This window comes from Pelobates fuscus, chromosome 4, assembly GCF_036172605.1.
Source record: "Pelobates fuscus isolate aPelFus1 chromosome 4, aPelFus1.pri, whole genome shotgun sequence".
Classification (NCBI taxonomy): domain Eukaryota; kingdom Metazoa; phylum Chordata; class Amphibia; order Anura; family Pelobatidae; genus Pelobates; species Pelobates fuscus.
The window spans coordinates 392692220-392836398 of record NC_086320.1 but is presented as its reverse complement, the minus strand read 5'-3'; the positions used below and the strand labels follow the sequence as shown (position 1 = coordinate 392836398).

The 144179-nt window shown below is 43.2% G+C and overlaps 1 protein-coding gene across 1 annotated transcript; it reads right to left on the bottom strand.

Moving 5' to 3' along the window:
* Window positions 1–74499: 74499 nt before the first annotated feature.
* LOC134609289 (tyrosinase-like) lies at window positions 74500–108349 on the bottom strand. Its single transcript, XM_063452969.1, has 5 exons — window positions 108256–108349; window positions 97181–97992; window positions 92102–92315; window positions 87331–87469; window positions 74500–75197 (listed from the first exon to the last, which is right to left on the bottom strand). The coding sequence occupies exons 1-5, from the start codon at window positions 108260–108262 to the stop codon at window positions 75014–75016; spliced, it is 1356 nt and encodes a 451-aa protein (XP_063309039.1). The 5' UTR covers window positions 108263–108349; the 3' UTR covers window positions 74500–75013.
* Between the last annotated feature and the right edge of the window lie 35830 nt (window positions 108350–144179).

Below are 144179 nucleotides of genomic sequence, written 5' to 3'. Positions count from 1 at the left end.
CCCTAACCCTAACCCTAACCCTAACCCTAACCCTAACCCTAACCCTAACCCTAACCCTAACCCTAACCCTAACCCTAACCCTAACCCTAACCCTAACCCTAACCCTAACCCTAACCCTAACCCTAACCCTAACCCTAACCCTAACCCTAACCCTAACCCTAACCCTAACCCTAACCCTAACCCTAACCCTAACCCTAACCCTAACCCTAACCCTAACCCTAACCCTAACCCTAACCCTAACCCTAACCCTAACCCTAACCCTAACCCTAACCCTAACCCTAACCCTAACCCTAACCCTAACCCTAACCCTAACCCTAACCCTAACCCTAACCCTAACCCTAACCCTAACCCTAACCCTAACCCTAACCCTAACCCTAACCCTAACCCTAACCCTAACCCTAACCCTAACCCTAACCCTAACCCTAACCCTAACCCTAACCCTAACCCTAACCCTAACCCTAACCCTAACCCTAACCCTAACCCTAACCCTAACCCTAACCCTAACCCTAACCCTAACCCTAACCCTAACCCTAACCCTAACCCTAACCCTAACCCTAACCCTAACCCTAACCCTAACCCTAACCCTAACCCTAACCCTAACCCTAACCCTAACCCTAACCCTAACCCTAACCCTAACCCTAACCCTAACCCTAACCCTAACCCTAACCCTAACCCTAACCCTAACCCTAACCCTAACCCTAACCCTAACCCTAACCCTAACCCTAACCCTAACCCTAACCCTAACCCTAACCCTAACCCTAACCCTAACCCTAACCCTAACCCTAACCCTAACCCTAACCCTAACCCTAACCCTAACCCTAACCCTAACCCTAACCCTAACCCTAACCCTAACCCTAACCCTAACCCTAACCCTAACCCTAACCCTAACCCTAACCCTAACCCTAACCCTAACCCTAACCCTAACCCTAACCCTAACCCTAACCCTAACCCTAACCCTAACCCTAACCCTAACCCTAACCCTAACCCTAACCCTAACCCTAACCCTAACCCTAACCCTAACCCTAACCCTAACCCTAACCCTAACCCTAACCCTAACCCTAACCCTAACCCTAACCCTAACCCTAACCCTAACCCTAACCCTAACCCTAACCCTAACCCTAACCCTAACCCTAACCCTAACCCTAACCCTAACCCTAACCCTAACCCTAACCCTAACCCTAACCCTAACCCTAACCCTAACCCTAACCCTAACCCTAACCCTAACCCTAACCCTAACCCTAACCCTAACCCTAACCCTAACCCTAACCCTAACCCTAACCCTAACCCTAACCCTAACCCTAACCCTAACCCTAACCCTAACCCTAACCCTAACCCTAACCCTAACCCTAACCCTAACCCTAACCCTAACCCTAACCCTAACCCTAACCCTAACCCTAACCCTAACCCTAACCCTAACCCTAACCCTAACCCTAACCCTAACCCTAACCCTAACCCTAACCCTAACCCTAACCCTAACCCTAACCCTAACCCTAACCCTAACCCTAACCCTAACCCTAACCCTAACCCTAACCCTAACCCTAACCCTAACCCTAACCCTAACCCTAACCCTAACCCTAACCCTAACCCTAACCCTAACCCTAACCCTAACCCTAACCCTAACCCTAACCCTAACCCTAACCCTAACCCTAACCCTAACCCTAACCCTAACCCTAACCCTAACCCTAACCCTAACCCTAACCCTAACCCTAACCCTAACCCTAACCCTAACCCTAACCCTAACCCTAACCCTAACCCTAACCCTAACCCTAACCCTAACCCTAACCCTAACCCTAACCCTAACCCTAACCCTAACCCTAACCCTAACCCTAACCCTAACCCTAACCCTAACCCTAACCCTAACCCTAACCCTAACCCTAACCCTAACCCTAACCCTAACCCTAACCCTAACCCTAACCCTAACCCTAACCCTAACCCTAACCCTAACCCTAACCCTAACCCTAACCCTAACCCTAACCCTAACCCTAACCCTAACCCTAACCCTAACCCTAACCCTAACCCTAACCCTAACCCTAACCCTAACCCTAACCCTAACCCTAACCCTAACCCTAACCCTAACCCTAACCCTAACCCTAACCCTAACCCTAACCCTAACCCTAACCCTAACCCTAACCCTAACCCTAACCCTAACCCTAACCCTAACCCTAACCCTAACCCTAACCCTAACCCTAACCCTAACCCTAACCCTAACCCTAACCCTAACCCTAACCCTAACCCTAACCCTAACCCTAACCCTAACCCTAACCCTAACCCTAACCCTAACCCTAACCCTAACCCTAACCCTAACCCTAACCCTAACCCTAACCCTAACCCTAACCCTAACCCTAACCCTAACCCTAACCCTAACCCTAACCCTAACCCTAACCCTAACCCTAACCCTAACCCTAACCCTAACCCTAACCCTAACCCTAACCCTAACCCTAACCCTAACCCTAACCCTAACCCTAACCCTAACCCTAACCCTAACCCTAACCCTAACCCTAACCCTAACCCTAACCCTAACCCTAACCCTAACCCTAACCCTAACCCTAACCCTAACCCTAACCCTAACCCTAACCCTAACCCTAACCCTAACCCTAACCCTAACCCTAACCCTAACCCTAACCCTAACCCTAACCCTAACCCTAACCCTAACCCTAACCCTAACCCTAACCCTAACCCTAACCCTAACCCTAACCCTAACCCTAACCCTAACCCTAACCCTAACCCTAACCCTAACCCTAACCCTAACCCTAACCCTAACCCTAACCCTAACCCTAACCCTAACCCTAACCCTAACCCTAACCCTAACCCTAACCCTAACCCTAACCCTAACCCTAACCCTAACCCTAACCCTAACCCTAACCCTAACCCTAACCCTAACCCTAACCCTAACCCTAACCCTAACCCTAACCCTAACCCTAACCCTAACCCTAACCCTAACCCTAACCCTAACCCTAACCCTAACCCTAACCCTAACCCTAACCCTAACCCTAACCCTAACCCTCACCCTAACCCTCACCCTCACCCTCACCCTCACCCTCACCCTCACCCCAACCCTAACCCTAACCCAAACCCCCTAACCCCCTAACCCCAACCCTAACCTTAACCCTAACCCAACCCCAACCCCAACCGTAACCCTAACCCCCTAACCCCTAACCCTAACCCCCTAACCCTAACCCCCTAACCCTAACCCCTAACCCTAACCCTAACCCCCTAACCCTAACCCCCTAACCCCCTAACCCTAACCCTAACCCTAACCCGGAGCAATCTTTCAATGTTTGCTGGACATGTCTCTTTTTTAATAGACATATTGAGAGGTTTGGGGGTTTTGTTCATGTGCTAATTAGTGATGTCGCGAACATAACATTTTCGGTTCGCGAACGACGAATGCGAACTTCCGCAAATGTTTGCAAACCGGCGAACCGGGCGAACCGCCATAGACTTCAATTGGCAGGCGAATTTTAAAACCCACAGGGACTCTTTCTGGCCACAATAGTGATGGAAAAGTTGTTTCAAGGGGACTAACACATGGACTGTGGCATTCCGGAGGCGGATCCATGGCAAAACTCCCATGGAATATTACACAGTTGGTGCAGAGTCTGGTTTTAATCCATAAAGGGCATAAATCACCTAACATTGCCTAAATCACAATGGATATGGATTGACACCTGACATATGACATATTGACACCTTGACATATGGATTGACACCTGTCCTCAGAGACCCTGATACACACTGACACAGAGCAGAAAAGGGACTGTTCCCCCTACATAGGGTCACTTGGCAGATATGGATTGACACCTGTCCTCAGGGACCCTGATACACACTGACACTGAGCAGAATAGGGACTGTTCCTCCTACATAGGGTCACTTGGCAGATATGGATTGACACCTGTCCTCAGAGACCCTGATACACACTGAAACAGAGCAGAATAGGGAATATTCACTAAATGCCAAACATTGTTATACAGGGGAATATTCAGTAAATAAGGATAAGGGGGGGGGCTACTGTCCTCCCCCCCAGCCCCCACCCCTGCGCGGTGGGTGGGGGCCATAAATCACAATGGAGGGACCTACTGTCCTCCCGCCCGCCCCCACCCGTGAGCGGTGGGTGGGGGCCATAAAAATAATGAGGGGATTGACCTACTGTATGATGTTGTATCGATCAGGTAGTGTAAGGGTTACGCCCGCTTCACAGTGACAGACCAAACTCCCCGTTTAACGCACCGCAAACAACCGCAAACAGTCCATTTGCACAACCGCAAACTCCCCATTTGCACAAAGTTGGATACCAAGCCAGCCATGTCCCGTTCCTTGTCCTCACTGATGTCATTGAAGGTCTCTTCCTCCATCCAGCCACGTACAACACCAAGGGTCCCCGAAAGGTGACACCAAGCCCCCTGGGACGCCTGCTGTGTTTGGTCTTGCACCTCCTCAAAGCCACCTTCCTCCTCTGACTCCTCTTCTTCAGACTCCTCTCTCTGCGTTGCCTCTCTCTGAGTTATTATAAGGTGTGTTAAGTAGTACTATTCTTATCAGTTTAATCCCTGTTACGAGTAGAGGACTATTTCCTTGTTTCGCCAAACCCCTTCAAAGATGGAAAAAGCGGTATGAGTGGAAGAAACGAGGAAATGTGGTCAGGTGGTGGTGCCAGCCCCACCGAGGGCTTGTACCCAGGTGTGCTGAAAAACTGAAAAAAGAAAAAATATCCCAAGAAGGAGATCTAAAACTGGCATAGGAAAAGGTTAGACAACTATAATAAAGTGATACCTACAAATCCTAGTGAGCATAGGTGTATAATAGAGGGAGAAAGGGAAAGCAGAGTAATGCTTCCTAATACCGTGGTTAGTACCCTTTGTTAAAGTAAATTGAGTAATGGACAAAAGTCTTTATTGTATCATTTATAAATTACAAAGGGATACTATACTCATTCCCCTATAGTGGCTAATTGTGTAATAATGGTAATACTATTACCTATTATATAATATTGCCAGGGGCAAGGAAATTCCCTCTAAATAGATGGGTATAGGCAGAGAGTATGGAGACCGGAGTGATGCTGTCATAAAAAGTGTCAATAAGGTGATATAAAGTTAAATGTATCACAGACACACAGCCACCCTTTTTCTTAGCTAGTTTCCAGAAATGCTGGACAGGTAGAAGGGTTATAAAGACTCAGAGAGGTCTAAGAAGAATCCTCTAAACTAGCCCTAATCTCCTTAACCCCTTAAGGACACATGCCATGTGTGACATGCCATGATTCCCTTTTATTCCAGAAGTTTGGTCCTTAAGGGGTTAAACACCTTCAAGGGTGTTCTAAGCTAAAGCTCAATCTAAACGCTTAGATGACTGCCTGATTTCCCATCACAGATGCTGGCTAGGAATAACACTGTGCAAGACAAAGAGTGGGTCTAAGTGCCCATAGTGCAGTAAAGTGTCCCTAGTGAAGTGAAAAAGAGAATAACGAGCTGGCGCACAAGAGAATAACAAGCTGGCGCCCTATCAGGGGACGTGCATATGGCATCGATTTTAGGAACCGGGAGATGGAAAAAGATGCTTGGTCGGTCCTCCTACTTCAAATTTGGGGCACTGCGCGTGCAATCTAATGTGCCAACAGATAGGAGTGGTGTGTTAAGTAGTACTATTCCTATCAGTTTAATCCCTGTTATGTGCCTTTTTTTTGGTTTGGTTTTTGAAGCCACAGTGCAGCACCAGAGGCCTGAAAAATTAGGCATGTACAAATGCCTGAAAAATTAGTTACTGTTGCAGTCGCTGCTGTAGCCATGGCCAGAAAAATTGATGTTTTTTTCCCAGGCAGAAAGTGCCCTAAAACATTGCGGCTTGAACCCTAGTTGGTGGCGGATAAGTCACGCAAGTCAACCGGCATTCAGAGCTAAAATACAGCAGCGTGTGGACCATTTTTAGCCCAAGGCAGCTCATCTCATCAGACCTTTTTTAGTCGAATGTATCGCCCACTGTCAGTCCCTTCGGGATCCATCCCTCATTCATCTTAATAAAGGTGAGGTAATCTAGACTTTTTGACCTAGGCAACTTTCTTCTCAGTGACAATACCTCCTGCTGCACTGAAGGTCCTTTCTGACAGGACACTTGAAGCGGGGCAGGCCAGAAGTTCTATCGCAAATTGGGATAGCTCAGGCCACAGGTCAAGCCTGCACACCCAGTAGTGAAGCGGTTCATCGCTCCTCAGAGTGTCGATATCTGCAGTTAACGCGAGGTAGTCTGCTACTTGTCGGTCGAGTCGTTCTCTGAGGGTGGATCCCGAAGGGCTGTGGCGATGCGTAGGACTTAAAAAGCTCCGCATGCCCTCCGTCAACAACACGTCTGTAAAGCGTACTGTCCTTGCCGGCGTGGTCATGGGAGGAGGAGGATTACTTTCACCTCTTCCCCTTTTAGATTCCTGTTGTGCTGTGACATCACCCTTATACGCTGTGTAAAGCATACTTTTTAATTTATTTTGCAAATGCTGCATCCTTTCCGACTTGTTGTAATTTGGTAACATTTCAGCCAATTTCTGCTTATACCGGGGGTCTAGTAGCGTGGACACCCAGTACAGGTCGTTCTCCTTCAGCCTTTTTATACGAGGATCCCTCAACAGGCACAACAGCATGAAAGACCCCATTTGCACAAGGTTGGATGCCGAGCTACTCATTTCCCGTTCCTCCTCCTCAGTGATGTCAATGAAGGTATGTTCTTCCCCCCAGCCACGTACAACACCACGGGTACCAGATAGGTGACAACGAGCACCCTGGGATGCCTGTTGTGGTTGGTCTTCCTCCTCCTCCTCAAAGCCACATTCCTCCTCTGACTCCTCTTGCTCACAATCCTCTTCCAGCATTGCCGCGGGTCCAGCAAGCGATGCTGATAAGGCTGTTTCTGGTGGTGATGGTGACCACAACACTTCCTCTTCCTCTTCACGCTCATCTATGGCCTGATCCAGCACTCTTCGCAGGGCACGCTCCAGGAAGAAAACAAATGGTCTGATGTCGCTGATGGTGCCTTTGGTGCAACTGACTAGGTTTGTCACCTCCTCAAAAGGACGCATGAGCCTACAGGCATTGCGCATGAGCGTCCAGTAACATGGGAAAAACATTCCCAGCTCCCCAGAGGCTGTCCTAGCACCCTGGTCATACAAATATTCATTAACGGCTTTTTCTTGTTGGAGAAGGCGGTCGAACATTAGGAGTGTTGAATTCCAACGTGTCAGGCTGTCGCAAATCAAGCGCCTCACTGGCATGTTGTTTCGCCGCTGGATATCTGCAAAGTGCACCATGGCCGTGTAGGAACGCCTGAAATGGCCGCACACCTTCCTGGCCTGCTTCAGGACGTCCTGTAAGCCTGTGTACTTATGCACAAAACATTGTACGATCAGATTACACACATGTGCCATGCACGGCACATGTGTCAACTTGCCCAAATGCAATGCCGCCAACAAATTTGTTCCGTTGTCACAAACCACTTTGCCGATATCCAGTTGGTGCGGAGTCAGCCACTTTTCCACCTGTGCATTCAGGGTGGAAAGGAGTGCTTGTCCGGTGTGACTCTCTGCTTTCAAGCAAGTCAAACCCAAGATGGTGTGACACTGCCGTATCCGGGATGTTGAATAGTACCTGGGGGAACTGCTCAAGGAGAGAGATGGAGTGGCGGATGGTTGAGAGGGGGCAAGGAGGACAGCAGTGGTTGATGTGGCTGAAGATGCTGGACCAGGAGGAGGATGGCGTCTTTGAGTTTGTGTGCTGCTTGTACTCATGTGTTGATCCCATAGGTATTTGTGATGTGCGATCATGTGCCTACGCAAAGCAGTTGTACCTAGGTGGGTGTTGGACTTCCCACGACTCAGTTTCTTTTGGCACAGGTTGCAAATGGCATCGCTGTTGTCAGAGGCAGACACAAAAAAAATTCCACACTGCTGAGCTCTGCAATGACGGCATTCTGGTGGTGGACACAGCATGCGTTGATTGGCGTGCTGTCGGGCGCCGATATATGCTGTCTGGCTGTGCCACTAGCTCCTTGCGACGACCTCCCCCTGCTTCCTCTCTGTCTCCCCATCTGAACTTTCACCCTGTTCTTCTTCTTGCCGAGCGGGCACCCACGTGACATCCATGGACGCATCGGCATCATCAACCGCTTCACTTGTATCTGACAACTCAGCAAAGGAAGCAGCAGCGGGTACAACATCATCATCATCATCACACTGTACGTCCATGTGTGTAATGCTGCCTGACTGAAACATATCCCTGTTATCTACATCCTCTGGCAATCATGGTTGCGCATGACTCATTTCTTCAAACGGATGTGTAAATAACTCCTCTGACAGATAAAGTGAAGCGGCTGTGGTGCTAGTTTTGGTGGTGGCGGCAGGCGGGTGAGTGGTATCTTGAGAGGTGGAGCTAAGCTGGAGGAGGATGGTGCGTCAAGGTTCCGAGCGGAAGCTGTAGAAGATTGTGTAACCGCTGGCGGTTCCCTTATTTACCACTATAATGTCTTAAAGCATAGAACTTAGTAGGGCTAACCATACAGATATCTTAGCCATAATTTTATATAGTTAGTAAGAGATCCTCTATTTACATATATAAATAATTGAGAATACAATATAAAATAAGGATTGTCTTGGAAGCAATAGATTTTGTCTTTTAGATATTTATTATATAAAAATATAAATATAGACATATCAAATCCATTATAGCAGAGTTTATAAGATGAAATTAAATGCTTGCAAATATCATTAATAGGTTAACATACCCTCCTGAACATGTCATCATGTCAGCCTCTCAGTCATTTTAAGATGGAGCAGCGTCTGTCTCCAAGTCTCTCCTCTGTTAGTTAACATTTAAAAGTACACTTATTTATACCTTAGGTGTCGTCATTTTAGAGTCACCATAGTTCATATGAAAAAGTCCATAACTAGAAGCGAGACCTGGGGAACTTCCATCAAGTTCAAGGGACAAGATGGCTTCCCAAAGTCTGAATAGCTTATCTGTTGTTTATACTAAGACGTAAGTGCACAGTCGTGGGAGATTCCCGGATTTGGGGAAGTTCCATTGTGACGAAACCAACCTCGCCACTGGGCCCTGGAGAAGCCTGTTTGCTAGCCTCCTACCTACTGACTATGGCCCCTGGGTTATTTGGGGCATATTGTACTGTATATTGCTGCTACTGGCCCTTTTAACAGCATCTATGGACACATTGGGACTTTTGGGACTACTGTCCCTTTAAGACTGTGAAGCATATTCTAGTGTACTGCCTGTAATATTATATATGTATTTATATATGTGTTAAGTTTATCCTGGGTGATTTGTATGCAGCATTCATCTGATTGTTTGGTAGAATCACTCCATTCAGTATATTGAGTGAAACTACCGAACAACCAGACCACCCAGGAATAAGTGTGCCTCCAATTACCGTTTGCAACAATGTTGCAAACGGGTAATTGGCAATCAGTGCAGTGTGGTCTGTGTCCTCTGGGTGGCCGCCATTCGGGAGCCGAACACGTGGCGGCGGCCATCTTAAACTACCGAACAGCGGTGTTTTGCCGTCGAGTGTCTGGAACTAAAATCGGACACTTGACTAGGCAAACACCGCTGAGACCTCCATACTTCCAGAAATTCGTATGGAAACTACCGAATGACCCGCCGTTCGGTAGAAAGAACCCCACAAACAAGGGAATTCATTCAAACCCTCTCCAGGCTCTATAACACAGGCAATTCGTCTGTTTTCATTCCCTTGTTTGTGACCGACCGCAGGGCCAAAATGCATGGAACTGTTTTCGGATACTTTACCCATGCGGTCGGTCAAATCTTTGGAACCCCATATCTCCCGAACCGTTCATCCGAATTACTTGAATTTTGAATATGTTGTCCCCCTGAATAAGGGCTATCCAGCGATGCTGGATTTAAAGGTGTACCCCCTGTTTTTGGGGTACATCCAGAACTTGGCTGAAAAGGTGTACCGGATAATTGGGTTTAATGTTATCTGAGGGGAGGGGATGTGTGGGCTGAACCATGTATGTGATTGGTTATTTTATGCCTCCCCCTGGGTGTGGCCTGTATGTGTACTCATGTAATAAAAACCAGGCTGGGTGCCCCAGCACCTCAGACCACTGCTTGACCTTCAACACAGAGCCTTGTCTCGTTCTTGGGGGGATTCACTGTATGCTGTTGGAGATTGACTGCTAGGAGTGTAAGCTGATGTCTGCTTTTCCTATTCATCTGCTAGCAGCTATTCGTGAGGTTCCAGCTTGGAGTGCTATCTTATTCCCTGGTATGCAGTTCGGGAGTTTGATGCATTCGCCTATAGCCAATTCGTGAGTTTTGATGTTCTGCAGTAGCTGTGCCTTTCTGAGAAAAGGGGATTATTGCCTAAACGGATTTTAACCCCTCATATGCTGAAACGGTCCGTTACATCCATTAACTTGGGGTTACCACAGTATATTGTGTACTGAAAGAGTCGTAGTATAGCCTTGAAGCTTGTTTATGCATTATTGTTATTGTAATTCGTCTGGGACAAATTGGCGCAAACATATTATGCACTGAGGTTATTGCTTAAAGAAACATCTATGAAAAACAATATGTTCCATTTCTAACACCTTGTCAATTTGCAATATCTCTTAAAGACAAAGTACACAATTTAAGAAATACAACATTTCATTCTAAAACTTGTAATATTTGCATTTGCCCATAACAATTGGGTGTCCTGTGTTAGCCAGTCAACTATGTCCTCAGAACTTTTCAAGTTCAGGGTACGTGGCCTCTGAAAACTGGGCATTATTCTAGGGCAAAAGGGAATCACAGCACCACGACGGTCCCTGCGGGGTGGCCTGCCTCTGCCTGTCATTTTTTTTGGATTAGTGGTACTATGCATGCAAGCTACTGTGAGACCAGATATGAGTGGCACTGTGCAGTGGCAGAGGTTGGCAGAGTACACGCTGTAGGCCTGACACACCCGCTTGAAGACAACTAAATGCTATTCAATCTATAACAGTGAAAAAAAATTTTTTGTTTTTAAATGCACGCTATTGTGACACCAGATATGAGTGCCAATGTGCACTGGCAGAGGTTGGCAGAGTACACGCTGTAGGCCTGACACACCCGCTTGAAGACAAGTAACTGCTATTCAATCTATAACAGTCTAAAACATTTTTTTGGTTTTAAATGCATGCTATTGCGTCACCAGATAAGAGTGGCACTGTGCACTGGCAGAGGTTGGCAGAGTAGACGCTGTAGGCCTGACACACCCGCTTGAAGACAAGTAACTGCTATTCAATCTATAACAGTCTAAAACATTTTTTTGGTTTTAAATGCATGCTATTGCGTCACCAGATAAGAGTGGCACTGTGCACTGGCAGAGGTTGGCAGAGTACATGCTGTATGCCTGACACACACTTATGAAGGACACTAAGTGCTATTATATTACAGTCAAAAACGTGTTTGGGTTTTTAAATGCATGCGATTCTGACACCAGATAAGAGTGGCAATGTGCATTGGCAGAGGTTGGCAGAGTAGACGCTGTAGGCCTGACACACCCGCTTGAAGACAAGTAACTGCTATTCAATCTATAACAGTCTAAAACATTTTTTTGGTTTTAAATGCATGCTATTGCGTCACCAGATAAGAGTGGCACTGTGCACTGGCAGAGGTTGGCAGAGTACATGCTGTATGCCTGACACACACTTATGAAGGACACTAAGTGCTATTATATTACAGTCAAAAAAGTTTTTTGGTTTTTAAATGCATGCTATTCTGACACCAGATATTAGTGGCAATGTGCACTGGCAGAGGTTGGCAGAGTACACGCTGTAGGCCTGACACCCGCTTGCAGACAACTAACTGCTATTCAATCTATAACAGTGAAAAAAGTTTGGGGTTTTTTAAATGCACGCTATTGTGAGACCAGATATGAGTGGCACTGTTGTGGGGATATTTATGGGATAATAATTGTAAACAGTTTGAGAATTTCCCACTATTTAAATTCTCAGATCCTTAAGAACGTTTATCGTTGTAACGGATCGCCTGGCACCCCGACTTGGTACCTCCGTTAATGGATGCTCCTAGTGCTTCCTGAGGACTCCAAGCACTCTGGCAGACACCATAATCACCGAATCCGAGAAACCTTTAAATTCTCCCAAGCGTATGAATGCTGTAGACCATTGAATAGGAACCATACGAATAGGCTTGTACTCCTAGCAGTCAACTGGAACAGCATGCAATAAATCCTTCCCCCAATAATGAGACGACACATCACTTTGAGGGTTAAACAGGAACTCTGGACTGGCTCATCCAGCCTGGCTTTTATTTCCAACTCACACATACAGGCCACACCCAGGGGGAGGCATAAAAGAACCAATGACATAGATGTTACCTCCCACACATCCCCTCCCCTTAGTGTGACACATAATCCCATTATGCATACAGTGTAAAATATACTTTTACACAACTTTCATAACTTTAAAACCATACATCACATTCACATAAAAATACATATCCACAATCAATCCATTCAGGGGAACAACATATTAAAAAATGGCATGAATCCGACCAGGGGTTCAAAAGTTACTAAAAGTATCTTTTGTTCCTTTCTGGCTGGCAGAAAAACATCCCCACAATGCACCCTGGTTTCCTCCCTTCTGCCCTGGAGTTAATTGGAGAAGTAATCCAATTACCCAGGACTAAAGGCAGACTCCATTAACCACATGGTTGCAAAACAACATAAAACACTTTAAAATACATAAAGTCACATTTACACATAACACACAGACATTTCACCTATCCCCAGATAGCTGGGATCTGCACGCACAAAACTACCGAATAGCGCGCAGATCCTACTCACACAGTACAATTGCCATGGAGCTAAAGTCTTTCCCATAGTCTTTCATTATATGAATAGGCTCCATGGTATGGCTATCTGGGGTATCACATTCCCATAAAGTCTGGTCCATAGTCCAAAGGCAAGAGGCGGGCAATCAGCTCCCTCCAAGGACACGTGGCGAGGTCGGTTTCACCACACTTCTCCCCTTTACCCCCCAGACTAACAGGGTACTTGACCTCCTGCCGGTCAGTGCCCTTGTTAGTCCAGAAGCCCACCCACAAGACAGAAACAGCAGAGCAGCCCACCCACAATAAACAGTTACTACACCTGGGTGAGGGAGAATCTTGTCCAGGTTCAGGTGCCTCACCACGGCTGTGTGGGGGACTGGTAGGCTGCCTTGGTAGGTTGCTGAGGGGGCAGAGACCAGCGGTACTCTGTCCTGTTGCCAGCACTACCACGGGAGTAGTCTGGTTGGAGCCTGGTTGCTGGAGACCGACTGTCTCCCCTTTAAATACACCGCTCTGCTGCTGGAGACCGACTGTCTCCCCTTGAGTTACACCGCTCTGCTGCTGGAGACCGACTGTCTCCCCTTGAGTTACACAACTCTGCTGCTGGAGACCGACTGTCTCCCCTTTAGTTACACAGCTCTGCTGCTGGAGACAGACTGTCTCCCCTTTGGCTAAACAGCCCTGTTGTGGGGGGGCAGGACCGACCGTCCCTACCCCCTGTGCTGGAAGTGCAGAGACCACGGTCCCATCTGCACAGGTGTGGGGCTTACAGTCTCCCCCTGGTACATTAAGCTGCCGCTGGGGAGAGGTGGTAACCAGCTCCTCTCCCATTAGAACACTCTGCCGCTGGGGAAGTGAGACTGGGCTCTCTATTCCCTGTACATTAATGATCCGCCGCTGGGGAGAGGTGGTAACAATCTCCTCTCCCATGCATACTTCCCTTCTCTGCGGAGGGAGACCGACTGTCTCTCCTCCCAGCACAGAGTCCTGCTGTGGGGGAAAGGGGGATGGGCTCTCTATTCCCTGCTGGATACTCTGCCGCTGGGGAATGGAGACCGGGCTCCCAATTCCCAACAAATCACACTGCCGCTGGGGAGGGAGGACGGCTCCTTCAGCTCCCTGTAACTTGGGCGCAGAGACCACGGTCCCATCTGCGCTGGTGTGGGGCTTACGGTCTCCCCTTGGTGGGTTAGGCTGCCGCTGGAGAGAGGGTGTAACAAGCTCCTCTCTCTGAACTGTAACCTGCCGCTGGGGATCTGGGCCGACTGCCCAGCATCCCTGTAGGGCCAGTAGAGAGACCTCAATCCCATCTCCACCTGCCATCTGTGGGTCTCTCCAGGACCAGTCTATGAGGTCTGGTTCTGCTTGTCGGGTAGGTTGGAGCTGCACGAAGCTGAGCAGGTGTTGGTAGTCCTGCTCCAGCTCCCACTCCCTTGTTACCAGGTGGGTCATGTCTTTGCTCACCTCGCATTCGTCAGCCCAGACATACATGCCCATCCGGTAGTCGTAGATGTCCCAAAACCTAGACCCCTCCGTGCTGCCAAGATCAATGTCGTCCTCCAAGGCATCCCATAATAAACCCGGGCCATCATAATCATCCCCCTCCGGTAAGTCGTGCTCGGCCGTCCAGGGGGTAAGTCGAATGGTATGCCACCAGAGGGCCTGGTATGCGTTGTCTAGCCAGATCTCTCGCCATACCAGGGTCTCTAGTCTTGTCACCCACTCATCCAGGGGCTGCTCTCCCAATAGATACATGCGCATCGCCACACGCTTCTGTAGCCGCTGCTCATCACTGGGGAGACTCTCACCTCGCCGCCACTGGGCGTCTTCCAGGGCATCATACCAGACTTCCTTTCTGTCTGCATCCCTGTAGTCCGCGGCCGCCTCCTCCTCCTCATCATGGAACGCTGTCCAAAAACTAGCTGATTCCATCCTGCTGTAGCCAGGGGCGCTGTACGGATACTAGCGTTGCCCTCAATTTGTAATTCCAAACGTTACCAGTGTCTCTGAGCTGCTTCTCCTCGCACTAGGACGCCATCCCACCGCTTGCCACCAATGTAACAGATCACCTGGCACCCCGACTGAGTACCTCCGTTGAAAGATGCTCCTAGTGCTTCCAGAGGACTCCAAGCACTCCACCAGACACCATAAGCACCGCATCCGAGAAACCTTTAAATTCTCCCAAGCGTATGAATGCTGTAGACCATTGAATAGGAACCATACGAATAGGCTTGTACTCCTAGCAGTCAACTGGAACAGCATGCAATAAATCCTTCCCCCAATAATGAGACGACACATCACTTTGAGGGTTAAACAGGAACTCTGGACTGGCTCATCCAGCCTGGCTTTTATTTCCAACTCACACATACAGGCCACACCCAGGGGGAGGCATAAAAGAACCAATGACATAGATGTTACCTCCCACACATCCCCTCCCCTTAGTGTGACACATAATCCCATTATGCATACAGTGTAAAATATACTTTTACACAACTTTCATAACTTTAAAACCATACATCACATTCACATAAAAATACATATCCACAATCAATCCATTCAGGGGAACAACATATTAAAAAATGGCATGAATCCGACCAGGGGTTCAAAAGTTACTAAAAGTATCTTTTGTTCCTTTCTGGCTGGCAGAAAAACATCCCCACAATGCACCCTGGTTTCCTCCCTTCTGCCCTGGAGTTAATTGGAGAAGTAATCCAATTACCCAGGACTAAAGGCAGACTCCATTAACCACATGGTTGCAAAACAACATAAAACACTTTAAAATACATAAAGTCACATTTACACATAACACACAGACATTTCACCTATCCCCAGATAGCTGGGATCTGCACGCACAAAACTACCGAATAGCGCGCAGATCCTACTCACACAGTACAATTGCCATGGAGCTAAAGTCTTTCCCATAGTCTTTCATTATATGAATAGGCTCCATGGTATGGCTATCTGGGGTATCACATTCCCATAAAGTCTGGTCCATAGTCCAAAGGCAAGAGGCGGGCAATCAGCTCCCTCCAAGGACACGTGGCGAGGTCGGTTTCGCCACAATCGTTATAAGTGAAATGTATAACCATATACCGGTAATTAAAATCACAGATTTGTTAAAAAAATAGATATTTATTTTTATATTCAAATGATAATAATATAAGTAACATGCATGATAATAATCAATGGAATTTTCAGTATAACTTGAATATGTAATACAATATGGCAATAATAATTAATATGCAGTATAAAAACAATATGCAATACAAAGTGGCAGTTTACTTCCTGGTTAATACAGCATTGAATCTACAAGCTGTCAAGATAAGATTTACGATGGGCTTCACAGAGGGAATGTTTCACAGGGAGACAGAGCATTCCTTAGAGCTGCAGCGTGAAGCTGTAGAAAAAAAACTTTAGCTGGCAGAAGTAACCCTTTCAATGCTGGCTAGACCTCTTCTAGGGATTTAAGATCTACTCCTATGTGATTTTAAATAAAAATAACATTTTACCAGTCATCAACCATTTCCTTGATTTTATCCAATGAGAGAAATCTACTATGTTATATTAGCTGATATTTTATTAATTTGTCTAAATAGATATTTTATCTTATTTTAGAGCCAATCAATACAGCTGGATAAATGGTCATGATATGCTAACGTGATATTAATCACACAAATACATTAATGGCTATATTAATCCCAGCTGCAGATGGGATGCTATAACCATATATATATATCCTTTAATAATTAAGATTTCTAAATATGAAATCTAATCACGATTTATCCAGTCATATATCATGCTATTAATTTTAATTAATTTAAATTAATTAATTAAATGCCTGTATATTTACCAGTTAAGTAGATATTTTCTCATCAGATATCCTCAGGTAGCTAAGTGTCATGGATCTCTTTCTCTGCATGGAGTGTAAGAGTTTCTTGGTTACTCTGATCGCCCGATTCTGCCTGGATCTCTCTGAATCTCCCGAGAGTGTTGTAATGTCTCTCTCTTCAATCTTTTTATCCCCCACCCTTCCCTTGTCTTAACTTTTTAAAGGGGAAATTCCTCTAAGTGATAGCCAATCACAAATGTGGGGTGTGGTTATCTTCTAATCATAAATTTATTATTTGAACTCAAGGGGGTAGTATTGTCCCACTAGACATACCTATCCAGGAAAGAGTTAACTTTTCCTGGTGGCTATTTTTGACGTCATTTACGTTATCTTTATGTAGCCATAATTTTATATTCACTTGTCAGATCACAGGGTCTTTCTCAGTTTTGTCCAGACTATGCGTCTGCAAATTCTGCTATAATTCCTAAAATTGATAGTTTGTGAACTAAGTTTCACCTTAAACTATAATGGGACGTTGTACAATATCGAAAGTAAAATTTAATTATTTAATCCTCTGTCACCCAGGTCTGGGTTTTTAGAATTTATTATATTACATTAGTAATTAGACAGTCTGTCCACCCCCATTCTCAATGTCTTATCTATTTGGTTTGTTTATATACAAGACATTCCATTCAGCTTGGGCAAAGCAGTCAGTTTTAGAGAAAGGATAGAAATTTTGTGTCTCTTTGTTAACTTGAGAATAACAAAATGGAGTCTGGTCTGTTTAGATTGACTTCAGAATATGTAAACAACAAAAGGTGTGGAAAATGGCGCTTTAGTAAGGGATTTTGTGATGATCGTAGGTTTCAGCTGCTGTGAACACTCTGTGGGTATTCCCAATATCCCACCATAAAACAACACCAAAAAACGAAATCTCTTGGGATCCGGTTAGTGTTTCCACTTTCCGGGTCTCAGATTAGAGTGCAGCGCTTAGTGAATAATATGGATAACTCACCCCAAATTGGTTAGCTGGCGGGGGTATACATGAAATATAAAAGAAAACAAAATACAAAATAATAGTGCAATATTGTATGTATATAGTGATTGATATTAAGTGTGAGTATAATATTACTCACATTCTTTAGAGCCTTTTTAGTTTTTAGGCTCTAAACTTCCAGGCCTCCGTGTCTTTAAGGTAGACAGCTTAACCCCTCTTTTTCCTTCCGTTCTTTTTGTCTTGCCACCATACGGATATAAGAGAAAAGAGAGACCGGATTCTGGGTGTAGTATTTTCAAGGAAAATTTCCTATAGGTAAATTGTAATGAAAGCGAAAATTGCTCACCTTATTTAGAGCCTATTTGTCCTCGGCTCTAAGTTTGTACGCTTGGTGTCAAATTGGGGTGACACTTCCCCCTTTGTACCGGACAAAATGCAGGATGCAGCAGTCAAATATAAATAATTTATTAGCTAAGGTAAAAAAGTATATATATAAAATTAACACAATGCTAGAAAATAAAAAAAGTAGTCCATATAGGTATAAGGTGCAGTAGTAGCTCCGTTCTCCTCTGCCAAGACGCGTTTCGCTGTACAACAGCTTCCTCAGTTGGCCGTGGGTTGCATTCTGCCGGTTCCGGTTTTTATGCGTCCAAAAAAACCGCCTTATCGGCAATTAGCCTGTCGGCTTCCTTTCTTTCTGATGTTTCAGTGACGTAACGTCACTTCCGGTTGCGGTACCTTAGTGGACTCCAAATCCCATAGTGCTTTGCGCCTCCTTCGTAACTTCCGGTTCAGTCCGTTTCTCAGCATGGAGAAAAAAGTCCGTTCCGAAAATCGGAGTTTTCTTGCATATTCACCTCCAAATAAAGATGTTGTATCAAACGAAAGTGTGTTACTTCATTCATTAAATACAAATGGGCTATATAACCTTAATACCACTACTAAAGGTGGGCACCCTGCTTCTATAGCAAGTACAATATGAGTTACACAGATGGTGAAGTACAGTGTTACTGATGGAAATGCATTTTTTACATAACTTGGTATTTTATGGATCTATGAGCATAATGATAAAGTGCAATATTATTAATGAAAAATGCCTCTTTTGCATAGTCTGATATGTATATGTAAACATTATATTAGGATACAGTGTAATTGATGAAAAAGCCTCTTTTGCATAACCTGATGTTACATGGATATATGAACATCGCTATTCTATGTATATCGATGTCCTTAATCCCAATAGTCCTGAAAATAGGGATGATAATATTGCATATAAAGTGCATTTGCATGTCCCTCAAGGTGTTTAGGGGGTACATATCTATAGTCCTATATTTTTAAAATGCATATAAAAGGCTGTATAATAGAATTAGACTCAACATTAGAGTTTAAAAGGTCAAAGGTTAAAATCATTGATATTGAGATAGCTTTATCTGCACACACTCAAATAGTTTTTGGGGATGTATTTGATTTTTATTGTATAGGGAAAAAGGTTTATAAAAAATGGCATAGTTCGAAGTCTGCATTGAGACCAAATGGAATCAGGGTATTTAAATTAAAGATCCACTTGGTCTCAATTCTTCCTAGTTTTTGGATCTCATCTTCCCCCCGCCAGTTTAAGTTTACCCTTTGTATACCAAAGAATTCCAAAAATTTTGGATTACTTTCATGTGTTTCTTTAAAATGTGCCGAAACACTATGTTTATCGAATCCTTTTTTAATGTTTCGTATGTGTTCATTTATTCTTACTTGCAGCGGTCGTTTGGTCCTTCCTACATACAAAAAATTGCATGGGCATTTAAGTATATAAATGACCCTTTTCGAGAAGCACGTGATCATGTCCTTTATTTTATACTCTTTTTTGCTCTGCGGGTCCTGAAATTTTGTGACGTGTCTCTTTCCCTCTTTAGTGCTTCTACAGGCCAAACAGTTACCGCACCCAAAAAAAACCTTCTTGATGAAAAAAGGTGCTCGATTTTTTATCTCTAATATGATTGAGGGTCAACTTCTGTTTTAAATTCGGGGCTCCTCTGTGTATAATTTTTGGCATGTCTGGTAGTACCGTGTGCAACATGGGGTCTTTTCTTAAAATGGGCCAGTGTTTCTTTAAAATCTGCTGAATCTGTCTGCTATTTTGGTTATAGTTGCAAATAAAAGGGATATTAAAAGTGTCTTTTTTATCCTTTGGTTTGTATTGCAAAAGAAGAGATCTATCCGTTTTCTCTACGGTCTCCAATACGCCCTGTAGGTGACTCTCCTCATACCCCTTCTCTAGGAATTGGTTTTTGATTCTTCTAGCTTGGCTTTGAAACGTGTTCATATCTGTACAATTCCTCCTCATTCTGAGGAATTGGGATCTCGGAATGTTCCTCAGCCATGGGGAGAAATGGCAGCTATTGAGATAAATGTAATTATTGACATCTACTGACTTGAAATACGATTTAGTTTTAATTTGGTCCTCCTCTATGTATATGGTGAGATCCAAGAAATGTACACTTTTGTTACTGTATTCTGTAGTCAGGCGGATACCCCAATCGTTGTTGTTTAAAAAGGTTAAAAAAGAGGTGAGGCTTTCCTCACTACCCTTCCAAATAAAAAAGATGTCATCTATGTATCTTTTATAGGTGACCAGGTTCGCTCCCCAGTCGGTATTCGATGTAATAAAGTGGTGCTCCCAGAATGCCATAAACAGGTTGGCATAACTGGGGGCGAACCTGGTCCCCATTGCTGTGCCAACTTTATTATTATTTTTGGTTTAATGATAATTTTTACCTACAAAAAGTTGGCACAGCAATGGGGACCAGGTTCGCCCCCAGTTATGCCAACCTGTTTATGGCATTCTGGGAGCACCACTTTATTACATCGAATACCGACTGGGGAGCGAACCTGGTCACCTATAAAAGATACATAGATGACATCTTTTTTATTTGGAAGGGTAGTGAGGAAAGCCTCACCTCTTTTTTAACCTTTTTAAACGACAACGATTGGGGTATCCGCCTGACTACAGAATACAGTAACAAAAGTGTACATTTCTTGGATCTCACCATATACATAGAGCAGGACCAAATTAAAACTAAATCGTATTTCAAGTCAGTAGATGTCAATAATTACATTTATCTCAATAGCTGCCATTTCTCCCCATGGCTGAGGAACATTCCGAGATCCCAATTCCTCAGAATGAGGAGGAATTGTACAGATATGAACACGTTTCAAAGCCAAGCTAGAAGAATCAAAAACCAATTCCTAGAGAAGGGGTATGAGGAGAGTCACCTACAGGGCGTATTGGAGACCGTAGAGAAAACGGATAGATCTCTTCTTTTGCAATACAAACCAAAGGATAAAAAAGACACTTTTAATATCCCTTTTATTTGCAACTATAACCAAAATAGCAGACAGATTCAGCAGATTTTAAAGAAACACTGGCCCATTTTAAGAAAAGACCCCATGTTGCACACGGTACTACCAGACATGCCAAAAATTATACACAGAGGAGCCCCGAATTTAAAACAGAAGTTGACCCACAATCATATTAGAGATAAAAAATCGAGCACCTTTTTTCATCAAGAAGGTTTTTTTTGGGTGCGGTAACTGTTTGGCCTGTAGAAGCACTAAAGAGGGAAAGAGACACGTCACAAAATTTCAGGACCCGCAGAGCAAAAAAGAGTATAAAATAAAGGACATGATCACGTGCTTCTCGAAAAGGGTCATTTATATACTTAAATGCCCATGCAATTTTTTGTATGTAGGAAGGACCAAACGACCGCTGCAAGTAAGAATAAATGAACACATACGAAACATTAAAAAAGGATTCGATAAACATAGTGTTTCGGCACATTTTAAAGAAACACATGAAAGTAATCCAAAATTTTTGGAATTCTTTGGTATACAAAGGGTAAACTTAAACTGGCGGGGGGAAGATGAGATCCAAAAACTAGGAAGAATTGAGACCAAGTGGATCTTTAATTTAAATACCCTGATTCCATTTGGTCTCAATGCAGACTTCGAACTATGCCATTTTTTATAAACCTTTTTCCCTATACAATAAAAATCAAATACATCCCCAAAAACTATTTGAGTGTGTGCAGATAAAGCTATCTCAATATCAATGATTTTAACCTTTGACCTTTTAAACTCTAATTTTGAGTCTAATTCTATTATACAGCCTTTTATATGCATTTTAAAAATATAGGACTATAGATATGTACCCCCTAAACACCTTGAGGGACATGCAAATGCCCTTTATATGCAATATTATCATCCCTATTTTCAGGACTATTGGGATTAAGGACATCGATATACATAGAATAGCGATGTTCATATATCCATGTAACATCAGGTTATGCAAAAGAGGCTTTTTCATCAATTACACTGTATCCTAATATAATGTTTACATATACATATCAGACTATGCAAAAGAGGCATTTTTCATTAATAATATTGCACTTTATCATTATGCTCATAGATCCATAAAATACCAAGTTATGTAAAAAATGCATTTCCATCAGTAACACTGTACTTCACCATCTGTGTAACTCATATTGTACTTGCTATAGAAGCAGGGTGCCCACCTTTAGTAGTGGTATTAAGGTTATATAGCCCATTTGTATTTAATGAATGAAGTAACACACTTTCGTTTGATACAACATCTTTATTTGGAGGTGAATATGCAAGAAAACTCCGATTTTCGGAACGGACTTTTTTCTCCATGCTGAGAAACGGACTGAACCGGAAGTTACGACGGAGGCGCAAAGCACTATGGGATTTGGAGTCCACTAAGGTACCGCAACCGGAAGTGACGTTACGTCACTGAAACATCAGAAAGAAAGGAAGCCGATAGGCTAATTGACGATAAGGCGGTTTTTTTGGACGCATAAAAACCGGAACCGGCAGAATGCAACCCACGGCCAACTGAGGAAGCTGTTGTACAGCGAAACGCGTCTTGGCAGAGGAGAACGGAGCTACTACTGCACCTTATACCTATATGGACTACTTTTTTTATTTTCTAGCATTGTGTTAATTTTATATATATACTTTTTTACCTTAGCTAATAAATTATTTATATTTGACTGCTGCATCCTGCATTTTGTCCGGTACAAAGGGGGAAGTGTCACCCCAATTTGACACCAAGCGTACAAACTTAGAGCCGAGGACAAATAGGCTCTAAATAAGGTGAGCAATTTTCGCTTTCATTACAATTTACCTATAGGAAATTTTCCTTGAAAATACTACACCCAGAATCCGGTCTCTCTTTTCTCTTATATCCGTATGGTGGCAAGACAAAAAGAACGGAAGGAAAAAGAGGGGTTAAGCTGTCTACCTTAAAGACACGGAGGCCTGGAAGTTTAGAGCCTAAAAACTAAAAAGGCTCTAAAGAATGTGAGTAATATTATACTCACACTTAATATCAATCACTATATACATACAATATTGCACTATTATTTTGTATTTTGTTTTCTTTTATATTTCATGTATACCCCCGCCAGCTAACCAATTTGGGGTGAGTTATCCATATTATTCACTAAGCGCTGCACTCTAATCTGAGACCCGGAAAGTGGAAACACTAACCGGATCCCAAGAGATTTCGTTTTTTGGTGTTGACTTCAGAATATACACTTTGTACTTCTATCATAGCACAAAATGTCTGCCGATATAAATACCCTGACACTGTGCACTGGCAGAGGTTGGCAGAGTACACGCTGTAGGCCTGACACACACTTATGAAGGACCCTGACTGCTATTATATTACAGTCAAAAAAGTTTTTTTGTTTTTAAATGCATGCTATTGTGACACCAGAGAAGAGTGGCACTGTGGACTGGCAGAGGTTGGCAGAGTAGACGCTGTAGGCCTGACACACCCGCTTGAAGACAACTAACTGCTATTCAATCTATAACAGTGAAAAAAAATGTTTGTTTTTAAATGCACGCTATTGTGACACCAGATATGAGTGGCACTGTGCACTGGCAGAGGTTGGCTGAGTACACGCTGTAGGCCTGACACCCGCTTGAAGGACATTGACTGCTATTAGATTACAGTCAAAAACGTTTTTTTGTTTTTAAATGCAAGCTATTCTGACACCAGATATGAGTGGCACTGTGCACTGGCAGAGGTTGGCAGAGTACACGCTGTAGGCCTGACACACACTTATGAAGGACACTGACTGCTATTATATTACAATCAAAAACCTTTTTTGTTTTTAAATGCACGCTATTGTGACACCAGATATGAGTGGCACTGTGCACTGGCAGAGGTTGGCAGAGTACACGCTGTAGGCCTGACACCCGCTTGAAGGACACTGACTGCTATTAGATTACAGTCAAAAACTTTTTTGTTTTTAAATGCACGCTATTGTGACACCAGATATGAGTGGCACTGTGCACTGGCAGAGGTTGGCAGAGTACATGCTGTAGGCCTGACACACCCGCTTGAAGACAACTAACTGCTCTTCAATCTATAACAGTGAAAAAAACATTTTGTTTTTAAATGCACGCTATTGTGACACCAGATATGAGTGGCACTGTTCACTGGCAGAGGCTGGCAGAGTACACGCTGTAGGCCTGACACACACGCTTGAAGACAACTAACTGCTATTCAATCTATAACAGTGAAAAAACTTTTTTAGTTTTTAAATGCACGCTATTGTGACACCAGATATGAGTGGCACTGTGCACTGGCAGAGGTTGGCAGAACACACGCTGTAGGCCTGACACACACTTATGAAGGACACTGACTGCTATTATATTACAGTCAAAAACTTTTTTGTTTTTAAATGTACGCTATTGTGACAACAGATATAAGTGGCACTGTGCACTGGCAGAGGTTGGCAGAGTACACGCTGTAGGCCTGACACCAGCTTGAAGGACACTGACTGCTATTAGATTACAGTCAAAAACTATTTTTTTTTTTTAATTCTTTATTTTATTTGTGCATCAGATAACAGTAATCATGCAGAGCCACGACAGCAATTGCAGGCATTTTCATAGTGTTACAAATACGTGGCAGTGTAAACGGCACATTTTTTTTTAAATGACATGAAAGAAACAAACTCGTGTAGTTAGGATGTACATGCTTGGTTAGGCATTTGAATAACATAGTTGGGTATACATAAGCTTATAGTAATGTATGTGGGTTACTTGTTGATGTACATTAGAGTAAATGAGCTTTTAGTGCTTGATAGGTACATAGGCTTAAAACAGAAAAGCAGTGTCAAAAGTAAAGATTGTGCTTCAATGCTTAATATGCTTAAAATTGCTTAAAATATGCTTAAAATATGCTTAAAATAGCCACCCCATGTTTACCCAGCGACAGTCAGGTAAGAGTCTATGTCAGCATTCAGGATGACCCCTTAGTGTGCAGTGTAGTATGTTGTAGTATGGTAAATTACTTAATGGCTGCCTCTGTGCTTATAGTCCCATTGGGTAACCTGGAAGGGGGGTCGCAGCTCCATTCCTGGGTCACCTGTATTCCAGCCGAGCATCAGTCTTGGGCCTGTGGTGAGTCCCGGGTGTAGTGGCTGTGGGTGGGCCAATCTTCCGTTTCAGGCTCCCTACGGGGAACTGGGCTGTGTGCCAGGTTGGTCCAAGGCCTTGTAACGTGTTCCCTCTTCGGGTTCATTATGCTCTGGTGTGTCGAGTTGTTATACTGCTCCTCTTCAGTTTGTGTGAGGTAAGTGTTTATTCGCCGGTGCCCTCTTTGGTGCGGTCATCGTTCCGCCTGTATGGGAGCAGGAGAGGAGGGTGCGTCCGGCGGCCCTCTCTTCGGGGGTGCCATGTGGTCTCTGCCATCTTGGGAGCGGACTCTCGCTGGTGTTGCGGCTCTTCACTGGGTCACAGGGTGGGGCCGGGATCACCCCCGCCGGTCCATAGGGGGGGCAACAGGGCCAGACCCGCCTAGCCTTGCGTTTCAGCTATACCGCTGGTGGGCAGGATAGCTGGGCGGCGGCCGTCCACCCCACTCACCGCCCGGGCGGTCTCCATCACGTTCGGCTGGGATCGCCCCACCGAGGGACTAGAACCACGTGGCAAGCCTCTCCTCGGGACCAGGGTTGCCTCTTTCACTGGGGTATAAGTTTCTGGCTTTTTACAAGCGTTTTGCTGGTCTTTAGAGCCAAAAACTCGAGCAGTCTTCAGGAGCTCTTTCTCTGTGCTTCCACTCAGCACCCAGCCCCACCCCAACTTTTTTTTTTTAAATGCACGCTATTGTGACACCAGATATGAGTGGCACTGTGCACTGGCAGAGGTTGGCAGAGTAGACGCTGTAGGCCTGACACACCCGCTTGAAGACAACTAACTGCTATTCAATCTATAACAGTGAATTTTTTTTTTTTAAATGCACGCTATTGTGACACCAGATATGAGTGGCACTGTGCACTGGCAGAGGTTGGCAGAGTACACGCTGTTGGCCTGACACACAGACGCTTGCAGACAACTAACTGCTATTCAATCTATTACAGTGAAAAAAAATGTTTTGTTTTTAAATGCACGCTATTGTGACACCAGATATGAGTGTCACTGTGCACTGGCAGAGGTTGGCAGAGTAGACGCTGTAGGCCTGACACACACGCTTGAAGACAACTAACTGCTATTGAATCTATTACAGTGAAAACATTTTTTTTGTTTTTAAATGCAAGCTATTGTGACACCAGATATGAGTGGTGGCACTGGGCAAGTGGGCACAGTATCCACTGTGAGCCTGACACAGAAGCTGACAGGCAGGCAACTGCAATTAGATTACACAGGAAAAAAAAGCAGACTGATGTTCTAGCCCTAAAAAGGGCTTTTTGGGGTGCTGTCATTACAGCATAGATAAGATGAGTCCTTCAGGACTGTAGTGGACACTGAATACACTAGCCTAGCTATCCATTTCCCTATCACTTTACCTCCTCTATCTAAGAATGCAGCTTCAGAATGAATCTAAAATGGATGTTGTACAGGAGGTCGGAGGGTCTGGAAGGGAGGGTCTGCTGCTTATTGGCTGGAATGTGTCAGCTGACTGTGAGGCACAGGGTCAAAGTTTACTCAATGATGATGAATATGGGGCGGATCAAACCGTGCATATGTTCGCCCGCCGTGGCGAACGCGAACACGCTATGTTCGCCGGGAACTATTCGCCAGCGAACCGTTTGGTACATCACTAATGCTAATATTGTATCCCAGAATTCAATCTCTTTAGTTTGGAAAAATTGTGCCTCAGAGGAGATATGAGCATTATACAAATATATTTGGGGCCAATAGTAGCCACTATCTGGAAATCTATTAATAAATAGGATAATATATAGGACACAAGGCCACACATTTAAACTGGAAGAAAGGAGATTTAGTCTAAGCCTCTAAGGCAAAGGAAAGGGTAAGTATGAACAATAAGGATGTTGAATGTTCTGCCTCAAGATGTTGTTTTATCAGAGTCTATACAGATGTTTAAACATCAATTGAATAAATACTTGCAAAAACATAATATACAGGGATATGAATTTTAATTTGTTTCTTGATCCGATGAGATATCCAACTACCATTCTGGGGTTGTAATAAGTGGGGGGATGTGATTAACAGCCAAACTGTATGCCAATGAAGTGTTATTGTGTTCTAATACAGGGATTCAAGCCCCCATTCTAACCTTAGGCAATAATGGAGTCCTCTGTGAAGCACATGGCCTTTCACCAGGCAAAACCAGTTGGGTTGTTAATAAACTCCTCCTCCATTCCCTTCCAATGCAATCCCCCTTCCCCCAGGAGGCACACTGGTTCTGTTAGATCCTAAGGGATTGACTGAGGGAGGTGTGTCCCGCAGAAGGAGGGGCTAACCTGTTTAAAGCCCTGTGAATAGCACATTTTCTCTCTCTTTGAATTACCTCTCTTCACCTTCTCTCTCTCTCCCCTCTCCCCACTATACACACCCTCTCTCTCTTACTCTCAGCTGACGACCAATGGAGTGGTAACTGTATCACGTGTCTATGCCTGTTTTACTATGTTAATTTAGCCTACTTTCCATTCAGTCAATGATTAGTTTTAGTAGCAACATATACTAGCCTATTTCAAATGTATATGTATTGTTTATTTGTTTAATTAGCCTCTATTAATAAATATTATTGAATTGCCGAAAGCAAGGAGTGTGGACTCTGACTTTACACTCGTTTTTTAAGTTATTATTTTAAGTTATTATTTTTAGTTATTAATGTTATTAATTCCAAGTTTATTCCAACTTGCGAGTTAAACGTTTATTACAGGGATCAAGAAGGATTTTTTTTCCTAGTTTGTTGCACAATTGGAATAGCTATATGTAACAAACCCCTACCATGTTGCCTGGGAACCTCTACCTTTTGTTTGCTTTTATCATTATCCACATTGCCTGTACCTACAGAAAGACTATGTCTGGCCCTTTAACTATTTTATGACAAAGGATTGGTACATTTGATATGGCACTTCGGATACAGCCGAAGTGCCGAAGTAGTCGAAGTGGCCGCCATTAAACAGTTGAACATGTGGCAGCGGCCATTTTAATCCAGTCGAACGCGGTCAGCAGTGTGTGCCATCAAATCCCTGGAACGGAAATCGGTCACACAATTGTATGAACACCGCTGACCTGTACCTTCCCCTACCCTTGGACACTGCGGCTGGAGACTAATTCCCGTTCGAAGATTCGAACACCCGTTCAAACGGGACTTTGTCATTTTGGCATAAAATAGACCTACATTAGACTATTGAACACTGCTAAAACGCGCCCCCGGTTCCACTTCGACAGAAGTCGAAGTGAGTTCGACGATTCGAACGCCGCCTTCGGATGGGACTTTGTTATTTTCAAGGCAGAAATAGACCGGCCACGGGGGGCGGGGCCTGACTACTGAGCGAGCAGGACGCATGTCGAAGGAGCTCCTCGGGAAATAGAGAGAAATTGGCCAAAAACTTGATTCCTGCGATAAAATACCGGCAACACCCGATCCCTGAAGGCACGGGAGTGACCGGGCACCAATTTTTATCACCCGGCTGTGAGCTTTATGGGCTCCGACGACCTTTGCGGCCTGCTGACTACACTGAGGCAGAGTATGCGGCCGATCTCCTGTCTCACCTACAAATCGACGACGGTCTTGGCCACGCTTCCCCCCCTATGGGCCGGTGGGGGTTGTCCCGGCCCCCACAAAACAAAACGACAGACCACGAACAAGCGCAAACTAGCACCAAGCGACTGATCCCACAAGCCGGCATGCTGGCTGCAAAGATGGCCGCCGCACGTAACCCAGAGCCATGGGCCTCACACGAGGACAACATAACGTGGGCATTCGATCGCTTCTGGGCGCAACTCTGGCAGAAACTCGCCGATCAGCCACAAGGACCGATAGACCCAGTACAAAAGCTGGCGGCGACAAAAGCACCACAACCTGCACCACTTAGTGGCGCGAAGAGGCGGAGGAAGGCACGGAACATATTTAACCGTCCCACTACCAGAGCTCACTCGCCTGGAACCCGGTTCGCGCAGGTGAGACTGCACTCACACAGCTCTCAGCCTCAAACAACGGGTACTCCACGGAGACACCGGCAGCCAGCTCACACACTCGGTGATAAAGCCCAGACCACCCACAGCATCCACACACGAGAGACACAGTCAGCCCAGGTATACCCCAGGAAGGGGCAAAGCAAACCGCAATGGTACCTACCAAGAGGCACATGTCCAGGTCCAGGGCAGAGCGGTGGGCAAGCCAGAAAACCGCAACTAAAACAACAGCCTATACCAGAGGTTAGAAACCGTGCAGTGCTGAAGCAGGGGAAATCACCTGTGGGCAAAGAACCTCCTACCCACACTCCAGCGACAAATCGCCATCACAGGCTGAGAACCTCCCGAGGCACAACAGGTAGACGCCGACCAAACCGGCTGAAAATCTCCGGTAGCAGCAACCACCCTCCACCAAGCTCCCACGGCCATCCCGGCAGGGGAGCAGGCTTAGCTCCCAGGCAGTCCCAAAACCCTAGACGCAAAACACTGGCATATGCCCAGGCCTGGAGACGGAAGGGAAACCTACCACAGCGCACACAAGCAAACGAATACGCTGACCCACTGGACTGTGCCCACATTTTTCAGCACCTCAGCACAGACCTACTGCACTCGCCCAGACTGGGAATAGGCTGAGGATCAGACCTACCCTGGGACAGCGTGATCGCTAAGAGAAGAACTCATAAGCAGCCACTACACCCTGGACATTAACTGCCCCCACTTGGCGATCACGAGTATTAGCCCTTACACCCATACTGCTGGCTTGTGAGGGTGATTTTAGCCCGACACGAGCTTGCTACAGAGAGAAGCAGTATTATTTTTATTTTTTGTTCTTCCCTTTTTGTTTTATTGCTCAAAATGTACAGATACAACTATGGCTAATTACATGTCATTACATAATTTAACCTGATAACAGCCAAGCTATCAGCATGTACGGTTGGGAGATATCTCACCTCTATTAATGTGTTTGCCGGGTAGACTACAGCTCGCCAGTTTAACATTGTGGTTTAACATTACAGTCTAACATGTTTTCAACATTATAAATTATCAGATGTATATATAGCTGATTATAATCTGTCTACAAACATTGCTTATCTGCGCTATATGTTAGGAATCTTGCCTGCTTAAAACATATAATATTCTTGTAATACATTCTTCAGTTATATGCATAGTTAATGTTATCTTTGAACATCATATGTTATGCTACGCTTCACTACATAATTATAAAAATGTGCAACTTCCCATGCCACTGTCAATCCTATTAACCTATATGCACGCTGTTGTGGCGTTTGTTATAACAATGTACCTACCTGCACAACCAAAATAAAGAATAAAAAAAAAAAAAGAAATAGACTGGCCACACAGCCTGAATCTGTGGACTGTTTTGGGCATGCAAACAGGCGTGCGGTCGGTCCAAAGAGACTTTTTAATACTTCTAGATGGATTTTCACGAATTTTGAATATGTTGTTCCACAAGTTATGTTGTTCATAAAAATGTAAGTTTTATTCATGTATAGTGATGTCCCGAACTGTTTGCCGGCGAATAGTTCCTGGCGAACATCGCTTGTTCGGGTTCGCCACGGACGGCGAACACATGCGCTGTTCAGTCTGCCCCCTATTCGTCATCATTGAGTAAACTTTGACCCTGTACCTCACAGTCAGACACATTCCAGCCAATCAGCAACAGACCCTCCCTCCCAGACCCTCCCACCTCCTGGACAGCATCCATTTTACATTCATTGTGAAGCTGCATTCTTAGTGAGAGTAGGAACAGTGTAGCTGCTGCTGATTTGATAGGGAAAAAGATAGCTAGGCTAGTGTATTCAGTGTCCACTACAGTCCTGAAGGACTCATCTGATCTATGCTGTAAGGACAGCACCCCAAAAAGCCCTTTTTAGGGCTAGAACATCAGTCTGCTTTTTTTGTTTTTTCTGTGTAATGTAATTGCAGTTGCCTGCCTGCCTGCCAGCCTGTGTGTCAGGCTCACAGCATATACTGTGCCCACTTGCCCAGTGCCACCACTCACTCACTGGTGTCACAATAGCTTGCATTTAAAAAAACAATTTTTTTTTGACTGTAATATAATAGCAGTCAGTTTCCTTCACTAGTGTGTGTTTCAGGGCCTGCCCAGTGCCACCACTCACTCACTGGTGTCACAATAGCTTGCATTTAACAAAAAAAACTTTTTGGACTGTAATATAATAGCAGTCAGTTTCCTTCACGAGTGTGCGTTTCAGGGCCTGCCAGGGCACAGTGTCACACCAGTGCAACTCATATCTGGTGTAACAGTAGTGTACATTTTTTAAAAATAAATACATTTTGACTGTAATAGATTGAATAGCAGTTATTTGTCTGCCAGCGTCTGTGTCAGGCTCACAGCGTATACTGTGCCCACTTGCCCAGTGCCACCACTCATATCTGGTGTCACAATAGCTTGCATTTAACAAAAAAAAACTTTTTGGGCTGTAATATAATAGCAGTCAGTTTCCTTCACGAGTGTGCGTTTCAGGGCCTGCCCAGTGCCACCACTCACTCATATCTGGTGTCCCAATAGCTTGCATTTAAAAAAAACTAAACTTTTTGGACTGTAATTGTAACGGACCGTTTCACACACAAGAGGATAAAACCCAGTTTAGGCGATAATCCCCTTTCCAGATGCACAGGCAGCTACTGCAAACACCATTCTCCCGACTGGAACCACACGAACACTGGAACAGCTGAACAAGAAAAGCAGACATCGGCTTACACTCTTGGCAGTCAGCATACAATCCCATTCCCCCAAAGACCGAGACGACACATCGCTTTGAGGGTTAAGCAAGAACTCTGGACTGGCTCATCCAGCCTGGCTTTTATTACACTAATCCACATACAGGCCACACCCAGGGGGAGGCATAAAATAACCAATCACATACATGGTTCAGCCCACACATCCCCTCCCCTCAGATAACATTAAACTCAATTATCCGGTACACTTTTTCAGCCAAGTTCTGGATGTACCCCAAAACCCGGGGGTACGCCTTTAAATCCAGCATCGCTGGATAGCCCTTATTCAGGGGGACAACATATTCAAAATTCAAGTCATTCGGATGAACGGTTCGTGAGATATGGGGTTCCAAAGATTTGACCGACCGCATGGGTAAAGTATCCGAAAACAGTTCCATGCATTTTGGCCCTGCGGTCGGTCACAAACAAGGGAATGAAAACAGGCGAATTTCCTGTGTTATAGAGCCTGGAGAGGGTTTGAATGAATTCCCTTGTTTGTGGGGTTCTTTCTACCGAACGGCTGGTCATTCGGTAGTTTTTATACGAATTTCTGGAAGTATGGAGGTCTCAGCGGTGTTTGCCTAGTCAAGTGTCCGATTTTAGTTCCAGACACTCGACGGCAAAACACCGCTGTTCGGTAGTTTAAGATGGCCGCCGCCACGTGTTTGTTTCCCGAATGGCGGCCACCCAGAGGACAAAGAATACATTACACTGATTGCCAATTACCCGTTTGCAACATTGTTGCAAACTGTAATTGGAGGCACACTTATTCCTGGGTGGTCTGGTTGTTCGGTAGTTTCACTCAATATAATGAATGGAGTGATTCTACCGAACAATCAGAGGAATGCTGCATACATATCACCCAGGTTAAACTTAACACATGAATACATATACAATATTACAGGCAGCACACTAGAACATGCTTCACAGTCTTAAAGGGACAGTAGTCCCAAAAGTCCCAATGTGTCCATAGATGCTGTTAAAAGGGCCAGTAGCAGCAATATACAGTACAATATGCCCAAATATAAATCTTTAACTGTACCAATTTTCCAGGGGCCATAGTCAGCAGGTAGGAGGCCAGCAGCCAGGCCTCTCCAGTTCACAGTGGCGAAGCTGGTTTCGCCACATTTCTCCCCTTTGCCAATTAGACTAACAGGGTACCTGACTTTCTGCCGGTCAGTGCCCTGGTTAGTCCAGCAACCCACCCACAAAACAGAAATAACAGAGCAGCCCACCCACACTAACCGGTTACTACATCTGGGTGAGAAAGGATTTTGTCCAAGTTCTGGTGTTTCACCACTGCTGGGTGGGAGACGGGTAGGCTGCCTTGGTGGGTTGCTGAGGGGGCAGAGACCAGCGGTACTCTGTCCTGTTGCCAGCACTACCACGGGAGTAGTCTGGTGGGCGTCTGGTTGCTGGAGACTGGCTGTCTCCCCTTTAGGTGCACAGCTCGACTGCTGGAGGGGGAGACCGACTGTCTCCCCTTTGGATCCATCACACTGAGGCTGGGGAACAGGACCGACCGTCCCTATCCCTTGTGCTGTAAGTGCAGAGACTACGGTCCCATCTGCACAGTTGTGGGGCTTAACATCTCCCCTTGGTGGGTTAGGTTGCCGTGGGAGAGAGGGTGTAACAAGTTCCTCTCTCTGGATGGCAAACTGCCGCTGGGGAGAAAGGATGGCACCTTCTGCTCCCTGGGGTACACACTGCCGCTGGGGAGGAAGGACGACACCATCAGCTCCCTGGGGTACACACTGCCGCTGGGGAGGAAGGATTGCACCTTCTGCTCCCTGAGACACACCCTGCCGCTGGGGAGGGAGGACACGGCTCTCCTCTCCCTTTACTTCACACTGCCTTCCTGTCACATCACTTTGCTGCTGGGGGGCAGGAACAACAACCTCTGCCCCCTGTAACTCAGCCTGCCGCTGGGGAGGAAGGACGACACCTTCATCTCCCTGGGGTGTACGCTGCCACTGGGGAGGAAGGACGACACCTTCATCTCCCTGGGGTACACACTGCCGCTGGGGAGGGAGGACGCTGCTCTCCTCTCCCTTCACTTCACACTGCCCTCCCGGCACATCACTTTGCTGCTGGGGGGCAGGAACAACAACCTCTGCCCCCTGTAACTCAGCCTGCCGCTGGGGAGGAAGGACGACACCTTCATCTCCCTGGGGTTGCTCACAGGACCAGTCTAGGAACTCTGCTACCTCGGGTACTGCTGGTTGCTGTTGGGCGGGAGGACCGGTTGTCTCTTCCCAGGCCTCATTGATGAGTCGCAGGTAATCCCCCTCCAGGTTCCATTCCTTGGTGACCAAATATCGTAGGTCTGCCTCGAGGTCCACAGCGCCAAAGAGACCCAGCATGTTCTCCCGGATGCCGTACAGGTCCCAAAAACGATAGTCGGCATCTTCCCCAAAGTCCCCGTCACCACTATTATCCCAAAATAGACCGGGGCCAGTGTATTCTCCGCCTTCTGGGAACTCATACTCTGCCATCCTGGGGACACACTGAGCCGCGTACCACTGTAGCGCCTGGTACGCGTTGTCGAGCGTCAGTTCTGCGTATACTAGAATCTCGAGTCTAGTCACCCACTTTTCTGTGGTCTGTTTTCTCAGGAGGGGCATCCGCTCTGCCATTCTAGCCAGAATTCGCTGCCTTCTGCTGCGGCGCCGATCCCCTCGTGAATACTGTACTTCTTCTAGGGCTTCGTCCCACAATCTGGCTCTGGCCATATCTCTGTACCTCATCATGTCCTCCTCTGGGACTACTCCAGCCCACAGGCTTACGTAACTGGACATTACATCCCGAAGCCTCCTCTCCATTTTCTGAGTTCCTTTGTAGATAGGGTCGCTGTACGGATACTAGCGTTGCCCTCAATTTGTAATCCAGAAATGGTGTTGTCTGTAGCTGTCCCTCTGGTTGTAGGAACGATCCCGCCGCTTGCCACCAATTGTAACGGACCGTTTCAGCATGAAAGGGGAAAAATGCGTTTAGGCGATAATCCCCTTTTCCATAGACAGGCACAGCTACTGCAGAACATCAGAACTCACGAGCTGGATACGAAAGAACACTCCGAACAGCTGAACAAGAAAAGCAGACATCGGCTTACACTCTTGGCAGTCAGCATACAATCCCATTCCCCCAAAGACCGAGACGACACATCGCTTTGAGGGTTAAGCAAGAACTCTGGACTGGCTCATCCAGCCTGGCTTTTATTACACTAATCCACATACAGGCCACACCCAGGGGGAGGCATAAAATAACCAATCACATACATGGTTCAGCCCACACATCCCCTCCCCTCAGATAACATTAAACTCAATTATCCGGTACACTTTTTCAGCCAAGTTCTGGATGTACCCCAAAACCCGGGGGTACGCCTTTAAATCCAGCATCGCTGGATAGCCCTTATTCAGGGGGACAACATATTCAAAATTCAAGTCATTCGGATGAACGGTTCGTGAGATATGGGGTTCCAAAGATTTGACCGACCGCATGGGTAAAGTATCCGAAAACAGTTCCATGCATTTTGGCCCTGCGGTCGGTCACAAACAAGGGAATGAAAACAGGCGAATTTCCTGTGTTATAGAGCCTGGAGAGGGTTTGAATGAATTCCCTTGTTTGTGGGGTTCTTTCTACCGAACGGCTGGTCATTCGGTAGTTTTTATACGAATTTCTGGAAGTATGGAGGTCTCAGCGGTGTTTGCCTAGTCAAGTGTCCGATTTTAGTTCCAGACACTCGACGGCAAAACACCGCTGTTCGGTAGTTTAAGATGGCCGCCGCCACGTGTTTGTTTCCCGAATGGCGGCCACCCAGAGGACAAAGAATACATTACACTGATTGCCAATTACCCGTTTGCAACATTGTTGCAAACTGTAATTGGAGGCACACTTATTCCTGGGTGGTCTGGTTGTTCGGTAGTTTCACTCAATATAATGAATGGAGTGATTCTACCGAACAATCAGAGGAATGCTGCATACATATCACCCAGGTTAAACTTAACACATGAATACATATACAATATTACAGGCAGCACACTAGAACATGCTTCACAGTCTTAAAGGGACAGTAGTCCCAAAAGTCCCAATGTGTCCATAGATGCTGTTAAAAGGGCCAGTAGCAGCAATATACAGTACAATATGCCCAAATATAAATCTTTAACTGTACCAATTTTCCAGGGGCCATAGTCAGCAGGTAGGAGGCCAGCAGCCAGGCCTCTCCAGTTCACAGTGGCGAAGCTGGTTTCGCCACAGTAATATAATAGCAGTCAGTTTCCTTCATGAGTGTGCGTTTCAGGGCCTGCCAGGGCACAGTGTCACACCAGTGCCACTCATATCTGTTGTCACAGTAGCTTGCACGCATAGTACCACTAATCAAAAAAAAAATGACAGGCAGAGGCAGGCCACCCCGCAGGGGCGTCGTGGTCGTGGTGCTGTGATTCCCTTTGGCCCTAGAATAATGCCCAGTGTTCAGAGGCCACGTACCCTGAACTTGAAAAGTTCTGAGGACATAGTTGACTGGCTAACACAGGACACCCAATCTTCTACAGCTTCCGCTCGGAACCTCGACGCACCATCCTCCTCCAGCTTAGCTTCGGGCACCTCTCAAGATACCACTCACCCGCCTGCCGCCACCACCAAAACTAGCACCACAGCCGCTTCACTTTATCTGTCAGAGGAGTTGTTTACACATCCGTTTGAAGAAATGAGTCATGCGCAACCATTATTGCCAGAGGATGTAGATAACAGGGATATGTTTCAGTCAGGCAGCATTACACACGTATGGTGTGATGATGATGATGATGATGATGTTGTACCCACTGCTGCTTCCTTTGCTGAGTTGTCAGATACAAGTGAAGCGGTTGATGATGACGATGCGTCCGTGGATGTCACGTGGGTGCCCACTAGAAGAGAAGAAAATCAGGGGGAAAGTTCAGATGGGGAGACAGAGAGGAGGAGGAGGAGACGAGTTGGAAGCAGGGGGAGGTCGTCGCAAGGAGCTAGTGGCACAGTCAGACAGTATGCATCGGCACTGGGGTCATCCAGACAGCACGTCAATCAACGCATGCTGTTGCCACCACCAGAATGCCGTCATTGCAGAGATCAGCAGTGTGGCATTTTTTTTGTGTGTCTGCCTCTGACAACAGCGATGCCATTTGCCAAAAGAAACTGAGTCGTGGGAAGTCCAACACCCATCTAGGTACAACTGCTTTGCGAAGGCACATGATCGCACATCACAAACGCCAAAATGGGATCAACACATAGTACAAGCAGCACACAAACTCAAAGCCGCCATCCTCCTCCTGGTCCAGCATCTTCAGCCACGTTAAGCACTGCTGTCCTCCTTGCCCCCTCTCAACCATCCGCCCCTCCGTCTCTCGCCTTGAGCAGTTCCTGCTCATCTGCCCACAGTCAGGTGTCTGTCAAGGACATGTTTGAGCGTAAGAAGCCAATGTCACAAAGTCACCCCCTTGCCCGGCGTCTGACAGCTGGCTTGACTGAACTCTTAGCCCGCCAGCTTTTACCATGCAAGCTGGTGGAGTCTGAGGCGTTCAAAAAATGTGTAGCTATTGGGACACCGCAGTAGAAGGTACCCGGACGAAATTTCTTTGCACAAAAGGCAATCCCCAACCTGTACTCGATTGTGCAAAAGGAAGTAATGGCATGTCTGGCACACAGTGTTGGGGCAAGGGTCCATCTGAACACTGATACCTGGTCTGCAAAGCATGGTCAGGGCAGGTATATCACCTACACTGCGCATTGGGTAAACCTGCTGACGGCTGCCAAGCATGGAATGCGTGGCTCTGCAGAGGAGTTGGTGACACCGCCACGACTTGCAGGCAGGCCTGCTGCCACCTCCTCTACTCCTCCTACTCCATCCTCTTCCCTAACCTCCTTGGCTGAGTCCTCTTCTGCTGCTGCATCTTGCCCAACATCAACGGCACCCCCCCCAGCTCCCCAGGTACTGTTCCACATCCCGGATACGGCAGTGTCACGCCGTCTTGGGGTTGACTTGCCTGAAAGCAGAGAGTCACACCGGACCAGCACTCCTGTCTGCCCTGAACGCACAGGTGGATCAGTGGCTGACTCCGCACCAACTGGAGATCGGCAAAGTGGTTTGTGACAACGGAACAAATTTGTTGGCGGCATTGCATTTGGGCAAGTTGACACATGTGCCGTGCATGGCACATGTGTGTAATCTGATCGTACAACGCTTTGTGCATAAGTACCCAGGCTTACAGGATGTCCTTAAGCAGGCCAGGAAGGTGTGTGGCCATTTCAGGCGTTCCTACACGGCCATGGCGCACTTTTCCGATATCCAGCGGCGAAACAACATGCCAGTGAGGCGCTTGATTTGCGACAGCCCGACACGTTGGAATTCAACACTCCTACTGTTCGACCGCCTGCTCCAACAAGAAAAAGCCGTTAATGAGTATTTGTATGACTGGGGTGCTAGGGCAGCCTCTGCGGAGCTGGGAATTTTTTCCCCACGTTACAGGACGCTCATGCGCAATGCCTGTAGGCTCATGCGTCCTTTTGAAGAGGTGACAAACCTGTCATGTCCTAACTGCCGGCATTACCGCTACCTTGACACTTCCGGGTAGACGGAGCTCGGCCACACCCCCTGCTCTGACGCTGTCTCCCCACGCTACATAGGGAGCCCGCGCCAGATTCAAAATGCTGGATTATTGGAAAGCTTACCCGCGAACCTCAAAACCAGCGAACAATATTCTTCTACCTTCTATGTGTACCGGAACCGGACTGGAAAACGTTGACCCACCTTCTCCTCACCTCGACCACGGATTGTACCAAGGACCCACTCTTACCTGCCAAGACCTTCATTCTTTTTGAGGAAAACGCTGAGCAAGCCTGGACTTCCACCACTACAAAGCTAAGTAGTACACTTAGTCCAGAATTGGATTCTTCCTGCTTGCAATTCTGCTTACTCTCTATTGCTACAAACTAACTGATATCTCCTGCAAATTACTAAACTAATTCTGCTCTGAAAGCCTTTCTCTGCCATGGACTGACTATTGCCTTTCTCCTACACTAATTGCAAATTCTGCTGCTGCTTGTTCCGTTTATCTTTAAAACTTCCAATTATTTAAAGATACAGTACCTGTACTAAATTAAATCATTTTCTCCAATCCTATTCATTAAACAAAACCATCAGTTATCTGCAGTTGTGTTCCATATATTTACCAAGTAAGCATTACAAAACCTAGTCAGTCGCACCGAAGGCACCATCAGCGACATCATACCATTTGTTTTCTTCCTGGAGCGTGCCCTGCGAAGAGTGCTGGATCAGGCCGTAGATGAGTGTGAAGAGGAAGAGTTGTGGTCACCATCACCACCAGAAACAGCCTTATCAGCATCGCTTGCTGGACCTGCGGCAACGCTGGAAGAGGATTGTGAGGAAGAGGAGTCAGAGGAGGAATGTGGCTTTGAGAAGGAGGAGGAAGACCAACCACAACAGGCATCCCAGGGTGCTCATCAACTATCTGGTACCCATGGTGTTGTCCGTGGCTGCGGGGAAGTACATACCTTCAGAGAGATCACTGAGGACGAGGCACAGGACATGAGTAGCTCGGCATCCAACCTTGTGCAAATGGGGTCTTTCATGCTGTCGTGCCTGTTGAGGGACCCTCGTATAAAAAGGCTGAAGGAGAACGACCTGTACTGCGTGTCCACGCTACTAGACCCCCGGTATAAGCAGAAAGTGCCTGAAATGTTACCGAATTACGGCAAGTCGGAAAGGATGCAGCATTTCCAAAATCAATTAAAAAGTATGCTTTACACAGCGTATAAGGGTGATGTCACAGCACAACGGGAATCTAACAGGGGAAGAGGTGAAAGTAATCCTCCTCCTCCCACGACCACGCCGGCAAGGACAGGACGATTTACAGACATGTTGTTGATGGAGGACATGCAGAGCTTTTTAAGTCCTATGCATCGCCACAGCCCTTCGGGGTCCACCCTCAGAGAACGACTCGACCGACAGGTAGCAGACTACCTCGCCTTAACTGCAGATATCAACACTCTGAGGAGCGATAAACCCCTTGACTACTGGGTGTGCAGGCTTGAACTTCTGGCGTGCCCCGCTTCAAGTGTCCTGTCAGAAAGGACCTTCAGTGCAGCAGGAGGTATTGTCACTGAGAAGAGAAGTTGCCTAGGTCAAATAAGTCTAGATTACCTCACCTTTATTAAGATGAATGAGGGATGGATCCCGAAAGGACTGACAGTGGGCGATACATTCGACTAAAAAAGGCCTGATGAGGGGGACTACTTAACACACCACTCCTATCTGGTGGCACATTAGATTGCACCTGCAGTGCCCCAAATTTGAAGTAGGAGGACCGACCAAGCATCTTTTTCCATCTCCCGCTTCCTAAAATCGATGCCTTATATACACGTCCCCTGATAGGGGACGTAAAAGGGATTAAACTGATAAGAATAGTACTACTTAACACACTACTCCTATCTGGTGATGATACCGGAAAAACTGACGGAAGCCAAGCACAGAGAGATGGACACAGGTTTCTTCAGGAAGGAAGAGATTCTTTATTCGATTCACCGACCGGGACTCAGAGGGACTAATGTCACCAAAAAACAGCAAAGTCTGAGCCCTGATCATACAGTGTAGGTCCCTTATATAGGCATGTAGCTCCTCCCATAATCAGTTCAACCTACACTGTAACGGACCGTTTCACTTACAAGAGGATAAAACCCAGTTTAGGCGATAATCCCCTTTCCAGATGCACAGACAGCTACTGCAAACACCATTCTCCCGACTGGAACCACACGAACACTGGAACAGCTGAACAAGAAAAGCAGACATCGGCTTACACTCTTGGCAGTCAGCATACAATCCCATTCCCCCAAAGACCGAGACGACACATCGCTTTGAGGGTTAAGCAAGAACTGTGGACTGGGACACCCAGTCTGGCTTTTATTACAACCAAGTACATACAGGACACTCCCAGGGGGAGGATGAATTTAACCAATCACATGGATGTACCTCCCACACATTTCCTCCCCTTAGATTAGCACTTAACATAATTATACCGTACACCTTTTTCCCCAATTCCTGGATGTACCCCAAATACATATGCTACACCTCCAAAACAGGTATCCCCTGATAGCCCTTATTCAGGGGGACAACATATCCAAGAATCAGGTCATTCGGATGAATGGTTCGGGAGATATGAAGTTCCAAAGATTTGACCGACCGCATGGGTAAAGTATCCGAAAACAGTTCCATGCATTTTGGCCCTGCGGTCGGTCACAAACAAGGGAATGAAAACAGACGAATTGCCTGTGTTATAGAGCCTGGAGAGGGTTTGAATGAATTCCCTTGTTTGTGGGGTTCTTTCTACCGAACGGCGGGTCATTCGGTAGTTTCCATACGAATTTCTGGAAGTATGGAGGTCTCAGCGGTGTTTGCCTAGTCAAGTGTCCGATTTTAGTTCCAGACACTCGACGGCAAAACACCGCTGTTCGGTAGTTTAAGATGGCCGCCGCCACGTGTTTGTTTCCCGAATGGCGGCCACCCAGAGGACAAATAATACATTACACTGATTGCCAATTACCCGTTTGCAACATTGTTGCAAACTGTAATTGGAGGCACACTTATTCCTGGGTGGTCTGGTTGTTCGGTAGTTTCACTCAATATAATGAATGGAGTGATTCTACCGAACAATCAGGTGAATGCTGCATACATATCCCAGGTTAAACTGCATACAAAAATACATACATGACATTAAAGTATTAAAGTATAAATGATAGGATATTTTAGGGATTCTGCTGATGTACCTAGAATAGAGGATAAAACATAGTGCAAATATTGTTTGATACTCAGAGGTAATGTACTGGTATATATGCACTCACAAATTCCAAATGGATTTAGCGTTTTAAAGGTGCCACCCCACGATGTGAATGGGGGGTATCGATCAGTGTTCCTCCTCGAGTGGTAGCCACTGGGGTATCAGGGTCAGCTAGATGGTTCAAAACAGACTCCGACCAGAAGAATTCCTCCAAGGCAATTTATTCACTCATAAGATCAGGAGGTGTACAAATTAAGTAAAAACAAATAAATATGAAAAATAAAACAGGTCACCGGTCCTACGCGTTTCGTCTTTGAACAACAAGACTTCCTCAGGGACCTTTTCAATAAAACCAGCAGTAACATGTACAATGGTTGGCAATGACATCCTAAAAAACGCTAACACATAAAATCTTATATAGGGCTAATCCCTCCAAGTCATTGGTGGAATAGTGGGTGTCTTCTTTCCTCTCAAAATTCATTCGCTGCCCGGTATTTTCTTCAGGTGTGGATTCTTGCCGGAGATTGAAATTCCTCCTTGTGTGATTTTCCTATCGCTTCCGCGTGCGTCACGCGTTACGTTCCGGTCACGTGACCCGTATGCGTTCCACACTCGGGGAAAAAAACATGGCCGTGCGTTCCACCATAAAGGAAATAAGTCCGTTTATTACTTGATGGTACTTGAAAATCTAAACGAGAGGGCTGTTATACATTGCATACAAAATACCCATAATGCCAATAGGGACATTGATATGTCCTCTCTAACTTATTATAAGAGCAGAAAAGTGCAAAAAATGAAAAAAATAATAAATGCAACAGCTTCTACCCATAATGTCAATTAGAACATTAATATATCCTCTATACCTTATAATAAAGACGAAAAAATGTATAAAAAGGATGAATGCAACAACTTCCTATCCAAGGAGGAAGTTGTTGCATTCATCCTTTTTATACATTTTTTCGTCTTTATTATAAGGTATAGAGGATATATTAATGTTCTAATTGACATTATGGGTAGAAGCTGTTGCATTTATTATTTTTTTCATTTTTTGCACTTTTCTGCTCTTATAATAAGTTAGAGAGGACATATCAATGTCCCTATTGGCATTATGGGTATTTTGTATGCAATGTATAACAGCCCTCTCGTTTAGATTTTCAAGTACCATCAAGTAATAAACGGACTTATTTCCTTTATGGTGGAACGCACGGCCATGTTTTTTTCCCCGAGTGTGGAACGCATACGGGTCACGTGACCGGAACGTAACGCGTGACGCACGCGGAAGCGATAGGAAAATCACACAAGGAGGAATTTCAATCTCCGGCAAGAATCCACACCTGAAGAAAATACCGGGCAGCGAATGAATTTTGAGAGGAAAGAAGACACCCACTATTCCACCAATGACTTGGAGGGATTAGCCCTATATAAGATTTTATGTGTTAGCGTTTTTTAGGATGTCATTGCCAACCATTGTACATGTTACTGCTGGTTTTATTGAAAAGGTCCCTGAGGAAGTCTTGTTGTTCAAAGACGAAACGCGTAGGACCGGTGACCTGTTTTATTTTTCATATTTATTTGTTTTTACTTAATTTGTACACCTCCTGATCTTATGAGTGAATAAATTGCCTTGGAGGAATTCTTCTGGTCGGAGTCTGTTTTGAACCATCTAGCTGACCCTGATACCCCAGTGGCTACCACTCGAGGAGGAACACTGATCGATACCCCCCATTCACATCGTGGGGTGGCACCTTTAAAACGCTAAATCCATTTGGAATTTGTGAGTGCATATATACCAGTACATTACCTCTGAGTATCAAACAATATTTGCACTATGTTTTATCCTCTATTCTAGGTACATCAGCAGAATCCCTAAAATATCCTATCATTTATACTATCCTACTAAACGGTTATCAACTGGGAAATAACCTTGGGAGCTGTGTACCCAGAAGTTAAGTTTTTTTATCACTTTGTTTCACGGGTGATTTTGTTTGTATTAAAGTATTAAAGGCAGGATTACTGTACTACGCTCCACAGTCTTAAAGGTACAGTATCCCAAAAGTCCCCATAGATCCACGGATGGCCCTTAAAGGCCCAGTAGCAGTAATATACATTATTACATGCCCAAATATAGTTTTTCCAGTACAATATGTCCAGGGGCCATAGTCGCAGGGCAGGAGGCTAGCAGCCAGGCCTCTCCAGTTCACAGTGGCGAAGCTGGTTTCGCCACATACACATACTCTTATCCATCAACCGAATAGAGACTAAATTCCTGTTTGACCACATGGCTTGCCCAGCACAATGTAGGAGGGGAAATACTCGTATATCCTGTATTCCTACACTTGCTCAGTACACTGTTGATTGTATCTTAGCTACGTGCAACTGATTAACTGATACACCAACATACACATATGCCACGTGGAAATCTCGGCCTACTAAATTTATTTTCACCGAGATTCCACCACATTCCCCCCTTTAATGCTTCTGATATTTCACAATTCCAGATGCATCACTTAACCATAGTTTGCTTACACCTCAGGTTGCTATGAACCAGACCAGACTTTGCGACTCCCTAACGATATGAATCCCTCAACATTCCTCTTCCTGTACTAGTTCTCCCTGATTTAGAGCCTCATACCTATATATAGCCATTATCTGTGCAGCAGCCTTTCTCTCTGCTATATTCTCTATAATGCTCTGCACAGACCTAACTACCAAAGGAATCAGACATGGTAGGAGAAGGCACAGCATCAAGATTAGCATGACTCCACCTACCAATGCCTTAAGTCCTCCAAACTGCTCATACCAGTTACCAAACCAACTACTTGGATTATACCCTTTCCATACCTGGGTAGGCACATGTGCTAGTTTAACCATATGGCTAGTAAGCTCAAGACAACAATTGAAGACAACAATTGCTTAGGTTAAACTTCCCACATACACCTCCCTCTACTGCCAATAGGTAATCCAAGGCTAATCTATTTTGGTAAATGGCTGTCCTCATCCTAGTATTATGTTTCGCTAGGAGATTGAGCGCTTGCGATGTTTAATTGGTAATTATCTCAACCACTGCCTGTAACCTTATAATACGGTTGAGCATATATATTGGGGTTCTATATCCAAAAGTACCATCCTCTGCCTACGTAGCTGGACCATAATAATCTATAATACGCTGGGGAGGCCACTCATTATCTTCCCAGGTACCTATCTCTAGGGGTCCCCTTTTCTTTCTATGATTCACATCATATACCTTAACTCCCAAAGTCTCTCCTGTTTCAATGGGCAACAAGAAGAAGGATGGTTTGAGCATACCTAACACACATGTCCCTTCCCAGTCCTGTGGTAACTCCGAATAGGCTTTCTTACCACAGATCCAATACAAATTTGCTGGGGCTTTCCAATTCGATGTAGCAGATAGGTCAAACCACACATCCTTTAAATTGGTATAACTTGCAAACGGGTTAAGTGGTTCTGAGACATTTGAAGCTGACAACAAAGTTGTATTCTTTGTATCATCATCATAAGCTTTTTGCCCTAGACAAGTCAATTCTCCTACAGATGTATTAAACATTATTCCTTTCCTTGCTATGCAAACATAACCTATAATGGAGGTCTTTAATCGCCACTCAGATTTACCTCTAACACTCATTTGATAATCAGCTTGAGAAGATGTTATCTGTTCAATTGTCTCAGAACCGGAATACATTACCTCCTTTGCTTCCCAGGGCCATTGGTCTCCCATATTAGTACCTCCACACACATAGCATAGAAACATAGAAACATAGAATGTGACGGCAGATAAGAACCATTCGGCCCATCTAGTCTGCCCAATTTTCTAAATACTTTCATTAGTCCCTGGCCTTATCTTATAGTTAGGATAGCCTTATGCCTATCCCACGCATGCTTAAACTCCTTTACTGTGTTAACCTCTACCACTTCAGCTGGAAGGCTATTCCATGCATCCACTACCCTCTCAGTAAAGTAATACTTCCTGATATTATTTTTAAACCTTTGTCCCTCTAATTTAAGACTATGTCCTCTTGTTGTGGTAGTTTTTCTTCTTTTAAATATAGTCTCCTCCTTTACTGTGTTGATTCCCTTTATGTATTTGAATGTTTCTATCATATCCCCCCTGTCTCGTCTTTCCTCCATGCTATACATGTTAAGATCCTTTAACCTTTCCTGGTAAGTTTTATCCTGCAATCCATGAACCAGTTTAGTAGCCCTTCTTTGAACTCTCTCTAAGGTATCAATATCCTTCTGAAGATAGGGTCTCCAGTACTGTGTACAGTACTCCAAGTGAGGTCTCACCAGTGTTCTGTACAATGGCATGAGCACTTCCCTCTTTCTACTGCTAATACCTCTCCCTATACAACCAAGCATTCTGCTAGCATTTCCTGCTGCTCTATTACATTGTCTGCCTACCTTTAAGTCATCAGAAATAATCACCCCTAAATCCCTTTCCTCAGATGTTGAGGTTAGGACTCTATCAAATATTCTGTACTCTGCCCTTGGGTTTTTACGTCCAAGATGCATTATCTTGCACTTATCCACATTAAATGTCAGTTGCCACAACTCTGACCATTTTTCTAGTCTACCTAAATCATTTTCCATTTGGCTTATCCCTCCTGGAACATCAACCCTGTTACATATCTTAGTATCATCCGCAAAAAGACACACCTTACCATCAAGACCTTCTGCAATATCACTAATAAAAATATTAAAGAGAATGGGTCCAAGTACAGATCCCTGAGGTACCCCACTGGTGACAAGCCCAAGCTTCGAATATACTCCATTGACTACAACCCTCTGTTGCCTGTCACTCAGCCACTGCCTTACCCATTCAACAATATTGGAATCCAAACTCAAAGATTGTAGTTTGTTGATAAGCCTTCTATGTGCAACAGTGTCAAAAGCCTTACTGAAATCGAGGTAAGCAATGTCTACTGCACCACCCTGATCTATAATTTTAGTTACCCAATCAAAAAAATCAATAAGATTGGTTACATTAAGACTACCGGCAATACTCTCGGCTAGATCAATAAACAAGTTCTTAGCATTATGGGGGATCTTATTCTCTACACTCATCTCCTCGTAGAAAGAATGGAAAACCTGATGAGTCTGGGCTGCCACAGTATTGGTCTCTATCCCTATAAATAATATTGTCCCAGGTTCCAAACCTGTCCCATATATCTGAAACCCAAATAAGTTTCTGAACCTATCTATAAACTGTTCAGGATTATTAATAAGTATATGGAGTGGGTTACACTCCATAGACTTACAATATGGTTTGGTAGGCAACTTAGTAACAATCATATCCTTATCAACTGTCTGTCCCCAAGTTGCCCACCCTACACAAGACCAATATGGACAATAATTATAATTCTTATTTGGGCATTTTGGATCTATATACTTGTTCTTACTACTGGGGCAAATATACTTATCATTAGACCCATACGTTCTTTCCCATTTAAGATCCCTGCATACATTCCACGTTTTTCTACCACTTGATATCGCCTTACATGCATCAAATAGCAGAACACCCGAAGAATGTACGGTTTCTAGTATTGGCTTATTTATTAGGGTCCCCTGTGAGTCTCCATTCCGAAGAGTCAACCAAATTGTACGGGGTTGATACTCTGGACTAAAACACTTAGGTTCTCCTACTCCTAAATGGCATAAACTATAATCTATACCTAAGTATCTACACTTAGATACATTTCCTTTACACTCATATTGTGAATGCCAAATAAGGGTCTGGGAAATATGATGACCTGTTTTTGTAGTCTTAATGCAAACCTCACAGCCAGGTGTGTCGGTACCTCTACCTTCCTGAATAATTAAAAACACACATATATACATTATAAAACACATCACTCCTGACATCTTTGTCCTCATTCTTCGACCGTGCGATGGCACCTCAGCTTCCAGGATGTAAGGGCTGCAAGGAATGGAGTCCTTCAAGTCCTCTCTTCCCTTCACAGAGGTCCCTTCAAGACACTCTGGCTATGTAACGTGGGTAGGTGGTCAGGCTTTATTATGGCCGTCAAAACACCTACTTGCTGATCTCTTTGATTACTCTAGAAGTCCCAATATCTCCTCGTCACTCCGACTGAGTTACACGCTTTAACCGGATCTTGCAGGGATTCTCTGGATCTGGTGTAGAATCTACTGCTGCTGGTTTAACCCAGGAGTGATGAATCCACGGAGTCACTTCAGCCACCTTTATAGCTGTAGGGGTAGACAAAAGAACAACATAAGGACCCCTCCACTTTGACCCCAACGGTACACTGTTCCACTCCTTTATCCAAACTTGATCTCCTGGATGATAACAATGGACAGGTGGATAAATATTCACAGGTAATCTATCTTGTACCCATTTCTGTACCTCCTCCATAGTTTAACCCAACTCTACAACCTGCTGCCAGGTAATTCCTTCTCCCAACTGACTTAAATCCCCCCTTAAGTTACCAAGTACAGGAGGTGGACGCCCATACATAATTTCAAAAGGTGAGAGACCCATCCTTCTGGTAGGTGTACTACGAATGCGTAACAGAGCTATTGGCAAAAGAACATTCCATTTAAGTTGAGTTTCTTGACACATCTTTGCCAATTGGTTCTTAATAGTTCTGTTCATCCTTTCCACTTTCCCAGAAATCTGAGGTCTATATGCCGTATGAAGCTTCCACTTAATACTAAGCATATGAGTCAGTTGTTGTAGGCACTGGTGAACAAAGGCTGGACCATTATCCGATCCTATAGCACATGGTAGTCCATATCGGGGTATTATTTCTCACAACAGAAATCGCACAACTTCTCCTGCTTTCTCTGTACGAGTAGGACAGGTAGGTAGTAGGACTACTAGTAGGTAGCGATGTCCACCGGATTTAGGCATTACCGTATAGTCTATTTGGAGATCGGACATAGGGAGTCCTCCCATATACTGGACTCCCGGTGGTTTCACTGGACCTTGCCTTGCGTTGTTCTTGGCACATATCACACATCTTCGTACAATGGCTTGAGTCAAGTTGGACAATCTTGGTATGTAGAAATGCTTCCTAAGAGATTCTTCCATGCTATCTCTTCCGAAATGTGTCCCGTTATGATAATTCTGGACAATTTCTACAGCTAGCGATGCTGGAATAACTATTCTTCCATCCTCTAACTGATACCAATTGTTCTCCAGGTACTTCCCAGCTTCAGTCTTTAACCACTCTTCTTCTTGAGCTGTATAAACTGGAGTCCATTGAGACAGAGGGGTCGGTATGAGAGCAGCTATACATTCCACATACTCCTGTTTTCCTGATTCAGCGGCACGCTTGGCTGCATTATCTGCCATCCGATTTCCTTTTGTTACATCACCATCACCTTTCAGATGCGCTCGACAATGTATGATACCAACTTCTTTCTGTTCCCACACGGCTTCCAGTAGTTGGAATATCTCAGCTGCGTACTTGATTTCTTTACCCTCTGAGTTCAGTAGTCCTCTTTCTTTATACAAGGCTCCGTGGGCATGAGTGGTTAAAAACGCATACTTGGAGTCCGTGTAGATGTTCACCCTTAAACCTTCAGCCAATTGTAACGCTTGTGTGAGTGCGATTAGTTCTGCCTTCTGTGCCGATGTTCCTTTTGACAATGGCCAAGCTTCTATCACCTTGTCTATGGTTGTCACTGCATATCCTGCATAGCGAATCCCTTCTTTCACATAACTACTGCCGTCCGTATAGTACTGGACATCAGGGTTCTGGATGGGAAAATCACAAAGGTCCGGCCTACTTGAAAACACTTCATCCATCACCTCCAGGCAATCATGTTGACTCTCAGTAGGTTGTGGCAAAAGGGTAGCTGGATTCAAGGTATTAACAGTCTCTAGATGCACTCTCGGGTTTTCACATAACATAGCTTGATACTTAGTCATGCGGCTATTACTAAACCAATGATTGCCTTTATAGTCTAGCAACGTCTGTACTGCGTGCGGGACTCGCACGTAGAGTTCCTGACCCAGAGTGAGCTTATCAGCTTCGGCTACCAGCAGGGCGGCGGCAGCTATGGCTCTTAGACAAGGTGGAAGACCACTGGCCACTGCATCCAATTGTTTGGACATATATGCAACAGGTCGTTGCCATGATCCCAAGTACTGTGTCAATACTCCCACAGCCATTCTTCTTTGCTCGTGTACATATAAGTAGAATGGGCGTGTATGATCAGGTAGACCTAATGCTGGGGCGCTCATCAATGCCTTCTTCACATCTTCAAATGCCTTTTGCTGTTCGGGGGTCCACAGGAAGGGATCGTGTTCTGTACCTTTTATAGCCACATAAAGAGGTTTCGCCAATATCGCATAACTGGGAATCCATATCCTACAGAAGCCTGCTGCCCCCAAGAACTCTCGCACTTGTCTTCTATTCTTGGGTATTGGTATTTGGCATACAGCTTCTTTTCTCTCTGGCCCCATTATCCTTTGACCTTCAGAGATATGGAATCCCAGATACTTGACAGTTGGCTGACACAACTGGGCTTTCTTCCTGGACACCTTGTATCCTGCCTTCCAAAGAATGTGCAGTAGATCATGTGTTGCTTGCGGACATATCTCTCTTGTAACTGCCGCTATCAACAAATCATCTACGTATTGTAATAGTACACATTCTCCTGGGATGGACTTGAAATCCAGTAAGTCTTGACTTAAAGCTGATCCAAATAGGGTAGGTGAATTCTTAAACCCTTGGGGCAATCTTGTCCAAGTCATCTAGCGTTTCAAGCCCGTTACAGCATTTTCCCATTGGAATGCAAAGATACACTGGCTTTCCGCAGCAATTCGTAGGCAAAAGAAGGCATCTTTGAGATCCAAAACAGTGAAATAGGTAGCCCCGCCCAGAATTAACGCAAGCAGGTTATATGGATTGGGCACAACTGGATGTATACTTACTACCGCATCATTGACTGCTCTCAAGTCCTGCACAGGGCGATACTCATCTGTACCGGGCTTTTGAACAGGCAACAATGGGGTGTTCCAGGGGGAAGTACAGAATTTTAGGATACCATACCTTATGAACTTATCCAAATAAGATTGTATGTTCTTCTTGGCCTTTTGTGGAATATGATATTGTCTCAGGCTTACTGGATAAACCCCAAGCTTTAGTTCGATACGAATTGGTGGGATATTACGAGCAAGTCCTGGTGGGTTATTCTCTGCCCACACTCCTGGTATATTGAACAAGGATTCATCACTCTTAGGGTTTTGGCTAGTCAACACTGTATAAAGTCGCCACTCTTCTTCCTTTGGTACAGATATTGTCATTATACCTGAGGGTCCATTGAACTTCAAAGATGTTGTTCCGTTAGGTAGAAATGTTATCTGTGCTTGTAATTTCGACAACAAATCACGTCCTAGCAGTTGGACTGGACATTCAGGCATATAAAGGAACTGGTGTTTCACTATGTGGCCTCCCAATGTACAGAGTCGACTTTTAAGAACCGGTTTAGCGGCACTTCTTCCATTTGCTCCTATTACGGTGATAGTTCTTCCTGAAGGAGAAGCGACTAGGTCAGTCACCACCGAATGTTTAGCACCAGTGTCAAACATGAAAGAACTCCTTTTCCCCCCTATTGCTACATCGACCATAGGCTCCGCTCGGCCAAGGGGGATGGAGCCCGGTCGGTATCAATAGTCCTCCATGACTGTGTCAGCCAAACCCACAAAGTCCCTATCCTCTCTCTCGCGGGGTCTCTGCGCTGCTGGGTAATATCTATCTCCACTAACACTTCCTCTATTATTCCCACTATTTCCTCCAGGGCCTCCTCTTCCTCTCGCTCTGCCTCTATAATTATTACTATACCCTGCCCTAGGTCTGTCTCTCTCATATTGTTCCCTCCGTGGACACTCACTTCTCCAATGCCCTTCTTCCCTACAGTACGCGCAGTATTGGTTCCTACTCAAAGGCTCCCCATTCCACTTATTCTCGCCTTTATCCGTTCCCCTATATACTTCCTTTTCCCTTCTATCTACGCCTGCGATAGCTACTGCTAGCATATCTGCTTTCCTACGCATCTTTCGCTCTTCCTCCTTCTTCATCTCTGTCTCCCTATTCATATAGACCTTATTTGCTATTTCCATTAGTTGGGTTATGGACATCCCTACAAACCCTTCTAACTTCTGTAGCTTGCGCTTTATATCTCCGTAGGCTTGGCTGACAAAGGCAGAGTTAACCATTCGGGAATTCTCAGGAGCCTCTGGATTATATACAACCGGTATGCCTCCAATAATCGGTCATAAAAGACACTGGGCGATTCATCACATTTCTGCAATACCTCAGCCGTCTTAGACATATTAATCGCCTTTTTTCCTCCGGCTTTCATGCCAACAATAATAGTGTCCCTGTATGCTTTTAAATGGGCCATATCTGCGCCATTGACATTCCACTCCGGATCAGTATTTGGATAATGTGCTGCGGCCCATGCTGCTGGGTTGGCCTGATTTTGTGTACGGGCCACTTCTTCCAGCGCTTTAATTACCACTTGGTTTATCCGTGTCCTTTCCTCGTTGTTAAACAATGTCATAAGCAGTTGCTGGCAATCAGCCCAAGTGGGATTATGTGTCTGGACTATGGAGGTAAACAAATCCGTCATGTCTTGAGGTTTATCGGTGTATGAGGAGTTATGGGTCTTCCAGTTAAATAGATCAGTAGTAGTGAAGGGAACATAGACGAATACAGGATCAGCATGTTGTAACTGGCCGTCACCGTTAATGTGTGTCGGCCTGGTGTCAGTCGGAGAGGCATTTGATAATGTCGGGGTTGGAGGGTACCGGTCAGTTGTCGGGTTAGTATGGGGCTTCGTTTAGAAACGTCAGTTAGGGGTTCCGGTCGAGGGGTAGTAAGACGAGGGGAAGGGGACGCTTTACTGAGGGGGAGATCAGTGAGTAAAATATTCCGGGCCGGGCTAGGAGGAGCCTGACCAGGAACTAGATATGACGTCAAATCTGGATAGGTGGGGTTAACGGAGGTAGGTACCAGAAGGGGAGGGTTTAAAACAAGAGGGCTGGGCTCTGAGCTAGAGGAGGGGGTAGGTGGGGACAACGGGGCAAGGGGAGTAGCGTTACCAACAGCACCTCCTCTTCCTCTTCCTGTGGAGGAGGATCCTGGGGATCTCGGATTCAGGAGGCGTGTCCAAAATGGGCGTAATTACGGCCTTAGTGGACAAGCGAGTTCTGGCCACCATGAGGCGACATTGTTCCTTGTGGCATACCCGGATCCATTTTGGCAAGTCATTTACGGCCTGCTTCCAACAATCAATATACGGAAACTGGGCGTAAAGTTCAGGCCTACCTGATACAGCCACGTGTACACGCTGTACCAGATTAGGATCCAAACTGCCACGTGGTGGCCATGCAGCCACCAAAGTAGGCCATTCCCTACTACATAACTGTTACAAATCGCTATTTGTAACTGGCCCTTTAAATGAGAAAGTGCCCTGCTTCCCTGGATTGTGGAGAAGCATGTTTGCCAGCCTCCTGCCTCATGACTATGGCCCCTGGAAGATTGTGCCCCTGAAAACTTATTAACATTTATTGGGTGTGTATGGCCCTTTAAGAACCGTCTGGGGACATATTGTGACTTTGCTGAACAATGCCCCTTTAAGACTATGTCCCCAGACCGGTAAAATAACTTGTTCCTGGCTTTCCCCCACTTGGTTCAGTAAATAGGGCTTACTGAACCAAGTACCACACAGGCAGACCACCCAGAAGTTAAAGGGTGCAGGCAATTTACCTCCCAGGCTGTGAGGTTACTGCCGGTCAATTGCACGTGGCGGCGGCCATCTTGGTTTCCTCGAATGCGGTCAGCGGTGTATGCTAAATATTCTGTGGAACTAAAATCGGCTACACATTCTGCCGAACACCGCTGACCCTTACCTTCTCCCATACGGAACTTGCAGCTCCAGAGACTAAGTCCCGTTCGAAATGGGACTTAGTCGTTTTTTCGCATGAAATTGACCGACCGCACAGCCCAAATCTATGGAACTGTTTTGGGCAGGAAATTGTGCTTGCGGTCGGTCATAAAGGACTTCCAGCTAACTTTTGATCCACTGGGGGGATTTGGCTGATTTTTGGAAGTGTTTATGTTTGATGTATGCTGAGTCGGAATATGCAACTTTTATTGAAATTGGATGTATGGTTTTAAAGTTACAGTGTGTGTGTAAAAACTGTATTTTTATTGTATGTAATAATTGGTTTAACTGTTTATCTGAGGGGAGGAGACGTGGGGGTGTTACCATGCATGTGATTGGTCAAATTCATCCTCCCCCTGGGAGTGTCCTGTATGTACCTGATCCTAATAAAAAGCAGGCTGGGTGTTCCAGTCCAGAGACCTCTTCTGACCCTCAATACGTAGCCGTGTCTCGTTATTGGAGGGAACTGCTATATCTCACTGGGGACTGCTATGCGCTGCATATTCCCCTGAGCTCTTAATCACTTAGCTCTTGTAAGAGCTTGTTCCGGATACGCTCTCCTGGAGGAGAGGTCTTCCCCACACGGTCCTGGAGGACAGAAGCCGATCCAGGGTGGAAGGAAGACGGCGCGGCTCCAGTTAAGCTACGGCGGTTGTGGAGCCTGCAGTGGTTGTGGTGTCGTCTGCAGTGCTTGGAGTCCTCTGAGAGCGCTAGGAGCATCCATCAACGGAGGGTACTCGGTCGGAGTACACGGAGCTCCGTTACATTGGTGGCAGCGGTGGGATGGCGTCCTAGTGCGAGGAGAAGCAGCTCAGAGACACTGGTAACGTTTGGAGTTACAATTGAGGGCAACGCTAGCCATTGGGCAGCGCCCCTGGCTACAACAGGATGGCTTCCCTAGTGCGAGGAACAGCATCCTGGGAACACCCAGCAAAACTGGACTATTGGTATAGTCACGTACAGTTTGACGCTATGCTGAAGCGGCGGTTGGCTGTCTACGGGCCCCTCCTAACAGAGGAAATTGTACCAAGAGTGAGGAGAGAACTGGCGGAGTATCTGCAGATGGAAGCAGAATATCGGGCAGTGAGGGCAAAGTATTCCGTCCCTGCGCCCCAACAACAGCGTGAGTTACAGGGGGCCGAAGGTGCCGTCCTTCCCCCCCAGCAGCAGTGTGTCCTACAGAGAGCAGAGACAGTTGGTCCCTCTCTACAGCAACAGGACCATGGTAAGGGAGTGGAGACAGGCGGTCTCCCTCTCCAGCGGCAGTGTGTACCCCAGGGGGCCGAAGGTGCCGTCCTTCCCCCCCAGCAGCAGTGTGTCCTACAGAGAGCAGAGACAGTTGGTCCCTCTCTACAGCAACAGGACCATAGTAAGGGAGTGGAGACAGGCGGTCTCCCTCTCCAGCGGCAGTGTGTACCCCAGGGGGCCGAAGGTGCCGTCCTTCCCCCCCAGCAGCAGTGTGTCCTACAGAGAGCAGAGACAGTTGGTCCCTCTCTACAGCAACAGGACAATGGTAAGGGAGTGGAGACAGGCGGTCTCCCTCTCCAGCAGCAGCCCGTGTTTCCGGGAAAGGAGCACAGCACCCCCTCTCCCCAGCGGCAGCTTCCCCTAACAAGGGGAGACACCAATCCTCCAGACGGCGCAGATGGGACCGTGGTCTCTGTGCCTGACCTACAGGGATGCTGGACAGCCTTTCCAGATCCCCAACTACCCTCACCGGGACACCCAGAGGAGGGGGTAAGTACAAATTCCCCTCCCCCGCTAACTCCTAGCGTGGCACCAGGGTTAACAGAGGCGATGTTAACCCCTACTGACGTCCATGTTCCCTTGGCTACTGAGCCGGACTATGGTCTCAGTACCCCAGCAGACGAGCTGGCAGCTGGGCAGAGTGCAGTCGGCCTCTGCCCTACCTTTGTCCCTGATCCAGAGCCTGATGTCCTGCAGGCTACCCCAGTGGAAGAGCTGGCATCTGGGCAGAGTGCAGTCGGCCTCTGCCCTACCTTTGTCCCTGGTCCAGAGCCTGATGTCCTGCAGGCTACCCCAGCAGAAGAGCTGGCATCTGGGCAGAGTGCAGTCGGCCTCTGCCCTACCTTTGTCCCTGGTCCAGAGCCTGATGTCCTGCAGGCTACCCCAGCAGAAGAGCTGGCATCAGGGCAGAGCGCCGCTGGCCTCTGCCCTCCCACAAGTCCCCACAGCATGTTACCACATCACCACAGCAAAATACCCAGGTGCAGTAATTGTGTCTTGTGGGTGGGTCACCCTTGTACCTGTTTGTTGTGGGTGGGCTACTCTGGCATTTGGTTATTGTGGGTTGGTGGATCGACTAACGGAGGCACTGACCGACAGAAGGTCAGGTGCCTGGTTAGTCTTCCCCCCAAAGGGGAGATGTGTTACAAATCGCTATTTGTAACTGGCCCTTTAAATGAGAAAGTGCCCTGCTTCCCTGGATTGTGGAGAAGCATGTTTGCCAGCCTCCTGCCTCATGACTATGGCCCCTGGAAGATTGTGCCCCTGAAAACTTATTAACATTTATTGGGTGTGTATGGCCCTTTAAGAACCGTCTGGGGACATATTGTGACTTTGCTGAACAATGCCCCTTTAAGACTATGTCCCCAGACCGGTAAAATAACTTGTTCCTGGCTTTCCCCCACTTGGTTCAGTAAATAGGGCTTACTGAACCAAGTACCACACAGGCAGACCACCCAGAAGTTAAAGGGTGCAGGCAATTTACCTCCCAGGCTGTGAGGTTACTGCCGGTCAATTGCACGTGGCGGCGGCCATCTTGGTTTCCTCGAATGCGGTCAGCGGTGTATGCTAAATATTCTGTGGAACTAAAATCGGCTACACATTCTGCCGAACACCGCTGACCCTTACCTTCTCCCATACGGAACTTGCAGCTCCAGAGACTAAGTCCCGTTCGAAATGGGACTTAGTCGTTTTTTCGCATGAAATTGACCGACCGCACAGCCCAAATCTATGGAACTGTTTTGGGCAGGAAATTGTGCTTGCGGTCGGTCATAAAGGACTTCCAGCTAACTTTTGATCCACTGGGGGGATTTGGCTGATTTTTGGAAGTGTTTATGTTTGATGTATGCTGAGTCGGAATATGCAACTTTTATTGAAATTGGATGTATGGTTTTAAAGTTACAGTGTGTGTGTAAAAACTGTATTTTTATTGTATGTAATAATTGGTTTAACTGTTTATCTGAGGGGAGGAGACGTGGGGGTGTTACCATGCATGTGATTGGTCAAATTCATCCTCCCCCTGGGAGTGTCCTGTATGTACCTGATCCTAATAAAAAGCAGGCTGGGTGTTCCAGTCCAGAGACCTCTTCTGACCCTCAATACGTAGCCGTGTCTCGTTATTGGAGGGAACTGCTATATCTCACTGGGGACTGCTATGCGCTGCATATTCCCCTGAGCTCTTAATCACTTAGCTCTTGTAAGAGCTTGTTCCGGATACGCTCTCCTGGAGGAGAGGTCTTCCCCACACGGTCCTGGAGGACAGAAGCCGATCCAGGGTGGAAGGAAGACGGCGCGGCTCCAGTTAAGCTACGGCGGTTGTGGAGCCTGCAGTGGTTGTGGTGTCGTCTGCAGTGCTTGGAGTCCTCTGAGAGCGCTAGGAGCATCCATCAACGGAGGGTACTCGGTCGGAGTACACGGAGCTCCGTTACAATAACGTAGTCAGGCGTGTTGGAGACATCTTTACCCCAAAATCATACACAGTGTATCCCTTTTTAAAGTTTTTCATACATCATACATACATCCTAAGGGATCCATAACCGTTGAATCTGACGCACCCATACTAACAATGAAGCGTCGTCTCCACGTGGTACAGTTACTAAGCGAAACGCACACAACAAAACACTCAGGGAATTCCCGTACACACACAGCTGTTACACCAGTCACTAAATAACTATTACTGTGCCTTTTGGTGAAACTATACAATCACCCACGCTATAATTCCCTATATCTGAATTACCCGTCTATAACATACCCCAGTAACATCGTCTTTACAAACAGTAGTTATAGTACGGTTAGCATTGGTTAGAGTACAATTTAAAGTCACAGTTCAATTAGTAATGGTTATGGTGTTACACATACAACACAGACGACAGTTATTAGTAGTTATTTACAATATCAGTAGTTATTATACATGGTTATGGTACCGTGCGCTACAATACAGTTACACACTATTCACACTCTTGCTAGACGGCAGAGCTCACACTATCTAGCAAGATATACACGCTACTACAACAATCTTTAACACATTTACAATTCCCAACTAATCTATTGGCCAGTACCTCGATGGACTACCTAAAACTATTTACATCCGTTTTGGTTAGCCACGCTGCCCAAGCACCACATATAGCGAACTAGAGGGCGGAATTTACAACAGCACCCTCTTAGTCTATATACTCTATCAAAAATCTAGTGGGTTCCAAATTTACACGCCTTCCCACTTAGCCAAGATAGGTTGAGATCTAGCGGACCGAATTTACACAGACGCCGCTTAGTCTCCCGGTCCCTCCGACCTAGCGAACGTAATATACACCCTAGAACGCTAGTCTAGACAAGACACCGGTGTCCGGCTTGGGCTATTGACAATGAACCCAGCCTGACTCCAAACCAAAATTAAACGGGCTGACTACAGGGCGTTTAATTGAGCGGTGCGCCTTCGCTCCTTCCCTCCACTGGAGGGGGCAGATTCCATACACAAATAACCCCTTATGGGCCTACCGCACAATCGGTATCCAATACCCCTAGTGGTTCCACCGTCTAAAACAGTGGTCATCTTACCTCCTCGTTCCTGAACCTGAGTTCACACTCATCGACGGGGACACCCCAGCACTTACTACGTAGAGGCCGATGATCTCCTGGACAACAGACCAGTGGCGCCGAGACAAAGGGAGGTCCACGCAGAAGTTCAGGGGTGCAGCCGTAGAGAGCGTGGGCAAAGATAGACCGTCTCACGCCTCTGCTTCTCAGCTACCGTTGAACGATGAGCTTCCCGGCCAATTGCACCAAATGATACCGGAGAAACTGACGGAAGCCAAGCACAGAGAGATGGACACAGGTTTCTTCAGGAAGGAAGAGATTCTTTATTCGATTCACCGACCGGGACTCAGAGGGACTAATGTCACCAAAAAACAGAAAAGTCTGAGCCCTGATCATACAATGTAGGTCCCTTATATAGGCATGTAGCTCCTCCCATAATCAGTTCAACCTACACATACTCTTATCCATCAACCGAATAGAGACTAAATTCCTGTTTGACCACATGGCTTGCCCAACACAATGGAGGAGGGGAAATACTCGTATATCCTGTATTCCTACACTTGCTCAGTACACTGTTGATTGTATATTAGCTACGTGTAACTGACTAACTGATACACCAACATACACATATGCCACGCGGAAATCTCGGCCTACTAAATTTATTTTTACCGAGATTCCACCACAGTGGCACATTAGATTGCCCGCGCAGTGCCCCAAATTTGAAGTAGGAGGACCGACCAAGCATCTTTTTCCATCTCCCGCTTCCTAAAATCGATGCCTTATATACACGTCCCCTGATAGGGGACGTAACAGGGATTAAACTGATAAGAATAGTACTACTTAACACACTACTCCTATCTGGTGGCACATTAGATTGCACGCGCAGTGCCCCAAATTTGAAGGAGGAGGACCGACCAAGCATCTTTTTCCATCTCCCGCTTCCTAAAATCGATGCCTTATATACACGTCCCCTGATAGGGGACGTAACAGGGATTAAACTGATAAGAATAGTACTACTTAACACACTACTCCTATCTGTTGGCACATTAGATTGCACGTGCAGTGCCCCAAATTTGAAGTAGGAGGACCGACCAAGCATCTTTTTCCATCTCCCGCTTCCTGGGTGAAGGAAGAGAGACCTTCAATGACATCAGTGAGGACAAGGAACCGGACATGGCTAGCTTGGTATCCAACCTTGTGCAAATGGGGAGTTTGCGGTTGTGCAAATGGACTGTTTGCGGTTGTTTGTGTGCGTTAAACGGGGAGTTTGTCTGTCACGGTGAAGCGGGCGTAACCCTTACACTACAAAAAAGAAAGGTGTAGCGCTACATACAATTATCAAATAAGTCCACACTCTTAGGAGTATTCACTTCCCAACTGGTCACAGGGTGGATGATATTATATAAAGTGTTCTGAAAAAGAAATTAAATCTTCATAGTGCAACTCTGTGATTCAGTATATAAATGTGAAGTTAGTGTATAGAACCACTCACATATTGTTGAGCTTATAGCCAAGCTCAGGAGTACACGCTTTCAGGTCCGTAAAGGCGACCTTTCCCCTTCTTCAATCTTTTCTCACGATGTAGCTAGAGCTCAAGCAAAAAGTATATAGTACAGTATAGTCTGTTACCAATATTCCATATAAAAGAAGTATAGGTGTTATACTCACAAATAAGGAGCCACCTATTAGGCTCAATTTCAGCACGATGTGTAGTTAAGGACTACACTCCTTTAGAGCAGGAACCAATAGCCCAGATGACTTCAAAAAATATATTTATTAAGTATTAAGATCTAAAATTGTAATGGCCAATTACAATATATAACAACCAATATACTATAAAAAACAATATAATAACTATGTATGCAATACACTGGGCATAAAGGTGATAATAATATTGCAATCCCCAGGACGCGTTTCGCCAAAACAATATCGGCTTCCTCAGCTAGGTGCAAAAGTTCTCCAAGTATTCCTCCTACTGTCAGGAGTCCTGCTCTTATACCTTAGTGTTGAATTTTCAATTCGGCGTTCAGCTGTTTTCTGGCGCGCTCATCTTCCCGCCTCTCTGACTGACTCTGTATGCGTCTCAAGCCTCATTCTCATTGCCGTTCACTTCCGCATGTGTCGGCATTCAAGAGAAAAGTTATTTTGTTCACTATTAACCCCGTAAATTCTGAGAACCTCGATCTCTCTCCTCGAGTGTTCTTATGGGTATATAATTATGCATAGAGTTAGAAAACGGAACGGAAGAATATATATACATATAGAAAAAACATTTTTTTCACTGTATACTTTTGTAATATTACAATCCTTATCTTAATGGAACACTTAATGCTAGTGTTTCTGTCCTAAAGATGAATATAAATACAGTTCACTGATATTTGTACAACCATAATATGAATCCAATATAAAATCTAATGTATAATAAAATTCTATAGCCGATATTGTTTTGGCGAAATGCGTCCTGGGGATTGCAATATTATTATCACCTTTATGCCCAGTGTATTGTATACATAGTTATTATATTGTTTTTATAGTATATTGGTTGTTATATATTGTAATTGGCCATTACAATTTTAGATCTTAACCCTTTCAGGACCGCGGACGGTTCAAGACCGTCAGCGGTAAAACGTGCGTTTGGACCGCTGACGGTCCTGAACCGTCATAGCGGAAAACGGGCTGCAGGAAGCGATCAAAGATCGCTCTTGCCAGTACAATGCTGTTACTATCTGCCAGACATCCCAGGCAGATAGTAACAGCCAATTACGGTGTGTGAGCGATCCGCGATCGCTCACAATTGGCTGCTGTCAAAGTGGGTGTTACAAACACTCACTTTGACAGTGATCTCTGCCCCTCTCTCCTCTGTAGCGTTTTGTGAGGCAAGAGAGACAGAGATCGTGATAGTTTGTTGCAGCAGAGTGTTCCAGAGAGTTGTAAAAAGTATCAGCAGTGAATTAAAAATCCATTTTAACCCCTTCCCTGCCAGATCTGTTTCAGCAGTGCATTTGTACTGTCTGTCTTTTTTTTTTTGCCCTTAAACGGTTAAATTTGTTTTAAAAATATTTGTCTTAGTCTGTCTTAGTCTGTCTTAGTCTGTCTTAGTCTGTCTTAGTCTGTCTTAGTCTGTCGTAGTCTGTCGTAGTCAGTCAGTTTCCTTCCCCCAAATCTCCATTAGATTTTTATGACAGGAGTTAGTTTAGGGATTGCTGTTTAGTCTGTTTTAGTAAAAAAAAAAAAAAAAAAAAAGTATAATTTTTTTTTTGTGTGTTTGTAATTTGTTTTAGTCGTGTGTAAAACATGCAGCGTATGTATAACTTGCAGGAGGCATATGCCTTCTTGGCGTCAGACTCTGACGCCACTGACACTGCGTCAGATTTTGACCCAGGTCAGTTTTCTGACATGTCTAGTCAAGACGACATGTCATCTGTGTGTGAGCCGGCTGAAGAAAGAAGCTGTGCTTCCTCTGCTATGCCAAATGTGGAGGAGGACTGGGTACCTCCACAGTTAGCCGAGCCCAACGTCCCCCCTTTTAGTGCCAACGCAGGCATTAATGTTAATGTGGATGGCTTCTCCCCAATGCAGTATGTAGAACTATTTTTAGGGGATACCATCTGGGAGGAGATTGCTTCCCAGACTAACTTGTATGCTACCCAATTTATTGACAACAATCCAGGTAGCTATACAGCCAGGGAGCATGACTGGCATCCCACAGATGTCCCAGAGCTTAAAAATTTCTGGGCTCTCACAATGCTCATGGGGATTATAAAAAAGCCATCGATTCGCTCATACTGGAGCACCAACCCAATAATGTCGAGTCCAGTATTCTCCCAAACCATGCCTAGAGCCAGATACGAGTTACTGCTGAGATTTTTACATTTCAGTGACAATACCCTCTGTCACCCTAGAGATCACCCCCAATACGATAGGCTTTATAAAATACGCCCACTGCTAGACCATTTTCAGGACAAATTTTCGGATGTTTATACCCCCCAACAAAATTTATCCATAGATGAATCTCTAATGAAATACAAAGGGAGATTAGGGTTCAGACAATACATCCCCTCAAAGCGCTCTAGGTATGGCATTAAACTGTACAAACTGTGTGAGAGCGAAAGCGGATACACATTTGCCTTTCGTGTATATGAGGGGAAAGATGGTCAACTGGACCCTCCTGACTGTCCTGACTCCCTGGGGACAAGTGGGAAACTTGTATGGGACCTACTAAACCCCTTGTTTAATAAAGGTTACCACCTTTATGTGGATAATTTTTATAGTAGTGTCCGTCTATTTAAAACACTTTATGCTTTACAGACACTGGCCTGCGGCACTGCCAGAAAAAATTCCAAAGACTTTCCACGATCTCTCATAGATGCAAAATTAAAAAAAGGCGAATGTAAAGCACTTCGGAAAGCTGAGGTGCTTGCACTAAAATTTAGGGACAGGAAGGATGTCCACATGCTCACCACCATCCATGACGAACGCATGTCCAACGTCTCTGTCCGGGGCAGAGTAGAGTCCAAACCGGTTTGCATCAGGGCGTATAATAAGTACATGGGTGGTGTTGATTTGGCTGATCAGCTGATGCAGCCGTATCTTATTTTACGAAAAACCAAAGCATGGTATAAAAAGGTGGCTATATATCTGATGCAAATAGCAACCCACAACTCATTTTTACTTTTTAAAAAAAATAATCCAGGGAAAATCACCTTTCTCCAATTTCAATTGAAAATAATTTCTTTAACAATTTATGGAGATGGACAAGTTCCAACAACGGTGCAAGCTGAGTCCAGACATTTTATTTTTAAGTTACCGCCAACTGCTAGAAAAAAAACCACCCAGAAACGTTGCCGGGTCTGTTTTAAAAACGGGAAAAGGACAGACACCCCTTTTCACTGTCCTGATTGTCCTTCGAAACCAGGACTCTGTGTAGGAACATGTTTCAAGCTGTACCACACAGAACAGTTGTAAGAAGTGTTCCTGAATTTTTATTTTATTTTCTGTTTCTTTGGAAAGCAGCCATTTTTTTGTTAGTCAGTTTCCTTCCCCCAAATCTCCATTTAGATTCTATTTGCAGGAGTCAGTTTAAAGATTGCTGCTAAATGTACATTTGCTACCTGCACATTTGGCCTGACAAGTTTTCTGGCAGTAACACATAACCATAAGCTGTCCAAAACCAGATGACGTGTGCATAAAAACCAGAATAAAGAAAATACCACTACACTTTCTTTGGGGGGCAAAATGGTTGGGGGAAAGAAGTCAAAACACCCCATCCTCTATAACATTTGATGTCTACTTTATAAAAATATATACTATACATATTGGCATGATGGTAACATTAACTGGGGGGTACAAAAATATGTCAAACTGAAGATAGACCAAGCATACCTATATATCAAGTTGAAAAACTGACATGTACAAGTTCTGATTGTTGCCTTTTGGCCCCCAAACAACCCGGCAACCATATACATGGGGGGTATCACTGTACTCAAGAGATGTTGCTGAACATATTGGGCAGTGTTTGGCAGTGACACATAACAGGATCTGTTAATTCATGCCTAAAGTACAATGTGTGTGACAAAGAAACAAAAAAAGATTACTATCCAAAAGTTTGACAAAGGCTGGTGGTAGAATTCAGTACATGAAAAGTGTTAAAATACCACAATTTAAAATGCCCTGGGTTGTCTACTTTTCAAAAATATATGGTTTTATGGGGGTAAAATACATTGGCTCAAATGGGACATGGGCGCAGGTTGATTACATGTCAAAATTCCAAGTTGGGAAACTGATAAGCGCACCTGCCAAACGTGGCCTTTTAGCCCCCAAAGAACCCGACAAGCCTATGCATGGGTGGTATCACTGTATTCAGGAGATCTTGCTGAACACATATTGGGGTGTTGTTTGGCAGTGACACATAACAGGATCTGATAATTCATGCCTAAAGTACAAGGTGTGTGAAAAAAACTGAAAAAAATTTACTAACTCAATGTTTGACAAAGCCTGGTGGTAGAATTAGTGCATGGAAAGTGTAAAAATTCCACCATGTGAAATACCCTAGGGTGTCTACTTTTCAAAAATATATGGTTTGATGGGGGTAAAATACATTGACCGGCTTCAAAAATGTCCCAAATAGGACATGCATGCAGGTTGACTACATGTCAAAATTCCGAGCTGGGAAACTGATAAGCGCACCTGCAAAATGTGGCCTTTTAGCCCCCAAGCAACCCAATACACCTATACATGGGGGGTATCCCTGTACTCGGGAGATGTTGCTGAACACATATTGGGGTGTTGTTTGATAGTGACACCTAACAAAATCTGTGAATTTATACCTGAATTGCAATTTATGTGAAAAAAATAAAAAAAATAAACTACCTATGCAAAGTTTGACAAAGGTTTATGGTAAAATGGCTGCATAGAAAGTATCAAAATATTCTTAGATGAATACCCTGGGTTATCTAGTTTAAGAAAAATATATACATGTGGGGTGTTTTTTGGAGATTTATGACATAACAGTGTTACAATGTCACTATTGATACATTTGAAAAATGTAAATTTTGAAACCGCAATTTCCTACTTGTACTTATAGCCCTATAACTTGCAAATAAAAGCAAAAAAACACGTAAACATTGGGTGTTTTTAAACTAAGGACAAAATGTTTAATCTATTTAGCAGTTTGTTTCATTCGATTTTGTAGATCAGTAAAATATTTTTTAAGTAGAAGTCAAAAAACACGTTTTTTTGGTTTTTTTTCACCATATTTTACTATTTTTTTTAAAGTAAATGATATGAAATGATACAAATAATGGTATGTAAAGAAAGCCCTTCTTGTCCTGAAAAAAACAATATATAACTTGTATGGGAACAGTAAATGAGAGAGCGGAAAATTACAGCTAAACACAAACACCACAAAAGTGTTAAAATAGCTCTGGTCCTTAACGTACAAACATCGCAAAAACAGTCCGGTCCTGAAGGGGTTAATACTTAATAAATATATTTTTTGAAGTCATCTAGGCTATTGGTTCCTGCTCTAAAGAAGTGTAGTCCTTAACTACACATCGTGCTGAAATTGAGCCTAATAGGTGGCTCCTTATTTGTGAGTATAACACCTATACTTCTTTTATATGGAATATTGGTAACAGACTATACTGTACTATATACTTTTTGCTTGAGCTTTAGCTACATCGTGAGAAAAGATTGAAGAAGGGGAAAGGTCGCCTTTACGGACTTGAAAGCGTGTACTCCTGAGCTTGGCTATAAGCTCAACAATATGTGAGTGGTTCTATACACTAACTTCACATTTATATACTGAATCACAGAGTTGCACTATGAAGATTTAATTTCTTTTTCAGAACACTTTATATAATATCATCCACCCTGTGACCAGTTGGGAAGTGAATACTCCTAAGAGTGTGGACTTATTTGATAATTGTATGTAGCGCTACACCTTTCTTTTTTGTATTTGTATTTTGTGTATGTGGGAAGATTACACTTGGTGGTACAGCTGCTATCTGATTACACTAAGGTTTGAAAAATATTATTATGTACTTTAAATGTATTTAATGTGTTGATATAAATATTATAAGTTTTATTCAGATTGCTTCCAGAACACTGAAATTGAGAAGCCATACCTTGGCCTATAGAGTATTACAGACTTTCATTTTATAGGAATGGAGACCACATCTGGTTCACTTTAAGAGTGATGTTGAAGGGCCTGTTTATAATAACCTTTGACCTAAGCTTTGCTAGCCAGTCTCCCTCTGTATTACCATGGCTCATATTTCTAAAGGCATCTATTCATTTACTATGCATATATAACTCCTTTGTGTAGCTTACCGCCAAAACTATAACGTATGGCTTTAATCATAGATTTCAAATGATGCTAAGTCACACCCCTTTTTCTAAGATAGCCACTTATCTTAAAGTAAGGCAATCTTATGTATACTCCCCTCTGTAACTGAATTTTAAACCCATAAAAGTAATTGTAGTTTAGAATTCGTGGCCAATACCTTTAACATCAAAAATGGATAACATCTAGAAAATAGCTCTGTATTGGACAAAGATTGTTAAAGACATTTGTTATTACCAGATGGATGTGTTATGTTTGAATAAACATAAGTTAAACTGCAAGATACTTGATTCGATTGTTAAGAAAACTGATATGTGACAAACAAAGATTTCACGGAATGCCAATTTCCTACATTTAATGGTGGATAATGCGGGCAACAACAGCAAACTTTTGATTTAAGCCTGAATTATGACTGCTACAAGCTACAAGAAGATTACAAGAAGAAGATAAGAAAATCACTGAAGAAAAATTGAAATTGTTCCCTGAAGAAAAAAGCTTTAGTACCCGGCTTGAAACAGGAGAAACACAAGTGACTGATACAGCAGGATGGCATCCCAAAAATCCTTTATTTAAACATTCAGCTTTACTATGCGAAAATAGAGTTGCGCAGGGTGAAAAATCGTTCGAACGTGGAAATATGCTCAGTACTGACGGAAGAATAAGACGATAATAATTGAGAGGACAATCTGTATCCTTTTATCCATACTTTATTTATGAAGAAATAAATGTTATGACGAATTGCAGATCGAAGATGGCATTTCGGAGGATTCTCAAGAAATAACTACATATTCCAAAAAGTATTCTTCCATCAGATGATGCGCACACCTGTGGAAATCAAATACTTCAAGGGTATGTGTCTTTAACATGTCTGTAGAAGTTGCTCATATGTATTTTGAAACAAATTGTATTAACTGTTTAGTTAATTATGGATTGGCAGCAAAAGACTGCTGTCAAATGTAACAGGATCTGTCTGTAAAAGAGTTAATCCTGAAAACGCTATTGTGTATTGAAATGGTTAGACAGATTAACTGGTATTGAGCAAAGCAATGTGGTTAAAAGGGAAAGAAAAAGTTGCATTACTGGCAAAAGGCTTTCTGGAAACTAAAGATTCTATAAAGGAATGGTGTCAACTTAAAAAGACCAGTAATTGTTATGTTTGTAATACATCGAAACAAAATAGAAATGTGTTGTTAAAAACAATTGAAAAATATATGTGTTGTTGCAAGGTCTAGTAAATTTACCTAGCCTCTAGCTAAACTGTAAATCTCCTTAAAAGTGTTAAAAGAAGGAAATCGCCCCCCATGGCTCTCTTTTGAGAGTGCATTGGATGCAACATTAGTTGAAACAAAAACTCAGACTCTCGGCAGTTGTTAAAAGGATTAAGTAATGTCAAGGAAATTAAGATTTTAATATAATGAAAGAAATGCTTAAGAATCAGACTGATCTGTTAGACAGAACCCTTAAACAATTTCTTACATGTCCAAGATTAGACTTTGTTACTAATCTTGACAATTTGCAAAAATTGCTAGTCTGGGGAATGTTACAGATATTTTGTGGAAAAATCTGAAAGATTTGGATTAAAGTAGAAGTTGTGTGAAAAGGGCAGAAGAGAAGAAAAGATATAGAAAAATTGGGAAATTGTGCAAGGAAAAGGGTCAGATGGATACTCTCAGATTAGCCAGATTGATTAAAAATGTGTCTAAATATGATGAGCAGAGAGGACCTTTTTACAATATGAGGGTTTTTGAAGGTGAAATGAATAAACGGAAATTTAGTGATGTGGTAGCCACCAGATGTCGTTTGATCTGGCTGCCAGCCTCATTAAGTGAATGGGTTAAAAATTAACTCATTGATGTGTTGGAGGATAAAGAATGTGAAAAGCCCAGAGTTTAGTTGCAGGAATTGTTTCCAAATATATTGCTAATGGTTGTACAGTGTGAAACTGGTTTGGATAGTTTTGAATTTTCTATTTTTGATTAATTTAAATGGAGAAAATTATGATATACATGTTTGTGCTAATTTAAGGAATAAGGCATGGAATTTGATTACTGACACAAAACCGTCTACTATGTCTAAAGAGTAACATAGGCAGAGTGTTAGTGAATATGTCTCTATAATATCAGGGTAACCAAATGAGCTAGATTAAGAGATTTTGCTGCTATGAAAATTATGAAATCCTTGCAATTGTTAAAAAGGAAAAACACAGGAATAACTAAAATGTTGCACAGACACACTTTTGTCTAGGGATACTTCAGCAGGACTGGCCCCTATTAAAAATGTGTCTAGTGAAGAAGGTAGAAGGAGAAATGAGGTTATTAATTGAATATGGTAATTTTAGAGTGAGGTTTAAGGAAAGACCACAAAATTAACAAAATTACCAGGGTACTAAAAACTATTCGGCCACACCCCAAGATAGATATTATAGGGTTTTATTAGAGTAATTCTATGGTATGCTATAATTGCAACCAATAAGGTCATGTTAGGAGATATTGTCCTAAATATGAAGAAAAAAACTTACCCAGTGAAAGAAAATTGAATTTCCCAGACCATAAGAATCTACAGAGAGTGGCAGCTGTAAAAACAGAGCATACATCTTCAACCAACCCCCCCTCACATATCAAATTCATGTGAAGAGTGTATACTGATGTTAAGTGCCATTGAAAGAAAGGTGGAGGCAGTCACAAATCGACAAGTACAATCTGCCTAAACCCACCAATAAATAGGGATGTGTAACCCCTAGCTATTATCAGATCTATCTAGCTGATAACGAAGTGAAGATGGGCGACCATATATTTATGGAAGACTAGAGGGAAATAGAACAGAGTTTTATTAGAAACAGGAGCAGGAATGACTCTAATAAAACACGCTTGCCTTTAAAAATGTAAGCATATGAACAAATCCCTTCTAAGTTTAATGGAACACATGAAATTCTATCCACTGATAATGAAGTTGAGATTGAAGGAGGAAAAATCTTTTGGTGATTTATAGTTGCACCTCTCCTCCCACTGTACTATTATTATGGGAATGGATGTTATCAATGAAAAAAAGTTGTATGTGGATTTATTAAATTTGGTTTTATGGCAAGCTTTAGGTGAGAGCAAAACAGTTTGAGTGGTTAAACCTAATAATTTAAGATAGTTTAGTCATGATATAACTGTAAAACAGAGTGAAGTGTCACCTTATATACAACAAGATGATGAGGTTGTACCATATCTTAAAACTAAATACCCCACAGTGTGCTCTAAGTCTAAACAAGATTGTGGGATAGTGAATTTGCAAGTTGTAATTGTAGTTCTAGACCCCCTGCAGTTAAACAATATAAGATCCCAAAGAATAAGAAGAAGGTGTGAATCAGGTGATAAAAGCATTGGTATCTCAAGGAGTGTTGAGAGTGGGTAATTCCAAATGTAAGTCACCATTTGGCTAATAATCAAGCCAATGGCACTTATGGTTTAATTGTAGACACGTATGTGGTGAATAAGTAAATCTCATCAGATATCATGGCGCAAATAGATGCTAATGTTAAGTACTTTCTGTATTGGATATAGTCAATGTGTTCTTTTCTATACCATTCAATCCAGATAGCTAGTATTGCTATGCTTTTACCTTTAAAAATCATCAATATCTGTTCCAGGTGTTGCTACAGGGCTTCCAATCCTCACCAGCTTACTTTCATAAAGCAATGGCTCAAGTATTGGAACCCCTGGGGTATGGGAATAAGATTTTGCAATATGTTAATGATCTGTTAAGTTCAAACAGTAACAAGGGAAGAGCATGAGCAGATACTGTGTGATATTTGTCAAACACTGGCAGATAATGGGTTAAAACTGAACACATTCAAAGTGCAGATCTTGAAGGAAAGATTTACTTTCCTAGGAGTTAATATAGATCCAGAATGTAAAACGCCATGTACAGCAAGGGTTAAAGCATTGCAGCAATTGCCAAGGCCAATGACAGTGTATCATCTACAGAAATGTTTAAGCTTGATAAATGTTAGCAGAGAATTTATATATGATATGGCAGGGATAGCAAAACCCTTATGCAATATGCTAAAACATAAAAGATAAGATCATCTGGACAGGGGAATTTGAAAAGAGTTAAATCTGTTAAAAGATGCTCTCACACAAGCGCCTGTGCTAGCTGCTCCCATTAAAACAGTACCATATATTGTTCAATGTTACGCAGGTGTCTCTTCATTAATAGCAGTTTAATGCAAAGGTAGCATGAATCTTTACGAATACTGGGATATTTTTCTAAAATGATGTATCCAGTGGAAAGAGGAATGTTTTCCTGTGTAAAACAGCTCATGGCTGTATGATGGGCTTTAGAAGCAACACAACACATGGCAGGATTTGGACAGATAAATTTACAAACCCCCCAAATATCTAAAACTGTTACAAAATTGTTCTGAGTTAGGAGTATATAGCCAGTTACAAAATAAACCACCCAGGGTAGAAACCAGTAAAAGCTATGTTATTCCTGATTTGATGTCAGAAGGAAATGGAAATATAATGCAGATCTCCGTTTGAGAAGCAAATAATACAAGGGATTTCTAGTTTGTATGTGGAGGAACAAGATTTTATGTTGATGGATCACATCACACAGGTTATGCCATATATGACGATTAAACAAAAGAATTGCAAAGATAGACTGCCAGGCCATATGTCTGCTCAGAAAGCGGAGTTAGAGTCTGTAAAGAAAGTTCTAGAAATATATGACCCAGTGAATATAATCAGTGACAGCAGTTATGTAGTTAAAGCAACACTTCACCTCCCAATATGGAGAAAAGAGGAATGGTAGATTCTCAGGATAAAGCTTTAAAACATGCAGGTATTCTGGCAGAACTGTTTAATTAGGCAGAAAATAAAGGTTTAACTTCTTGTTGTGAAACAGACTTGTAGATCAGGAATCAAAGGAAACTTTGTTTGAGGAGTTGTAATACTTGGAAAATGTAATGAGTGTAACTGTTAGTAAAAGACAAATAACAAATACCCTATAAGATCAGATAGAGAATGGAAGGATGTAGCTTTCAGTATAGAAAGAATGGGTCTAGATACTGAAACTGGCACGTACAGGGTTAAACACAATGAAACACAAACATTTGTACCTAGTGGCTTATTACAAGAGCTGAATGTATTCAATCATCGTACACAGGGCATTTGGGTACAGGACAACTGTTTAAGGTCCTGCAAAATAAATTGTATCATCCTAATTTAAAACAAAAAGTGTATAAATATATTGCAGAAGTGTCTCATATGTGCTCAATTTAATCCAAGACCTAAATACTAGAAACCAAAATTGCAGAGAGTTCCTTTGGCAAAAATACCATGGTACTCTATATAAATTAATTTCTAAATTAAAATGAATAAAATAAAATAGAAATAAAAATGCTTTAAGATAAGAGTAATTGGTTAACATATTTACCAGGAGTATTAATGTCTATTCCTGCAAATCCAAACTCAAGTGTCACCTCATGAGTTAGTGACATGTAGAACTATGTAATCACTTTCCCTAATGAACCTTTTGTTCCAAGTTACAGCAGAACAAGCTGAATGGTTGAAAGTATTACAGGAACATCTATTGTTAGATTTGAAGTTTGCTACTTCAAATGTCGTCCCTTATGGTAAACTATGTTTTAAAGTTGTACAGCGCTACGGAATCTGATGGCGCTATATAAATAGATTAAATAAATATAAAGAAGTAACACAGGGGAATTATGCAGATATGTTTAAGCCAGGTTATAAGGACACCAGGTCTATGAAAAGCAAGTTGGGAAGGTCCTTATGGTCCTTATGTTGGTCTAAGAATAAAAATTAGAACAAACTGTGTTACAGGTTTAAAAAGCAAACATTGGTACAAAGTGTAATAAATCAATTCTTGTGTCTAGTGATCAATGTAAAAGAAATGTACTAAGGTATAAGAAATGTACTAAGGTATAAGAAATTTACTAATGTATAAGACATTTACTAATGTATAAGAATAGTAAACTGCCATCTGTTTTTCATTACAGAACCAATACTGTTTTACATGGACAAAAACCTGTATGATTTTAAATAAAAGGACAAATTGTTTGGACTTTCAAAGGACATTATGGACTTTCAAAGAGACTGTGCTTGTGGATTCGATTGGAGAGGACAATATTTCATGGACTAAATCAAACCGATTGTGTTTTCTGGTTAATGTAAACTGTATACAATTACACAGCATAATAACTATGATACTGTTATTATTAATGTTAGGTAAAATCAATGCCCAAGGTAAATTAATGAATTAGTGAAAAATGTAAAGGTAATCGTAACAAGAATTTTGTTCTTAGGAGTTCAGAAATGAAAGGGTTAAAATGGCTTGCTTCTCTCTCTTGGAGTGTAAAAAGCAATACAGACAACTGGAAATGGCTGTGTTAAAAGGCCTTTCCTTGTAAACTAATACTTAGATCAATATCAGAAAACAAAATTAAAATCCCATAAGTAATTGGTATAAGTAAATTATGATGCATTATATTTACATAAAAGCATCACAGAGGGGCTTGAAAAATATTATTATGTACTTTAAATGTATTTAATGTGTTGATATAAATATTATAAGTTTTATTCAGATTGCTTCCAGAACACTGAAATTGAGAAGCCATACCTTGGCCTATAGAGTATTACAGACTTTCATTGTATAGGAATGGAGACCACATCTGGTTCACTTTAAGAGTGATGTTGAAGGGCCTGTTTATAATAACCTTTGACCTAAGCTTTGCTAGCCAGTCTCCCTCTGTATTACCATGGCTCATATTTCTAAAGGCATCTATTCATTTACTATGCATATATAACTCCTTTGTGTAGCTTACCGCCAAAACTATAACGTATGGCTTTAACCATAGATTTCAAATGATGCTAAGTAACTCCCCTTTTTCTAAGATAGCCACTTATCTTAAAGTAAGGCAATCTTATGTATACTCCCCTCTGTAACTGAATTTTAAACCCATAAAAGTAATTGTAGTTTAGAATTCGTGGCCAATACCTTTAACATCAAAAATGGATAACATCTAGAAAATTGCTCTGTATTGGACAAAGATTGTTAAAGACATTTGTTATTACCAGATGGATGTGTTATGTTTGAATAAACATAAGTTAAACTGCAAGATACTTGATTCGATTGTTAAGAAAACTGATATGTGACAAACAAAGATTTCACGGAATGCCAATTTCCTACAAGGTTTTGTAAAAAGCGCCAGTATATTTATTTATCTATTCGTAACCCTTACACTACCTGATCGATACAACATCATAACTGATGTTTTAAAGCACGTTATTCCAAACAATTTAGGAATGTTAGGTGATTTATGCCCTATATGGATTAAAACCAGACTCTGCATCATCTATGTAATTTTCCATGGGAGTTTTGCCATGGATCCCCCTCCGGCATGCCACAGTCCAGGTGTTAGTCCCCTTGAAACAACTTTTCCATCACTATTGTGGCCAGAAAGAGTCCCTGTGGGTTTTAAAATTCGCCTGCCTATTGAAGTCTATGGCGGTTCGCCCGATTCGCCCGTTCGCGAACATTTGCGGAAGTTCGCGTTCGCGTTCGCTGTTCGCGAACCGAAAATTTTATGTTCGCGACATCACTATTCATGTACTATGTAAAATGGGAAAGTTATAAAAATGCATAAAAAGTATAAGTTTTAGCTTGGAGATAATTGAGTAGATACAGTAAGAAACTCAATTATCTCCCAAGCAGAGGGGAGGGAATCTGTGGGTTGTAACCATTGTTTGATTGGTTAATGTCTAATTGTTTGTGGGCGTCTCCCTTGCAGGGGAGCACTGCATAAAAAGAGAATCCCTGTCATTAAACCTCAGTTCTACTTTATAGAAAGGGATCCTGCTCAGCTAATCACTAACTCTTTTAAGAGCTCTACCTCTCTCTCTCTACTTGTATCCAGCGGATAGAAAGAAGGCTACTCCATTACTGCACAGCATCTTGCCGGGAAAAAGGACGTCTCCAACGGCTGATACCCCCTCTCCACTGGGGTAGCCGTTACACTATATAACTATGTAACTGTGTAACTATGTAACTGTGTATATAATAAACTGTAAACTGTAATAAGGTGTTCAGTATGTATAGCTTGTTTCCACCCTGCAGTCATTTTAGGAAATAATAGGAAAGCATCACATTGACATTTATCTAAAAATATTGATTACCTTTTTTGTAATTTCGGACAAAAGAATGCAAACTGCTCATCAAATTGTGAAATTGTGACAAAACAATTTTATTTTCATAGAAATGTTTACGAGTGAAGCACACCGTCTTGTGGGACTGAATTTTAGAAGCACGGTGGTTAAACTTTGATGTTAATTTTGTTTTACCGCAAGTACAATCCATTTAATGTGAGCTCTGAATTTACCTACGTTCCCATGAAATGTGCTCACATTGAAAAAAGGGACATGATGAAAAGAAAAGGAAGAGTTTTCCCAGATGTCTATCCAATGTTTTGCAGCCACACATAGAAACCAGTAATTCACAAATGATCTACTTAATGTATATCTGTTTTAGACCTGGCTACTGAAAACACAACTAACATAACAATATGAAAGAAACAGGACAGGCAGTACAGAAATTACACTTTACACACATTCTTCTTGAAACATTGTGACTTTGTCCCATTTAGATGTTCTAGAGAAAATAATTTCTTGATGAGACCTGCTGCCTCTAGCCTGAGTTTCCTGATTAATGGATATCACATTCCTTACTCCATCACTCCTTGTCATTATAAACAGAATACCGATAGCCAAATTCTGTTGATTTGCGGATGAAATCTTTATTTTGGTAACATGGAAAAAATGGCGTGATACAATCAGTCGGGGACTGTCCAAATTCATTGTTTTCAGGATATGCACTTGGGGATGCATTGTATTTGGCTATCCATTGTTCAAATATCCTGTAAAGACATTTTAAATATGAGTTCAAACATCTCCACCCAGTGACAATCGGTATCCAGCAACTTACCACTTATTATTTACCAATAGCATTTATATCAAAACTAGCTAATGCTTAACAAGCAGAACATGATGGAGTAACACAATTACTCATAAAAGAGTTGCTAAACAAATAAATAAGCAAATAGGTTGTTACTATGTATAGTACGCTTGCAGATATTGTAAATTAGAAGAAGCAGCGACACACTCTAACGGGTTTCTCTTACTCCCAGTATATGCCATAGTGAACAGAGTGAATCAGTAAGATGTGAGTATTATACCTAATTGGATGAGTGGAGTGCTGTGCAAAACATAAAAATATACACTTACCCTAAAATAGGGTGTGACGCTTGAATGTACAATCAATAAATATAGGGAGACATAGAATAAAACAATATAATGTAATTCCACAAAAGATGGTATGCACACAGAACGTAATTGTAAGTATTTCAACTCACATTGATGAGAGCCCCTAGGGGACAGGCTCAAATCAAATCAGCGATAGTGTCATTGGTGACACTGCACTCTTTTGCCGGGGTATGTTTTCTCAAAGGATGAAATAAAGGGGAGAAAAAATCTCTAGTGTATTACGTTTTCAATATCTATAAGTAGCATAAAGTGATGATGGTTTTTCTCACCTTTTTTAGAGCCAAGAAGACCTAGCTCTGGATTGTAAGCTTGAGTGTCTCTAAAGGGGGCACCTTCCCTTCTTTTGCAGCACCCTTACACATATAAGCACCCCCACACACACACACACAGCACCCTTACATATATGCACACACACACACAGCACCCTCACACACAGCACGCTCACCCACAGCTCCCTCACACACAGCACCCACACACAGAGCAAGCATACACACTAACAGCACCCTCCCACACACTGCACCCTTACACACACACAGCACCCTGACACACACAACCCACCCTCACAAACACACACACGACACAGCACCCTCACACACAGCACCCTCACACACAGCTCCCTCACACAAACAGCTCCCTCACACACACAGCAACCTTACACACACAGCGCCCTCACACACACAGCACCCTAACACACACAGCAGTGTATGTGTGTGTGTGTGTTTGTGTGTGTGTGTGTGTGTATATATATATATATATATATATATATATATATGTGTTATGTATTGAGGTTTATGCAGTCCACCTTCCAGTAGATGGCATCATAGTGAAGTTATGCACTTGTTCTGTTGTGTTTAGTCTCTTTTGTGTTATGTCATTTTTTGTGTGTATACTGAAGTAAAGAGAAGTTCTATTTTACTACAATGTCTGAGAGCCATTTGTGAATATATAACATGCAAATACTTTAAACTGGCGACGAGGATGGGATTTCAATAAATGGACACTTCAGAATATATATAAATGAAATGAAATCAGCCTGAGTGAGGAAGTAAACCTTTTTGGGGGAATTCTTTTATCTACAAATATTTCCAGCATGGCTTCTCTGGGACACATGGAGGAATTTGATCTGGCTAATCCAGCCTCATGGGACCCACATGCTGAGCGGTTAGGGGTTTTCCTGGAAGCTAATAAGGTGGTGGATGCTATTCAGAAGAGAGCTGTGTTACTTAGTGTTATTGGATCCAAGACTTTTAATACTGTCCGCTCACTGATATCTCCTGCTAGACCACAAGACTACTCATTTGAAGAAATACTGGCACTGTTAAAAACTCATTTAGCACCCAACCCATCTGAAACAGTGAGGCGTTTCCATTTCAATAGACGAAATCAGAAACCAGGTGAAAGCATTGCAGCATACATTGCAGAACTGCGCAGGCTGTCTGAAAATTGCAATTTTGGTACCAGCTTAGAATCCTCGTTAAGGGACAGGCTTGTGTGTGGGGTGCTAGATGAAGCACTGCAGAGGAGACTGCTTGCAAGACAGAATTTAACTTTTATTATTGCACAAGAGGAAGCGCTCGCAAATGAGGCTGCATATGTCCAGTCAAAAGAGATACAATCCTCCAGCAAAGATAACTCACCTGAAATAAATCTAGTGAAGAAGACTGATGTTAAATCAAAACACTGTTCACACACTGATGTCACAGCTCCATTTAAAGGAACTTGTTATAGTTGTCGTTTTACATGTCGTTTTCGAAATGCAGTTTGCCACACATGTAAACGTACAGGTCACATACAGACAGTTTGCCAAAGTCAAGCCAGTGGAATTCAGACCAAATATAAGAATGTGAATTAAATACAAACCACAGCGCACTCTTTTAATACTCCACAAACCGTTTCAGATAGTGAAATGACTGCAGGTGTTTACTCAAATGACTATGTGAATAAAGTGGAAAATTCACCATCAGGACTGAATATTTACACTGAAATTGTGCTTCAAGATGTTCCGTGCAAAATGGAAGTAGATTCTGGGTGCGCATAATCTTTGATTTCAGAAGAGACATTTACATTGTTATGGCCTCATAATTCTCCTTCAATAGTACCTTGTGATATTCATCTCGTGGACTACAACAAACAGGCTGTGGATGTTAAAGGGGCTTGCTTGTTTTATACCAGTAAAATATGGTAAATTTAGAGGACATTTACGTTTAATAATTACTAAGGGACAAAGAGCAAGTTTGCTAGGTAGAGAGTGGTTTGAACCCTTAGGAATTTCATTAACTGGAGTTAATAATGTATCCACATATATTCTACAGAATGTGATTGATAAATTTAGTGCAGTTTTTGAAGAAGGTCTTGGCATGTTTAAAGGCCCTCCTGTTTATTTTGTATTAGATTCAAAAGTACCCCCAATTCGTATGAAGCCTCGCAAAATTGCATTAGCTCTCAGACCAAAAATTGATGCTGAGATTACACGTCTTGTGGAACAAGGCATACTTGAACCCGTAACACACCCAAAGTGGTGTACACCCATAGTTGCGGTCATTCTTACTACTTTGGCAAAAGGAAAAGTATTTGCCAAGTTGGATATGGCTCAAGCCTACCAGCAGTTACCTGTGGATGATGAGGCTGCTGATGCACAAACGATAATAACACACAAAGGAGCTTTCCGAGCAAGACGTTTGCAGTTTGGAATTTCCATTGCTCCTGGCATATTCCAGAATTTAATGGAGGACCTCTTATCTGGACTTCCAGGTGTAGTGCCTTATTTTGATGACGTTCTTATTGGAGCAGATTCTATACAGTCATTGGCTTCACAGCTACAACTTGTTTTACAAAGTTTTCTTGATGCTGGTCTAAAACTTAAAAAAGAAAAGTGTGTTTTTGGTGTAAGCAGCGTGGATTTCCTTGGTTACCGAGTTCACGCACAGGGCATTCATCCAACTGATTCTAAGGTTGAAGCTATCCATAGAGCTCCGGTTCCAACAAACAAACAAGAACTGCAAGCTTTCCTAGGGTTGCTTAATTTTTACCATTCTTTTCTGCCTGATAAAGCCACTGTTGCTGAACCTCTGCATCGTCTACTAGATAAAGATGCTCCATGGAAGTGGACTGACGTTCATACTACCGCTTTCAGCGCTGCTAAAAAACTGTTGTCTTCTGACAGTTTGCTTGTACACTATGATTTGGAGAAACCGCTCAACCTCACCTGCGATGCTTCTCCGTATGGCATAGGGGCTGTATTGAGCCACACTTTGAGAAATGGGGTTGAGGCTCCTATTGCGTTTTATTCACGGACTTTATCTACTACAGAGAGGAATTACGCCCAAATTGACAAGGAGGCTTTAGCTATTGTGTTCGGTGTAAAAAAGTTTCATGACTATTTGTATGGGCGGAGGTTTACTATTATAACAGATCATAAACCTTTACTGAGTCTGTTCACCAGCAATACTCCCACTCCTCAAATAATTTCACCACGCATGCTCAGGTGTCCCTTCTGCTGAATGCCTATGATTGTGAGTTCAAGTATCATCCTGGCAAGGATATCACACGTGCTGATGGATTAAGCCGATTACCTTTGCCTTCTCCTGACTTCCTTGTTCCTCCTATGTCTGAGGTCCTCATGTTGGAATCCATTCCAAACCCTCCGTTACATGCAAGTGACATTGCTTGTATGTCTGCCAAGGTGTCAGGATCGGGACAGGGATCCAACACGCAGAGTACAAACAGGTACAGGGTACGTATACCGGACCTTAGAATGGCCGGACTAACGTAAGAGTAGTAAAGAATGGTCTAGAGACAAGCCGAGGTTGAGGGAACGAGAGAGCAGGTAAACGAGAGACAAGCCGAGTCAAAGGGTAATAGAGGTAAACGAGGTAGAACAGACAAGCCGGGACAAAACCAAAGAAACTAACAGAATACAAGAGCACTGAGTGACTAGACAAGCTAGAACCACGACAGGGCAATGAACAAACGTAGAAAGCCCTCTTTTATACCCTGATTCTAAACAGGTAATCACGCCCCCGACGAATCCTCATTCGTGCTTGGGGCTTGATTGACAGATCGGGTTGGGTTGTCGTCATGACGTCGGCTATTGAACGCCGTGTCATAAAAGGAAGTGGATCCCTCGCGGCCGGCGTGTAAACGACCGAGGGAACCGCGAGGAACGAGTGATTCAACCCTTTTGCGAGGAAGAACGTCCAAGTATCTCACCTCCACATAGGTAGAGACAGCAGGTACCCTGACAGTACCCCCCCCCCCTCAGAAACGCCCACCGGGCGGAAGGAACCGGGACGAGATGGAAAACGGGAGTGAAAAGCCCTGCGGAGGCGAGGCGCATGCACATCCTCCTGAGGTATCCAAGACCTCTCCTCAGGACCATATCCCTTCCAATCAACCAGATATTGTAACTTCCCCCGGGAGATACGAGAATCGATGATGGAATTGATTTCATACTCCTCTTGTCCCTCAACCTGAACAGAGCGAGGAGAGGATGCAGTGGAGGAAAACTTGTTACATATTAGGGGTTTTAACAAGGAAACATGAAAGGAGTTAGGAATGCGTAAGGCAGATGGAAGAGCCAGGCGATACGCAACTGGGTTAATTCGAGTCAGGACCCTGTAAGGTCCAATGTAACGAGGAGCGAATTTCATAGAAGGAACCTTCAAACGAATGTTTTTGGTACTCAACCATACCCTGTCCCCTGGAACAAAGACTGGAGCCGCCCTTCTATGTTTATCAGCGTGTTTCTTGAACAACATGGAATTATGCAGAAGAATTTGTCGAGTCTGATCCCACAACTTCCTCAGATTGGCAACATGAACATCAACCGACGGTACTCCTTGGGAAGGAGAAACCGAGGGAAGAATGGATGGATGAAAGCCATAATTCATGAAAAAGGGGCTAGAACGAGTAGAATCACAAACGAGATTGTTGTGTGCGAACTCTGCCCAAGGAATCAGACCAACCCAATCGTCCTGGTGTTCGGAAACGAAACAACGCAAATATTGCTCGATCTTTTGATTAGTACGTTCAGCAGCTCCGTTAGACTGGGGATGATAGGCAGAAGAGAAATTCAATTTGATACCCATTTGAGAGCAGAATGACTTCCAAAAACGGGAAACAAATTGGGAACCTCTATCAGAAACAATTTTGGAAGGTATCCCATGTAAACGAAATATCTCTTTAGCGAATATCTCAGCCAATTCAGGGGAAGATGGAAGTTTAGGTAAGGGCACGAAATGAGCCATCTTAGTAAACCTGTCAACCACCGTGAGAATCACAGTCTGTTTTTTAGAAACAGGTAAATCGACAATGAAATCCATAGCCAAACAGGTCCATGGTTTCTCGGGAATTTCCAAGGGATGCAAAAGCCCACATGGAAGCGTCTGAGGTCGTTTAGTCTTCATACAGACCTCACATGCTTTGACGAACTCCCTAATATCTTTACGTAAGGTGGGCCACCAGAAATCCTTGGCTATTAAGGAGCATGTCTTACGAATGCCAGGATGCCCAGCCACCTTACTATTGTGAAAGCATTGTAACAGTTCTAGTTGGAGTTCTGCAGGAACAAAATGCCGTGACTCAGGACTCTGTCTAGGAGCCAGATGTTGTAGCTTCATAATCTCGGCAAGCAACGGAGAATGAATCCTGAGGCTAGTGTTGGCGATAATATTGCACTTGGGAACTATAGAAGAGAAAACCGTCTCAGATATAGTAGAAGGTTCATGTTGGCGAGACAAAGCATCGGCCTTAGAGTTCTTAGAACCAGGTCTATAAGTGAGCACGTAATTGAAATGGGTGAGGAACAAGGACCAACGAGCTTGTCTGGCGGATAAGCGCTTGGCCTCCCCAATATAAGACAAGTTCTTGTGATCCGTCAGAATAGTAACAGGATGCAAGGTCCCCTCCAATAAATGTCTCCACTCCTTTAAGGCCATGATAACAGCTAGTAGTTCCCTGTCACCAATATCATATCTGCTTTCAGTCCCAGATAGTTTCTTGGAAAAGAAACCACATGGATGTAATGGTTTATCCACGCCTAACCTTTGAGACAAGATGGCACCTATACCTGTCTTTGAGGCGTCTACCTCGAGTAGGAAAGGTAAAGTTGTATCGGGGTGAACTAAAATTGGTGCAGAAGCAAAAAGTTCCTTAAGTGTCTTGAAGGCAACGAGAGCTTCAGTAGACCAAGTCTTAGTGTCAGCCCCCTGTCTGGTCATATTGGTAATAGGAGCAATAATGGAAGAATATCCTTTAATGAAGCGCCTATAATAATTGGAGAATCCAATAAACCTCTGAATGGCCTTGAGACCCCTAGGTAATGGCCAATCTAAAATAGACTGGAGTTTATCCGGATCCATTTTAAAGCCTTCCCCAGAAATCACGTAACCAAGAAAGTTTATCTGAGATTGATCAAAACTACATTTCTCCAATTTGCAGTACAATCCATGTTGTAGGAGTTTATGCAATACCCTTCTGACTTGTCTGTGGTGGGTCTCAATTTCTCTAGAGTGTATTAGTATATCATCTAAATATACAATAACACAATCCTGTTGAAATTCCCTAAGAACTTCATTGATCAGATCCTGAAATACTGCCGGTGCATTACAAAGCCCAAAAGGCATTACCGTGTACTCATAGTGCCCATATCGAGTATTGAACGCTGTTTTCCACTCGTCTCCCTGCTGAATTCTCACCAAGTTATACGCCCCTCTGAGATCTAACTTGGTGAAAATCTTGGAACCCTTTAAACGATCAAAGAGCTCAGTAATCAAGGGAATTGGGTATGCATTTCTGATAGTTATTTGATTCAAACCTCGGTAATCAATGCAAGGCCTTAACGTGCCATCCTTTTTATTCACAAAAAAAAAACCGGCCCCGGCAGGCGAGGATGATCTCCTAATGAATCCCTTGTCTAGATTCTCACGGATATACTCCTCTAAGACTAAGTTCTCCTTAGTGGATAAAGGATATACATTGCCCCTCGGAGGCATAGTACCAGGTAGGAGATTAATCTTGCAATCAAAGGACCTGTGTGGGGGTAAAGTATCAGCATTCTTCTTGTCAAAGACTGCCTTTAAATCTATGTATCGAGACGGTATTTGTAAGTCTGTAGACTGGGTGGAGTTAACCGGTGTATTACCTACGCAAAGTGGTGAGACTTTCTGTAAACACCTGTCCTGGCAACCCTGACCCCATGAAGTTCTCCCCTAGCTCCCAATCAATAATAGGGTTATGTTTCTTTAACCATGGATACCCCAGAACTATAGGAACAGAAGGGGAAGAGATAAGCATAAGGGATATATCCTTCTCGTGTAAGATACCAACAGTCAAAATAACAGGTATAGTCTCATGAGAAATCATAGGTTCAGATAATGGTCTACCATCTATGGCCTCAACGGCCAAAGGAGTATCTCTTAGCTGAGATGGGATAGAGTGTTTAGAAACAAAAACTTGGTCGATAAAGCTCTCAGCAGCTCCGGAGTCTATCAATGCCATAGTCTTTATTACTCCCTTCTCCCATGCTAAAGAAACCGGTAGTAGAAGCCTGTGATCCTTATAATTGTGTATAGAGGACAAAATAGAAACACCCCCCAAGGCCTGTCCTCTAGAGAAACTTAGGTGCGAGCATTTCCCGGACGATTAGGACAATTTAGGCGAAGGTGCCCTCTTACTCCACAATACATACACAATCCCTCCTTTCTTCTGTACTGTCTCTCCTCTTCTGAGAGGCGAGTATTGCCTATTTGCATAGGTTCAGAAAAAACTGGGATAGTGGTTTGAGGACTTTGAAATAAAGGCGCTAGTTTAAAGGAAGGTCTACGAATATTATCACGAGTGTTCTGTCTCTCTCTTAAACGTTCGTCAATACGAGAAAAAAAAAAAATTAAATCCTCCAAATTTTCAGGGAGCTCTCTAGTAGCCACCTCGTCTAGGATTACATCAGATAATCCGTTAACAAATACGTCTATATAGGCCTGTTCATTCCACTTAACTTCTGCCGCCAAAGACCTGAACTCTAGTGCATAATCCACAAGGGTTTGGTCATCTTGTCTAAGGCGCAATAGTAATCTAGCTGCATTGACCTTTCTACCTGGAGGGTCAAAAGTTCTTCTAAAAGCAGCGACAAAGGCATTATAGTTATAGACTAACGGATTCTCATTCTCCCACAGAGGATTGGCCCATCTCAGAGCCTTATCAATGAGGAGTGTGATAATGAATCCAACCTTTGCCCTATCTGTAGGGTAAGAGCGAGGTTGTAATTCAAAATGAATACCAATTTGGTTTAAGAAACCACGGCACTTCTCCGGAGAACCACCATAACGTACAGGAGGTGTAATACGGGAAGAAGCACCTACAGTGGCTACTTCTAGACCTGAACTTACCGGAGAGATGGACGTAGCTCGCATCTCCTCCGGTGGATTACTAGATCGAGATAGTAAAGCTTGCAGCGCTAGAGCCATCTGGTCTATTCTGTAATCCATGACATCAAATCTAGAATCGGAAGAACCAACCTGAGTGTTTGTACCTGCAGGATCCATGGCCCTGTCGTAATGTCAGGATCGGGACAGGGATCCAACACGCAGAGTACAAACAGGTACAGGGTACATATACCGGACCTTAGAATGGCCGGACTAACGTAAAAGTAGTAAAGAATGGTCTAGAGACAAGCCGAGGTCGAGGGAACGAGAGAGCAGGTAAACGAGAGACAAGCCGAGTCAAAGGGTAATAGAGGTAAATGAGGTAGAACAGACAAGCCGGGTCAAAACCAAAGAAACTAACAGAATACAAGAGCACTGAGTGACTAGACAAGCTAGAACCACGACAGGGCAATGAACAAACGTAGAAAGCCCTCTTTTATACCCTGATTCTAAACAGGTAATCACGCCCCCGACGAATCCTCATTCGTGCTTGGGGCTTGATTGACAGATCGGGTTGGGTTGTCGTCATGACGTCGGCTATTGAACGCCGTGTCATAAAAGGAAGTGGATCCCTTGCGGCCGGCGTGTAAACGACCGAGGGAACCGCGAGGAACGAGTGATTCAACCCTTTTGCGAGGAAGAACGTCCAAGTATCTCACCTCCACAGAGGTAGAGACAGCAGGTACCCTGACACAAGGATCCTTTGTTGTCCCGTGTGCTCAACTGGGTTTGGAGGGGGTGGCCAAAATCAAAAGTGGAAGACAAGTTCAAACCATTTGTAGTGCGCCAACATGAACTATCTGCCTATAAAGGGTGCCTATTATGGGGAAACAGAGTGGTAATTCCAAATGCAGGACAAGCTCGAGTATTGCATGCTCTTCATGAAGGACATCCTGGAATAGTTCGCATGAAAGCTTTAGCCAGAAGTTATGTTTGGTGGCCTAAAATGGATGAAGTTATTGAAAAGTGGGTGAAGAACTGTGTACCATGCCAATCTACTCGTCATGCTCCACCTAAAGCCTCAGTACATCCTTGGGAAGTGACTAGGTCACCTTGGTCCCATTTACATATAGATTTTGCTGGCCCTTTTCACGGACAGATGTTTTTTTTAGTTGTTGACTCCTTTTCAAAATGGTTAGAAGTTGTTCCAGTTACATCTGGTACCTCAGTCACAGTCATAAAGATTCTAAGGAGGCTGTTGCTACACATGGATACAATTGTGTCTGATAATGGAACACAATTTACCTCATCAGAATTCAAAATGTTCATGGCAAGTAATCTTATTCGACATGTTACTATTGCACCATTTCACCCATCATCAAATGGTCAAGCTGAGCGTATGTTTACATAGTTACATAGTTAGATAGCTGAAAAGAGACTTGCGTCCATCAAGTTCAGCCTTCCTCACACCTGTTTTTTGCTGTTGATCCAAAAGGCAAAAAAAAAAAAACCCAGTTTGAAGCACAATTTTGCAACAAGCTAGGACAAAAAATTCCTTCTTGACCCCAGAATGGCAGTCAGATTTATCCTTGAATCAAGCAGTTATTACCCTACATTGAAAGATTATATCCTTGAATATTCTGTCTTTGCAAGTATGCATCTAGTAGCTGTTTGAACATCTGTATGGACTCTGATAAAACCACTTCTTCAGGCATAAATGGATACCTGCAAAAGTACTTATGGCCACAGACCTTTGTCATACAAAGTATAAATTCCTGATGGTAGAATTTTACGAAGGCATGTCGATCAGATTCGGGAACGGAGTGATGAGATTGTGCCTGTTGCCGGTCCCAGTCATGCTGGGTTTTCTGTGATACCAGATGATGTGGAACCACTGGATGATACAGGTCTCAGTTCTCCAGGAGCTGTTATTGAAGAACCAGTTCTGTGTGATCCATCTGACAGAGCACAGGAAGAAGGGATGGGCACAACTGAAGGTCCAGGTGAAGCAGTTCCAAACATGGTTTTGGGGCACCCAAGATGAAATATTAAACCTCCCAGTTATCTCAAAGACTTTGAGGTCTAGGGGGGAGGAGTGTTATGTATTGAGGTTTATGCAGTCCACCTTCCAGTAGATGGCAGCATAGTGAAGTTATGCACTTGTTCTGTTGTGTTTAGTCTTTTTTGTGTTATGTCATTATGTGCGTATACTGAAGTAAAGAGAAGTTCTATTTTACTACAATGTCTGAGAGCCATTTGTGAATATATAACATGCTAATACACTAATATATATATATATATATATATATATATATATATACGTGGCGTGTGTGTTTGTGCTTTAGGGTGCACACCCTTATGCAATAGGCTGCACATGCCTATGAATACCACCTATGTTATTGTCAACAATGTTATACCAAATAGTGTTACTTTACCAAAAGGAACATTATTAGGTCTAGTATTGGATGATGAGTACTATACATTTGGTTGCCAAAACCAAATTATAGTCCTCATCCCTGAAGAGTACTTAACTGAGGACGAAATTGTTGATCAATTATTCCAATCCTCCCCAGAAGGATTATTCACTATCTTATATGTATATACCTTTAACATCGAAGAAGGCTTAAGTAATCTCTTTATTCCAGGATATGAATGCTCCCCCTGTTCGGTAGTTCATATCTCCCGAACATAGTTTGTGTAGATAGTCGGGAAATGGAACGGGCAGCGGTCTAAGGTTTACCGGCGTTCGCGCAAGTGCCTAGCCGAAAAGAGTTCCAGGCGCTCGATGACCAACTACCGCTGCACACGTTTGGGAGACAAGATGGCTGCCATACTCTCTGCCCCGTGTTCGGTTATGTGAAATGCCGGCCACCCAGGGGAAGCATTAGTAATTGTTCAACTTGCGGTTTTCGCACTTGAGGGGTTGGTCTAAACGTTCTAATGGGGCACAGGGGTGGTCCTCGTTCGGGAGACAAAAGGATTCCATTCGTATGAAGTCTCCCAAACGGCCAAAGAGGAACCACACAAAATAACAGGGAAAAAACACACAAAAAGTGACAGCTTTATTACATGTGGTGTATGGACAGCCATAAAGTATCTGGTAAGTGTCCATTCCGCAACAGTCTCCTAATTGTTTATTTTTGTTCACTCCCAGTCTATCCATCAGGATACTCTCCCCATTATTGTTCATATACTCTCCTTCTGTCCTTATGGTACAACGTGCTTTTTACCTACTCCCACTTTATTTGACATGTCCCATTCTTTTAATTTGTTTAGATTACAAAGTGGTCAAATCTAATGTAACATCTATGAAAAAGCTTGAAGTACAGACAAAAAGTACAGACTATTTCTGTATTTCCAAACTTACTTGTCCACATAGCTGTGGTGCAGAATAAAGATTGGATCATTGCTGGATATCGGAATCTGAGACATTGTCCCTCCAAGATATATGTGGATCAGATTATGCATACTCCTCTTTAAGGTCACCCCATCTGGTGCCAAAAAGCCTAAGGGGTGAAAGCAGCAGGTTATATGGTTATATGATTACATCATAGATGTTCCACAATCTGGATAAGTGCACTGTATAATAATTTAAGCAAATATATAAAATAAACAGTGTAATAATAAAGTAAATAACAATGGATCAAATGTATTAACACGCCAAACTGGCCATTATTTCTGTGCTGCGAGAAGGACAATTTTACAAAGTTTTGAAAAGCTAGTGACCTATATTTTCACACAATTTCAGGTCAGTTCATCTCAATTTTATAATGTAAAATTCAATTTATAATATAGCTAAAATCACACAGTCAAAAGGTTACTAAATGGGTGGTAGGTTGAGCTGTTGAGCTGACCAGAAGCAAACACCCACAGCTCCAGCATTGAGACTTAAAAATGCTTAATTTCTGCTTTCAGATGACTTGTAACTGCTTTTTCTTTCAAAACAGTAATCTATTTACCTCGTTGTCTCCTAAATTTTATTTTTCTTAGAATTATGTGTTACAGCTTCATAGGTGTACAGAAACATTGCAGCTTGCGGTGTATACACCACATGGCTAAATTCATGGATCCACTAGCTGCTTGTCTGCTTAATATTATGTTTGCTTTCTGACCTCTTGCCATGGTCCTTACTTATCTACAAAGGCATTTTTTTTTAAAACTTAATTAAGAAATTAGATTTCTCATCAGCCCTGCCTCCCCATCCCCATCCCGGTCACTATGTTCTGCAGTTTGTTCTGCCTCATACATGTAATGGACTTTTTGATTGCTGAGCAGTTTATTTTCTTTTTTATCCCCTCTCTTTCATTTCTGTTACAGACCCTGCTATAGACAATTTCCCCATTGCTTTTCTTTCAGTTTTTCCCCTTTTGTCACAACCCAAGACCTGGTTTCTTTGTCACAACCCAACGACCAGCCGTTCGGTAGAAAGATTCCATCTTACATGGGGATTGTAGCGAACCCTGAGATAACTGTGGATGGCAAGGGTTTCGTGGAGTTTTAACGTGCGAACGGAGACCGACCGCAAGGCCAAAGCTTGTGGAACTAATTTCGGCCAGAAAGTCTGTGCGGTCGGTCAAAACTTCAAAGAGCCATAACTCCCGAACCTATTTTTGGGGTACATCTAAAACTTGGGTAAAATTCTGTATGTGTTAATTATGTTAAATGTTTATCTGAGGGGAGGGGACGTGGGGGCTGTACCATGTATATGATTGGTGATTTTATGCCTCCCCCTAGGTGTGTTCTTTTTGTATCCAACTGTAATAAAAAGTAGGCTGGGTGTTCCAGCTCTCAGTTCTTGTTTGACCTTCAAATCGCAGCCTTGACTCATTTTGTGGGCAGAAGGGTATCCTAGCTGTACTATAGCTAGTGGGATTATTCTACATTTTCAGGACTCGTATGGAATACTAAGGAAAGCAGCTTCTCCTCTTCTCAGCAATAGGAATCCAGACTAACTAAGCGGTCCAGCTTTCAGCAAGACTGAGGGTAACCGTAACAATTTCATTTTGGAAAACCTACGTAAGTGACAGTTACAAATCGTCTGTTTACACCTTCATTATTGTTGGAGAATGGAGTGGAGAGTTAATTAGGCTTTTTTACTCTTTTTAATGAGTTCCTTGATTTCACACAGCAACACTTCTTATGGCGGACTTGGCCAACCTCTGACTCTGAGTTTGGGAGGAGGGGGGTTTTAAGTTGTGAGTCTCCTGTGCTGCAAGCTGTGGGGATACAGATCGCCTGAACCAGCTGAGTGGCCGGCATGGAGGAGGGCACCGTGGAGGCCCTATATCCTCCTTCAGGGATCTTGATGGTGCTGTGGAGGTGTGGATGGATGCAGAGCTGTGGACCTTCGGTGGTGGGGTTCTGAGGAATGGTCAGGTCTTTGGAGGGTTGAAGTGCTGTTGGTTCTGACCTAGGAGCTTGGGAATTGCCCACAAAGTCCTATTTTATTTTCTGCACTCGGTTTAAAGGGACTTTGGAAAAAAGGTGATCAACAGTCTTGACTCTACTTACCATTATAGCTTGGGGAGCTTGCTGACTAAGATTCTGCAAAGTTTATTTTCTCTATCCTTAATGCTCCATTGAAATGATGACAGTGTATGTATTTGTTTTTATGTCTCACTACACATGTAAGTTTAAATTAGAATCACTGTATGTGGCAGCAAAACCTGTTTCAGTTGTTTTTCTTTTGTTTCACAGCCATGTATAACTTTATGTCCCAAAGGATTTCCAGAATGCTGGTGTGAGACCTCAACCTTGGGCCTACAGAAAAGTTCTCTATTCTTATTGTTCTGCTTCCACCTCTGACTGTTGTCTTTTTTCTGTGCTTTAATCTTAGCATCCTTAATTCTGCTTCCTTTTGAGCCTGTATGCGCCCTTCTTTATACTACTTTTCTTATTCTCTGTTTTGCTATATTACTCATTTAGCGACTCTCTAACACGCTTATGACCAGGACTGATGGTTTGTAGGCAACTTAAGCCTTTTCTGTTGCTTACCATAGATTCAGAAATTGACTACTAATTTACAGTTAATACTGACTGTTGACAGCCAACTCGATATTGTTATAGTTTCTTCCTTATTGAGTCACTGACATGTAAATATATATGTAATATGTAAACATATTCTTATACTGCTATGCTTGGAAGTGATGATGCTAAATGGTCCTGTTTCTCGCATATATGTTTTGTCAATTACAGTACTTTCTTATGTTGCACTTTTAATAAACCCTAACGAAAGATGAAAGATTAATACATATAAAGAAGATAATGAGGAAGTAGTTGGACACTTTTCACCAAATCTGCTGTGACATAGACAATTGGCTAAGGTCTTATGACCATTTTCTGTCCTCCGGGAAAAGATAAAACGATCTGATCCCCTAGGATGTATCTTCCTTGATGGAAGAGTTGCCCTTCTATTTGTCGCATCAAAGAAGGTCTGTTTGAAGCACAAAAACTCATGGCAACTTCTTCTAACATAATTTCAGTCAATCTAGATTATTTTTTTATGGGTGATAGAGGCATGAATCTAAACAAACTATCCCTTTAGAAAGGAATACTTGTTTGTGCCGAAACGTTGAGGGGTATTATTGGTACACTCCTCTGAGGTTTTAGGTGAGTGCTATTTGCATATTTTTGGTTTGTTTCTTGCTGATAATAGCTACTATCATTTGTTTGGTGTAGTAATTATTTTTTGTTATTATATTCGATTGTCCAATAAAGTGTTTGATTAGATATTTTGGTGTGCATTCTTTTGTATTTAGAATATTGATTTTTGGCATTATAATGGGTGCCTCTTGATGATAGCACCCTCTCATAATTTATCTGTAGAAGCTTTACCATTTTTATTTTATTTCTAAACATACAAACCACATTAAGGTTGCAAATACATTTATCATTAAGCTTAGAGTCTCCCTTTAATAATAACCTATTCCCAGAGGCGTAACTAGAAACCACCACACTCCAGTGCAAACATTGCCCTGGGGCACCCCATGTGTCTCATTCCCCCATCCCCACCATGTGTCAAAACCCCCTGGTCCTTCCATGTGTTTCATCCCCCCCCCCCAGCCTTTCCATGTGTCTCATCACTCCACCCCACCCCTCCATGTGTCTAATTTCTCCAACCCAGCCCCACTATGTGTCTCATTTCCCCCAGCCCCTCCATGTGTCTCATTCCCTCTCCCCAGCCTCTCCATGTGTTTCATTCATCCCCCCCTCTGCTCTTCCATGTGCCTCTTTCCCTCCCCCCAGCCCCTACATGTGTCTCATCACTCCCCCCACCCTCTCCATGTGTCTAATTTCTCCATCCCAGCCCCCCATGTGTCTCATTCCCTTCCCACAGCTTCTCCATGTGTCTCATTCCCCCCCTCCTCTGCCCTTCCATGTGCCTCTTTCCCTCCCCCCAGCCCCTAAATATGTCTCATTCTCCCCAGACCCATCATGTGTTTAATTAACCCATGTGTCTCATTCACTTCCCCCCACCCCCTCCATGTGTCTAATTTCTCCAACCCAGCCCCCCTATGTGTCTCATTTCCCCCAGCCCCTCCATGTGTCTCATTCCCTCCCCCCAGCCTCTCCATGTGTCTCATTCACCCCTCCTCTGCCCTTCCATATGCCTCTTTCCCTCCCTCCAGCCCTTAAACGTGTCTAATTCCCCCCCCAGGCCTTCTATGTATTTCATTAACCCATGTGTCTCATTCCCTTCCCCCAGTCCCTCCATGTGACACATTACCTGCCCCCAGCCCCTCCATGTGTCTCATTCTCTCTCCCCATCAGCCCGTGCATGCGTCTCTTTCCCTCCCGCCAGACCCTCCATGTGTCTCAACCCCCCTGCTGTTCCATGTGTCGCATCCTCTCTCCACCCAGCCCCTCCATTTGTTTCATTTTGTTTTTAAATCTCACTTTAGTAAATATCCCTGAGTGACTAAATAGTATATACAATGAGCTGAACCTGACAAATACAAAAACAGAGAAAGCAAATCAATGTAGTATTGTTCCTGTATCACTTTGCAATTGTCTCAATTATTGTTAAATTTCCACCTTTCATAATATTAGAAAGCGCTGTGGAATAAGTTGGTGCTATATAAATAATAATAATAATAATATAATGAATGATGGAGACGGCTAGACTGAGATTAACATACCTTCCAGGGCATTACGAAAACTGAGAAGGGATGTCTCATTAAATGGTGGTGTGTCAAATTCTTTCAGTTTCAGTGTGTTCTCCACATCTAAGAATGTAGGCATGTTTAGGGCATATGGCGTAGTTCCTGGCTTCCTGTGAAGTCTTTCCATTTTGTATTCAGTGTCAGCCGTTGGGCAATAAGCATCGGGGTAATTAAATCCACTACATATAGCCTTGAATGGAAGAAATGATTATTAAATAAAAAAGCAACATATTCTTTTGTGCTCCATGAGGTCCAGCAAAAACACTACTCAGCTTCTCTTTCTTTTGCTCTCATTCACTACTGACAGTGTCATTGGCTAAAATGAAAATTGTCTTGGTTTCAAAGTCAATTTCAAATGTAAAAGGTACCTGTCATGCTTATTTTAACTAAGAGCATAATAGTTTTGAAAGCAGATGTAAAGATTGGGAGCAAAACCTATTTAAAAATAGGTCTGTCTTCCACCAGTCAGTATACTCTTTGGCATAGATTCCATGCTGAAGATGTGATTGACAAAAGAGACCTCCTGCAGGTGGTCCTTCAGATTTCCACATATAGCAACCACAGCACTATGTTCTGGTGTGTATGGGAACAAAATGACTGAAGTCACCCCTTTCAGGAGCCGGCATGATGGCAACCAATATCCCCAGCAGGATATCAAAGAAGAGAAAAAAGGGAATTAGCCTTCCAGCTGAAGTGGTAGAGGTTAGCACAGAAAGGAGTTTAAGCATGCTAGATTTAAGATATGGCCAGGGACTAATTCAAAGCATTTTGTAAATTGGGCAGACTAGATGGGCCGAATGGTTCTTATCTGCCGTCTCATTCTATGTTTCTATGTTTCTAATTGGGGGCACACCCAGAACATGCATCATGCATTAAGACCAAAATACAGCCTAAACACAGATTAATGGAACAGCACACACACAAAAAGAATACAGATTTCAATTTTACAAGGCTATTGGAACTTACCTACCTGAGCAAAAAATATGGAGATTTAGTTACACACTGATGTGGCCAAATTGCCCACAACTACCCAACCACCCATCACTGTCCCGCAATATTGGTGGGTCCTACTCTAATTTTACCAAGCAAGATAAACATGCTAACTGCAATACTTTCTGCTTAAACTGCTTCCATCAACTCTCCTCAAATTTATGCTTTTCTGTGGTCATCTCCTGAAGGCCACCTGAAATGGAGGAGCGAAGTGCTCAACTCAATACAAATCTGGTATGAATTCCAAATAGACACAAACAAAAGGGGATTGGGGGGCACACCCAAAACATGCCTTTTTTTTAGCAGTAGTGCTTCTCTAAAGAACAAAATATTTATAAAAAAATAATAAAAATAAACAGATTAAGGAAACGGCACACACATGAAAAAAAGTATGTTTCTCTCCCATGTTAAAACTAGTGTAGTACCCACCAATTACGGGGTACTCGAGCGTAGTGGTGGGCTTAACACAATATGGAAAATAGAGTGATTTGCGCACACAGAAAAGACAAGTGTGAGTTTTACCTCTTACACAGGGTATTCTTGTGTGTTCACACTACATACAGTATGCATCACCTATATACAGGTAAATAAAATACACATAGTGTAAACTGTAAAAAACAAATAATGTTTTAGAAATGATGTATATCATCAAACTCACACTTTTCAGAGCCCATTTAAAGTTGGCTCTAGACTTATAGCGCTTTTCATCTCACTCTTGAGATATCCAGTATTGGAAAGATGTGTACATCCACAGGAACTTGGAACTGGTGGCTTGCAGTGATGCTCCAAAAAGTCCAAGGCAGGTGTGTAGTTAAAAGTGTTTTATTCCAAAAGTTATTTTAAAATACAAAATATGTATATATACACAGTAAAATATATATATATTAGCAGCACAACGCGTTTCAACCTTTCAGTAGGTCTTTCTCAAGTGCATCTGGTTTTACAATGGGCTCCAAAGCCCTAATATATGCCAAACAATCAATTAATTACCTTAATGATACTACACATCTGTGGATATGTTCCCACCCATGTCCAAACATGGTCACAGCCGGAAGTGTTATGCCACACTCAATATGGCTACATTTCCGTCTGTGTACTTCTGTCCCCAGCCCCCCCCAACATGTCCGATATTACATTTATCTTTATCAGTCCGTGTTCCTCCAGTTCGCTGTTTCTTCTTTCGGTCTCCATTTCGCCGTGTCATTTCCGTTGGTGACGTCGTGATGCAGTCCGATACGTCACTTCCGGTTGTAGTTTTTCCGGTCTATCGTGATCTTCCAGACAATTTTGGCGCACAAATGTCCATCATTAAGAAGGGCAAAGTGCCAATAGTTCATATTGCACATAGATAGGAGGACAAACGTTTAAAAGGAAGGGGAAAAGACATATTAATGTTGGGAAAAAAAGGGAAGGTATTCATGTCTGGACATTAGTGGAGCATTTTTTTTAAAAATATAGATAATACACAATAGGATGAGAAAACATATCCCAAAATAATTCTTAATGTTAGGAAATGCCACCATTACATGGATATTACCCCCTCCATCCAAAAGTGCCATTTTTAAGACAAAAGATATATAGGAAATGTATATAAAATATATGTGTACATATATTCCCTATTATAAAATGCTCCACTAATGTCCAGACATGAATACCTTCCCTTTTTTTCCCAACATTAATATGTCTTTTCCCCTTCCTTTTAAACGTTTGTCCTCCTATCTATGTGCAATATGAACTATTGGCACTTTGCCCTTCTTAATGATGGACATTTGTGCGCCAAAATTGTCTGGAAGATCACGATAGACCGGAAAAACTACAACCGGAAGTGACGTATCGGACTGCATCACGACGTCACCAACGGAAATGACACGGCGAAATGGAGACCGAAAGAAGAAACAGCGAACTGGAGGAACACGGACTGATAAAGATAAATGTAATATCGGACATGTTGGGGGGGGCTGGGGACAGAAGTACACAGACGGAAATGTAGCCATATTGAGTGTGGCATAACACTTCCGGCTGTGACCATGTTTGGACATGGGTGGGAACATATCCACAGATGTGTAGTATCATTAAGGTAATTAATTGATTGTTTGGCATATATTAGGGCTTTGGAGCCCATTGTAAAACCAGATGCACTTGAGAAAGACCTACTGAAAGGTTGAAACGCGTTGTGCTGCTAATATATATATATTTTACTGTGTATATATACATATTTTGTATTTTAAAATAACTTTTGGAATAAAACACTTTTAACTACACACCTGCCTTGGACTTTTTGGAGCATCACTGCAAGCCACCAGTTCCAAGTTCCTGTGGATGTACACATCTTTCCAATACTGGATATCTCAAGAGTGAGATGAAAAGCGCTATAAGTCTAGAGCCAACTTTAAATGGGCTCTGAAAAGTGTGAGTTTGATGATATACATCATTTCTAAAACATTATTTGTTTTTTACAGTTTACACTATGTGTATTTTATTTACCTGTATATAGGTGATGCATACTGTATGTAGTGTGAACACACAAGAATACCCTGTGTAAGAGGTAAAACTCACACTTGTCTTTTCTGTGTGCGCAAATCACTCTATTTTCCAGAATTTATCACATTTTAGTGTAAGTGGTGACATTACACTTCGGTGGTTTTTGCTGCACCGGATCTTATTAATTTAGCGCCATTTGTGTCCTTTCTCTGTTTTAAATTTTTTAACACAATATGGCCATATGGTTAGTTACATCCCCCTATTTGTTTGACGGATTATGTCATTTATCTCCTGAAGTGTCCATGCGGCTTAGAATATGTAGGCAAAACCTTACACTCACTTAAGATCGGGTGTCACAACATAAAACAACTATATGTAGTGCCAAATCAGAGGCAACATTCGCACAACACTTAAGAGAGAAAGGACACAATGTATTGCAATTGCGCCACCAGGTTTTGGAAGGAGTAGCGCCACTTCCTCGTGGAGGTAATAGGGAAAGAATCCTGTTACAGAAAGAGGTTCACTGGATGTAGCTCTTGGATATGGTGTCACCTCATGCTCTTAATGAGAAGCTTGAGTGGCACTTGTTCATCTCGGTACTCCAGCAAACACCTTCTGGAAGACTGGAGTGTCCTCGAGCGGGGTATGTAAAAAATATAAAATATTATATCTTCCTATGTCTTATGCCTTATTCTAGTGACTAATACCTTCCTATGTTGTTTTGCTTTATTTCTTCCGAGAATATTAATAGCCCTGCACTTTATACTCTACGCTATATGCACAGGATTAGGCAACCTGTATACCCAAGTACCTAATTGGTAATAGGTGTTTTCTTTCTTTATTACATATCTAGTATATATGGGTATAACATTATACACTATGCTTTTGCAGCTTTTTTCTTCACACACTGGGCATTATATTCACTTTTATCTTTATCTTTTCATTTAACTTCGATTATGTGGCTTCCTGTGTTGTAATTTTATGCTTATGACCTGTTTTTGATATATTCCATATTCGAGGTATATCTGTTTAAACTAAGTTTATTTATTGCGATCTGTTTAATAAACGTCTGTATTGTATACTCGTTTCCTAGCAACGTGCGTCATTACATCACACCCACACTTGCCGGAAACCGGAAGAGAGACTCAAGATGGCAGAGGGAAGCCAGACAATGAGAAACAGCTGCACTTTATCTGTGGGGGGAGGAGGGGATGGGGGCGGCACCTGGGTTCTTAATTTATTGCACATTGTATATAAACTGGTGAGTGTTGCTGCATGTTGAAGGACATTTGCATTGAAAAAGTGCTTGTGCCCAAAATGTTTGCCTGACTTTTATGTCCTTCAAATAAATGCTTGGTAGCAGATTGATGCACACTACAGCTTGAAGCGCAGACCTCATTGTTTGTATGTTTATTTGGTTTACACAGCTGGAACTACAGTGGGATTAGCTGCAGCTCAGGAGAAACGGTTTGTATTTTCAATCCTTTTAATATTGCAATTACCTGTGCCTCTACTCCTTTTCTCTAAATAGTATACTAGATGGGAAAATGTAAGTAATGCAATGCAAGAAATTAGGTATCTCACCTTCCAGAAAGAGAAGTGGGAGTATGGAGTCAGTATACCCTGGGCATTATTGTTTCCCAAAAGATCATCAGTACAGATTGAGCAATTCTTCTCTCCACGCCAGTCATAATATGGAATAGCAAAGTCATCATCTCCAGTCATCATCTGGATCTGTCTCTCCAGAAACAGGATAGCAAGCCGGTGCCAGCCTGGGAAAGCAGGACCCTGATGGGCAAAATTTTTAATGAGATCAAATGTATTATTTATCAGTATGGGCTTCATTGCGTAGTAATGCATCCACGCAAAAACATCATAAAGTGAAGCATCAATAAAGCGGTATGTCTCTCGATGGTGTCTGTCTCCTGTAATTAGGACAACAAAGTCTTTACTTTTAGTTGTTTTAGCCAGAGCTAAGTAGCTGAACAATCTTTTCTTCTCTAGAAAAGACAGCTCTCTGATCTCTCTTCGAATTATCATTTTTTTCCGGTCACATTTATCTCCAAAGTATCCATGCTTACAATCTCCGCAGTCAAAGCCACTGTAGTTTCCATGGCACTCACATGAGTTTTCATAATAGAATCTTGGCCAGTCCAGACGATCATCATTAACTTGAGGAATTTTGTTTCGTCTTAAAGGTGTCCAGTCTCGACACCTTCCACGACCAGACAAGGAACCACAGGGACTATTGTCTTTCCAGAGGGGACAGCAAGTCTTTGTCCGAAAAGCTGCTTCAGTCGTGCAGGCTCTGGGAAACTGGCTGTGAACTGCACTAAGGCAAATCATGAGGACAATGCAGATTCCAAGCATGTCTGTGTAAAACTGGCCACGCAAGTCTGTGTAAAAAAAAAAGTGAAACTCAGGACTTTGCAACAACAGATTAACTTTACAATTTTTCTATATTATTCATACCTTCTAGACCAGGCATAGGCAACCTTCGGCACTCCAGATGTTTTGGACTACACCTCCCATGATGATTTGCCAGCATTATGGGTGTAAGAGCATTATGGGCATATATACCCCGCTACTCATGAATCGCAATGAGCTCTCTCTGCCTTCTACTCCTATACCTTGACACACGGATCTCACTAGGCCGTCACTTACATAAGCTTCATCCAAGGTGGACAAGGTGGACAGCTACAACCTAATTTCTGCCTTCCTGTTGCTTGGGGGTTATATATTGCCCTATTATACTGCGTTTAAGTGATACCAGAGTTCATGCCATAATCATTACTTTACATACACCCTATTGTACACCAGGTAAGACTTACATTTGGTAATATTGGCCTTCCTCTGCAATACCTCTACACGCCTACTCTGAACTTTACCATGTAGCTCACACAACGGAGCTCATTCATTTCCCATCCGCTCAACCTGCTACCAGGTTCACCTGTCAACAATAGCGCTGTTACATTCAACACATGCTTGAGCAGTCTTGTTCATGTTGCTAAACTTTCTATCCCACCAGAACCGGTGAACCATGTTCACGCCACCATTGTCCCTCATTTCTGGACTAATACGCCACTGACACTGGATTACAGCCAATTTCATAGTTAACTGGGTCCGTGACACATTTCCCATGGTGACACAGAACCTACCCTCGTAGCATGGGAATTATTACCTGTCAGTCCCCCTCACTAACAATAATAAGATGATTAGGAAGAGATCTGGCTGGAAGCATCACAGAAACTCTACTTTGTTCAGATACCCATAACAGGCTTTTACAACATAGCAACCGATGAGGTCACAATTTTTCGGATTCTTCCGAACGACCTACCAAACCCCTACTTTCCAGGATTTCAATGCTGGCACATGCAACACTCTCTGCCAATGACACCTGTTCATGTGCTGGGCCATTTTTAATAAACTCACTTCCACATATAAAATCATCAAACCATACTCATTCGATTTCATGGTGGGGTTCACATATTTTTTGCCACCTCAACCTTAAACTAGCTCACAACACCTTAAAGTTATTCTAATACAACCGTTAACATTTTCAGGTCATTCTAAAAGAATGCTCCTACTACCTCTAATTATATCCTAGTATATAACATCTAATGGCTGAGACTGCATATGCCATATATATCTCTCAACCTGAGAGGGAATTGAGACTTGCATTTAAGTACTGGTTATGTTATGTAATGTCATCACGTATTCTGTGTTAAACTGTTAAACGTTTTGCCCTCTTTTACAAACCTACCCGAACATTGGTTCCGGCACACCACAACCGACTTACACCACCATTACTATAACTTGGCTTATTGTATACAACCACAAATGAGAAGGCTGAGCCATTAGGTGAAGCCTGTAGTTGTGGGAGGAGTTACCCGGCCTATAAATACACAGATCTCCCCTTCCTCTGGGCTGAGACTGCCTGGTTCAGCCCACCCACCAAACCCTTTATTAAGCCATTCATCTTGGTGGGCTGTCTTTTACATGCCTACCCGAACATCGGTTCCGGCACACCACAACCTACTTACACCACCATTACTATAATTCAACTTATTGTATACAACCACAAATATATATGTATATATGTTAAGGCTTTGCCTGGAGTTGTGGGAGGAGCTTAATTACCTTTTTAAAGAGCCTCCTCACTTTCTCCTGTACCGTTCCTGGGTCCCTTCTGTAGTGACCAAGGTTGTCCCTCAGGGTACTTAACTCTTACATGAAGATGTAGGTCCTCTTCAGCTTTCCTCTTCCTTTCCAGACGTTTTCACGCCGGCCGCGATAGCTCCGCCCCTTTTTATGATGCAGCAAGGGGGCATCGACGTCATGACGCTAATGACGTCACTGTGACAGACCACCTGCACCCAACCGGGTACCTCCATCAATCGCTGCTTCCTAGCGCTTACGAGTACCATAAGCACCGCGCTGAAACACCATAACCACCGTAAACCCCACGAACTGCCGCAGCTTCTTTGGGGTCTCTCCGTCCTCCACCCACCCTGGACCCAAGACCAGGATCCAGCTTCCAGTGGGTAGGCCTCTCCTAGTCCAGAGAGTGTAGCAGGAACAGCTCTTATAAGAGCTAGTGATTATACTCAGGGGAGTATTGTGATACAGCAATCCACAGAGTATATGTAGTTCTCCAACCCCCCAGAACATGAGCCAAAACGTCATGAAGGTGCAAGATGATCTGAGCTTTAATGGTTCAGGTTGGCTTTTATACAATTCTCAATGCCAGAGGAACACCCCCTGGAGCTGATGGGGCACAGGAACACAAAGGACATAAACCAATCAGAACGAACATACATTCTGTGACATGCCCATGTACAGCACACAATCCCTCCCCTCTGCTTGGGAGATAATTGAGTAAAGTCCTGTAAGTAACTCAATTATCTCCAAGCAGAAAAAAACACATTTTAACAAAGTTCAGAAAGTACCCCAAAACATAACATTCCTGGATAGCCCTGATCTGGGGGAACAACATATCCAAAAATCACCCAGATCAGAGCAGGGGTTCAAAAGTTTCAAGGAAGTCTCTTTTTGACCAGCTGCAAGCATGGCTTCATGCCCAAAACAGTTCCAGGGAATTAGGGCCAGCGGTCGGTCTCTCTTTGTGGAGTACAAAAGTACTTACATTACATGAATGGAGCCTTTTAAAGTGTATTGGGCAAGATATATTGCAGGGCCCATAGTCACAGGATAGGAGGCTGGCAAACAGGCCCCTCCAAAAACTCGTGGCAAACTCACAGAAAAAGTTTGTCACAGTCACGTTCCGCCGATACATTTGGATTCTGATGTTTTGGGGGTGTAGCTATCATTCTAACAAGCCATAGTATAAAAAGGACTCAAAGGGCTAGGTTCTTTGCCCTGTTGTGGTTAATTTATGTTCCCAATAGTGCTTGTTCCATATTCTGTATTCCAGCTTTTGATCTTGGCTCCGTTTGTGACTACTCTTCATTCTATACTCCTTTGACCCGGCTTTTGCTTACTTGCTTATCCTGATTTCTGTACTCCTTGACCTCGGCTTGAATTTGACTACCTCTTGTTCTTATACGTTAGTCCGGCCATTCTAAGGTCCGGTATACATTACCCATTATCTACATTCTGCGTGTTGGGTCCCATTCCATTTCCTGACAGTACTCTACCTCCACTCCTTCTATTCACCCAATCTACCTCTCTTTACACCTTAAGGGTAGGTCCTCTTTATTTACAGGCCTACCGCATCATCAGTTACGGCACACCACAACTGACTTTTTCCATTCTGTATTACGCTATTCCTAATTTTCTCACTATCACTCTATACGGCCTTTGTGCCCCGAACACAAATATAATATTTATGTTATTTCCCCCCCCCCCCCCCCCCCCATTACTTTTAAAATCCCCCCACCTCCCCCTAATTTGGCCATTAGGGGCACTGTATGACAGTTTGGGCAGGCACCCTGGAGGCAGCTGCATGGGCAGCTATTGGTACTTATCTATCCTCCCTAATTTACAAGTATGCATGTCCAGGCCCCTACGTTTTGTCAAATACCTGCGTCTAGGTCTTCTCTAAGGTTGCGTCTTTCTTATGTAACTCCCTTCCCTGTTCTGTTAGAGTCTCTCTCAGTGTCAGTTCCTTCAAAAAAATCATTGAAAACGTGCTTTTTTAGGAAAGCGTATCAGTTAAATTGCTTTCCCTCCACCTACCTTAGTAGCCCATCTGCTTGCTCTACTGAAACTGTGTCATACAATAAACTAAGCCTTCATTATACACTAGGCCAGTAATTTACTTTTCCCGTACCTAAAATACATCCTTCCCTTACCTCTTTTGTCACTTTACCCCACTCCCTCTAGAATGTTAGCTCGCTTGCTCGCTCTCAGCACCGTCTGTTCCTGTGCGTCCATCTCGTCTTGTTACAAATACTTGTCTGTTTGTCCACCCATTTACTGCGGATACTGTGGATTCTGTTGACGCTTTATAAATCATAATAATAAAACAGTGCACAAACCTAGTGGTTTGCCCCCAGCCCCCACCCGGTAGGGGGCTACTAATAAAATATACAAGGGGGAGGGGGTAGACATTCTGTTGAACACCTCCTGAAACTAGCACCATTGTCACATGCATAATCAGCTCCAAAGCATTTAAAGCCTCTGTAAACTCTTTCTTATGCTTTAAATTCTCGTCAGAGCACTCTGATTGCGTGGCATGTAACCCAACCAATAAAGCGTCGTGACGGGCACGTCTCACAGCAAGTCTTGATAGAAATGATTCTAATGAGAATTCAAAGCATTTGGGAAGCCTTTATAATGACTCATGTTTTAAGCCCCATTATGTGTGGAGTCCTCAAAGGCCTTACTTGGATCTGTTTTTGTTCGAATCAGATATTTTTATGTTAAAAATAACATCAGGAAGTGATGGCTTTTTTTCTGACCTTTTTTGAGGCTAAAGAAGAGAAGACTTTAGAAGAAAGAAGATGCTAAGTATTATTTTTTTATTTACGGTATTAGTTTTAATGCCCCTCCCACTATTATTATTAAAGGTGATGGCTATGGAATTAGGGATCCCTAGCAACCTGGTTGGGATTGTATGTGGGAGGCCATGTCAATAATTGGGTGTGTGGACAATAGCATGTTATCCATCACTTATTTAGAGCCATCAACCATTGCTCATGAGTGGGGTCTGAGCGGGACACAAGGTCCCCTCTGAATATTATAAATAGGGCCCCCACCCACCACCAATGGTGGGTTCCTCCCTTGAATATTAAAATTAGGGCCCCCACCAACCACCAATGGTAGGTTCCTCCCTTGAATATTAAAATTAGGGCCCCGCCAATGACCAATGGTGGGTTTCCTCACCCTGAATAATATAATTGCAGCTCCAGGCCCATGCCTATGAAATAGGCCCATTGATTTATTACCTGGCTGGTATTTTATTGGTACAGCCAGGAATTTGAGACTTCCTGGCCTGTGCTGATATTGCAGTCATATACAATACAAATGCTGGTATTTTTCTCAGTATAAACAAAGATTACAATGCAATACCAACACTGTGTGAGGAAAGAGGCAGGGGATAGGGGATAGGAAGTTCCAGCATATCCCTCCCTGCCTATCTCTACTCACTGATCCTCAAGGGAGCAGCTACAGAGAGTCCAGACAGCATCTCCCAGCCTGCAGAGACAGCCTACAGCTCAGGGAAGTGAGATATGGGGGGAAAGGCGGCAAAGAAACATGCGGGCACTGGGAGATATGGGGACACTGAGACACTAAGGGACATTGGGAGACATTATGACACAGACACATGGGAACACAGAGACACTGGGAGACATGGGGACACTGAGACACTAGAGAAACAGTGTCCCCATGTCTCCCAGTGTCCCCATGTCTCCCAGCCAGTGTCCCTGTGTCTCAGTGTCCCCATGTCTCCAAGTATCTCCTAGTCTCCCTGTGTCCCCATGTGTCCCAGCCAGTGTCCATAGTGTCTCAGTGTCCCCATGTCTCCCAGTGTCCCTGGTGTCTCAGTGTCCCCAAGTGTCTCAGTGTCCCAATGTCTCCCAGTGTCGCTAGTGTCTGTTTCCCCATGTCTCTTTAAAGTCCCTTAAAGTGTTTCAATGTCCCAATGTCTCCCAGCCAGTGTCCCTAGTGTCTCGGTGTCCCTGGTGTCTCAGTGTCCCCATGTCTTTAAGTGTCCCCTAGTCTCCCAGTGTCTCCATGTGTCCCAGCCAGTGTCCCCTAGTCTCCCAGTGTTCCCTTGTGTCTCAGTGTCCCCATGTCTCCCAGTGTCCCTAGTGTCTCAGTGTCCCTAGTGTCTGTGTCCCATGTCTCCCAGTGTCCCCATGTTTCCCAGTGCCCCAAGTGTCTCAATGTCCACATTTTTCTCAGTGTCCCCAGGTCTCCCAATGTTCCCTGTCTCAGTGTCCCCATGCCCCACAGTGTCCCCATGTCTCTGTGTTCCTAGTGTCCTAGTGACATGGGGACACAGACACTAGGGGACACTGAGAGACATGGGAGTACTGGGGGACACTGGGCGACATGGAGACACAAGACGACACTGGGAAACATGTGGCATTGAGACACTGTGATACACAGGGACACTGTGATACATAGGGTCACAGGGAGACCAGAGGACATGACACTAAGGGGCACTGGAAGACTAGGGGACACTGATACATAGGGACACTGTGAGACCTGGGGTAATTGACACATGGGGACACTGAGTCATGAGGGCACTGGGAGTCATGGGGGGCACTGGGAGATTACTGGACACTGGGCGACATGGGGACACTGGGAGACATGGGTGTAACAGATGCCCCGTTTTTTGGATTTATAATTTTGTTGCTATGCTGAACTTTTGCTGCAATACCCTTTACCTAAACCATCATAAGAATTAGAAATGAACAAACTGTACCAAACCGCAACTCCAACGTTCTAAGTGGTTCACTGGGTGGCCGTCGATTCGTATACACGAACGCGTGGCAGCGGCCATCTTGTTTTGTCAAACGCGTCCAGCGGGGTTTGGTCGTCGAGTGTCTGGAACTATTTACGGACACTCAATGGCCCGAACACTGCTGAGACTCACAGGACTATTTAGATTTGTGTTAATTCATCCAAAGGAGGTGGCATTCGGTAGAGACAACGTACGAATGAAGCGGCACACAACCATCACATGCACGAACGATTATGTGAACTATTGTTCAACATTTTATACTGCACGAAAGAGACTGGCTGCACCAGCTGAATTCATGGAACTATTATGGGCAGGAGCCTCGTGTGCAGCCGGGCAGAAATGGGACTTCCATCTAACTTTCCATCTAATCCCTGAACCGATTTGGATGATTTTTGTTGTTACTGTTGTTACTCTAAATGGGGGCTATCAGAAAATGTATGTTTTATGGGTTCGGATATGATTTTAGGGTATTTCTGAAAATGTACAAAAATTTTTATTTTTTCGTTTGGAGATAATGGAGTTGATACAGTAATTAACTCAATTATCTCCCAAACAGACGGGAGGGATTGTGTGTAATGTATGGGAGTGTCTCATTATGTGACTCTATGTTTATTGGTTATTCACTGTATGTCCCTGTGCCCAACAAGGTCCACCTGGGTGTCACCCTTGTTGGAAAACTTGCATAAAAGGCAAGTGTGGCCCCATTAAAATGAGTTCTGCTTAACCCTCAACACGTAGCCTCGTCTCATGCTTGTAGGGAACCTGCTTCACAGCTAATCCCTAGCTCTTGTAAGAGCTCTGCTACACCTTCAACTACCTGTTCGGCTGAGATGACATCTGGAGAATACTGCAGCACAGCTCTTTCTAAGGGAAAAGGACGTCTGTAACGGCATACACCCCTCTGATACTCTGGGTGGCCGTTACAATGGGGAAACTGATACATAGGGACACTGAGACAGTGGGAGACTTAAGACGCTGGGAGACCAGGAGACACTGGGAGCAATCCATCTATACAGCAGAATCAAACTGTAAGTAGTTTTGTGGTGATTTTACTGCATTTACTGCATTTTCTCCTATGTTACTCTTTGTGATTTACATCATGTGATGTCACGCATACATAATTAATTATGCAAATTAGTAGGCCAGTATGTTTTTCCAAGAAAGGTGGCAACCCTACCTACTTTTCACATTCTCTTGCTTAAGTATGGAACTTAAGAGGGATGTATGGGAGCAAAACTTGTGTGGACTGGCTGACCATGAAATTAGTTAAGATAATGCTGACTTTGGTCTCTAACACTGTGGCATGTCCCTTTTATTCTACACTCACTACATACAGATTTTCTCTGTCCCAGACTATATACCAGGAGCTTCTGCCTGCTATTAAGAAAGTAAAGAGACAAGTGGACCAGCGAGTACTATGGGACAGTCCTTAGAAAGTAATGAGCGAGCGCATCATTAGACGCATTTATGCCAAGCTCAGGGTGCTGTCTGCATAGTGTGCCCTTAGTTAGCTTGCATGATTGGCAGGCAGCCTCACATGCATTCATGCCAGGCTTGCCTTCCAATTCTTTGGGCGGACATGTCCCCTTTTTGGGCATGTTCACCCCTTTTGGCAGGTTATGTGATTTGTGTCAGTGGCACACCCTTTTAGCCTACCCATTGACTTTCTGCTTCACTGGACACTGCTGTTAGGGGTTATGGATTTACTTAAAAGATGAAAACATAAATTAGAGAGAGATTAGCATAGGATATGTGTTTTGTTATATCTGCTGTTTTCTTTCCCTCCAGCATCATCTCCATCAGATACATGACGCTTAGGGGTGATTTAGTGTTTTTTGTTTTTTTGTCGATAAGATTCTGTAATTAGGCCCATCATAATTTTCAGCACCAGGCCCACTGGGCTCTTAATCTGACCCTGAGGGGGCCATTGTATTAAATTGTGGAAGGGGGGCAGTGTATTTATTTGAGGGAGGGAGGGGGGCAGTGTATTAGAGTGGTGGGGGGCAGTGTGTTAAATTGGGGGGGAGGGCAGTGTATTAAAGTAGAGTGGTGGGAGTGGGGGCAGTCTATTCAATTAGAGTGGAGGGAGGAGGTGTATTTGATTAAGGGGCAATGTATTAGATTGGGTGAAGCGGGCAGTGTATGGTGTAGTGGATGAGTGGAGGGAGGAGGGGCAGTGTGTTGGATTTGGGGGCAATGTATTAGAGTGGTGGGGGCAGTGTGTTAAATTGGGGGGAGGGCAGTGTATTAAAGTAAAGTGGTGGGAGTGGGGGCAGTCTATTCAATTAGAGTGGAGGGAGGAGGTGCAGTGTATTTGATTAAGGGGCAATGTATTAGATTGGGCGAAGCGGGCAGTGTATGGTGTAATGGATGAGTGGTGGGAGGAGGGGCAGTGTGTTAGATTGGGATTTGATGATCTCAGCCAATGTGAAGAACACACTCATATGACTTCATCAACAATCAACAAGATAACGTAATTAGTTACGTTGTGCTGTGCAACAGAATACATTCACCATTTCACTCCCATTACCAAACATTTCTTAATATGTCAAGGTGGTTAGACTGAAACGTTGTTTATATGCAAATGCACTTCTTAAAATAAATTTACTCTTTTGTTTATTTTGAACTTGGAATCCACTGTAACCTTTCACCCCAATCACCGCACTCTCAGTGCTGCTCCCCTCCCCCCCATAATAATAGACAGTCAGGTACCTGGAGTCCACTGTCACCCCAATCACTGCATCATCTCAAAGCAGCCCCCCGCCCCCTATTAGACAGTCAGGCACCTGGAATCCACTGTCACCTATCACCCTAATCACTCTCTCAATCCCCCCCCCCTCTCTATTAGACAGTCAGGTACCTGGGATCCACTGTGGGCTTTCACTCCAATAACTGCACTCTCAATTCTGCTCTGTCTCTTTTAGACAGACAGGTACATGGGATCCACTGTCACTCCTATAACTGCACACTGTCAATTCTGCCCCCCTAGGAACCTGGCATCTCACTGCACTCTCTCAATGCACCCCACCCTATTAGATAGTCAGGTACCTGTGATTCACTGCGGGCGTTTTATCCAACCACTCAATTTTGTTCCCCACTCTATTAGACAGAAAGTTACCTGGATCCACTGTCACCTGTCATCCCAATCATTGCACTCTCTCAATGCACCCCCTCTCTATTAGACAGTCAGGTACCTGGGATCCACTGCGGGCTGTCACCCCAATCACTGCACTCTCAATTCTTCTCCCCTCTCAATTAGACACCCCAATCACTGCACTCCCTCAATGCTCCCTCCCCTCTCAATTAGACAGTCAGGTACCTGGGATCCACTGCTGGCTGTCACCCCAATCACTGCACTCTCACAATTCTCCCTTACCCCCTCAATTAGACAGACGGGTACCTGGGATCCAATGCGGGCTGTCACCAAAATCCCTGCACGCTCTCAATTCTGCTCCCTCCTCTATTAGACAGAAAGATACCTGTATCCACTGTCACCTGTCACCCCAATCACTGCACTCTCAATTCTGCTCCCCCCTCTATTAGACAGAAAGGTACCTGGATCCACTGTAACCTGTCACCCCAATCACTGCACTCTCTCAATTCTGCTCCCCCCTCTATTAGACAGACAGGTACCTGGATCCACTGTCACCCCAATCACTGCACTCTCTCAATGTTCTTCCCTCCCCCCCCCCCCCCCACCCCCCTCTATAAGACAGTCAGGTACCTGGCATCCACTGCGGGCTGTCACCGTCGATGTCTCCTTGCTGTTTCTTTGGTCTTGGTGCAATGGCTGAGAAGATGCTGAGAAGCTTATTGTTGGGGGTGTCTCAATTTATAAGGTTTTTGACTGGGAGGGTACAGGTATGTCACTGGGTCAGCTTGTGAGATGTAAGTAGAAATGTTCTAAATTGTCTGGTCCCTCCTACAGCCAAATTATAATGTCTCCACGTCTCAGCATCCAATAATTTCAGGACTTAGTCACTGACAGACATGCCTGTTTTATGGAGTTATTGTTGTACAAAAGGCTGGAAAAATCACTTTCCAGGAAATGCTGTGAAATCTAGCCACCACCTTATTAAGAGCGAAAACTTAAATCCTCTTTAATCTGCTTCTTTACTTCTCCCTATTGCTTGACTCTGGCATGTCAGCAGTGTTTGTAAAATGTCTGCATATCCCTGTCATTACTCATTATCAATGAACACCTTCTCTATAGGTGTCACTAGGTATGAAAGTATTGGGATTAGGAAAAAGCCAGATAAAACACTTTTTATGGCTGTGGAAAGTATCATATGGGTATTGCCATAGATCTCGTTATAAAAAGGTGGAGAAAGCCACTTGTCAGCTTTAAACAAGGGTTGGAAGGGGCACTCTATGCACCATAAACATTAAATCCAGTTCTTCTCGGAATACTCTCCTGACCCTCTCTGGGAGTCTGGTACAATTAATATTACCAACATAGCCAACCTAACACTGGTGTTTCCCCTACTCTTGCCAGGAATGCACAACTCCACCTCACTTGAATAAATTAAGAAACTAAATAAATAAATATTATAATAAATTTGAAAACATAGCTGTAGATGCCCTGCCTTCCAACAATGTGATTTTCCCACAATTGCTGCCCCCTTCCAAATCCTACAGTGTCAGAGAATGAGCAGTCCCCATGACATTACACTAAAAGGATCATGTCTTGCCCCATGCTTTAAAATATTTGTGGGCATTGTGTATTCTTCCATAAAATAGCCCAAAATACTCAGGTATACATTCTCATGTGGGGGTAAAATATTTTTTTGCTAATTTCTCATAGCCGCAGGGCCAGACGTTTATAGAAAGCAACGTTTATAGCCAAGTTCATGAAGAGCGATCATAAGTAAGTAATTCATCGACAGGGAGCATTGAAGAATCAGAGTTTCACAGAGATCTACATGGCGGCTTAGTATACTGTGGCCCAATCCCTCACAGGATATTATTGTACAAAGTATGGCACAAGCCACAGAGGCACAAAGTGTAAGAAATTGATATGCCAAACTGCAATATTGTATATAATTTTCTCTGTATGTAACTGGTTTCATAAGTTGGGGTCATTTACATGATAACCATGTGATAAGGATCAAAGCTTTCAATTACATTTTACAACATCCAGCTAAAACCTAAGCTTACATCCCCCCAGTATTCCATGTATGTTATCAGGAGACCAAAGTAATTAACATCTAGGTGTAACCATGGAAGTGTGTGTTTTCCCAAGCTGTCCAAACTACCAAGAAACCTAACCAACTGGTCACTTCTTTACAGTATAGCTGGAGGGAAGAGATCAAAGGGAAAGACTTGTGTAAAGAAGGAACTCTCTGGAGAAAGAGGGGGGGATAAACCACTTTTGGGAGGGAAAAGGAATTCTGGGACTTGTAGTTTATTACTCCAAGAATCAGTCTTTAAAAGGACAACATCCAAGGAAGGCTCTCTCTTTTTGTCTCTTTGGAGAGGACAGCACAGCAAGCAGGGCCATGGTGAACTGATAGTTCAGATTACCCAAGATGAAGGCACAAGGGGAAGACCTCCATTGAAATGTTTAAGTATTGCCCTTTTATTATGTATCTTTTGGTTTTGGACTGACTATGGTTATAATGTGTAATGTGTATATCCTTTTAAAATCTAACAGTATCCTTAAATTAATATTAACAATACATTTTATTATACACTTGTGTTTGTGTCTTATTTGTCACACATTCCCTAAAAGAATATCCTTGTAAGAGGGTCATAATATCTTACAAAAGGGCCCGGGAAGCTAAAGCCAGGTCGTCCCAGGGAGAGACAGCATCTCTTCAAGGATCTATCAATGGAAGACAACGCAAGTTTAACTATGCTGCATTTAAAAGTTTTATGGATGGGGAGATGGACATCGACACCTATTTACAAGACTTTGAGAGACAGTGTGCTTTGGAGTGTCTGGATAAGGCTAATTGGGCAGCTATCCTAAGCAGCAAATTGTTGGGCAGTGCAGCTGAAGCCTACCAACAGTACTTGACTCTGATATCCACAATTATGAGTTGGTAAAAGAGACATTGCTATTGCTGGCTCTGTACGCAGTAACACCTGAAGCCTATAGAAGGACGTTTTGGGGATTACGAAAAGGTAACAGAGATTCCGTTGCCGAATGGGCTTTTCGATACACCAAGAACTGGATGCAGGGATGTCAGGCGACCACCCTGGCCGATGCATTGCAACTGTTGCTGCTGGAACAGTTATTTGATCACTGTGACAGATTCCCCTATCCCTGGATTGTCATCCTGTTTATTTTTACTTATTTGTTACACTGGATGGTTCAGTATATGGGATTCACTGAACACCTGGGACCCATGTAGTTTGTATACCGAATAAACTGCCGAACGGTCAGGCCATCCAAAGGAGTCGTGTGTTGCTCATTGACCCTTTTGACCCTTGTTCTCACCTCGGTAACAGCAATTACTACAAAGTTCTAAGCAGTCGGTTGGGTGGTCGCCGTTCATATGTGTGAACACGTGGTGGTGGCCATCTTTAGCCTTGTACGCATACAGTGGTGTTTGGTCGTCGAGTGCATGGAACTATAAATCAAACGGCGTGAACATCGCTGGGACTTCCATCTCCAAGTATGTTCGGTGGCGTTCGTATAAGAAGAGCACCGTTCAGTGGGAACACACTCCCGAACAAGGGACACAGACTAAGAGCACATACGAACAGTTTCATTCGTATATTTTGTGTATTTCATACTTCCAAAAGCAACCAGCTGCACAACCTAAATCTATGGAACTATTCTGGGCAGACGCCTCGTGTGCGGTTAGTCTAAACTGTACCCCTGTGGCATTTCGGTTGTGTTTGTGGGATCTGAGCACTTCTTGGATATGTTGGGTGCTCAGATCCAGGCTATCTGGGGATATAGGACTTGAGGGGTTACCTATTACTGCTGTCTATATTTTGTGTAATTGTAATTATAGTAAATGTCCTGGACCTGAGAGATAATGTGATTACAATGTGTACATTGTCATAGTCCCCTCTCAGGTCCAGTGGGGAATGCCCTGGAATACGTAAAGGAAAACCCCTTGCATGGGGACTTGAATATAAGGTCAGCTGTGGCTTCCAATAAATCAGTTCCTGCTTACCATCAACATCGAGTCTCATCTTTGTAGGGAACAGCTATACCAGCTATATCGTGATTTGGATTGTCATGCTTGAGATTATTGCAGCATGAATCTGAATAGGGGAAAAGAACATCTCTGGCGGTGAAACCCCTCATCCTCTCGGGTTGGCCGCCACAATCACGTACCCCCAGAAGTTCGCAATTGGGTCCAGGGTCGGAAACCTCTCACTGCGGGGGGGCAGCGCAGTTGGCAGATGAGTACCAAGATGGCAGGAGGGCTGAAAAAAGCAGAGGTTGACCTCCTTTTCGACCCATCTATCATGCCCAGTCAACCCCAACACCAACTCATCCAACACCAATGACACCTCCACCTGCAGCAGTACCATTCCAGAGAGCGGGTCCCTTGTGTCATGGGTGCAACCAGACGGGGGCACTTCAAGAACAACTGCCCCCTCAGGAGTCGTGGAAACTGGGACAGACCGAAATTACATCAACCCAGAGCAGCAGTTCACTGCTTCCAAGAGGAAACCCCAACACATTCAAGTTGTCCTCAAGAGCACTGGATGATACTACACGAAGTAGACCCAGTGCAGACGGCCAGAGAACATCATAGGCAAATTGTAAAGATAAATGGTCAGGAGGCAAAAGGACTCAGAGACACTGGGTCCACCCTTACACTGATACAGCCACACAGATTATCTCGTTTTGAGAAAAAAGACTGCACCATAGGGGTAAGAGTGGCAGGTGAGCCATCCACAAATTGCCAACCGCCCGAGTGCACCTTGACTGGGGATCGGAAGCCAAGTATCTAAATGTCGGAATCATGAGAAACTTGCCAGCCAAAATACTACTAGGAAATAACTTGGGATATTTAACCTCATAGTTCGTATCACCGAAAGCAGAAGATATTTTACCCGTAACTACCCAAATGCAAGTCAAGAGGGACCACAGGTAGGACCTGTGGAGTATGGATCATTATTTAATGTGCAGTTTGCAATATATATGTGTATTATATGGTGTGGCGCATACATATATATATATATTTAATACTAATGTACATTTGGTTGTATGAAATACTGACTGAATGACTATTGACTGAAATAGGCTTCTTAACTTAGCTTAGATTTGAAAAACGTTACACTTTCAATGACATTTCCACAAGGTTAAAATTAAATTAGAACAAACACATGTACTGTCAGTCAAATGTATACAAAACTCGTCGTAAGCTAATTACAGGCAAGAGCCTTCTAGAGAATATTCCAAAAACACATGTGCTGTCAGTTAAATGTATACAAAAACACTTCGTAAGCTAATTACAAGCTCGAGCCATTTAGGGAATATCCCAAACTTAGATATGCAATACATTACATCATGTAACAAGTTAGAAAACCTTTTTAGGAAAATCACACAGGTGGGGGCTGCTTTATGGAGAAAGGATAGGACGTTGTCATTCTTTAACATTCATTCACTCAGGCATACATTCAACTTCTCACTTGCACGCAGAGCATCATACACAAGGACATATGCTGTCACTAATACTTTGGTAAGATTAATTATTTACTGACTATTTTTGCATTCTGTTACATTCATCCAATACACTTTTATCTTATATTTATTTGAGTCATTGTTTCATTTATTACAATATTTTTACAGTGCCTTTTCGGGTCTTCAGACACTGAATTATTCTAGTGGTAATTATCATCTAGAATGGTTAAATAAAACAGTATTTATAAGTAATTTGGGAACGGAAGGGTCTACTCCGTATATAGCTATAGATTGCATAAAGACACGCTAAGCTTAGAATGACCCGGAGTGACCTTTTGTCGGTAAAGGTCCACATCATACCTGAAGCGAGCCATAACTATCAAAATTGAAGTATCACCGAAACCGACAGGACCCTCTTCCCCGATCCTAGCCATGGTTCCCACTACCTACTGGGCACACCACAAAATTTTGAAAATGAACAGGAGTACCACACTTCAGGTTGATACCGGAGACAGGCAATCTGGGCCTCCGAAAAACCAAAGACCATTTGACTCAAATGTTCTTTTGGTCAAGGGTCACCAGGGACTTGTGTTATGGGTAAATGCAAATATTGTATTTCTAAAACTGTGTACTTTGTCTATAAGAGACAAACTGACAAGGTGTTAGAAATGGAACTGTCACGGTTCTCACCAGTTAGACAGACAGCCAGACGTGGTCGCTCCTGGAGTCACCAGGGACTTGTGTTATGGGTAAATGCAAATATTGTATTTCTAAAACTGTGTACTTTGTCTATAAGAGACAAACTGACAAGGTGTTAGAAATGGAACTGTCACGGTTCTCACCAGTTAGACAGACAGCCAGACGTGGTCGCTCCTGGAGTTCCCAACAGGGGACTTGAACCGGGGAACTTCTCAGTCCTAGTCCTGCTTTCTGCCTCTGAGCCACAGCAGCTTTATACAGAGACTACTGATTCTGGTCCTGTTCATCCTGGCATGGCTACTACACCGGGGGCTGCACCTTGACTTGGCTGTGTCTCACCTGACTCTGATCGGTCATCAGCAGGGTATTTAAACCCAGCCTCACCCTGTGCTCAGTGTCAAGTCTTTGATCTTGTGTTCCTGTTTTGTTCCAGTGTTCCTGTTTATCTGCTTCGTATTATTGACCCCGGCTTTTGACTTGTTGTTCCTGACCTCTGGCATCCTTTGACCTTGGCTATCCCTCGACTATCCTGCTGGTTCAGTCCTTGCCTGTACTGCGTATTGGTACTTTATCCTGCACAGCCCCCGTGCACAGACCCACAGGCCGGGTGAATTCTTACCTGACCACCTTGGCCTGTGGCTATCTGCAAGGGTGAGCAACATATCTGCGCTACAGACTCCAAACTCAGGTAAGACCCTGACAGGAACATATTGTTTTCATATATGTTTCTTTAAGCAATGACCTGTTATCTACTTTTAGTGCATAATATGTTTATGCCAATTTGTCTTAGCTTAATACAAAACAAGTAATGCAATAATATCTTCAAGACTATGCTACATCATCCTAAATTATGCCATTTTCTCCTGGGATAATGGAAATTTAGTATAAACAATAAATAAGATGTCTAGGTCATGACAAATAAACAGTAGATAAGATATTCAGACTTTAAGACTCCATCTTGTCTTAAGTCAGGGAATTTTCCATGACGTGTGCACCCTTACGTTTTAGTTGTATTTTTGCCAAGTTAAGGTAGGTCCTAAAATGAATAAAGCAAAGGAAGTGTTACTTTTTCAAATATAAACTAAGGTAGCCCTAAAATGAAGACACCTAAGGTATAAATATGTGTACTTTTAAATGTTAAGGGACAGAGGACAGATTTGGAGACAGAGACACTATCGCTCCATGTAATGACTGAGAGATGTTGACATGTTCAGGAGGGTATGTTATTCTACTTAAAATTATATTTGCAATCATCTAATCATCTAATTAATCTTAGAAACTCTGCTGTACATTATTGTAATGGATTTTATTTCTATATTTATATTTTTATTTAATACAATATCTAAAAGACAAAACGTTATAGATTCCAAGACAATCCTTATTAAGTGTTCTTGCATAGCAAGACCACTTAATGTTATCTCACATATATATTATTATTAAGTGTTCTTGCATAGCAAGCCCACTTACTGTTATCTCACATATATATTATTATTATTATTATTATAGCCAAATTTGCCACCCTAACTCCTCCCACAGTTTTTACACTACATAGACAAAAATATACCAAAACGTGCAGATTGTTCCCGATCGGATTGCTATTACTTTGTGGAACGTTTCGCCGAATGGTTCACGGAATATCGTCGTTCTTGTGGCGAAATTTGTCCCATAGGAATGAATGGCAAAGCTAGAGTGGGAGCTTGCAAAAGCTGAAAAATCAGGACATGATTTCTAAACTGCCACCACTCCCTCATTTTCAGGCCCACCTACACAAATCTTAGATCAAAACGTTCAGCTATCCCTGCTGCCACTAAAAATGTCCACAGCTAAGCCATAGTCCTGATAATTTTCACAATATGACCATTTGTTTGCAACTCATGCAGTCCATAGAACGTTCCATTTTCAAATTGAAATTTGCTAGATTAGTAATGTTACCTTTATGACGGTGTGGTAGCCCAGGAATGAGAATTACCCCCATTATAGCATACCATTTGAAAAAGTAGACAACCCAAGGTATTGAACGTGGGGTATGTTTAGTCTTTTTTAGTAGCCACTTAGTCACAAACACTGGCCAAAGTTAGCGTTCATATTTGTTTTTGTGTGAAAAAAGCAAAAAACTAATATTTGGCCAGTGTTTGTGACTAAAACTAGTCTAAAAATGACTGGACATACCCCTTGGGTTGTCTACTTTTGCAAATGGTATGCCATCATGGGGGTAATTCTCATTCCTGGGCTACCATACGCTGTCAAAGGCAACATAACTAATCTGGCAAATTTCAATGTCAAAAAAATTAAATGCAAGCCTTATATGTGACTCTCTAACTTTCCAAAACCCCATAAAACCTGTACATGGGGGGTACTGTTATTCTTGGGAGATTTCACTAAACACAAATATTAGTGTTTTAAAACAGTAAAACATATTACAACAATAATATAGTCCATAAAAGTGCCGTTTGTTTGTAAAAAATGCAAAAAACGTCACTTTTACTTAAAATATCATCGTTGTAATACAATTTATCAGTTTTAAACACTAATATTTGAGTTCAGCGAAGTCTCCCGAGTAAAACAGTACCCCTATATACAGGTTTTATAGTGTCTTGGAGAGTTACAGGGTCAAATATAGTGCTTGCAAATTAAATTCTCTGCACTTTCTCAGGCATGTCAGGCATGTCAATCAAATTTTAATTAATCAAATGACATAATTGTGTTAAAAAATTACTTAAATATACACGTAGAATTTTAATATATATGAATTTATAGGTATTTAAATTCTACGTGTATACTAATGTAATCTTTTATGTAATTATATGTATTTATCTATATATATTTGCGGTTATTTGTATTATATATATATATATATATATATATATATATATATATATATATATATATATATATATATATATATATATATATATATATATATATATATATATATATATTTGTGTTAAGGGCTCATGATAGTACAGAAGATACAAACACTGATAAGTGTAGGATGGTATTAAAAGAGCAAGTCGGTTGTGGTGTGCCGGAACCGACGATGAGGTAGGCCTGTAAATAAAGAGGGCAAAAGTAGAAAATCTAATTTATTACATACCAGCAATATACATACTTTAACCAGACATGTCTTGAAAGGCATTTCTTACTTCTTGTACCGGGTTAGGTATGTATCTAGAGTAAGCCGATGATTTCCAGCGCCCTAGTGACTTGATAACATGAACTGGAATGTTTGCACTGGATGCTGTGGAGGCCGCTCCTATGCGGAAGGAGTGGCCCGAATAGTTAGCTGATTTGAGGCCCAGCTGTGTAAGTAAAGACCTGACGTGTGTCATAAAGGTGGTGGTAGTGAGTACCGAACCTTGTAGACTGAAAGTGGTTGAGATGGTGGTTCGTTGTTATGCTGGGTATATGAGTCCAGTAGTTTGACGGGGCTCCACCTGTTGTGAGTAGGATAGTACTTAACCTCTACTGAAAGTGCATGTTGACTGGTTTTGGAGTGAGGCAGAGTCAAGATATAATAGTCCATGTGTTTTGTTAAGTGTGAATGAAGTAGGATGTGAGTGGACTGTGTTGTGCTGATGGCGGTAAATTCTCTTGGTCTCAAGAAACCATAAACAAGGCTACGTATATGGTGGTTTTAACGATGAGGTTTGTGTTGTTGGCAAAGGGTTTAAATCTAGTGAATTGTACAAGTCTTTAAAAATATGGAAATCTATGGGTAGCCTCTGGGCCGTACGTGGGGGTTCGGATCTCTGAATACCCCTAAGGATGTTCTTAATTTGTAGGAGGACACTTGATTTGTCTGGTTGTAAAGTTAGCATGTGATGTTGGATGCCTGTCAGATATGGTTTGATTGTGTTGTATGATAGTTTGAGTTTGAGGTGGCAAAAAGAAGCAAAGCCCAACCAGGATGTCACGATGAAAGGTTGTAAGATGTTGTGTTCAGAAAGGAATCTTTAAATCAAATGAAAGCTCTATCGTAAGTTTCCCGGGTATTAGTAGACAGTGCTAATTGGGATAATGTTCTGCTATGTTGCATAATAGCATCTAGTCCATTACTAGATGGTGGAATAGTGGGGTGTTCGTGGCTGTGAGTGCGGCTGACGGGAGTATTTGACGAAAAGCCTGGAAATTAAAGCGAGACAAATTGTCAGCAGCAGTGTTACATACACCTGGAACATGAATACAAAACAAGAGAAAATTATGACATGCAGCCAGCCAAGTGAGTTTCCTCAAGAATCTCATAATAGTCAGTGATTTGGATCGCCCTTGTTTATAATGTGACAAGTTACTTGGTTGTCTGAGTAGCAACGTACAGACGAACCTGCCCATAAATGCACCCATGCCACGGCAACCGTCACGATGGGATATATCTCAAACAGAGCTGAGGTAGTGGAAAAACCCTCCAGGTCCTGAACTTCTGAAGGCCAGCTGCCCCAAAGCCATTCGTTCCTGAAAAATTGCTGCAAAACCTGTGGTAGACGCCGCGTCTGACCAAATGGTAGGTGAGGAGTCAGACAATTTTGGAAGGAACATGCTTTTACCATTCAAGGTGGTTAAAAATTTTCTCCACATAATTACGCCTGCCATGGCTTGGGTATCCAGGGGTGACCTGTGTCCATCATTTCTAAAAGTGGGAAACATGTAAAGGAGTTGTGAGATGAAAGCCCGGCCTTGAGGTATGATGCGAATGGCAAAATTCAGTGACCCAAGCAGAGACTGTAATTCTTGCGGTTGCAAGTACCGAGTTGTATGTAGAGATTATGTTGATCAGAATGTTTTCTACCTTGGGCGTGGCAGGCTAGCTTGCATGGTGGCTGAGTTTAGTATGATACCCAGGAATGTGATGAAGGTATCTGGTCCTTCAGTCTTGGTGGAGGAGATTGGGACACCCACCTGTTCGAATAGACTGATGGTTTCTTTTAGGATACTGGGAGGGGAAATATTCTCCTCGACCAGTAAGAAATCATCCAGATAATGTATAACTGTAGGGCATCTGGCTATATTTAATAAAACCAGCATAGGGTTTCGGCGAATACGTCGAAAATGGCCGGACTACTTTGGAACCTAAATGTTAAACGTGAGCAAAATAGTAGTTCCCTGCCCACTTGATACCATGCAGGTGACACAGTGTAGGGTGGATAGGCAGTAACTTGAAAGCATTGTGATATCAGTCTTACTGAGCCATGCTCCGGCCCCTGCCTGCATGATAGCCGTAATGGCGTGATCTATGGTGGAATATAGCAGTGAAAATTCCTCAGAGGGTATGAGGGAGTTCAGACTAGGAGTGGCAGAGGTGTGAGGTGTTGATAGATCAATGATAAGTCTCTGTTTGTGAGATTTCCCCGTGACAATACCGATGGGGTTTGTCCGCCATGTGGTGAATCGAGGGGACTGGAAGGGCCCCCATAGGAAGTCCTCTGCCACTTCCTGGCTATGAGTGTCTCCACCGCTGTAGGGTTTGTTGTGCGGATTGTAAATTAGGACATTCCAGGATTCCGGAAGGCATGTGTATGAGGCCTGTGTGAATCCTTCTGATAGACCCGAGATAATGAATTCCACCATATGTCTATATGGATGATGTGGCAGTAATGTCGTAAGTACAGAAATGTTTATTGATGTTAAGTATAGTTTTGGTATACATTTTATTTGGACACAGATTTAGCATGTGCCCTGAAACAGATGGCTGGAGAAAGTGATTGCAACTCAACCAGTGCTGGAGGGGTCGCAGCGGCCGACCCAGCCATGGTAAGGGGTGTAGTGACCGATTCCCCAGGGGTGATACTGGCAGGCTAACTAGGCCTGAAAGGCGAAAAATTAATCTTGTTTTGTGACAGGTGAGGCCCTGCTAGTTGCCAAGTGGCTATGAGAGGCTCTGTCTATGAGTTGGCGCGAGGGGTTATTGAGGCCACCCGTCGTAGTGGCAGGAATCGTAGGCCTCTCGTGATAGTAAAAGAAAACAGGGGGAGGGAGTGACAGGTGAGGCCCTCTCTATAATATTGCGAGGCGGCTAACTCACGTGTGGCCCGATGGCGTTTGCCTCCGAAACGTTGAGGCGGGGTGTTGGCCTCGCGGACCACTAAACGATAGGCAGAAATGCCAAGAAGGGAGGTACCTATTTGGGCCTATACCCCTAACTTGCCAGTACTCTATGGCCTAGAAGAATGAAACGTATGTGAACTACAACGTGAGCAGGCTTACGTACCTGGTAGTATGTATGAAGTTTTGAGATTCGACAGGTATGAAAACCTGGATAAACCTAAAAAGGGATAGAGTGAGAATGGATCCTGTGTAATCTGTATAGGCTGGGATTAGGGCTTCTAGCAGTATGTGTGGGAGGTGTAAAATCTATGAGTATGATAGTGACATGACTGCCCATGCTTGGTGACAAGCGTTACGCTGAGTCCGATACCTGGCAGCAGGGGATTGGCCGTGTAATGTGTATATATGGAAGGTGATCAGATGATATGCATGTCCCTAAACTGATCTGGGAATGCAAGGGACTTTTTAATGTGAAGTGACAATATGCAGAATCATAAATGTTGCTGTAAAGTGACGTATGAATGTATGAACCAGAACGTGTGATTCAAAAAACGAAAGTCTTGTGAGACGTATATGCCGTGTTCTTAAATACTCGTGTTACGTCGTCTGAGTGTGTCAAGAAAAGGCCTGAGTTTGTAAATGCCATGTGAAATTATGTGAAATGACAATCTATGCAGAAAATGTTGTAACGTGACGTATGAGTGGTTGAACCAATGCGTGTGATTCAACCCGAAACCCTCTGTGGAAGGTAGGACCGTGTTCTTATATACTCGTGGTATATCGTATGAGTATGATAAGAAATGGCCTGAATAGTTAGTGCCATGTAATCGTAATGTACATGGTTGTAATAACATCATATCTCCATTATACTCTTTGAAAATAGGACCGTGTCCTTGAACTCGTGGTATGTCGTACGAGCATGACAGAAAAAGGAGCCGTAATGTAGGCTAACCATAACAGTAATATACATGTAATATCTGCATTGTAAAATAAAATAACTATTATTATTAAAACCATATATATATATATAATAAGCAAACTGAAACAAAATAGACAACCTAAGATCGTGTAAAATAAGTATTTGAAAGTTTAACCGATTACTGTGCAGGAAACGTATGATTGGTTGGATCAGTACGTGTGATTCAACCCGAGTATGCATGAAAATGAATTAAATCCTTGTGTCATGGTTAACAATAAAGAAATGAGGCCTGTAACGTAGGCTGATTTAATTGTAATGAAATGGATAATTATAAAAAAAACTCCAGTAAGCGTGGGAGTCCAATGTCTATACAGAAATGTTAGCTGGTTTCATACCCTTGATGTAATAAGTGATACCTTAAAAATAGCATGAAAATGGTCTGTCTATTTAACCAAGCAACTTTTTAACCAAATGTAAATACATGAAATGATGAAATGTAACTGACGAAAAAGATCTATGTGAATACATAGCAGAATAACCGAATCTTAGTATGAAGGGAAACAGAAGTTAGCATGAATAGCTTAACCGTATACATTTTAATGCGAACAGCAATCGTGCATAGAATATACTATGAATAAGTGCCGACCAGGAAACACAAACCGAAATGACAATCGTTTAAATGAAGCAAGGTTGGTTTTTACATGAAATGCAATAATGTCTGAGAAGCCTGTAGTACACTGAATGACCGGTAGGGGTCAGTGTGTAGGCGAAAATGCAGTGGTTCGATGGTTTGTACATGAAATGCAATAATGTCTGAGAAGCCTGTAGTACACCGAATGACCGGTAGGGGTCAGTGTGTAGGCGAAAATGCAGTGGTTCGTTGGTTTGTACATGAAATGTGATGTCTAAGAAGCCTGTAGTACACCCAAAGACCGGTAGGGGGTTTAAACGAATGATATGCATGAACATGCAATGGTTTTAGAACAGACTTAGACAAAATGCAGCCGTAAAGTGAGGACCTGACCCGTGCATGGTGCCGTGGGACTGATGCCTGGCATAACGGGTAGGTTGACTTACAGTTTGTGAGTCACTTGGACACCATCCACGGCGATGGATTGAAGAAAGAAGGTGGTAGGCCGGAAAAGCCTGTGGCTGGATTCCTGACACAGCTCTGCTTAAAAAACCTCATGGAGTAATCAGGTAAAATGGCGTCTGGATGACCCGGAAGTGGAAATGATGCAGCGCTGACCTCGAACGATATGGAGCCAGGTAAGGGGTGTCCCTTAAGTAGGGAAGAGGTGTGTCATACGCCCCTCCCACAATTACAGGCCAAAAGGCCTTAATACATATATATATATATATATATATATATATAATGTCATTCTAAGTGTATTCTGTTTCCAATATATATATATTAATAACAAAATACAGTTAGAATGAAATTACATATGAATATATAATTTATTTTAAATTTTGTTTCAATATTTTATTTATTTATTTATTTTATTTATTTATTATTGTAATTATACGTATATATATATATATATATATATATATATATATATATATATATATATAGAAAAATGAAAAATCAAAATGCACTCACAGGTCTTCTTAAGTGGAACACTTAGTGCTTTATTGTTTCAAAACTGGTGTACAGAAATCAATCGACGTTTCGACCCTGCCGGGTCTTTTTCAAGATCGCAGAGTACATGACAGTGAAGTGTTTATATATGAAATACAAATCTAAATCAATGTGCACTTACCCAATGGTGAAGTGAGGTGGAGTGAGTCTGCCCGTTGGAACCCGGAAGTGCTTGGAGGCCGCATAGGACGTCACGTGATCGGGACGTCGGACGGAAGAAAAGTGGTTGTCAAGGCAACGGTATACACAGAGAAAGCTCAGATACCGGGTGCAAGTGAAACGCTGAGGAGAACAGAGTGGGAGGTATAAACCACCACACAATCTGTATAACACAGAAGCCAGGGAAGAGTGCTGGTAGACTAACCAGTGTAGTGTGCTAACGTGTTGAGAGTTATAAACCCACATGTGAAAAAAGTGCCCAAACCAAAACAAATTAACCAGTGAAACAACACAAAAAGCCTGGCATCGTGAATAAAGATTAAAATCAAAGCGGAGAACAACATGTATTTAAACAATATTATATGCAAAAAATATGTATGAGATTTATACACTCAAGCATGCTGTTATATGCATAAGTTCCATATCAGAACACCTTAATAAACAATGTTATGTACATAATATATGCATGATTAATGCACTAGAGCCTGCTGTACGATATATTCCTCATGTGATGATCTAGTACTGAAAAATATATCATAAACAAAATCATAAACTCTAATGGTGACACAGACTAACTCCCATCACTCTATATGTTTTCCAAGTAAGTATCATGTCTAAAGGATAAAGGGGACAGCCCCTGAGTGACAAACTAACCCCACTTGGAGTAGTCTGAAATACCCCTGAACTGATCAAAGTCCCATATCAGAACAATGTAATAGATAATAGAGCAGGAAGATGAATAGATAAGTGACCAAATGCCACTAGTAACTGCATCTAGCATGGTGCCCACCCACACACGGGCAAACGGATACCGATTAAGCACTACATCACCTGTACGACAGACCATGTCATCTACATGGTGACCTGTCCATGTGGACTATCGTATGTCGGGAAGACAGACCTCACACTACGCGATAGGATGAGGGGTCATCGATCCGGGATAATGACGGCATATCGGGACCAAACCACGGATAAACCCGTGGCTAAACACTTCTTGGCTATGCAACATCATCTTCCCACACTTAAATTTATTGGGATTGACCATGTACCTCCTTTAGACCGAGGCGGCGATCGATCCAAAATCCTTTTACAGAGAGAAGCCTATTGGATTCATTACTTGGACACAGTTACACCTAAAGGACTAAACGAAAACATTGTATATTCTATGTTCTTATGAAGGTGGTGATCATTATCACCATATGTTTGGTTGTTCTAGTACCATTCAGATCCGTCTACCACGTATTTATATTAACACTCTTTATTAGAATTTTTTATTCATACAGTTTCACAATATATATTCGTTACTAATTTTTTCTTTTATCACATTTCGTCTTTGTTTAGTATAGTCTTTATTATTCTTGCAAGTATTTAGTCAGCATGTCTAGATTGTTTGGCGGTGGTATGGGGTATGGTTTCCCCTTTTGAGATGGAGATTACCGCCACACGACTTAGGTATTTTTGTACTATTCTCTAGCATTTCTTTTTACTTTTTATTATTTATTATTTATTTTATTTTATTTTATTTCATTTGTTCATATTCTTCACTATAGGTAGCTATTATATGCTTCCAGCAGCTTCTGGGTAAATTAATCTCTTCCCGGCAGTCGAGAGTATTCTAAGATCAGCAGTTATGTTGAGGATGGATTAGTTTTATCTCTTTCTTCAATTTTGGTGTTTTACATGTATGTAGCAAGTATATGCTACAACTATGATTCTACAAGACAGATCCTAGTATAGATTAGCCACATATAGAGTTCTATGTGATCCCATTAGATGTGATTGTTTGAACAGCATCAGATTTGGTTTGTTATGTTTTGATTTATTATTAGTTTGCTCATGTGTATATAGCAATCATATGCTGGTAGTACAGGATCACTATTTGGCATATCGGACTTAAAGTTCGGTTGGTCTCAGACAGTCAACTGAGTGTTAATATCTGGCACCAGTTACTAGTGGCATTTGGTCACTTATCTATTCATCTTCCTGCTCTATTATCTATTACATTGTTCTGATATGGGACTTTGATCAGTTCAGGGGTATTTCAGACTACTCCAAGTGGGGTTAGTTTGTCACTCAGGGGCTGTCCCCTTTATCCTTTAGACATGATACTTACTTGGAAAACATATAGAGTGATGGGAGTTAGTCTGTGTCACCATTAGAGTTTATGATTTTGTTTATGATATATTTTTCAGTACTAGATCATCACATGAGGAATATATCGTACAGCAGGCTCTAGTGCATTAATCATGCATATATTATGTACATAACATTGTTTATTAAGGTGTTCTGATATGGAACTTATGCATATAACAGCATGCTTGAGTGTATAAATCTCATACATATTTTTTGCATATAATATTGTTTAAATACATGTTGTTCTCCGCTTTGATTTTAATCTTTATTCACGATGCCAGGCTTTTTGTGTTGTTTCACTGGTTAATTTGTTTTGGTTTGGGCACTTTTTTCACATGTGGGTTTATAACTCTCAACACGTTAGCACACTACACTGGTTAGTCTACCAGCACTCTTCCCTGGCTTCTGTGTTATACAGATTGTGTGGTGGTTTATACCTCCCACTCTGTTCTCCTCAGCGTTTCACTTGCACCCGGTATCTGAGCTTTCTCTGTGTATACCGTTGCCTTGACAACCACTTTTCTTCCGTCCGACGTCCCGATCACGTGACGTCCTATGCGGCCTCCAAGCACTTCCGGGTTCCAACGGGCAGACTCACTCCACCTCACTTCACCATTGGGTAAGTGCACATTGATTTAGATTTGTATTTCATATATAAACACTTCACTGTCATGTACTCTGCGATCTTGAAAAAGACCCGGCAGGGTCGAAACGTCGATTGATTTCTGTACACCAGTTTTGAAACAATAAAGCACTAAGTGTTCCACTTAAGAAGACCTGTGAGTGCATTTTGATTTTTCATTTTTCTGTATACATTTGACGCCAGCAATTTGCACCCAGGCATATTAAGACACGTTTATTGTCTTTGAGGAGAGTGCCAAGCTTTCACTTGTATATATATATATATATATATATATATATGTAGATCTATTATATATATGTATATATAGTATATATACATATTATATATATGTAACGTCATTCTAAGTGTATTTTAATACTAATCTATACTAATATTAATATTAAAATACATTACGTATTACGATATAATATACCGTATATACTCGAGTATAAGCCGACCCGAATATAAGCCGAGGCCCCTAATTTTACCCCCAAAAATTGGGAAAACGTATTGACTCGAGTATAAGACTAGGGTGGGAAATGAAGCAGCTACTGGTAAATTTCTAAATAAAATTAGATCCTAAAAAAATTATATTAACTGAATATTTATTTACAGCGTGTGTATATAATGAATGCAGTGTGTATATGAATGCAGTGTGTGTGTATAATGAATGGAGTGCAGAGTGTGTGTATGAATGCAGTGTATGTATGAGTGCAGTGTATGTATGAGTGCAGTGTATGTATGAGTGCAGTGTGTGTATATGAGTGCAGTGTGTGTATATGAGTGCAGTGTGTGTATATGAGTGCAGTGTGTGTGTATGAATGCAGTGTGTATATAATGAATGCAGTGTATATGAGTGCAGTGTGTATATGAGTGTAGTGTGTGTATATGAGTGCAGTGTATATGAGTGTGTATAATGAATGCAGTGCAGTGTGTGTATATGAGTGCAGTGTGTATATGAGTGCAGTGTGTATATAATGAATGATGAATGCAGTGTGTATGAATGAGTGCAGTGTGTATGCAGTGCAGTGTGTATGAGTGCAGTGTGTATGATTGCAGTGTGTATGAGTGCAGTGTGTATGAGTGCAGTGTGTATGAGTGCAGTGTGTATGAGTGCAGTGTGTATGAGTGCAGTGTGTATGAGTGCAGTGTGTATGAGTGCAGTGTGTATGAGTGCAGTGTGTATGAGTGCAGTGTGTATGAGTGCAGTGTGTATGAGTGCAGTGTGTATGAGTGCAGTGTGTATATAATGAATGCAGTGCAGTGTGTATATAATGAATGCAGTGTGTGTGTATAGTATGAATGCAGTGTGTGTGTGTGTATGAATGCAGTGTGTGTGTGTGTATGAATGCAGTGTGTGTGTGTATGAATGCAGTGTGTGTGTACAGTGCAGTGTGTGTGTGTGTGTGTACAGTGCAGTGTGTGTGTGTGTGTGTACAGTGCAGTGTGTGTGTGTGTGTGTACAGTGCAGTGTGTGTGTATGAGTGCAGTGTGTATGAGTGCAGTGTGTATGAGTGCAGTGTGTATGAGTGCAGTGTGTATGAGTGCAGTGTGTATGAGTGCAGTGTGTATGAGTGCAGTGTGTATGAGTGCAGTGTGTATGAGTGCAGTGTGTATGAGTGCAGTGTGTATATAATGAATGCAGTGCAGTGTGTGTATGAATGCAGTGTGTGTGTGTGTGTGTGTGTGTGTGTGCAGAGCATTGGTGGGGGTTGGGCATTTTATGAATTATTATTTAATTATTATCTTAATATTTTTTTTTGTTATTTTTTTTAGGTAATTATTTTTTTATTTTATTATTAATTGTATTATTTTTTTTGTTATTATTATTTTAATATTTTTTTTATTATTATTTGTTTTATTAATATTTTTATTTTTTCGTCCCCCCTCCCTGCTTGTTAGCTGGCCAGGGAGGGGGGCTCTCACTCCCTGGTGGTCCAGTGGATGGGCTGTAGGAGGGGGGCTGTCAGGAAGCTGTAACTTACCTTCACAGCAGCTCCTGTCAGCTCCTTTCTCTCTCCTCCGTCCGTGCAGCTCCCAGGTCAGCTTCCTCTGCAACTCTCGCGGCCGCGCAGAGCGTTGCCACGGTAACCCGTGGCAACGCTCTGACCCCGCGGCTCTCGCGAGAGTTGCAGAGGAAGCCGACCTGGGAGCTGCATGGACAGAGGAGAGAGAAGGGAGCTGACAGGAGCTGCTGTGAAGGTAAGTTACAGCTCTGCCAGCCCCCCTCTCCCCCCAGTCTGTATTATGGCAATGAAAATTGCCATAATACAGACACTCACTCGAGTATAAGATGAGTGGGAGTTTTTCAGCACAAAAAATGTGCTGAAAAACTCGTCTTATACTCGAGTATATACGGTATATATATATATATATATATATATATATATAAATACTTTTATTTTATTTTAACATGTGTATTTCATTTTTTTTTATACTTTCCTACCAGCAGGGGGACTGTCTAATTTTTCAGACAGTCCCCCTGCTGGCAGATCCATAGCCAGCTATAGGGGGCCATGTGATCGCTCTTTGAGAGCGATCACATGGCCCCCGGGGGCCTCATTTGCCGGAGGGGGGCTGCCTGGGCTCTCAGGCAGCCCCCCAGAAGAGGATCGCGGCAGAGTTAAGTATAGCTTACCTCCTGGGGGCTTCAGCCGTTACGGCGTTCTATGCCGCCGCAACGGCTTTAAAGCCCTTTAAAGCCGCGACGGCATAGAACGCCGTAACGGTGTTAAGGGGTTAATGTAACTGTGCAACAACATTGCAATTAAATGTGCTATATAAATGATAACAGTTACTCCGCCCACTCCAGTTGTAGACTACTGGTGGAGGCAAGAACACTTCACACAATTTCCCCAGAAATTGTAGCTTTTCTAGTTATTAAGTGTTTTTGCATAGGTTCTCGGAATATCGTCGTTCTTGTGGCGAAATTTGTCCCATAGGAATGAATGGCAAAGCTAGAGTGGGAGCTGGCAAAAGCTGAAAAATCAGGACATGATTTCTAAACGGCCACCACTCCCTCATTTTCAGGCCCACCTACACAAATCTTATATCAAAACGTTCAGCTATCCCTGCTGCCACTACAAATGTCCACGGCTAAGCCATAGTCCTTATAGTTTTCACAATTTGAAGGGCAATTTCTAAACTGCGACTGTGCCTTCATTGTTAATATCTCAGAGACATACTATACATCAAAATGTAGGTCTGAGTCTTGTGATTCTCACAATATAAAGCTCTTCACTGTAGGATTTATAGTTTTTAAAATACGACCGTTTGAAGATGGCAACCGCCAAAATACTCTGACCTGTGCCAGGCTGGAGCAGCAAGTGATGTCATAGACAAAGCCTTTTACACCTGCTAATGTTTTTATAACTGTATGTTTTAATGTAACTGTGAAGCACTTTGGGCAACAACATTGCAATTAAATGTGCTATATAAATAAATAATAACAGTTACTCCGCCCACTCCAGTTGTAGACTACTGGTGGAGGCAAGAACACTTCACACAATTTCCCCAGAAATTGTAGCTTTTCTAGTTATTAAGTGTTCTTGCATAGCAAGACCACTTACTGTTATCTCACATATATATTATTATTATTATTATAGCCAAATTTGCCACCCTAACTCCTCCCACAGTTTTTACACTACATAGACAAAAATATACCAAAACGTGCAGATTGTTCCCGATCGGATTGCTATTACTTTGTGGAACGTTTCGCCGAATGGTTCACGGAATATCGTCGTTCTTGTGGCGAAATTTGTCCCATAGGAATGAATGGCAAAGCTAGAGTGGGAGCTGGCAAAAGCTGAAAAATCAGGACATTATTTCTAAACTGCCACCACTCCCTCATTTTCAGGCCCACCTACACAAATCTTATATCAAAACGTTCAGCTATCCCTGCTGCCACTAGAAATGTCCACGGCTAAGCCATAGTCCTGATAGTTTTCACAATATGACCATTTGTTTGCAACTCACGCCTTCCATTGACATTCATTGAAACTCCACTCTGCAAAGCTCACATTTGAAGGGCAATTTCTAAACTGCGACTATGCCTTCATTGTTAATATCTCAGAGACATACTATACATCAAAATGTAGGTCTGGGTCTTGTGATTCTCACAATATAAAGCTCTTCACTGTAGGAATTATAGTTTTTAAAATATGACCGTTTGAAGATGGCAACCGCCAAAATACTCTGACCTGTGCAAGGCTGCAGCAGCAAGTGATGTCATAGACAAAGCCTTTTACACCTGCTAATTTTTTATAACTGTATGTTTTAATGTAACTGTGAAGCACTTTGGGCAACAACATTGTAATTAAATGTGCTATATAAATAAATACTAACAGTTACTCCGCCCACTCTAGTTGTAGACTACTGATGGAGGCAAGAACACTTCACACAATTTCCCCAGAAATTGTAGCTTTTCTAGTTCTTATTATTCTTATTATAGCCAAATTTGCCACCCTAACTCCTCCCACAGTTTTTACACTACATAGACAAAAATATACCAAAACGTGCAGATTGTTCCCGATCGGATTGCTATTACTTTGTGGAACGTTTCGCCGAATGGTTCTCGGAATATCGTCGTTCTTCTGGCGAAATTTGTCCTATAGGAATGAATGGCAAAGCTAGAGTGGGTGCTGGCAAAAGCTGAAAAATCAGGACATGATTTCTAAACTGCCACCACTCCCTCATTTTCAGGCCCACCTATACAAATCTTATATCAAAACGTTCAGCTATCCCTGCTGCCACTAAAAATGTCCACAGCTAAGCGATAGTTCTTATAGTTTTCACAATATGACCATTTGTTTGCAACTCACGCAGTCCATTGACATTCATTGAAACTCCACTCTGCAAAGCTCACATTTGAAGGGCAATTTCTAAACTGCGACTGTGCCTTCGTTGTTAGTATCTCAGAGACATACATCAAAATGTAGGTCTGGGTCTTGTGATTCTCACAATATAAAGCTCTTCGCTGTAGGATTTATCGTTTTTAAAATACGACCGTTTGAAGATGGCAACCACAAAAATACTCTGACCTGTGCCAGGCTGCAGCAGCAAGTGATGTCATAGACAGGGCCTTTTGCACCTGCTAATGTTTTTATAACTGTATGTTTTAATGTAACTGTGAAGCACTTTGGGCAACAACGTTGCAATTAAATGTGCTATATAAATAAATAATAACAGTTACTCCGCCCACTCCAGTTGTAGACTACTGGTGGAGGCAAGAACACTTCACACAATTTCCCCAGAAATTGTAGCTTTTCTAGTTTTATATTGTAATCTCAATTATTTATATATTTTAAATAGAGGATCGCTTACTAACTATATAATTTTATGGCTAAAGATATCTGTATGGTTAGCCCTGCTAAGTTCTATGCTTGAAGACAAATAAGGGAACCAGCTGCGGCTACGCTTGCACGACTATTGCAGGAACTGTGACGTGTGTAAACGGATAGTAAAAAGAGGGGATCACCCTAAGGCCAAGTTGCTTCTGTTGCCCACAATCAAAGAATCCTTCCACAGAGTAGTTGTGGACTTGATAGACCCCCCTCAGTAAATCCAGTGCTTCGGGGAAGAAATATATCCTTACTGTGGTAGACTATGCTACTGGGTACCCCGAATCGGTCGCCCTCCCTAACATAGACGCTGAAATGGTAGCCAAGGCGTTAGTCAAAATCTTGACCCAAGTAGGTTTCCCTCAGATTTTTTCCGACCAGGGAACTAAATTCACAGTGACAGTTACCCAATGACTATGGCAAATCTGTGGAGTTAAACGTATTCTTAGTTCCCCGTATCATCCCCAGACAATCATTCACAGGGTGAACGTTTTAATGGCATGCTTAAACAGATGCTAAAAATGTTCACAGCCTCATGTCAGAACTGGGAAAGTTTCCTTCCCCACCTCCTGTTCGCCTACTGAGAGGTACCCCAAGAGTCCACAGGGTTCTTCCTCTTCAAACTCCTATACGGGAGAAATGTACGGGGACCCCTGGACCTCATATGGGAACACTGGGAGGGGAACATGGTGGAGGGAGGTATTCCCATTGTGCCATACGTTCTGGAGCTGAGGTACTGCCTGCAAAACCTTTTTACCAACTCCGTTCGGTAGAATATGCAGGCGGCCCAACAGTGCCAGAAACCGTGGTACGATAGGGGAGTCTGGAAGTAGGGGAGTCTGGATAGAATTCTGGAAGTAACGCTAAAACCCACTAAAAAGGACAAACTTGGGGGCATGGCCTAACGCTTGATCTGAATGACTGACTTAAGGGTTTTACTGGCAACTATACACATACCTATCATCAAGATGTCTCAGCGGCTCAAAACTTTGCTACTACTGGCTTAAAACTAAAGCAAGCAAAGTGGAGAAAGCTTTGTTCTTCTTGGTAAGAACCTCCGCGGTGAAAGCTAAGGAAGGCTCTAGCCTCTCACAAGATGGCGCCATCACTCCATCGAGAGAATGCTCACCTTCACTTTTCCAGTTGAAGCACTTGATGAGGGACCCCTTACGACCATCTGTCACGAATACTAGTGTGGTCCAGCACGCAGAAACTAAACATATACATAGGTAAGAAAAGGAAAATAAAAGGACAGAGCGTAAACCGGACCTTAGAATGGCCGGACTAATACGCTAGAGACAGAGAACGGTCAAAGGGAAAGCCAAGGTCAAGGAAGCCAGAAAAGACACAATACCATTTACACAAGCCAAGTCAGGGAAACCAGAATTCAGAATAACCAGGGAAAAGCCAAGATCAGGATACCAGGAAATCAGATTCACAAAGATAAAGCACTCTCAGGAAACCAGGAACAGCAAACCACGACAGGGCAAGGTACTGGGGTGAGCTAGGGATTTAAATATCCCTCTCTAAGGTCCGATTTGGTCAGAGGGCGACCTCTGACCCCAAAACGTGCGTGCGCGTTGATGTCGTGACGTCACGCGCACGTCAGTATAAACTTCGGGGGCAGAGTGTTTAGGCGCGACCACGCGGTCAGCGCCATTTTGGATCCGGGCGTGACGGCCGGAGGATGTGGGGAAGCGGTTGTCAGCTCGCTGACGAGCAGGTAAGCTTGTGCTGTCAGCGAGGGTGTGCCGGTCGGTGCACGGCTGTGCCATGCAGCGGGCCGGCAACCGCAACACCATCTCAGTTAGGGCAATGATGGCTGAATTTGCAAATATGATCCAAGGCTCCATTAAAGCTCAGCTCCAAAATTTGGCTACAAAGCTGTGCAGATAGATCGAAGATGTTGGCCGACGGACTGCGCATATGGAAAACAATATGGACAAGTTTGCCACAGTGCACAACTTGGTAGGGGATAAACTGCTAGAGTTGAATGGCATCATCCGGGCCACAAAGTTAAGTTAGTGGCTTTTTTCATGTAAAGGAAAAGCTGTCCCAGGCCTGCAGGAAACGAGACCTCCCAGATCCCTACCAGCATTTGAAAATATTTGCTGACCTCTCGTCGCCTACACTTCAGTTTTGCAAGAGTCTAGCTCCAATAACTACAACCCTGCGCTCCAATGAGATCCAATACAGATGGGGGTACCTAACCAAGCAGTTGGTACACGGACAAGGTAGCATCCACCTTATCGTAACCATGGAAGAATGCATGAATAAGCTGCAAGAGTTGGTAATCCCAACTCCAAACATACACTGTGCAGAGCAAAATCAGGTCCATAGGATGACACTGGAATGGACTGAAACATAGACTCTGAATAAGGGACTGATAAGCTTCAATCAAACACATCTTGCTGCGATTAAGCTCACGGTAGAGGACATCGGTGAGTATAGCACCCTATTGGGAGCTAAGCTAACCTTATGCTTTATTTTTGTTTACTGTTACACTTTAAAAAAAGCCGCAGTTAGGGTTGCACATATCCTAAGTCACCCCAAAGTCCATATACCTTCTGACACTGAAATAGACACCTTTCTACCACCGGTCCACATCCCTCCCCTTACCCCAATTCTACAACCAGTCCACATCCCTCCCCTTATCCCAATCCAAAAAGAGTCCCTACTCCACCCAATCACAAATGAAGATATACAAGAGGTTATCAGGAAATTGCCTTCAGGCAAATCCCCAGAGGCCAACGGCCTTCCTAACTCCTATTACAAGAAATTTTCTGAAATACTTACCCCCTACCCCTACCACAGCGACTAATGGTAAATTATCCCCAGGCATGCTCTAGGCAACCATAGTCATGATACCCAAACCCGACAAAGCGCCTGATGCATGTAAAAATGACCGCCCAATATCCCTACTAAACACAGACGCAAAGATCTATGCTAACATTTTTGCTAACCAGTTAGGCAAATTAGTACCATTACGGGTGATCAATGATCAAACAGGTTTTGTTCAAGGGAGACAGTTTTTGGATAACACCCAAAAGTTGGCAGAACTGCTCAAGCTCTTCAGGGAATCTGGTTGGGGTGGTCTATTATTAGCGCTTGATGCTGAGAAAGCACTTGACCGCCTTGGCTGGAACTTGCTGAGACGAGTGTTGGTCAGAAAAGAGTTCCCTACTGTCACGTGTGATAATAATATTCCATATTAATTAAGAATGATTGATCACTATTGAGCAAATCAAACTATTATAGATAGTCAAGATGGTACCAGTACACAGTACTGAAGATGTTAATAACCACAAAACAGTCTAAAATAGCCTCACAAGATAGTTATGAGAACAGAGTTAGCTTTTTAGATAGTTATGAGAACAGAGTTAGCTTTTTAGATAGTTATGAGAACAGAGATAATTAACCGCACAGATCTGGCATGGCATTGTTGTGGGACTGAACAGTCTGGTCAAATGTAAGGTCCCACAAGATTTTTGCTGGGCTGCAAGATTTGGTGGAAAAGTACAGACTATTCACCCCATTGATTTATTAATAACTTATAAAAAGATGAGAGAATTTGGCACTCATTGGAGTACTACCCACCTGGAATACGGATGCGTATTGCTGGTTAAGCTGATTTCCCAGTAAGAGAGGGTCACCTCCAAGTCTGACTGCCAGAAGTTCTCTCAGTCGAGTGCAGCAAGTCTCTCTCTTATGGTGATGTATTATTAAGCTGTTTTTGTATTAAGCTGTTTTTATTAAGCTGTTTCTTTGAGCTGTTCCTTTAAGCTGAATTTTAAGCTGAATGATTATTAATTAAGTCTTTGTTAGTCAATAAAGTTTGTATTGATTATTTACAAGTACTTGATGTCAGTGTTTTTCCCTTTCTCAAATACTCAATTCACTCATCAGGTATAGGGTTTTGGTGTCCACCAATATCTTTAAAAGGGTAAATCATTATTGCTTTTTGATATTGGCGCTTCATGAATTTAATGATTAGCCACAACACCGTCCAGCACATTTTTGCACTTTATGACTCCACCACAGCACAGGTGATGCAGTGAGGCTTTATGTCCAACCCATTCTTGTGACGGACCGCCTGGCACCCCGACTGGGTGCCTCCGCCAATCAATGCTTCCTAGTATCCCCGAGTACTATCAAGCACTCCATCAGACACCATAGCCAACTTAGACCCTTAGCCTCCGCAGCTTGGCTGGGGTCTCACCATCCTTCAATCACCCTGGACCCAAGTCATGGATCCAACTTCCAGTGGGTAGACCTGTCCTACTCCATAGAGTATAGCAGGATAGCTCTTACATAAGCTAGTGGTATAGCTGTTCCCTACAATCACGAGATGAGGCTCTGTGTTGAAGGTGAAGTAGAACTGGTTTATGGGTAGCCACAACTGGCCTTTTATGACAATCCCAATGCAAGGGGCACTCCCCTCTGGACCTGAGCGTAGACTACAGTACAAACATACATGTGATTACATTGGCTCTCAGGTCCAGGACACTCCCATGCAAAATGGGACAATCCCTCCCCTGTGCCTGGGAGATAATTGGATCAGGAACAGTGATAACTTAATTATTTCCAGGCAGAAAAAACACATTTCAGCAGTCCCCCAAAAGTACCCCTAAAACCCATGGAAACTCCAGAAAAGTTACATCCCATGATAGCCCCTATTTGGGTGACCAACATATCCAAAAATAACCCAGATCGGTTCAGGAGTTCGGTATTTCCATGGAAGTAATATTTTTGACAGACCGCACATGAGGCTCCTGCCCAAAATAATTCCATTAAATCAGGCTGTGCAGTCGGTCTATTTCAGGAGTTCACAATACAACAGAAATATGAATGCAACCAGTTTGTATGTATACTTAGTCTGTTTCCCTTGTTCGGGAGTGTTTCCAATGAACGCCGCTCTTCTCAAGTGAATCCAGCCAAACATACGAGGAGATGGAAGTCCAGCGGTGTTCGCGATTGTCCGATTATAGTTCCATGCACTCAACAACCAAGCACCACTGTATGTGTTTGCGGCTAAAGATAGCCACCGCCATGTGTTTGCATGCCAAATGGCGACCACCCAGCCAATCACCAATGAAGTTGCGGTTAAACATAAGTCAGGGAGGTTAATGGGCTGCACACTCCACTTGCGGGTGGTCCAACTTTTCGGGAACAGAACGGAATAACTACAATCCATCTGGTAAGCTCCATATACCGAACCATATAAGGGAAAAGGCATGAACAAAGCCTTTCCATAGTCCTCAACCAAGGTCTAATACATGGGCTTTAGTCCTGGGGTGAGAGGCTGGCAAACAGGCCCCTCCAAGAACCAGTGGCGAGGTTACTTTTGCCACAATTCTGTATTACAAACGGGACGAGGCAGGTGTGTAATCTCTCGCCATTACTTTATGTCCTAGCGCGCTAGAACCATTACTACAAACTATCAGAGATCACCCTAATATTCATGGTGCATGACTGGGGACTATCCACATTAAAATCAGTGCATTCGCTGATATACTGCTGTACCTAACACACCCTGAGGAATCTGTACCGGCCTTACTGACCGTGATTAGAGAATATGGAGCTGTCTCCTACTATGCACTTAACTCTACCAAGACCCAATCACTGCATATAGGACTGCCCTCAGGCCTGTTGACCACTCTCCACTCCTCATATTCTTTTGATTGAAGGACAGATAGTATAAAATACCTGGGGATCACCATCAACAAATAATCCCATAGAGTTGTTTGTGTACACTATGGAGGTCATGCAAACAACTGCTACTTAAGTGGGCTCCATTGTTACTGTCCTGGTCCGAAAGCATTATAGCGCTCAAAATGTTAATACTCCCAAAACTACAATACCTGTTTCGAATGTTGCCTTTGGATATCCCACCATCCTATTCTAAAACTATCTGAGCTGATATCAATGTTTTCAAATGGGCGGTGATAGACCTAGAGTTGCGGCTAAGACCACACAGGCCCCGTTTAAACTGCGAGGGTTTGCAGTTCCAAACATCCAACTCTACTATCATGCTACAGTACTTGCAATGGCTATGCCACTCTTCATCAAAACATTGCGCCCACAGTGGGTACACCACAAACTTGAACGCTTGAGGCCCCATGACTTCACTTGCCTAATGTGGCTCCTGACAGCAATCCAAACTAAATGCCGGGCTGCTTCTCCCTTGATTCTTTTTTTGGATATGGGGTAAACATAGGCTCAAGGCATCTATGTAACTGACTCTCTTTCCTTAGCAATGCCCATTCAGGCAATCACTTACTACATTCCCACTACACATCCTGGCTGAGGGCTGGAGCCATTCACTTGTTCCACCTCTACCAACAAGATACTATGTTGGACTTTGATGCCCTTACTAGTAAATTCCCAATCACACTAACTTTGCATTACTCATACAGGAAACTTAGATAATTTCTTGCCCAAACCCAAACTGCAGGCACCACCAGTGGTGTCACTAGGGTTGGTGTCACCCTGTGCGGTAACTCACGGTGTCACCCCAACACCTTTAATAATATGTGTTTTTTTTTACTAATGTAAATCATAAATTATAACTCCTATATCACACTAAATGTAATGGCAATAGTGACATTAACAACTAGGAAAATTAAAATGACATTTAAATTACAATATCATGTGAAAATAATAGAATACAAAATTATGTTTATCCCCTGCCCCCCTTCACCAGTCCCCTTTACCAATTCCCTGCCCCCTTCACCAGTTCCCTTTACCAGTCCCCCGCCCCCTTCACCAGTCCCCAGCCCTCCTTCAATAAAACATCACCTATTTAGCAATTTAAAAAAAAAAAAAAGCTATAAGAACAAGCACTCAATTTAAAGACTGCTGCTTCCTGGACCCAGCTGTCAGTTTCCCACGCCGCCGAGTCACATGAACTATTTTCGTATTAAAATATTAAAGTTATATATTTTTGTTATTTTCTCATGGGTGTAAAATGTGGTATTTCCATGTGCTTGGAGATAATTAGGTCATTGTAACCGTTAAGGCCAATTATCTCCAAGCTAGGCGGGGGACATTTTCAAACGTTGCACTGTGTTTCCATTGGATAAACTATGTCTTTGTCCTGTGTACCATCAGGTCCAGAGGGGGCTGTCCCTTGGACCATTGCATAAATTGTCCGGCCTGAGTGCCATTAAATTCAGTTCGTGTTACCCTCAAATCGCAGCCTTGACTCGTTTTGTAGGAAACAGTGTATCCTAGCTGTGTCATAGCTAGTGGGATTATTCTACACTTTCAGGGGAATCTTGTGGATGCTGATAGGAGCTAAGTTCTACCTTTCCAACATCGGGAACCAGGATATCCAAGCAGTCCAACCTCCAGCTAGCCCAGAGGTAACGTAACACACATAGCTGTTCACCAACGTGTACAGAACCTTATCTAATTTGCAAATAAGTATTATGAACCTTGCCTGATTATCTATCTCTTGATGTATTAGCTCAAAATCTATCTCTTTGCTGATCCAAATAGCCACACTCCTACTTTTGCCTGTTTGTGATGTAGCATTAAATAAATGGGCCCTTTGTTACCCCATAAATCATTTCCTTTCTGATTTTATCCAGTGGGTTTCCTGGATAAAACATAATAGAGCCTTTTCTTTTTTTTAATAAATCTATCAAGGCAACCTGTTTTTGTGGTTTGTTAAGGCCTTGTGAATTTAAAGAGCATTCTAACCATCTTGTATTGGTCTTGAAAAGTTTTTAGGGAGCTCCTTAGGCATGTGCATGGGAAAAATTTTCGGTTCGGTTCGGAATTCCGAAATTCGGGACTTCGGCACTTCTGCAACTTCGGCAACTTCGGCAACTTCGGCACTTCGGCACTTCGGCACTTCAGAACTTCGACACTTCAGAACTTCAGAACTTCGGCACTTCAGAACTTCAGAACTTCGGCACTTCGACACTTCGGAACTTCGACACTTCGGCACTTCGGCACTTCGGAACTTCGGAACTTCGGAACTTCAGCACTTCGACACTTCGGAACTTCAGCACTTCGACACTTCGGAACTTCAGCACTTTGGCACTTCGGAACATCTCTTGCAGCCGCTTGGTAGATAACTCCCTAATTCCCACGGTATTAGGGAGTTATCTACCAAATTGCTTTCAGCAAAATTTACTAATACTAAGTAAATATTACTTAGTATTAGTAAATTCTGCCCCTACTCGCTATACCGCGAGTAGGGGCATGTCTAGTGAACAGTGAGCAGCCTGTGGTAGCTCACTGTAAAAAAACCTGAAAAAAACTAAACATATATATCCCCACCCCTGGCAAGGTGGGGCCCTATAGTAAAATAATGGGGTGGGACCTATTGTCCTCCCCCATGCCCCCACCACTGAGCGGTGGTTGGGGGCCCTAAATTAGAATAAGGGGGGGCCTAATGTCCTCCCCCCTGGCCCCCACCCCTGAGCGGTGGGTGGGGGCCCTAAATTAGAATAAGGGGGTACTTAATGTCCTCCCCCTGGCCCCCACCCCTGAGCGGTGGGTGGGGGCTCTAAATACTAATTGGGGGGACCTAATGTCCTCCCCCCTGGCCCCCACCCCTGAGCGGTGGGTGGGGGCTCTAAATACTAATTAGGGGGGACCTAATGTCCTCCGCCCTGGCCCCCACCCCTGAGCGGTGGGTGGGGGCCCTAAATTGGAATGAGGGGGGACCTAATGTCCTTCCCCCTGGCCCCCACCCACCGCTGTGCAGCCCGGGGGGGCGGCAATAGGTCCCCCCTTCAGGTTAGAAGCCCCCACTCGCACGGCACAGGTGGGGGCTTGTGAGGGGGAATGTTTTTTTTGTTTTTACAGCAAGTAGGGGCATCATTTACAAATACTAAGTAATCTTTACTTAGTATTAGTAAATTTGGCTGAAAGACCAATTCAGATCTTTCAGCCTTTTAGTAGATAGCTCCCTAATACCATGGGAATTAGGGAGTTATCTACTTATTCATTCCTGTCATTCCATTGACAGGCTAAGTAACTTACATTTTATATGAATGTATGTTACTTGATTATTGTAAGTATTGCAAATCGTTACAGCTGAATCCTGGCTATGTTTGTATACTTTTTATTTAAACTTGTATACAGTGTATACATGCTTCCACTGGGTAAGTATATTAGTACTTAGTCAATACTGTGCTTCGGAACTTCGACACTTCGGAACTTTGGCAACTTCGGCACTTCGACACTTTGGAAATTCAGTGATTTTGGTACTGCAATTTGGCACTTCGGCAATTCGGCACTTCGGCTATTTGGAAGTACCCGAATGTCCGAATTTCCCGAAATTCGTCCGAATTCCCCAAAATTCGTCCGACATTTGCACATGTCTAGAGCTCCTGCATACATCCAAAGAACAAACAAACACAAAATTAAACATATGTACAACCATGGTTCATTCAAAGAACCTACTTTCCCCCTGCCACTGGTGGCTGAGATCCCCAGTTCAGACACCCGCATGTAAAACTATCTATCATAATCGTAATATTCTTGTGTATACATCAATATCTTTTTATTTATATGTGAACAGGCGACTTCTATTTGTGTGCCTTATTTATATATAGTAATTATCACAATAATTTTACACCTCCTCTTGCTTCTCCTCCATCCCCCTTGTGGCAGGACTGCCTAAATTGTGAATTGCCTTGCTTTATATGTGTGGATGTGCCCTCCTGGAATGTGTGTTTCCCCTCTTTCATATCCCTCTTTCTGTAATTTTGTCCATAAAATCCTGTTATATACCTTTTGACCACCCGGGGGCGCTCCGGCTCACGGAGCCCTGTGTGCCAGACCACCCCAGCACTTCATTTAGAATGTTTACTTAGAATGTTCACACCTCGCTAACGAGGTGTGTAAGCTGCAGACTGCAAGGGAACGAGCGGCGCTTGCTTCCCCTGGGTGGCCGCCGGTTCGTATTACCGAACGCACACCAGGGGGAGCATTCGTTTCCCAAACCGTTCTGGACCACCCCGATACTACAATTAGAAGGTTTACTCCTCGCTAACAAGGTGTGAAAACTGCAGACCGCAAGGGAACGAGTGGCGCGTGCTTCCCCTTGGTGGATGCCGGTTCGTATCACGAACGCCAACCAGTGGGAGCATTCGTCTCCCGAACCGGCCTGCATACTGTGTCTTTGATCCCGGTGTCAGATCATCCTACTGCTCCCCAACGGAGCTGTAATTACTCCTCCCTTCTTTCCTTATGCTACCTGCTCCCCAATGGAGCTATAATCCCTCATCCCTTACCTGGGATCTACAAGGCTGCGCTTGTGGCTGCCCAGGAGAGCGCTCTCTCCGGTGGATACCTGCGTGGGGATATCCACCGGAGAGAGGGATGCACGCCAGCTGGGAGTCCCTGGGGCTGTGACTTAGTATCATGGCTGCAGGGTTCCCACTGGCCACATGGAAGTCCGTGCCGACCATTGGGAGAGGGAGCGCCCATTCAAACTGGGTTCACACCACTCTGGGTTGGTTGGCATGGGTAAAGCACTGATTGGTCGCCGCAGGGGGAGAGTGACCAAGATGAAGCGCTTGTTCAAACAGGGTTTCACGCTCTTGCATCTGGTTGGGCGGCGAAACCCCTCTCATCCCTGGGCACTGATTGACACAAATAAGTTTCGCACCTACAGCGGATTGGTGACATTGAGTTTCGTGCCCCATCTTCTGATTGGGCTGCAAAACCCCTATCCTCCCCGAGCCCCAATTGGTGCAGCCGAGTTTTGCGGTCCTTTCTTCGGATTGGGCTCCTTCCTCCCCCTAACGCTGATTGGTGCAATTTGGTTTGCGTCATTTCAGCTGATTGGTTGCTGCTTGGTTTAAGCGCAACGTTTGAATTCGCCGGACTAAACCAAGCAATAAAATGGAACTGATTTCGGGGGTTTGGGGAAAGTTCTTTGGAATTTTCCCACGCTGTGTAATTTGACTCATAACTCTCTGATTGGTTACTTTCAATCAACCAATCAGAGTGTTGCTATGAGTGAAATTACACAGTGTGGGAAAATTCCAAAGAACTTTCCCACGCTGTGTAAAATGACACAGAGCACTCTGATTGGCTGGATTTCAAGCTAACCAATCAGAGTGCTGTGACAGGTAAATGTAGAGACTTAGCTGTCAGTCTCTTCATTTACCTGTCAGAGCACTCTGATTGGATGGCTTAAACCAACCAACCAGATCGCTCTGAGCCTAATTGCAGGGCGAGGGAAGGCTCGGAGCTCAGTCTGCGCAGTGCCCTCAATAGGTGAACATGGATTATTTATTTTGTGCTTGGGTTTTTTTTTTTTTTTAAAGTGTGACGGTTATTATGGATATTTCTTTGGCCTTTTTTGGGGCTGAAAAAAGATTTTAGAAAAAAGAAGACATCAAATGGTAGGTTGTTTTTGTTTTTTTTACAGGTACCTAGTTATTGGTCCCCCTCACTATTTTTAGGGTGAGGGGGGTAGGAAGGGGTTCATTAATTTTCTTGTGAGGGGGGTGCCTAGGGGTTTGGGAACCCCTAGTCACCTGGGGGGGGGTCATTTTCATTTAGGGCCCCCACCCACCACTCAGGGGTGGGGGCCTGGTGGGAGGACAATAGGTATTTAGGGCCCCCACCCACCGCTCAGGGGTGGGGGCCGGGGGGAGAGGATAATAGGTCCCCTTATTCTAATTTAGGGCCCCCCTAATTTAGGGGGACACAGGTTAGAAGCCCCCACTCGCGCGGCATGGGTGGGGGCTTGGGAGGGGGGGGAAGTGTTTTTTTTTTTGCAGCGAGTAGGGCCAGAATTTACTAATACTAAGTAATCTTTACTTAGTATTAGTAAATTTGGCTGAAAGACCAATTTAGGTCTTTCAGTCTTTTAGTAGATAACTCCCTAATACCATGGGAAGTTACTTACATTTTATATAAATGCTTACAGCTGAATCCTGGCTATGTTTGTATACTTTAAAAAAAAAAAAAAAAAAAACTGGTATACAGTGTAACATTCTTAATTCTTCCACTGGGTATATTAGTACTTTGGCAATTCTGTGCTTCAGAACTTCGATACTTCGGAACTCTGGAACTTTGGCACTTCGGCAATTTCGGAACTTTGGCAATTCGGAACTTCGTCAATTCGACAATTTAGCTATTCGGACATTCGGAAGTATCTGAAGTCCGAATTGCCCAAAATTTGTCCTAATTGACATGTCTAGCAATTACCCCACTAATTAGAAATGATATCCATGTATGTTGTTTTTGCAAGAATTTATCCAATTGCAGTTTAGAAATCTGTATGGACTCTGATAAAACTGGCTTTTCAGGCAGAGAATTCCATATCCTTATTGCTCTTACTGTAAAAAATCATTTTCTTTGCCTTTGATGAAATCTCCTTTCTTCCAGCCTAAATGTGTGACCTTGTGTCCTATGTCCTGTTTCTGAATAGATTTCCAGATAATGGTTTGTACTGGCCCGGAATATATTTGTATAATGTTATCATATCCTCTCTAAGGTGCCCTTTTTCAAAACTAAAAAGATTTAAATTTTTTTACTTTTCTTCGTAACTAAAATGCTCCATTTCTTTTATCAATTTTGTAGCTTGTCTCTGCACTTTTTCTAGTGCCATGGTATCTTTCTTTAGAACAGGTGCCCAAAATTGCACAGTATATTCAAGGTGTGTTCTTACCAGCAATTTATAAAGAAGCTAAATTATATTTTCATGCCGAGAACTTATGCCCCTATTTAGACAAAACCTTACTGGCCTTAGCAACTGCAGATTGACATTGCATATTGCTGCCTAATTTGTTGTCTATAACAATTCCCATATCCTTCTTGTGTGTGGTTATCCTTAATTCACTACCATTTAGGGTGTACGTTGCTTGTGCATTCTTGACCCCGAAGTGCATAACTTTGCATTTCTCTACGTTAAATTTCATCTGCCATTTTAGTGCCCAGTCCCCTAATCTATCCAAATCCCTCTGTAGCAAAGTAATATCCTGCTCACATTTTATTACTTTACAAAGTTTTTTTTTTCTTTTCTTTTAAATTTTTTATTTTTGCAGTGCAATATAGAATGCCATATAGGCCTGAGGTGCCCCAAAGGCAGTCCTCTGGCTGAGCTGTACTGTATATTTGACATGCACAATTTTTTAATATAGAGAACAGAAGGAAAACAGCAGTTACATCCCTCTATGCCACATTTAGGAAGAGACATTCTACAAGAGGGTTAAGCATAGAGTGGAGCAACAGATAAACATTAGACTAGCCAAGCTTTAGGTATATGTTTCACAACAGGCTATGAAACTGGCAGTGTCAGCATATTGATAAAGTAGGTTTGACAAGTTAGTGATTCAAAGCTAGGTTACGGTATCACTGGGTGCAGATATAATGCAGCTATGCATGGTATGGCTCAAAAAGGAAAGTACCAGATTCAGATGCAGAGTATAACTATTAGGCATTTGCTTCAGTATAAGGTATAAAGAGTTCACTCTGGTTTGGAGGGCTCAGTGCGTGGTCGTCGGCTTGCTTAGAATCACAGTT

Bases quoted from the DNA above. Each gene is read 5' to 3' on its own strand.
- LOC134609289 (XM_063452969.1), bottom strand. The intron at 87,470-92,101 runs GTATGTTAATCT...TTCACCCCTTAG, and splicing joins TTTTCGTAATGCCCTGGAAG to GCTTTTTGGCACCAGATGGG. The intron at 75,198-87,330 runs GTAAGTTTGGAA...ATGTCTTTACAG, and splicing joins CACCACAGCTATGTGGACAA to GATATTTGAACAATGGATAG.